Source organism: Pyxicephalus adspersus, chromosome 6 (genome assembly GCF_032062135.1).
Source record: "Pyxicephalus adspersus chromosome 6, UCB_Pads_2.0, whole genome shotgun sequence".
Taxonomy (NCBI): Eukaryota; Metazoa; Chordata; class Amphibia; order Anura; family Pyxicephalidae; genus Pyxicephalus; species Pyxicephalus adspersus.
The window spans coordinates 30,419,880-30,535,554 of NC_092863.1; the positions used below are offsets into that span (position 1 = coordinate 30,419,880).

At 37.8% G+C, this 115,675-nt stretch overlaps 2 protein-coding genes across 2 annotated transcripts in view; both read right to left on the minus strand.

Moving 5' to 3' along the window:
* SPTLC1 (serine palmitoyltransferase long chain base subunit 1) overlaps positions 1-4,808 on the minus strand; it is a gene marked incomplete in the record, with an annotated part of 26,978 nt that extends 22,170 nt beyond the window's left edge. The window contains 3 exon segments of the mRNA XM_072415053.1: positions 425-519; positions 607-714; positions 4,562-4,808. Of these exon segments, the coding sequence (XP_072271154.1) occupies positions 425-519; positions 607-714; positions 4,562-4,618 (260 nt within the window).
* A 21,859-nt stretch (positions 4,809-26,667) lies between these two features.
* CDC42SE2 (CDC42 small effector 2) lies at positions 26,668-89,994 on the minus strand. Its single transcript, XM_072415054.1, has 6 exons — positions 89,714-89,994; positions 60,278-60,356; positions 40,220-40,486; positions 34,718-34,819; positions 33,151-33,264; positions 26,668-30,799 (listed from the first exon to the last, which is right to left on the minus strand). The coding sequence occupies exons 3-5, from the start codon at positions 40,271-40,273 to the stop codon at positions 33,166-33,168; spliced, it is 255 nt and encodes an 84-aa protein (XP_072271155.1). The 5' UTR covers positions 40,274-40,486; positions 60,278-60,356; positions 89,714-89,994; the 3' UTR covers positions 26,668-30,799; positions 33,151-33,165.
* Positions 89,995-115,675: the final 25,681 nt, after the last annotated feature.

A 115,675-nucleotide genomic window follows, 5' to 3' on the forward strand; every position in this document is an offset into this window, starting at 1 on the left:
AAAACATTTAGATTGAATGCCTCTTCCCCCCTCAAAACAATTAATTTGTGATGTGTATACCCAATTCACATATCAATTACTAATGCTTCTTCATTAAAAGCGGAAAATAAACTACAATAAACTGCAATTTACAGAAAGGCTCTGGGGCAACACAACTGCAAAGCTCTCAGCAAAGAGGGGACAGCTAAATATAAGACATGAGGAGAGTCTGGTGATTGGTACTGACATCTATTTAGTGCAATGGCACCAGGTCAGTTAGTACAAAAACTCCAAACAATTTTTTAATTGAGTGCTTTTGGCAATCATACCCTTTATTCTGGTGTCCATATACAGTAAGATGCTTTAAACATTTGCCTGCAGATAAGCTTTTGTTAATAAGAAAGCCTTTAAAACCCAAATTTGGGGGAAAACAACAGTTACATACCCAGTAACAATATTATAATTAAAAGATGGGTGATCTTTAGAAACAGGAGGCACAAGAGGTTCTGGTTGCCACTCCTCAATCAATTCTTCCTTCTCCTGGAGTAAAAAAAAAAAAAAACAGTTGCACGACAAAATAATATGGTACGGGACAGGGAAACAAACTTATAACAGCTCCTTAATTACCTTTTCTGTAAGGTCAGACCGTTCCTGCAATTTATAAGTCTTAGAAAATATAAGGCGTATAATCCACAGGATCAGAATCCCTTCCAGTATTAAGTGGTAAGCAGGTGCCTGCAAGTAAAAAAAAAACAAAGTGTAATTATTTACAATAAATATTGTGTAAAGCACACATTTACATGTAAGTAACAATTGTCCACCAATGGTAAGCCAAAATATTAGGTTTATTTTGGTCAAACTATTTAAAAAGCCCAACTTCTAGACACCATCATTTATCCCTTAAAGTGACCTGCTGAGGGCCGTAGCAATGTAACATATGAGCTGTCAGAAACCTAAGCCTGTTGTTCTGCAGAGAGTTTGTAAGTACAAGTGACAAGAACACTTCAGGAGGACATAGAAGGTGTTTACCCTTCATTTGTAGTAACGTGGGGTCGCCATTCTTTAAAACGCTTACAAACAGTTGTTTTGCAGAAAAGTACAACTCCCATTATATTTATATATCCCACATATGAAACTCAGACTATGCTTGGTCTTTACAAATGCATCCTTCATTTGTACATTCTGTGAATGGCCAAGCATGGATAGGGGTACAGGTAAAACACAGAGCTGGTGACTATCGGATCTTAGACAAAAAGACTTAAAAACTTTTAGAGTTGTTTGACAATGCATTTCTACACACCAGAGATATAGCATTTTAAAAGAATTCTATCATGTAATGATCATGGGGGCTCCCATTGCTGAATGATACTTTCCTGGCTAAAATCTTTGTTTTGGCTCGTCGGAAGTCCCCTGAAACGAGTATAGAGATAAGCATTGTGACTCAACTGTAATTAAAGTTCCCACTTTGCAGAATACTGGGTCAGGCAGGTGGTGATTGCAAAATCTGACAGGCAATGTCTGTTCGGCAATAAACAGTCTTACCTATCTGACTGCGCTGGAGAACTGTCAAAATTATTACTAGTTGACAGGGAAACCAAGCAATCTCAACTTCCTTTATGCATCCCAGGAATGAAACTCCTGCACAGGAGTTATGTCATCCCATCATGGGCAATTAGGATGGTGGCGCCGTGAAATGGAATGGGAGGTTTAGATCTGCTGAAGGCCTAATTCACAAATATTGGCCTTCAGCAGATCTAATACACTGTATTTAAATACCCATGTGTGACATTTTTGTCTTTCTAGAAGTGGACAGGTCTTTAGGGGCCTTTTGAAAGTTTTTAGTGTTTGGTTACTAGAAAACACCTGGGGAAAAAAAAAAAAAAAAAACACACACACACACACAAATGGTGTCCACCAATGGTCAGTCCATGAACCAGTTCTCTCTGTACACCCCCTCACTTAAGAAGCTTATATCCCCCTTACCAAAGTCCCCAACTTGTCCTGCATAAAAATTCATACTGCCTATTGACCATTTCATCATGAATGGCTGATAGGTATCTGAAACCCAACCTGGATAAAACAGAACTCATCTGCTCACTAACCTTTATAATCTCTCCCGTTTGTAGTTAATAACTTGGGTATTTGCCCGACCATTTAGGCACGCTATCTTTGTGGGTCCTGCCACTTTTACCTGTGCAACATCTCCAAAATACTCGCTTCCTGTCCCTAGAGACCACCAAGCTCCTGGTACATCCTTTTCTCTGATATCCAGCTAAGCAGACTCTCTCCTCTACAATCTATTATGAATGCTGCAGCCAGACTTGTCCTCCTCTGTCCCATATTACCAAATAAGCCACCATGCTATCTCCCAATATTCCCCCATCCATTAGATGGAAAACATTTTTGAGGAATAGTCCCCCCCTCCCCACCAGGGATCAGGACAATTAGTAAACATTGTATATTTTGCCAATTCTGTATCTCTCTGGCTCCAAAAGCCTACCAGCTAAACTGACAAGCTGCTCACTGACAATTTGCTACAGGTCAGATCTTTAACTATTTGTTATTCACAACACAACTCTTGTGTATCAGGGTGTAGATTTGCTGTGAAACTCTCACTGCTGCCCTCATTCAATTTTCTATGGGGCTGCTGTGGGTAGATTCTGCAACCTTGCTGTCAGTCTGAACACAGCCCAAGGTTTTGTTCACGGTTTTTTAAACCAGATTCTAACGGTTTTGCTGTTAAAAACTACTTGCAAAAATGATTAACAAGAGAATAAATAGTTCAGTTTTTTGGTCTCTTAGAATTTGGCAGCACCTCTGTGTGTTTTTTAAAACACTACATGTAACATTCAAGGTGTTTTACAGCCCCATCCATGGCTTCCATCTATGGGTTCACTACTTTTTACAGCTAGTTACCAATCCCAGGCACTGGGGATCAATAAATGCCTCGAAAAAAAAATGGTGCAGCACGCCCCCTTTCAGGCTTGATCGCCACAACTATCAAGACTGAATGGGAGCTCAGAGCCTCCTGAGACACCTAAGTCACGCATCCCAGAAGTCTCTTGGCTGCTCCTTCTACACATGCCCGATCTTCACTATGGAGAAAGATGCCAATCTCACACATGCGCAGTGAGATCAGCTCTCTCACCCCCCTTACAGCAGGCTACGTCACCCTATCTTACACCTGCACAGTGTCAGATCGGGTGACGTAGCAAGATGACCAAAGAAGAAGACAGAAGATGGCACCGCCCGGCTCTTCATCCACACCAGGACGAAGAAGAATTCCAGAATGGTGGGGGACCAGATCAAGATTTAGTTCTGCTTTAAGAAATCATCACGTAAAGCCTCCATAGAAACCAACATTTCCAGCAGTGTTATCTTCTCCCTGTGACCTCCATACCACTACAGGACACAGAAATGATATGGAAGTCAGGAGGAAAAACCAATGAGAGCAGCAGAGAACACAACGAATCAATACATGTTGCAGCAAGAAATGCATTGACTTCCTTCCCAGGGATCTCTATTCATGTTCTGTAATTTCAGGGTCACTTTCAAAAAGGCTATCTAAAGCCACACATTTGTTTTATGTGTTCCTGGTGAAGTAGGGACAGATTAGATCCACTTTTATGTTTACACCCCACTGTTCTCCCCAGACCCTTTTAGCTGGGTGCACCACCTGGCACTTTTCAGTAACCACCCAGGTATTTTTGGGGAGTGGTCCTGAAGTGTTGGGTCACCACCAGCCTACAGCTTCTTCCCACCCAGCTTAAAATTTCTGCCGAGAGTACTGTTGCCCATAGAGATTTTTCATGTTTGTCCTAATGACTACAGTCAATAAAGATGAAATATTGAGCTGTCCCCTGAAAAGGAGTAGGGGGCAAATTACTAGGGGGGCATCAGTTTTAGGCACACACATCCAATGATTCTGACATGTGTACAGAAATCACTAGACGTCGTTCGTGGATCCATGAAGATGATGAACGACCACGATAGAAGAGGACAGCAGGGGAGAGCACAGCGGGGTGCCGCTAGTTGTTCTCCTCTCCCTCTTTGTAGAGCAGAATGGCGCTGTGTGTACAGCATTCATTCATGTGTCAGTCTGGAAATAATCTTTCATGACAATATTGGTGTGTGTGTGTGTGTGTGTGTGTGTGCACGCAACCTTAGTGATACCTTTGTATGATGGGATGTATGTCACTTCCTGTTGTGTGTACAGGACTGGAAGTGGATGTAAATCTTCTGAATGTGAGCAAAAATAAAAAATCTGGTAACCATACCATACTTACATAATGTTTTTGTCTTTAGTTATATTCTCAGGTTAATATTTAAAAGAAAGCCATGTCAAGGAAGGAAGTTCCAGAATGTAAGCCTGCCATGACTGGGTTCACCCCAGAGGTCAGGGAATGTGGTCAGGTGACTAAGAAAAGGCAGGCAGGGTTCAAGGCAGAGAGCTGCATGGAGGGGGGAGGATTCATGAAGGAGCCGGGCAGGGGCGGCCATGGAATGTCAGGGTAATGCATGGCCATGTGAGAACTTGTACCCCTCACTGTCCTCCTTCCACACCCGTAACCCGAGCACTCACCTCATAGAAGGCCTGCACCATCTCCACTAACACCCACTGCTGACTGGCCGCCATCATAAACCAGGCCGGAGCGCCCACTGCGGTAACGAAAGAACACCGAACACTTCCTGAACAGCAAGTGACAGAAGTCACAGGGCGTAGAAAAGTGTGACGCTTCAACACTATTGGTGGAAACTACGTGACGTCACATAGGAAGCTGCAAAGTGCCGGCGCACTGTCATTCCATCTAATAGGAAGGCGGGACTTAGCCCGGATTCCCCAATAAGATTGGCGAAGTAGGGCTGCTCGGCGGAGTTTGCACTGTTGGGTGTGTTGTTGCTATAGTTGCACTTGAGCCGAAGGATTCATTGTCCTGGTTTGTATTCTGCTTTGCCGCCCTCTAGCGGTGCCTTGATAGCTATGCATGAATTCCTCCCTGGGTAATGTTCAGCAAAATTGGATGTACTGTGGGATTACAATAAATGATTTATGGCATAAATGTTACAATAAAAGCTAGACAAGGATTCAATTCATATTATAGATCACAAACATTTTACACAGCGCTGTAAAATAAACAAAAATTTATATTTAAAATATAGACTGAAGAGAGCAAGTCTGCATGCATACAAACTATGACTAAATAAATAAATAAATATATATATTAATAAGTGACCAACAAGGAGTCAGCAGTCAAGATGGCAGCTTTGGAAGATTCAGTGGTGACAGGTCCCCAGACCGGTTATCTTTTCAGGGTGCGCCATATTCAGAAAGTATGCGCAGCATTATGGCAAAAGTTCTCCCATACCAACAAAAATGTAGTCCTGATTCAAAGTGGAAGTAAAGTTCAGGTAGTATAAACAGTGCTGACAGATGGCTTTTTTATGACAGAAGAGACAGAGATGTCCCCAATGCCTAAGCTCTTTGTACAGGCCTTTTATTTCTTTGTAGCAATAGTGTACACTGAGCCGCACTTGTGTGATTCTGTACTGGGGTGAAGACTGCCCCACACACATGTATTGGAGATACATCATCCCCACCCAGACAAAGAAGATAGATGTTATTATAATTTTAAAACTAATTTAAACTCTTAATATATAATAACTCTTCATCCTAATATGATGGGCAATTTATATGTTATGAGGCATATGGACATATGTCCATCAAGTTCAACCATTAGGGAAATAAACATACTTTAAACCTGCGTATCCCAGATAAAAAGCCCTATAGTCATAGTTGATCCAGAGGAAGGCAAAAAAAACCCAGGTTAAATTTGCTCCAGCAGGGGAAAAAAAAATTACTTATCCTGTGAGGCTATCGAAAATTTATATTCCGTGCTGCTGGAAAAACATCCAGCTTTTTCTTTAAACAATCTATATTAGTTGCTGCAACCACTTCCTGAGGGCGCTGATTCCACATTTTCACAGATCTTACAGTGAAGAATCCCTTCCTTATCCGGAGCTTAAACTGCTTTTCCTCCGGACGCAAAGAGTGCCCTCTTGTTCTTTGTAATGATCTCAAAGTGAATAATGGGGAAGAGAGTTCTCTATATGGACCATTTATATATATATATATATATATATATATATACAGGATGATCATATGCCCCCTTATATGTCTCTTCTCAAGGGAGAATAGATTCAGTTCAGCTAATCTCTCCTCATAGCTGTGTTCCTCCATTACTTTTATTAGTTTAGTTGCCCTTCTCTGCACTCTCTCCAATTCACAATGTCTTTTTTGTGAACTGGTGCCTAAAACTGGACGGCATATTCCAGATGTGATCTGACCAATGCTTTGTACAGGGTCAGGATAATGTCTCCATCTCTGCAGTCTGTTCCTCTTTTAATACAGAAAGTACTTTACTAGCTTTAGATATTGCAGCTTGGCATTGCATGCTGTTAATAAGTCTATGATCTACCAGAACCCCCAGATCCTTTTCCATTTCTGACTCCCCCAAATGTATCCCCCCTAGACAGTATGAAGCATGCATGTTGTTAGCTCCCAAAAACATAATTTTACATTTATCTATATAAAATGTCATTTGCCACTTGGCTGCCCAATCAAACAGTACATCCAGGTCTGCTTGTAAATTATAGACATCCTGTATGGACTTAATTCCATTACATAGTTTGATGTCATCTGCAAACACAGAAATGGTGCTTTTAATCCCAAACTCTAAATCATTTATAAAGATGTTAAACAGTAAAGCTGCGTACACACGTGCAATTTTTGTCGTTGGAAAGGATCCTTCACGATCCTTTCCAACGACAAAGGACTACACGATGCATGAACGGTGCTGTACATACAGCACCGTTCTGCTCTATGGAGAGGGGAGGGGGAGAGCGACGGAGTGGCACCCTGCTGCGCGCTCTCCCCCTTCCCTTGCATTAGGATCGGTCGTCGTTCATCGTCCGTGGATCCGCCAGGACGGTCGTTCGGACGATGGACGACGCCGACTGTACACACGCCAGATTTTCGCCCGATATCTGGCCGTTGCCGATTATCGGATGAGAAAAATCTGACGTGTGTACGCGGCTTAAAGGTCCCAACACTGAACCCTGGGATACACCGCTAATAACCTTAGACCAGTAAGAGTATAAATCATTAATCTATTATTGCTTCCATATATTTTTGCTTCTATTTCAGCTTCAGCAAGGTCATTTGATGCCTACTGTATTTTCTATGTTCAGGACAGTAAGATCCCTAATATTACCCCCAGCAGGTGTTCAGATCCACAATCTCAGGCACAAAGACATCCCCAGTACAGTCTACAATAGATGTAAGGATCATCAGGTGGGGTAACTCTTCATCATCTGTCCTTTTTCAGTGGACTTGCCCTTCAAGTATCTGTATTGAGTTTCTGCTAAAATGTGAAACTACACTCAACTATATCTGGAAATGTTTATGTTTCAGAGTAAAAGGACATGTCAACCTATTTTTGGTATTTCTTTATTCATAATGGATGTGTAACCAGCATTATCTTTTTAGTATTGATGTTTTTATTGATTTTCCCCTCACTGTCTTCAGAGAACATAATGGCTTAGCATAAGTGATCTCCATAAGGTCAAAATGCTGGTAATTCAAGAAGCAATTTGGGATCGTATAATATCATGCTGATTGTGTGTTGATGTTATTTGTTATCACCACCACAAAGCTCATGTATCAGGCAAGACGCCACAAAATAAGAAATTACCTTTATAGTTTATTATGCTGCCACTTTGAACCAGCCAGCCCGTCAATCCAATTTTGTCATGTTAACAGTTGTTAGGATCAAAATCTTTTTAACTAATTTCATCAATCACATTTAAACCAAATCAAGGCCTGGTTGTAGATCCTCTTTTTTTTTAAATAGGTAAATCACATTTTAGTTATTTCCAATTTAATGTAAAAACATACAACAAAATGCTAACTATTACCTTTATTAGACAAGACCTCCAATCTGTATGGCTTTCTGATTCAGATTCAGCAGGGGGTTAGAATTGCTTCTCAGCTAAGACTATGTACACACTTTCTTTCTTTCACAATCCTTTCCAACGACTGACGACTGCACGATGCATGCACTAGTGCTGTACATACAGCACCGTTCTGCTGTATGGAGAGGGGAGGGGAGAAAGACAGAGCGGCAACCTGCTGCGCTCTTTCTCTCTGCACTACCATTACAATCGTTTGTCATCCATAGTCTATGGATCTCCCACGACAGTCGTTCGGATGATGGACAACGAGCGCTGTGCACACGCCTTGAGCCAAATATGGGACGAGAACCATTGCACATGTGTACCTAGCCTAAATCGTGGTCAGCTGCTTCCACCCATTCAATAAGAATGACCTTAATAGCCACTGAAGTTATTTGATTAGACATAAGAATAGTTGTCGGAAAGGGCTTTTTACAGATGTTGGAATGCATGTATAAAAGGCTTAGGTGCTAACTTTTCCTGTACTCTCTTCTATAGTTTTATATGTTTTTCTTTGTCATGGTTAAAATTGCCAAGAATTGCCTGGTATACAGGGAGAGCTTTGTTTAAGACCTAAGACTCATGCCAGGCAGATATAAGAGATAACACCATTTATTCCAGTTATGTAGAATAACTGGATGTAGGAAGAGTTAATCAACATTGTTAGCATACCTGGCCTAGATACATTGTACACATTACATATGATGAGATCATCCATTTGTACTCTTCCTGAAACTTAAGGTGCGTACACACTTCCAATTTTTATCGTTCCAATCGAACGACGAACGATCGATTGGGCAAAAAATCGTTCGTAAAAAAGTAACCAACGACGCCGACGAACGAGGAAACTCGTTGGAAATGAACGACCGGACCGGCGGATTGGATTGGACGACGATCGTTGAACATTGTTCGTGTGTACGGTCGTTCGTTGATAGTCCATGGTCCGAGCATGCGTAATGAACGAACGTTCGTTCACTTTCCTGTCGTGCACATAGTTCCTCTATCGCTCAGACGATCGTATCTATTGTGTGTACAATATCTACGAACGATCGTGTCATTATCTCTATGTGCAGGCTCGGTGCTATACGATCGTTCGTAGATATCGTGCAGGATCGTTCGTCGTTCGTTTTCCAACGATAATAATTGGAAGTGTGTACGTAGCTTTAGTATAAGGGAAGAGGCATCTATTAACTGTTGTTTCTTATTGAAGGAAATAAAAGGTATATGATAACTTTTTACAAATCCACTGCCGTTAAAGTCCTGTATCTTTCTTGTTTTTGTATTTTTTAATGTATATTGGGGATGTTGGTAGGATTACAAATGTTAAAAGACCAGACAATATTAATGACACTTAATATAGTACTAATATACTTGTAAATATGTTGCAGATGGGTGTAGGTCATTCTCCCCTGTTGCTGCTAAAACTTGTGCCATCTTTAAAGATTCTTTACGCTCAGTTCCCTTATGCCTTCTTGAACCTTCAGTCTCAGTCATCATCATAAAATCACACATACCACAAAGATAAGAGTCTGCTCAGTGGTGTTTCTATCAGCTTCTGGAAAAGAAAACTGCTGACTGTAATGACTATGTCATAAAACACCAATAAAAATCACCTACTGCTTTAATACCTATTTTTGGTTTGCCAGCTTTAAAAAACCTTAAAGTTAGATTTTGGGGGGCACAGGCCAAACTTCTTTTGCGTTCATAATGTTGCAAAATAACCCTAAATTCAGTTGTATACTATTTTGTTTTTCACATTTAAAAGAGCACAATGTTCACTTTAACTGCTCAAGTTAATATTAAATAAATGAATGGGATTAGGAACCAAAGTCCATGGAGCAATACATTTTATAATATAAAAACTTGGCTAAGTAGTTACTAAATGTCAGTGATAAATGACAGCCCATTCTGTATTTTCATTTGTATATACAATGATGTGCTAGAATAATTTAGTTTACCTCAATCCAGAGAGCATAGACAAATCAGTAAGTTAAAGCTGTGCAACCCTGTGATTTCAAAAGGGAGAATACATTTGTATACATTATGTGTCTTATAGGACTATATCTGTTTAATTTAATTTAATTTAATTTAATAAAATCCTTATTAGTAATAATCGAAAAGATGGGGGAAAAAAAGATCTAGTTTAGGATCCCACTCCACCTTAATCTGTCTTCTAAACAAGAAGCAAATGATCATGCAGTTGTGTAAAATGACCTTCAGTAAAGTCAATTTTTTATCAATTTCAGTCCTGGTGCAGCAATGTTCAATTAACAGCTCAAACTAGCCACACACAGCTTTGGAAAGAAAATCTCCTGTCCCACTCTTTCCTTTAGGTTATCCATGCTGAAAGTGGCCCCTATCATTCTAGTGGAGTGCAAATGTAATTTTTATTTGCAAAGGCAGCACTGCACATCGCTTGGCTAGGATGAAGGTTTGTTATTGATAAGTTGCACTAAAGATAGAATTTCCATAAAGGTGACCTCAAGGCCAGGGGCTAAATACACAGATGAAAAATGTATATATAAGTGTTGTTTTTTCAACCAAATATGTTTTGCTGACCCTTGGAGGTGGAATGGGCACTGCAAGGAGTCTGCATCTCTTGTTTGGCCTTCACCCCTAAATGGCCAAAATCTGTAAAAAGCTGCACTCAAACAAAGCCACTTTGACTGTAATAATGTGGTGTTTGCTAATTGATACAGTGTGAATTTGATCTTGAGTTTTTGTTGCCGACCTTGATATCATGTAACTATTCTGCCTGGATCGACCACAGCTTGTTCTTTCCTGACAATGAACCATTTGACTCCTTTGAATCGGAGCTCATTCTCTTCTGACCACGAACCCTCTGACTCTTTGGGATTATTCACCCGGCTGGCTTGCTGACTTCCTGTATTTGAACTCATGTGTGTTCTCTCCTGACCACAAACTCTCTTTCACCCTTGAATCATCTGCTCGGGTTTCAGCCTTCTGGGTACAATCCCTTGCTTCATACCTGGTCTCGCCTTCCTGGTCCTGATGTCTCCTTAGGTCTCTGACCTTTCTCATGGCCCTGTTCACCTAGGGGTTCCCTAGTTGTCTGACAACCCTTGCACCCTTCAAAGACACAATCCCTTGTTTACTTAAAGAGAAACTAAACTAAAAACTGCCAAAAAAAAAAAACACCTTCAATCCCGCAAGGCAGTCCGATCCCTCTGGGGGTGTCTTGCATCCAGTCCTGCATCAGTCCCAGAGCCGGCGCTCCAGACACCGCCATCCGGGTTCTTCATCCTTCGTCACCGGACCCAGGTGCGAGATCGGGTGACGAAGGCTAAAAAAAAATTTGGTGATCTCACTGCACATGCGTGAGATCGGCAAATTTTTTTTTCCCCGCGAAAAGGCTCCTTCTGCACATGCTCAAGACGCTTGGGCATGCGCAGAAGGAGCACCCAAGAGCCTCTCAGGATGCCTGACGTAGGTATCCCGGGAGGCTTTGCGCTCCTATTCATTCTCAAATGCCTAGGCGATAAAGAATTAGGGGGCGATTCTGCACCCTTTTTTTTGTTAGGACTTGCACCTAAAAAAAGAAACAACAACATAATTTTTACCTTACATAAAAAGGTTGTCTACCATTTTATGTAAAGTGAAAATTCAGAGTTTAGGTACGCTTTAAATACTAGAGGCAACTGAGTGCTGGGACAGCAAAAAGTATAGAGACAGATTGGCAGATTGTGAACCAGGCAAAACATTGGCACTTAATCAGGGACTTTACACTCTGTTTAATGAAGAACAACATATAAGGCCAGATAAATACCCTATATATATAAAAGCTGGCATTCCAGTTACTGCTCACAGTTATATACCTGCTGAGAGTATTATGTCTTATTCACTGGTATTGTCCATTTTAGTATTGTTCTTTATGATTTTCTCATTTATGTGTATTCTTTTGATTATGTTTTTACTTACGCACTTGACTCTCTAAGTGTTCCATTGAAGTAGCACTTTTAAAGCTCGGAATGGTTCCTGATCATAAAGATAATAGTAGTCCCTGCAAAATGGTAGCATAGAAAATGGGTTATAATAATTGTGCTTAACAATAAATGGAGGTACCATTTTACAATGATTTTACTGATACAGAGCCTGGATGGATTTGTTTTCTATTTAATCAGGAAGCAGAAATATCCTGTAAGTATAATTTGACTTTTATTTCATATTGGTTGGTGGTGATTATATTTCACCTATAGACTAGAGAGACATGTTTTTTGTTACCTTCCTGTCTTAAGAGAAAATGATTGTTTTGCAAGTTTTTACTTAACACTATGGGAAAGGAATACAGTTATTTGTGGATGTGTCTGGAGAAATTTGACAGGTTGCTGAAATTTCTAATTTTGCTAAGTGCAGCGTGAGTCATTGTCACTGGCACGTTGCCATTTATAGAAGCCTATGTGTTGTTCGGTGAGATACAGTAAATGCTCGCTCATCAGTTAAGGAAACAGTAATTGTTGTGATTTAACTGTGTAAGTTCAGCTAAAGGGCACCTGTATCATGCACAGCCCGATGTTAACAGCAGATGCTGAGAACAGGAGTGCCAAAATAAAAAAAATTTCTACTTGCAAGAAATTCAATTATGATAAGTCGTAAAATAAGGATATCATTGTTATTAAAACTGCAAGGATATAAATATTTACTGTAAAAGTTAAGATCATAATGCCTTTCGTGTCCTGGAGGACAAACTGTGCATACAGGGCTGTACAAATACAATCAATGCAGGTTTCAAACATTAAGATAAACATATGTGTCACGGCAAACTCAGAAAATAAATATTATTATTAAATTAATGATAGCCAGACATTTTTACAAGGTCATAAAACCATCAATCTCCATGGTAAACTTTGATGCTGACACAACTAGAGTTATAAAATGTAAAGACAATAAAAGCTCCTAAGGATGCCCATGCACAAGTTTGATCAGTCCACATTTGACTATAAATCAAATCTGTATTTCTGAAAACATGATCGATGTTAGGTAAAGGATTGAAAGTAAAAACTTACTACTTCAATTGGAAAGTTTCTGTGGATTGTACAAGTATCTTTTGGGTTTCTGAGAACTCCTAATTGATTTTGGTTTGATAATTATTCAGATTATACACATGTGCCTTTTTTTCAATATTGAAATATTTATTGACTGAAAATATAGCAGTTGTTTTGCAGTTCAAATGCTTACAAAGAATCAATCTTGAAGAGTTAACTGTGCATCATAATAATTTATTAAATTGAAAATTGATCAAATTAAAGTCAAATAATGTATGTCAGACTTATCTCTTCCTCTTTAAAGCGCAGGCGCCTCTCTCCTGCACATGCGGGCAGTTCTGACTCTGGACGTGCCTACACTAGCAAGCTTTATCAGCTTCACCAGTAAATTAGGAAATAGCCTTTAAACCATCCCTGTCTATTTAGCTAGCTAAGACACAGCACTCATTGTTCGTGCAACGTGTCTCCACTGGTGCCGAGCCCCTAGTTCTGTTGAGATGTTCCTCATCACCTGATGGCTCCTTCTATCCAGTTCCTGTGTTAACCCCTTGTTGTCCAGTCTGTTGGTTCCCAGTCAACTTCCCTGTGCTATTCCAGTGTTCCTGCCAGTCTGTGGATATCCCTGAGTCACCTGTGCCTCCTGTTGCTTCCAGTATCTCCTGTGTTCCCTGTGTCCACAGTGGCCCCCTTGTCACTAGTGTCTGTCTCCAGGATACCTGGTTTTTGACCCCTGGCTTGTGACCTGACTTTTGATGACTCTTGCTTGCTGCCTGCCTTGACCCCAGCCAAATATTCTTCAACATTGTGTTTTGGTACCGTGTTTCATCCTGACCACCCTTGTGTGCCAATGGACCGCAACCTGACAGTAAACAGCAGCGCAACATCCTCACCATCAAAGGCTCTGGAGAGGACCCTGTCTCTCCAGGCGTGACAATTGTTAGCTTTGGTTGGAATCATTCATCCTTCCCACCATTCTTCTACTGCTGCATCTCTTTGTAGTTCTCCTCATTGGCTTCCTTTTCACCTTAGAGTCAAATTCAAGCTCCTGTGCTTTGCCTTTAAATCCCTCCACAGTTTCTGTCCCACTTACCCTTCTGACCTGGTAAAAAAATACTCCCCACTTCGCTCCCCCAATACTCTACTAATGACTTCACACGCAGGGCTCCAAGACTTTTCTAGAGCTGCCCCAACTCTCTGGAATGATCTTCCTAGTCCTATTCAGCTTCCTCCTACTTTCTGCTCATTTAATGAGCAGTCAAAGCCCACTTTTTCAAACATGCCTACCCATTTACCCATTTTCTTCTGTCTTTTAAAACCCTCACTACTTCCCACCACTATTTATCTCCCCTCTTATTGTGTGTTACTTCCCCCACCTCCTAGATTGCAAGCTTTTCAGGCCAGGGTCCTCTTCTCCTGTGTCACTGTCTGTCATTTGCAACCCCTATTTAATGTACAGCGCTGTGTAATATGTTGGCGCTATATAAATCCTTTTTTATTATTATTATTATTTTTATTATTATTAATAATAATAATAATAATAATAATAACAACCCATCTCTCTGTTCTAGAATCTATTATGAATGCTGCAGCCAGACTCATCTATCCTTCCCAACGCTCTTCTTCTGCTACATCTCTTTGTAGTTCTCTTCATTGGCTTCCATTTCACCTTTCACTTTTCCACTTTCTTCTCAATCAAAACCCACTTTTTCAAACATGCCTACCCATCTTCTGTCTTTTAAAACCCTTCTATTGTGTGTTACTTCCCCTACCTCCTAGATTGTAAGCTCTTCGTGGCAGGGTCCTCTCCTCCTCCTGTGTCACTGTCTTTATCTGTCTGTAATTTGCAACCCCTATTTAATGTACAGTGCTGTGTATTATGTTGGCGCTATATAAATCCTGGTAAAATAATATTATGGGAAAGCTTTCAGGAGTGCATATATACTGTAACTAAATCTAAGGGTGGAAACACAACCATACACATTGAAAGACTATGGCACTCATGTTGTCGCTCAGCAGTTATAGCTGATTGCCAACTTTACTGGCAGTTTTGCACAGTTTAACAGGACCCTTTCCTGAACTGAAAGTGCTTACTCTGCACACAGTCACCTTCTTGCACAGTGTATTAAAAGTTGCAGTAAGTTATATGGAGCCTGACTACTTTCCCGGCTGACGGACATCCAGCGTTATTTAGCTAAAAAGTCAAGAATAAAAATATTAATACATGCAAATTTTGCTAACAGCTCGGCTGTTTTTCATATGTGCCCACTGGGGGTCACTACTAAACCACATGAATTATGAAAAAAAAGTTTAGTGCCAGTGAGCATATATAATGAGATATGTTTATGTTACAGTAATTCTTATATGACTATATGACTTTGAATTATCAGAAGCTTCCCCTTTTATTTTAGGAAAATCTATTATTCAAACAAGGAGTGCACCATTTTCAGCCAACCTGAAGCCTTGCATCATGGGAAGCTATAAAGTACAACTGCAGGAAAACCTATTTAAATAATAGGAAAACATGGCCGATCCTATATATTCAATTAGAATTTATATGTAGAAACAAGTGTTTTAACCACCTATTTATTAACCACCTGAGCGTTACACTGATGTCTAGATTTCTGTACCAAAAGCGTTACAGGTTTTCATGAATTTTTTTTTTTTAAATTGTAGACCTGTAACTTACAGAAATATGTAGGAATAGGGGTCTAGTAGATATAATGAATATAAAAAATGTTTGAAACGCACAATCATGTAAAAAAAAAAAAATACATAAAATTAAAGGAAAAACACAAAAATCAGCTTAAACAAGAATACATAAATAAATGAAAAATACTGAAAATGCGATAATTCGGTATACTGTATAGTAATATATTTTTCTAAAACACCTCCCTAGTGTCCGTCACATACCTATAGACAAAACCACATAAATATATTTTCTATTATTTTGGATTGGATTGGATACAGGACTTTGTATTCAATCCAATACAAAATGAGAACAAAATTCAAACTCTCATTATGTATTGGATTGAATACAAACTCCTGTATCCAATCCAATACAAAATACATACTTTGTATTTATTTTTAATTATTTTGTATTGGATTGGATACAGGAGTTTGTATTCAATCCAATACAAAATGAATGAATGAGTTTGAATTTGAATTTCCCGCACACGCGCCGACGTCATCACGCACGCACAAGAAGCCGGTCGCCTTTTTTTTTCTCCGCCGGCCGGCTTCTTGTGTTAGAAGCACCCGACGCTGGACGGAGAATGACGTGGGACGATCAGCGGAACACAGGATGCCGGCCGGCGGAACACAAGATGCCGGCCGGCATCTTACCGGTCCCGCTGTTATAGCAGACGGCACCCCACGCTGGAGAGGGAGATCGACGCTGGAAGACGACGCTGGAACACGGACCCGACGCTGGATGAGCACAGCGGGACCAGGTAAGTGGGATTTTAATATAGACGAAAAAGTACGGGGTTATCGACAGTTGCAAATATTTTTTGCACAAAAAAGTACGGGGTTAGCGGTTGGGAGGTTAAGCAGTGAATCTTATATTCACTGAAACATTCTCTAGTGGAGAATCAGTCGCTGATCTGGAGTATTCTGGACCAGGGAATCAATCTGAAGCACCTGGCCATTGATTATTAAAAATATACCAGGTCCAATGTGGTTCAGGAAGAAAGGCTGTGTGCAGCTTGAGTCCTGGTGGAGCCTAAGAAGTCTCCCAAAGTTGAGGTCTGAGAGAGCCAGGAGGCTAAAATTTGTGTAATTTTTAGTTGGGATGTGATGACTTTGATCCTCTGCGAGGGAAAAGCCTGGAATTTTCTTATTTTTGTGGATATTTTATGCTAATAATAGTGGGCAGAGCGACCTGAATTAGAACCAAGTTACCAATTAAAACAAGTACCTCTCTGCAGTCAGTGAATTGGGATCCCCCACAATGTGTACCTAAAAATATACCTTTCATTTTGTTTTAGAAACAGAAGCACAAACGAAAGAACAATCATCATGACAACCACAATCTATGTACTGTATATAAAATTTGGATGTATGTGTGTGTGTATGTTCCACCATCACTCGAAAACTCATAGAGACATTTCAACCAAACTTGCCATACATATGACTGAGACTCATGTGAGTGCACCACTGATCTTTGTGCAGCGCTGTGCTATCTGTCAGAGCTATATTTGGTGATCACAAGGAAACGCATAGAGACATTTAAACCAAACTTACTAGACATATGAATCTGCTGATCTTTGTACAGTGCTGAGGTACATGTCAGAGGTATATAAATGTATATTATTAGTGGGGGGCCATTTGAGTGTCAGCTCCTCTGTAAGAAGACTGATGGGTCTAGCTCAGTGTTTCATTGTGGAGCACTATGGTATATGCCAGAGCTATATAAATCTATATATATATATATATATATATAAAATTGTATGTATGTATGTATGTGTGTGTGTATGTTAATTAGGCCCATAAATATTTGGACAGAGACTTTTTTTTCTAATTTTGGTTCTGTACATTACCACAAATAATTTTAAATGAAACAACTTAGATGCAGTTGAACTACAGACTTTTAGCTTTAAATAAGTGGGTTGAACAAAAAGATTGCATAAAAATGTGAGGAACTAAAGCCTTTTTTTAACACAGTCCCATCATTTCAGGGCTCAAAAGTAATTGGACAAACTAAAAAGCTGAAAATAAAATATTAATTTCTAATACTTGGTTGAAAACCCTTTGCTGGCAATGACAGCCTGTAGTCTTGAACGCATTGACATCACCATTTGATGGGTTTCCTCCTTTTTAATGCTCTGCCAGGCCTTTACTGCAGCGGCTTTCAGTTGTTGTTTGTTTGTGGGCCTTTCTGTCTGAAGTTTAGTCTTCAGCAAGTGAAATGCATGCTCAATTGGGTTCAGATCTGATGACTGAATTGGCCATTCAATATTGTACTTCTTTGCTTTAATAAACTCCAGGGTTGCTTTGGCTGTATGTTTTGGGTCATTGTCCATCTGTATTCATTCAGCTGCTTTTGTCCTGTGTCACATCATGGATAAACACTAGTGTCCCAGTGCCACTGGCAGCCATGCACGCCCAAGCCATCACACTGTCTCCGCCATGTTTTACAGATGATGTGGTACGCTTTGGATCATGAGCTGTTCACGCCTTCTCCATACTTTTTTCCCGCCATCATTCTGGTAAAGGTTGATCTTGGTTTCAAAAAAGAATGTTTTTTCCAGAACTATGCTGGCTTTTTTAGATGTTTTTAGCAAAGTCCAATCTAGTCTTTCTATTCTTGGGGCTTATGAGTGGCTTGCACCTTGCAGTGCACCCTCTGTATTTACTTTCATGCAGTCTTCTCTTTATGGTAGACTTGGATATCGATACGCCTAATTCCTGGAGAGTGTTGTTCACTTGGTTGGCTGTTGTGAAGGGGTTTCTCTTTACCATGGAAATGATTCTGCGATCATCCACCACTTCGAGAAAACGTAAGACAATTGGCAATTAAAGGCAAAAAAAATGAAACAACACCGTAGACAAGAAAATCACTATAGCTTTATTTGATTCCTTTTCCTGTAAATTATAGCATTGCAATAAATAAGTACCTGGGCAACGCCGGGTTATCAGCTAGTTAATTATAAAACAATTCGGTAATTAAACTGTATCTGTAGGCAACAACACTTAAACATCAAAACATATGCTCTCTACTCTTCTATTCCTGGACAGACATAAGTACATCATAAATTCGGTCACTTTCACTTAGGGTCAGGTAGCCATCATCCAATTCTTCATGTTTTTCTATCACACTTAAAGCATGGCTTTTTCAGGGGAGACAAAAATCTTAAACTTCTTCTTCTGGCTCCGTTATAGGACTTCTTTGTCTCATTTATATTTATAGGTCTGCATAGATGTGAGCCTAGAATCTTGTCCAAAATTCTACCCTTCATTGCACAGGTTTATGCTTTTGGACTAAAAATTCAATTATAAGAAACCTGATAAAATTGCTAAAGGGAAATAAAAATGCCATTAGCAAAACAAGCTGAGGAAATAAGACTTTTTTTTTGCAGAAACGGGAAATTGCTTCTCACCTAAAGTCCTATAAAAATGAATAATGTCTTCCTAAAGGACGCATAATGACCAGATTATGCCCAGCATATTACCCAGCAAACCAATGCCCAGATTATGCATACCAAAATATATAAATTTTCTGAAAAAGTAGTAAACGCACTCCAACTCCATCCTAATGTATACGCTTTCATAGGGAATATAGACAGAGAACAGACATTTTGAGCTCAAAGAGGAGCTTTAAAGAACTACCGTAACAAAGCAGTCAGGACTCCACTGCTGCATGGAGACAGATTAGGCTAGAATAGAGCTCAATGCAAGGTTTCAGTTTTGGGCATCCCATCCTTTTAAACAGAATTTAACAGAGCTATCCTATTTCTATTGTCAGTATTGGCCTTGCTTACATCAGACACCAGCTACCTGCACAAGACAGGCTTGTGCACAATTGTGACATCTAGTTCTATTGCCCTAGTTTACTGCAGAAACATGAAGGTTGTGGCTGGACTCCCTGGTCCAGTGATCCCTAGCCTCCTTTCTAATGCACTACTGCTTACTATCAAACCCCCTGCTCTCCAGCCTCTTAACTTCTCTTCCACCAGTGCTCACCTCTGCACCCCTGTGCACCTTCCCACCACCACTGAACACATCTGCAGTCCCACTCATCACTGATTACCTCTGCACCCCCTCTCCACCACCAAAATTTGCCTCTGAAAGAACCAATGTTGCGATAATGTAATGGGGATATGCAGTGTCTCGCTGCTTGTAGTTCTTAATCAGCCAACACCATGCCTTCAAATTCTCCTTTTTTGTTTTTGATTAAATCCACAAATCTATCAGTCAAATATGCACATAATATATAATAAGGGTAAAGGTTATGCAAAGACAATTTTGTTTCTTTTACTTTGTGTGGAGGAAAAGATAGATCCTTTCTCACATTGTTTTTGTTTTATTTACATTGACAGTGTCAAAAGTAAAATCCTCCAATGTGAACACCTATTTCACTGACTTTAGAGAGTTGAAATCTTGCAGTGGGACACAGACAGCAAAAATGACAGGAGTATTTAGTATCCCTTACTTAACTAAGTTTACACTTTAATGGCTTTTTATTAAACTGTTATTCACCAGACCATTTCCTAAACATTTATGACAGCCTATGTTGCAATGTTTCCACAATGATTCATCATTTTATGCTAGACAATTCTTACTGGAGCCTATTTTTAGAAAAAAAAATTATGGGAGATGATGGTTTTGAAATACCCTTGTCCCCACTGAGCAGGATTAAAATATTCAAAAATAACAAACTTACGTCAACATTTTAAAATAACCATTTGGCCAAAATTAGAAACTTTCCTGAATTGAGGTCAAGTTATTTTGAGATCTGTACACATTACTGATTCCCAACAATCATGGGAATTACAGTTGCACCAATGTTGCTTAAAAATTTCTTATAATTAGAAAATAAAGGCTACCTTACAGAATTAAAGTATCTGGTATCTATGAACCTAAAAATATACTTCAACAAATATGAAGTGCCAGCAGGAGCGATGTCCCTTCTTCAAGAAAGCATACTTACCTAGTGTTTTCTTTACCTGTGCAGCTGTGAAATGCCTGGTATCCCAGCATCCTCCAGGGCTGCCAAGACTGAATTAACTTTAAGGCACATGCCATGGCCAACATAACTGGACAGGCCAATCAAGATGGAGGAAATTAAACAGGCAATTAGACAGATAAGTGTATTTTATTCTAGAAAGTACATCACCTATCCCTTCTGTAATAAAGGGACAGGCTGCCTGGTCACAATTTTTTATTTTTTTTTACATGTTAGTTTCATTTTACATTTCAGAAAAACTTAAATAAACATGCTAGATTAACATTTGTGATATTACAGGACAGCAACAGGACTACGGACACACAGTGTGTTGGCACTCCAAGTCAAGGAGGAAAAATGCATGTCTGTCAGTGCGGCCTAATGATTTAGAGCTCCTGGTTAGTGATGACCAGCAAAGCCAATATGTTGCAGGGAAGATACTAGCAGAATCACCAGGTATTTACTACACATTCACACTAGACATAATAGTAAGGGTTATGTTCTTAAACATTTGATTTACATACAAGTTTTTTTGTGTTTTTACATACACTTTTAAAATGTTTAGAATTGCATTTTTTTCACCAATGGCCATATGTTTATATGAAACAAGACAAGTCCCTGAACCCAGAATAGGAGATATAAAGAACCGGATGCAGAATTTTAGTAGACAAAGGATTTAAGAAGTACCTAATCTTTATCTTGAGCTCAGACAGATGATGTTGTGTTGTGTGAATATCCCTGTTAACAGTTTTCACTTTTTCTCTCTAGCAAGTAAGTTAACAGGTCACTAAAGCAAAGTACCACATTAATTAATTAGGAAAAGTACAGCCGGTAAACAGGCAAAGGTTAGGGTAGGTGATGTTCATTTAAACCCATTATATACCGAATAGGTTGAGGCAGGAAACAGATACAGGAACAACAGGAACAGGCCAGGGTCAGACCAGAGTAGCAGTTGGAATTCACAAGACATCAATATCAGGCTGTGCCAGTTGTAATCCAAGTGTGCATTATAAAGCCTTCAGCAAACAATCATGTCTTTAAAGAATGTTCTTTGGAGACCATTGATTTGGACTGAGGTTTGCTTATATAAGGTAAGTGGATCCTATTGGTTCCTTACACTGTTCTGTTTTAAATGAAGCATACTATGCTTGGCGCAAAGTGATGGCAAAAATAAGCAACTGAAGAACATCTTGATATTTTGGAATATGACCTTCTAATATAACCTGTAATTTAAGGCCTCATTCACACTGTTTCAGTGCTTTATGCACATTTGTTTGAACAGCCTGCCTAATGCACTAAAAAAAGGTGCATGCCCTACTATTGGTAACACAGTAAGCCACAATGCACATCTGTACATTACAGTGTATTGTAGTGTGTTGTAATGCAGGTACGTGTCCCCAGTGTACAAACATGCATAATGCATAGGGATGAGCGACCGAGCGAATTCAGCTGTTCTCGCTTACCAAAATTGTAAAATTGAATGGTGTAAATTCGCCGATCAAGCTTAATTAAAAAAAAAAAAAAAAAAGATTTTGGGTTGTGCTGATTAATGAATGCGCTGGCTGCATCCATTGATCAGCTGAGTGTGCGATCCCCGGCACTAGAGGTTAAATGGGGACAAGTCTCCTTATTCAAAACCTCTAGTACTCTCCGACTTGCTGAGGAAAGCTTTCCTCCGCCAATCAGGGAGCACTAGAGGTTTTGAATGGGAAGACTTGTCCCAATTTAACTTGTACCAATTCCTTGATCCTCCGATGGTTTTGCGAATCAGTTTGCCGAAATTTCGCGGAACCATCGGAAGTTCAAGGTAATTTTCGTTCATCCCTAGTTACTACAGCACAACAGTGTGAATCCAGCCTAGAGGCTGAAGAAGCAAGACATTTGCACTTAGTCGGAAGCCATAACATGTCTTGAAAACAAAACGTACCTTAGTGTTATTTTTTGCCAAACCAGTTCAAATGCCTAAACGATTTATGAAGCGTGTGACAAACATCACCAGATGACTTGGAGAACAATGACATGAAGTGTGCATTGTTGCCAGATGGTAGCTTTTCATTTGGTAAAGGTTACAGATGAAGACTGCTGCTTTGGCAAAACAATATTGTACATCATTAGGGCTTTGGAGTCTGGCCAGGTAAAATATGACTGGGTAAAATATGACAAAGTTTCCTTGGTTTTCATCAAATAGATAAACAAGTATTTAAATACATAAGGCTGGGTCAGGTCCCCCTTACGAAGCCCAGGCAGGAACTGTGTTTGTAAATTTGCCAAAAATGTTGGGTTCCAATTGCATACTGACAAAACGTTTTGTTATGTCTGATGTACCCTCTGAAACAGAGGACTTTCTGTTCATTCTTCAAAAAATAAATGGAAGAAAAAATACATTTTGCTTCTAAAACGGCAGGGTAAACAAAGCCTCTTGGGATACCTATGTCACACATCCCGGGAGGCTCTTGGCTGCTCCTTTCTTTAATTGAAAAAAAAAAATTGCAGATCTCACACATGTACAGTGAGATCAGAAAGCTTTTTTCTCATCTAAGTCACCTGATCTCATGGCTGCACACTGAAAAATGAGGTGACATAGGTATACCAACCCAGAAGAAGAGAGAAGATGTTGGAGCACGGCCAAAGACAGATACAGGGATGACGTGGGACCCAAAGGAAAAAACCTCCCTATAGATCAACGAATCTGCGGGATTAAAGGTAAATGTGTTTTTTTTTATATTTTGGTTTTAGTTCTGCATTAAGAACCTTTTGAAAATCCTTGCCAACTTGTTGCTGATCATTCCTGTCTACCTTGGCAGCTGGTAGGTAAGAGAAAGTATGAAAGCCAGGATGCACTACAATCATACATAGTGCAGACATATTAGAGACACTGATTCAGAAAACCTTACAAGGGACATGATGTTCTTGGGCACAATGAGAAAAAGATAACAAATGTGTACCTACTTCATGCTGAATCATGTCTGCACTGAAATACAATATTCAGCCAGTAAATGGAGCAGGCACACACTTGTAGCTGGCAGGTATGGCATCTAAAGAGCAAGAACCTGTGTGTAGCGAAACCCCTAGACATACCTATCTTACCTAAATCAAACCTTAAAAATAACTAACCTTAAAAATGACATCTTGCATTCATATCTGTATTTTTATGCTATCTACAGGTAAACATTTTCTGCTACTATGTACCCTGTTTACATAACAAAAGCGCAACAACAAGTTAGCCAAGTTAAAGCCCAAACTATGTTTAATTGTTTGGTTTACCCTGGATAGACAGGAAAGGGTTAGCACTTCTGTCAGGTTATTATTTTTGTTGCCCTCTGCAGTCGCCTGGGAAGAGTGATTCTCACTTCTTATACTTTTAACAGTTATCAGATGAGGAGGTTGAAATGAAAGCCATAATATTTCAATCAGCAATAAAAAGGCCTCTTGCAGGGACAACTTTCAGGCTGGATATTCTCTTCAACTTTCTGGTGTGTCTTTCAGCCTAAAGATGAGTGTCAGATCTCACCAAGGGGTCACAGACAACAATATGCACTTTACAAAAGTGTCTAAATCAAGGTTGATCAAATAAAAAGCTAAAGTTCCCATTTGAGATGGCTGGAACAAGTGCAAAGACTTCTATAGACAGATAAGTCTAGGCTTATGTCACAGCTGGCACCAAGGATGATTCAATTATATCTTGCTCTTCCATCACCTTTGTGCTTTTACCAGTGATGTTCTCTACACAAAAAAGTTTTCAGCAGTGGTTGGCCAGAGATTAGGACAATGGCAAAGCATTGTCTAAGGCAGAAGGGCTCCAAATACATAGTAACAGAACATTCTACAAGGCGGTTATTACTTATGTAGAATTTACTCGCAGGCTTTGTTTTTTCTTTAGTCTTCCAAGATTTTTTTTTTTCCCACATCCCACTTGTTGCAGATGATTATGCTGTAAATATCTAAATATCATAATGTAATCATCTAACTGCCAATGATGATATCATATAAATGATTTTGTTTTTCTGAGACAGAAGTGACCGGATTCATAATTGACTGGCATGTGACATGCACCATCTGTGGAAGAATGACTCAAATAATTGGCACTTCTGTTTACAATCGAAAGAAACAACCTTAGGTTCATCAGACTTGTGGTTCTGATTAAAAAAAACACAATCTCCTAAGAATTTCTATATTTATTACCCCATGAAATGCAGTGATGTAACCTATCCAAGCCCATCAGGATTAATTTATTTGGGCTCTTTTTTTGCTAAAATCAAATCCCTGAATGCTAGAGCACAGATGAACCTTTATTAAAGATGCAGCCCAGTTTATTTTAGTAACGAGTGGATGCCACTGAGTTGAATGCACTGTTTCTTTTGTCTCCCAGTAACTTCAATTGTGAAATGTCTTATCACTAGAATCCCAAATATTGTGCACTTGGTTGTGTGATAACTGCCTTACCAAATACCTAGGCATCCATTCACCATGTCATTTCTTGACTTCTATTCATTTTCAGGAGGTGATTCGGGCAATTTAGCCATCAGCACAGTGGAAGGCATGAGAGATTAAAGAGTTTTATCCCAGATGTTCTGCTTTTCCTTGTAAATACCCTTAACTTCAAAAAACTAAAATAAACAGTTTTAAATACATTATTGATTTAGGAAAATTATTTGAATGGGGTCTGTAACAGACTGGAGCTCTTTGAGGCGATCCATAATTAGCATCAGAGTTTGTTGTTGCTGGCATAACCCGGCTTCATAATTTATTTTCTTTCTCATAGCTGTCATACCACAAGGGATGATCTGTATGCCAATGTTTCTGTTTGATTATACAATGTAAACTTCACATTGTCAATTGGAAATGCTATTTGGATGAGAACATTATTATTGCATTACAGGAGGAGATTGTTTAACACTGAACCCACTTTACTGGTATTCCTTGAAGTTATATATGTTTATCTTTCCAGGTTATTGTTATGCTATATATGTGAGCTAACTTCCTAGGAACTGCCAGGAATTTTTCTCCTCAGCTTCCTTAGGAAGTTGTGACATTGTGTTATTCAGCATTCATAATAATGTCCTTGGCATTACAGATAATATATTATTTAAGGTACATTTAATTTCTTCAATAGTATACTACATGAAAGGAAAAAAAAGTTATTTTGCAGGTGTCATTAGGTGAAATAAAGGAAAAAAAAAATTTAACCTGCTCAAAGTGAACCCTAATATTCACCATCACACAATTGGTTCATGTTATGCATAACAAGATAGTGGTGGGAATGCAGGCTGTGTAACCAGTACCTTTTATTACAAAAGTTGGCCACAATTATAGGCCAGTGGCTGGATGTTAGAAAAAAAACCTAAATTTTCTTCTGCTGATTGGTATTTAAAATCTACAATACATATATACATACCATCCCCCCTTTAAAAAAGCTGGATGGCTAGCTGTATGCTGAATTATTGGCTTGTATACTTTGGGCCTGATTTAATAAAGCTCTCCAAAGCTGGAGAGTATACACTTTTATCAGTGAAGCTAGAATGGATCTGGTCCAGGATTAAAAACATTTGCTAACAAATAAAAAGTTACCTAGGAAATTCATTCCAAGTTTGCTGGATCACCTTCTCTGATGAAAGTGTATCTTCTCCAGGCCTGACAAACTTTAATAAATCAGGCCGTTCGAGTCACTGACCCAATAAAGTATGAAGATCAGTTATTGGCCTCATTGCCTGCATGCTTACCCCTAGTTAGGCATTTGGAAGCCAGAGACAGCAGATAGGCAACTACTATTTATTCAATGATGCCAGAAATACTAACCTAGAATTCTTTTCATACAAGTTTCCTTTATTAGCTTTGTAAATGCACTTACACCGAGGCTAAGTGTACTTACTGAGGATCTGTTTTTTTTTTTTTTTTGTTTTGTTTTATTTGTAGCCCTGAGCTACTCCTAAAGATATAAAACTTCCATACACTTCCAAACAATATCCAATTTTTTTTTTTTTTTTTACACAACAAATACACTTCTCAACCAACTATAGTTTCAGTTGCCAACTTTATTTGATAATGTTCAGAAAATTAAATGAAATATTCAACGCAGAGATGAAAGAAAACATTTATTGAATCAATGTCAATACTTCTCTGTAATATCTACAAGCCAACACTGAACTGACTTTTTATTTCAATAATGAACACAATGTACAAAAAGTATGCTTTGTTATAAAAATATGTCAATTATTTATTCTTTTTTACTCTTGATCAAAGAATGTGAAAATATCATTTTGATAATCCTGCTCTTCAAACAGCTTGGTAGTAGGATGATAAAAAGCATGGCAAAGAATCCTGGCACAGTTTGATAATGTTTTTGTATATTTCGCAGAACAGTGAGGAAAATCACAACACAATTCTGAATCCTGGTCATATTGTTGAAAAAATTGCAACAGATTTAAAAGCACCTCTGACAGTGTGGAAGTCATTTTGTTAATACAGTACTGTAAAAACACCTTTTAGATTGATAGTATCATACTGGTTAAACTTTGTGACATAAGATAATCATCACATGAACTGGCTTTATTTCTAATAACCTGGTATTTTCATGTAGCAGTGTTTCTCTTTTTACATGGGGGGCCCCTTAAAATAACTTTCATGTCTTCAGGGAACCTCTACTATAATTACTATATTAAAAGCTCACAGTGCATTAGTATGGTGATCAGTAGGAAGAATGGCTCTTACTTTGCCGGTCAGTGGAAATACTATTACCATTACTAATAACTAAAAAAAGTGGTAACAGATCTTAGAGTCACAAATTCCTCATTGCTCAAAGAACCCCTGGCAACCTCTGGTGGAACCCTGGTTGAAAAACACAGATTAAAAGCAAACCAAAACTAAGTGATACAGATCACTTAGGTCACCTATATCTGAAATGTATGAGGGATTGAAGAGATCCCTATTTTCAAGCTTACAATGATAATTTGAAAGATAAGTCAGTTGATGGTCAAACTTTACGGATTTCTGGTTTTATTGCACATTAGTGTTGTTCACACTGACAGTTCATGCTTCTAAATGTGGTTTTTACCCACCTGAAATTGGATTGGCTTACCCTACTTTATCAATTGCATTTTACTTTACATTACCAGGTACAGGTTCCAAAGAAAAAGTAGGTATGGTCATGGATAAATATGTGCGTACCAGTTTAAAGTGGGCGAAGCCAACTTTAAAGAGGATATTTCTAATTTGCTAACCTTACTATCACAAATAAGTATTAGAATGTGTGCTCTAACAAAAATGTCTTCCACAATGTGTAGGCAGCAGCTGTATACATTATAAAATTATTACTACTAGCTGTGACCTGGCAGGCCCCAGATTTATTATTCTTCCTGCCATTGGATATTAACATGGTGTTACTCACTGTTGCAATAAATTCACAAAATGCTTTCCTTTTGTAAACTTGTTCTTTCTTAACCAACTTTCTTGACACTTTAAAGACAGGGTTGTGGTTGGTACACAGTAGAACCCTAAAGCCCATGCAAACCCAACATTAAACACAGCAAGATCTGATAGCAATAAGGTTGACAAATAAATACAAACAGTATATAGAAGAAATGGTGGACTGGAGATCTTTTTTATGGGTCAAATGTGTTGCACATTGCATTATAGCAATTTCCTCATCTTCGAATTCAACCAGTGGGAAGGTCAATCAGCCGTGTAGAAAAACAGATGCCAGACTCTAAAACTATGTGTCTCCATAAAAAGACAGGGCTTGTAGTCACAGGAAGTAGGTGGTAAGCAATTGTAGGATCTCATTCTGTTAACAGGAAACTAAAAGGCACAAGAGATCCTGGCAGTGTGGTGCACCCCTAAAATAAAGCACAACTACATATTTGGTTTTGAGTTTGCAATGTTCTGGTCTATACGTTCATTTTACATTAATAAACATGATTGCTTTAAAAAATTGCCTTGTTTGATTTTGGGTTTATTGGGCTTTAACAGTACATTTTGGCTTCATGGATCTTGACAGGTATTCGGTATGTGGGAATTAGATTTACATCCCGTTTGTTTTCTATAGTACTGTCATGTGGGCAAGGAGAAGCCTGACTACAGTAAAAACTGCCCCAGTCCACAACATGAACTCGACTTGAAAACGGGACAAAACAACATGTACATCCATAGACAGTGTATTATATATTAAACACATACATGTTTCTGAACCTGAGCAGAATACTTATTTTACAGACACTTTAAATAGTCACCCTGTATCTTTAATGTCAGCTTATCCACTCGTATTTTACCCTTGGAACATTCTGTATCTCTGCTGCAGCACGTTTAAGGCTTAAAATTAGCAGAATAGATTCTAAAGCCTCTGTTCCCTCAAACCTGAAAATGGTGGACTGCATAGAAAAGTGCTGATCACAATGACAAACAACGGTAAGTTTAATATTGTAACTTCAATCTTTCTCTTATGTCATACACTTTTTCCCATATAGGTTATTTTGCAAAAGAAAAATAAATCTGACAGGGCACATTGTTAAAATTTATATAGAAATCACAGTTTGAGGTTAATTAAGTTTCAGTTTCTAGAATATAAAGATCAAGCCAGGGGTGAACAAGCTGTGTCCAAATTTTGATTTAAGCAATGCCCATCATTCTCCAATGCATTGACACCAGAGGCAGCCAGTGCAGATGTTAAAAAAACAACAAACTCCTCACTTCTGACTATGGGCACCTTGCGAAGTATCCAAACCAAAAATGTAATCTATTACGGCTTAACATCCCTTAGATATAGTGGTTGCATAAGTTTTCGTGTTTTCACTTGATTTACTTTATTTTATAGCTAATAACACACTCCCTGTCCCTTCATATTGATGCTTTATGCCCACATAGTATCTCTTGGCATAGCCATTGCTGTCACTCCAAACATATCTGCCTTTGTTCTTCTCTATTACATTTGATTGATTGATTGATTGGACTTTATAGATAACAAGGATGTTTGTGCTTTATAGGAAGCGACAAGGACATTGCACTTTTTTCTCTGTGCTTGCTGAAAATGTTTTTATCTAGAAAAGCCCCCCAAAAACAAATGCAGCCATCATAACTAAGGAGTGGTAAACTATAATATTTTAAATGTATGTTTTTGGGTTTAAGATACACTTAAAAAAAGGTTCAATTTACTCTGCAGCCTCAATAGAGATGCTCTGTCAGCTGCTGTGTAAGACACCATGTTAGTCATTTCTAATCAGATGTCAAGATCTATTTGGTGAGGGAATACTGCCCGCATATTGTTAAATGTTAGGGTAATATTGCAGGTAATGTGACATGCACTAGACAATACCTAACCATAGGCATATGAATGGATAAAAAGCAGGAATGTTTTTTTTTTATGTTTTTTTTTAGTTTTTTTACAGACAAAAGCACCAACACAACACTTTATAGGTTACTACACTTGTTTACAATCTCGAGGTCAGATCTTTCAAATAAATATATTGAACATTTACAGCAGAATTCCTTATGAATGTAAGAGATTTATTATTACTTATTATTCATTGTCAATATTATTATTATAATGGTCGTCATCATCGAGATCAGATTGGGTAGACCAAAAGTAACAGAATTCTAGAGTAACTAACCTAGAATTTCTTACCCTTATTCTAAGAGGCTCAAATGTCCCTTTTGCTTCAGGAGGACATTTTGGCATATTTATCATCAGTCTTTAGCAATGGTTTGGTGGGCCCATAGCAGCCCACTTTACAAAGCAACTTTATATAGCATGCAAGTCATCTACTTCATCAACAGTTCAGTCGCAACTAGTATTGTGCTTGGAGATCCCGGGGATTCTCACCAACAAGAGCGAAGGTCTGACTAGAGCAAACAATAACTAAACAAAATGCAAAATAAAAAAAAAAAAAGCAGGATGTAAAAGTGTGGGCCTGCAATATAGATGTTTAATATATATTTTTCTTTGGCAATAACCAGGTGCCTATTTCCCACCAGAAAGGCATGGCATTGCATATTTTATATCTAGATCATCAGCACAGGTCATCATCTTGTTCCATCACATGGGAGGACAATGCATCATCTTGCACACAATGGAGAAAACAGAAAAAAGTCACCAATGCAAAATGAGGTTGGCGAAGACAGAGGGAAGGAGTAGCTATAGACTATCCAGGAGACCCTAAAAGACAAAATACAATGTATTGTTTACAGCCTTGGCAAACAAAATTTTAAAGCAGTGGAAGAGACATACACCTAACTGCTAACATTAAGTTATATTAACAATGGGAAGTAAAAAGGGTAACTGATGGCAAACAATTTTTTAAGACAATGTTTTTTGGCAGCATGAATGGTGAATTTGAAAGTAAGAGCAACGGTGAAAAGTACTAATGGTTAACCAGTTTCCAACTCATAATCCTAACATAAATTTGAAAAGTAAAAGTTTACAGATAACTTGACCCCAGTGTTTAAACTTATCCAAACTCCCTCAAAGTATATGTAAGGACAAAAAAAATCCAAATTACAGTATACAGAATTACCTAATACTCTATATTCACGTATATTGTGCTCATCCAATCAGCAGAAATGTTTCAGCATAGTCAAAAAAACTCAGAATAAACATGCATTGTCATACAAGGAAATATTGAATAGTATAGTATATTAAAGTATAGTAAGTCATGTCGGGGGCTTTTTAGGAATATGACAATTCAGTGTATTATCATTTTTAATGTACTTAACTGTTTTAGGTTGAAATTCACCTGGAGACTGACAGCTGCTAACCTGATCATCTACCTGACCTCACACTATAGCCCCATACAGAGTTTTCAGGTTAATATTGCTTGAAACAAACTATCATGACCCTTTCCAATGATAGATGAGTATGTGCCATACTTACACCACGGTTCTGTTCTATGGAGAAGGGAGGGGGAAGGATGAATAAATGGGACCCTGCTGTGGTATCCTTCATAGGAAGGCACAACAATTGTTCCCGACTCTCTAGGGCAGGGGTGTCAAACTCTGGCCCGCAATGTCCTTTTTCTTGGCCCCCAAAAGAATTCTTAATATGAATTGCAGCTGGCCCAACGCTACTGCAATCCGTAGTAATGGCAGGCAAGCTGCAATTCATATTAGGCTTCCGTTCTATAGACGCGAGTGATGCCGCTACTACAGTTTCTGGCATCACTCGTGCCTTTAGAACAGTGGCCTCTCTGGCTATGCATGGCCCCGCATTTTATAGACACAAGTAATGCCAGGAATTGTAGTAGCGGCATCACTCGTGTCTATTGAACAGCAGCCTATGTGTGGACCCCGTTGAGTTTATACTGACAGGTAAGCCAGAGTATTTTGCCATTCATTTGGCTTCACATTCCACTTTCTGGCAAAGTAAAACAATTAGAAAAAACAATAAGAAGAAACAAGACTAATTACCCTGCTATACTACTGACAACGATCCAGATTACACCAAAGTGAAAGTTTTGTCACACTCCAGGACAAACAAAATCCAAAGCACTTCTCTTCTGCATAGCTTATTGTGGTCTTTTTATTTTTCTATAATGCAGTAAAATTTAAAAAAAAATTCTTAGGCCTCTTTCCCATTTATAGGCTTGTTCTAGATTGAACGTTAAGCAAAACCTCTTTGTTTCCATAAGAAAATGTTTTATATCTAATGAGAAAGAAAAACTTCCTAAATTTTTTCTATAAATTTCAAGTTTGGACCGCGACTTGGTCTATGTTTTTAATTTCAGCCCTGTGTATTTGAGTTTGACACCCCTGCTCTAGGGGCAGTTAAGAACGATGTTAGGGGACCGCTGTATTCCTGTCACATTTTCGAGAGAACTCGAAATGTCAGCCAACTGACATGTGAAAGTAGCCTAGCTCCTAAAAGTATGTAACAGAATCAGATAAACAAGTTTAGAAGCCAAAAAATGCAATATCCTCTTATCTGAAACTCTTAAGTACCCTCAAAAGTTGGAAGGCATTGAGTGAGCTTTGGAAGGTGATAAGGAGCAACTCTCAGACTAAAGCTACGTACACACTTCCAATAATTATCGTTGGTAAACGAACGACCCTGCACGATATCGGCGAACGATCGTATAGCACCGATCCTGTACATGCAGATAACGACACGATCGTTCGCAGATATTGTACACACAATAGATGCGATCGTTTGAGCGATACAGGAAGTGACGTGCACGACAGGAAGTGAACGAACGTTCGTTCATCACGCATGCTCAGACCATGGACGATCAATGAACGACCGTACACACGATAGATGGTAAACGATCGTCGTCCAATCCGATCCGCCGGTCCGGTCGTTCATTTCCAGCGACTATTCTCGTTCGTCTGCGTCGTTGGTTACTTTTTTTACGAACGATTTTTGACCAATCGATCGTTCGTCGTTCATTTCCAACGATAAAAATTGGAAGTGTGTACGCAGCTTAAGTAAGAAACAACTGAACCTGGGCATTCAGACTGAAGAGTCAGACCATTGCAAAGTTACAAAAACAACAAAGATATATATAATGCACTAACCAGGGAATACTAAGGTTATCCTGCCTTTGTATCCACCAGCTGCATCTGGACATTTGCTGACATGTTGCCACCATAACCGCCCTTTGACTGCATTTGGTTTTGAATGGAACTCACCTACAACAGAGAGAGAAAAGTTAGGGTCCTAATCACTGCAAAAACGGAGCCCCACATACTATTCAGTTACATACGGACAGTATACAAAAAATGATAATTAACAAATTTTAGTATAGTATATTGGAATATAATAAAATATATTGTGTCAGCATGGTTCATTTACAAAATCTGTGTGTGGGGGCAATTTGGTAGCAGATCACAACACATCATAAAAGTTATTGACATTTCCAGGTTCAATATATGAAATTTTAACTAGAGTCAGTCAGAAGTATTATACTTTTTTAAAATACTGAAGTAAGCACATTTAGTTTAGAAGAAAAGAATAAATACCAGCATGTTACTATATAGAATACAATGCCATCATTTCCAGAAAATGATCTTGAATGCTAGGCTCAACAGGTGACAGTTGTGATCAAACCACCCTTACCACCATCATCTCTGTGGTGGCCCAGTAGCTTTTTATGCATTGCAAAAAAAATTGGCTTAGATTTTTAACACCTACCTGTAAAATAATAATATAATAATATATATTATTTATATAATATTTAATTAAACAGGATTTATATAGCACCAACATATTATGCAGCTCTGTACAATAAATAGGCGTTGCAAATGTATAATATATTTGCGTAGCACTGCATTACATTTACAAAAAAGATGATTCCCAAAAATACTTGAGGGATACTCTAGCAACTGTTTAATACTACTGCACTTCTCTTTTGTTTAAAGCATAAACGAGTTTGTGCAACGCATTTGATTGCATTCCATTACTACTAGCCACCCAACACTGCATTTCCTTTGTCACAGCATAGGTTCTTTTAACAGTAGTTGCTAAATATATCCTGAATGTCTCACAACACATCCCTTCACCTCAGAAGATAAGCTCTATCTTGCCTTTGTTGAGGACAGAAGAGATTAACAAACTGGCCTACATGGTTGCACAACTCCTGAGTAACTAAAAGATTACCATTAAGATGTGAACAGTTTTTACAACACTGAAATGTCTCCTTGCTAAAAGAACTTGAGCTATTTAGTTTTTGGATTGTGTTACTAAATAACATCCTTCAGGTGGCAGTCTAAACTATGATCTAAAATTAAAGCAGGAGGCCCTGCACAAACAGGTAGACGTGTTCACATTAGAATGGTAATAGAATGAAAAGAAGCAATGTAGGTGTTCTATTAGCTTAGCTTGGATTGATAATGATCAACACCACGTAAACCTTGTTAATTGAAACTAATCCTTTTTAAATTAGGAAAGTCCATCAACCACAGATTGTCATATGTGGTCACTGTACAGATGGAGACAAATCTTACATCATAATAACATTGTTTCAGGAGCTATACTACCTGCCTGGAACAATTAGAAAACTGACAATAACCAATATGATGTTTTTAAATAACCATGTATTGTCACGGGGCTTACAAACCTCATTTTCTTAATTCTATTACTTACTGAATTCATTCCACTAAATACATCTCCTGATCCTACATGTGCAGTATGAACAAAGTTTGTTGGTTCGCCAATCATACTTCTGTCAATTCGCCGCCGCCTTTTCTGCAATGCAAAAAAAAATGAAAAAAAATATTAGTATATGTAAACAGAGTAATAAACATCTTATTTCTACTTTTTTACCTTATTACCAACGTGCCCATAACACATATTTACATTTTTCAAACAAGAATATATAGAAAACATATAGAGATGATAGAGATGCATCTTTTTGTTCTAGAATGGTAGTATACTTCACTGGTGAAGGTGGAAGCAAGAACATGTATAAACTTCTTGTGTAAATAAAATGCAGGAAAGAAAAATAGTACCATCCAGTGACTTTTGACAGATATGTTTTTTTCTAGTCTTAGTGAAAAGATTGGCCAGAATTTAAACACCAGCCAAGGAAAACAACACACATTATATTTCTTCTAGATTTCATGCTTGAGGCCTAATAAAATATATTAAACAAAGAGCTTAGGTAACTTGTAAACATGTAATGAAGGAAATATGATTCAGTATAAAGATGGGATTATATGGAAACTGGCACAACCTTTATTCAAACATTATGGATACAAAAAACAAAAAAAGGGAAATTGGCTTTAGTTTTGAAACCTGCAATAAGTTTGTTTGGCAATATATGTGTTGGGTTAAATGGTAAACTTGTATGGTGCATCAGGAGATAGATTAGAGAACACCATATTAAAGCTTTTAAAAAACTAAAAACGCAAAAAAAAAAAACATCATAGGTAAGAATGAAAAATTACTTTGGAACTTGGCTACCAAATAAGTTATAACCTTAAAATATTGCTTTCCTCTGTTGTCTCCTAAGTCTGCAGTTCCATCTTAAATTCATTTTAATCATTCTAAAGACCGGTAATGAAAACAACAAGGAAATAATAACATGCAATGTTTGTATATGAACAATAAATAAACTGAATGAAACCCAGTAAGACTAGATCCACCAGGAACAAAGCCAACCATTCCGACACGCTTAGGTCACAACACATTATTAATCAAACATGTCATACTACTTATCCAACATCGTACCAAATTAAATTTATATCCTGTTGTGTTACTCATCAGACACCTAACAATACCATAGAAGTCATTAAATGTAAATATGAAATCTAAACATTAACCTTGACAATTAGAGAAAATTATGGGGTGGATTTTAGTAGCCTATAAAGCTAAACAATTGGGTGTTTATATGGGGATCCACAATTAAATATTTACTCATAAATATTGTACACTAAACGGTATAAAATAAATCAATGAAGTTTTGTCATATTCAAATGAAATCAAGTATTCTGGATACTGATCCACAAAATCTCAGGAAATCACATGGTGTCTGTTATTACTAAAGCAAAGTTAGGTGTAATACCTTTACACTTGAGTGCAGTTTTATATTTCCTAAACTAAATGTTAAGTGTATTTTAAATTGAATTAGTGTAAGGCTACATACACACATCAGATAATTCTTGTCCGATTATCACTACAGGGCTAGTAATCGATAAGAATCTAACGTGTACAGCGCAAGTGACGTTCATGCATCCGTCTTGGTGGATCTACGAGCAATGAACGATTGCAATACAAGTGAAGGAGAGAGAGCGCAGCGGGGTGCCTCTCACTTGTTCTCCCCCTTACCCTCTCCATAGAGCAGAACAGTGCTGTATGTACAGCGTTAATTTATGTATCTTTCAGTCTTTTAACGTTAGTAAAGGATTGTGAAAGATGTACGTAGCCTAAGTATCTGAATTTGACATGATTTCAGTCTCTAGTAATATCCAGTAAAACAGACTAGGAGAGGGAAGGGCCAATTAGGTGTCTGCATGTATATACATTGTTATAGACCACCTCGAAAGGTCACATGACTGTTGTGCTAATGTGTAGTTTTGTATTTTTTTTTTCTATTTTTTTTTTTTTTGGACCCTGCAAGATTAGATTTTATTGAAAGAAAGGTACATTGATACAACACACTGGTGGCAGGACCAAGTACCACCGGTAACATTGTTTTTTTTTCTTTGGACCCTGTAAGATTAGATTTTATTAAAAGAAAGGTCATAACACATGCACACTAGCATAACACACTGTTGGCAGGACCAAGTACCACAGGTAACATTGGATTTAAAATTTAGAAAGAAAAAGCATTTGCAGAGAACTAGCCCCACATGGAAATAAAAGATAAAATGAGCTGGTAAATATTGAGAGAACAAAAAATCTTACATATTGTATCACTAGTAAAATCCATCCAGCCATAACACTTTAGGAATTAATTCCATAGCAGCAATATTTTCCTGCTCACCTGCCTGCAATACCAATTTATCATTAAAAGTACACCTATCATATGAACAGAGCATAACTAGCCAACCTGTGGACTCACCATATAGTCTATGAGTGATGTTCTGTTCTTTGGGCTTTTATTCATTGATGAATTTATTATTGATTATTTCATGAAATAATGGGCATCACTTAGTTAATACTTCTAGTAGCAAATAATTTTAGTTGCCAGTATAGTCCTAGGCTTACCCCATAATGTTGATGTACCCTCTGCTGTAAATGGGCATCTTGTCAGGTTATGGGCGCTGCTGTCAAACCCCCTTAAGCTGCACTTGCCATTTGTTCTTAAGGGAAATCTAGAACTCAATAAGCTAAGGTGTGAAAGGAAAGCTATCCTGGAATCTTTCTATTGGAGTGTCAAGAACAATAAAAGGCCTGAAGTTTAATAACTCCTTCTCAGTCCACCAAAAAGAGATTCATTGCTTGCTCTTTGATAAGTGTTGTATCCTTTATTAGGGAAACCTCAAATTATGAATGCCTCCCACACACGAAACCCAATGAAAAGAATTCAGAATGAAGCTGCTGCAGGCAGAAATATTTGCACACCGGTATTTTAGAAGCGGACAGGTTTTGGCATTTTGACTATATCTGTTGGCCTGCGGTCATGCAGAACTTTGATACTTATAGGAAACTTACTGAAAGAAGCCTGTTATGTATGAATACTTTTATAGTTTTCCATTTCTGTTACTTTTCATTTCGGAGCCAACGCCTAAACACAACATCCTTTTCCTTTTTTATTGCACTGCCGTCTAAAGTTTCGACAGTCATTTGCTCGCCTCCAACCACTAGTTTACCCGTGATGAATAAAGTATATCAGGCTCATACCTGTAATTACAGGAGTCTTATTTGTATGGCCTAGTTACAAGTCGTCGTGCCAAATATTGCTATTAGGGGAAAAGGAGCAGAGCAGTCTGCTAATACAGAACCCTCAGCTTCCTATGTGCTATATACCAGCAGGAAAGACACCTCTCATCAATGCTACATTCCGAAAATTCAGAGGAAAAGATTATAAGGCATCCAAGAAGAATGCGGGTCACAATGGATAAGTACAAGCCAAAGATAGGCGTCTGGAGTCTTCAAAAGAAGCTTATGCTGCTACTTTTGGCCAATTCACTCACAGTAACCATACAAGTATGCATGAACAAATTCCTGATGCGTATTTTTCCAAAAGCAGCCCTCCAGTCCACTGACTTTGCATAGGATGAAATAATGATGATGAAAGTCTGCTGCAGGAAAGAAGGAAGCATTCTCAGTCCTCTCACCCAGGAATCGGTTTGAAAATTGCAATCTGATTTCATAAGGTGAAACTCTACATCGGGGGGTTCACATATGTCAGACATACCTAAACATAACTTAGTATGCATGCCAATATCTGACAAACATATCATAGCCAAGTCTTTTTTTCATTTTAACACTATCTCTTTCCTTTAAAACCTAGTCACCAAACTGTGGGTTCCTATACTTACCTCTCTTCCATGCTGACAAATACCATGCCAGTAAAAAGAAATCACTAGATTCTTTGGAAATGTCATATCTTCTGGCTCCCTATAGCACTCGGGTTTCTTGTGGCAATCTCTACATCACTATGTGGCAGGGACAGCCCCTGAAGAAGACTTCACTCAGCAGTGTTCACCACTGTGGGTGGCGGGAGAGGGTAAGTATTCAATTTTCATTCACTCTTCTTTATAAGTAACAGGTTTATTTCCATTTTCACTTTGACAACAGAATAGTTTTATATCTAGAAAAAGTGTCTCTCCAATATCACCTCCTAAATGCTAAATTAGCCTAGCCTTGGTTTTGAGGTAATCCTTGTGATTATGGACGGGTTAAAGTTCTAAAAAAAAAAAAATATAGCTACACAAAATGGCTTATAGACAAGCACATGCATACTCTGAAACTGGGCTTATTTAAACAAAGTTATGAGTCCATCCCTTAAACAAAGTTTACTGGTGTATTAACTCCAATAAATAGCTTCTGGTGCAGGTGAAAATCAAATCACCTTAAGCAGTAAGCTTTACTTACTACCAGCTTACTCTGCAAGAGTGTCAGACTTCCATTATGATCTAACACTTTGCTTAGACATAAAAATGTCTGAGAAACAGGATTTAGAACTGTTGGTCACCAGCAGATCACCTAAACAGGTCACAAAGGTTAGAAACATATACACCCCAGAGCTATTTCACATACCCCAACTGAAGAGGAACCAAGTGAAGAACTGAATGTAGTCCTTTGTCGTTGGAAAGGATCGTGAAAGATCCTTTCCAACGACAAGAGTTGCACGTGTGTACGCAGCTTTAGAGAAGTGCCAGCTTCATCTGAAAATCATAATGTACCAAAACACCCCTTGTCTTACCATATCTCTAAAAGATAAAAGTTACTGGATGATAGGGACTACCAGTAGCCACTACAAAATAAATGAAACCACTCAGTGAAATGAAAAGCATTTCCATGATGGGGCTGCCATTAAATGTAGGGTGTGAGGTCATCTTTCATTCAAATTTTTACATCAGCAGAGAGGAGTACATAGAAGTTGGTATGTTTAGCAGCCACACAGCTGGTGGAAAGTTACTGCAGTCACCTCAGTCAGAGGTGAGCCAGTTGGCTTCAGTAAGCCGCTGGTCATGCATGTCACTGACAAGATACAAAACATACGCATAGGATATTGCTCTACTCTGCAAAACAGAACATGGGCCAGCAATTGTAACATGAGAAAATGCAATGTGTCGCTGACCCTGTGGAGAGGTGCTTCCTCCCTACTCAACTTTTCCTAGAAGAGACCACAACTCACTACCGCTGCTGCCAAAGATAAGAGGATATACTTTTACATAAGAGCATCTATTACCAAACACCGATGTTTTTCACAAGTCAGAGATCAAGATTAACCGCACTGCTAAAAGGCTTGTCACTCTGTTCATGGCAGATTCACTTCCCACTGATTGGCTCCGAACCCCCTTTTTGCCAACAGCTGTATGTCATCAGTATGGATTTCACTATTGATTGGCAGCATTAACACATTTGCTTACAAAACATAATTGAAAGCAAAAGGGATTCTGTCTGAATCGAACAGTCAGTTCATTTCAGTTTGACACATACCAGCCAATAAATTAACATTTGGATGCTACTTACGGGCTGCGGCTGTTCTGCAATGCAGCAGTTGAAACACAACCAAAATTCACTCATTGCTAATAGTCCAAAGGCTAGCGTGGGGTCAAAATGGTGACAGTTTTGCTGCACACAGTCCAGCGGCCAGTGCTTTTATACAGTTATGGGAATCCAATAAATATAAGTCCTTGGTGCAAATGTCTGATAAAATGTCACGCGCTCAGAGAAGGTATATCCACAACGAGTAAAGTCCGCATTGAAGAAAGCACGCTGCAGTTTTTAGATGAAAATCTGAAAAAGAAGAAAAAGTACACTTTAATTAACATTTCTAACATATTTATTAAAGAATACCTCCTTTGAGTTTGGTTTGCATCTAAACTCATCACATCCAGTAACACAGTACAATGTCAAATAACATTAAATATTGTTCTGTAAAAGCAGCAATACCCTCATCCATCTACATCTCATACCAGTGGCGAAAGATAAAAAGCAACTAGAAGCCACTCATATTCCTCAGCCTGTCATAGACCTCAGTAGTGAGACCAGGACACAGCATAAACCCTAATAAAAGAAGTTAGCCTGCAATTTTATATGTTTATCAAATATACAATCATTAATCAACTCTATATTATAAGTAAAAACATACTAAAATTAATTTTATGGCATACAACATAATCCCACATTTTTTGTACAAGATGAGATTGTGTTGAGTAAATAGAAACCAAATATGTCAGGTTCTAAGAGACCTGTAAAACAGGGAAAAACTATGGTACTTTTAATTGGAAACGTCTTTACAAATCGTGAGTTTAGAATTAACTGTAAATAGGGACCTTGAATTACTCACAGTGTGAAAGTTGCTTTGAACCACATCCAAGACAAAACCTGCTAAAAACCCGGTAATGTACTGTACTCATTCACACTCCTTTACTCATATCATCATCTTAACAGATGGTTTGATGAGTGAATGGATTGATGACTTACCTGCAGTATTTTTTACTGCCACTAGATGTCCTCAGTCTGAAGGTCAGGATCATTCAACCCACTTTACCTGGGCCCAGGTCCTCCTGCACCCACCCTAGCCTTTAACGAGCCAGTGATAGGAGAATTAAATGAGTGCACCTCTATATTATTGTGCTTTCTCTTTCTTTTTATTGTGCCTTTGGTCAGAATATGAACTGATTGGTTCTTTGCATACCTTCTTCCCACAACTGACCTCTGCTCTGCTGTTCAGAGACTGTAAGATCCTAAAACAGGTCAAATTCTGGTACCTACAACTGCATGCATTTAAAAAAAATACATTTAAATGAAGTGTTAATGAGAACAGAGGTGCATATATTATTATATGCTGCTTAAAGCTAATTGTGTTTGCACTATTTATTGCAGACCCGTCTAAATCAGCTGATCTCTTAAAAACAAATCAGTTTCTATGGGCAAAGACATAACACTGCTTTAAAATCCGTAATAAAACATATTTGCAAGTTGTAAAAAGATATGTTTTAATATGCATTAAATCAGTATGTAAATCAAACGTCAGAAATTTCACAGTTATTTATGAACCTGTTGGGCTTAGGGAACATTTGCTGTCACTGATGAATTTGTGTTCCAAGTCCGCTTCATTTCTATGCATGTGGCACAGAAATCGTACAGTTACAGCAAGCTGCACAACCTTATCTAACCTCATTCTCCTAGCCAAGAATTCCCCAACAGCCAGCTGCTGCATCTCACAAGATGAAATACCAAAGCTAAAATCAATTGAATGTCCCTAAGGAAAATTCCTTCCTAATTCTCCCATGTGATATTCTATTACTATGCAAACAGCAGCCTAAAACCTCTCTGCCAGAAAGCTCAGAGGAGCACACTTGCAATACAATGATAAGATAATTCAAGGTAGCATATGGTTATCAGTGCTAAATACTATGAAGAATACTACCTATCTAACAACTAAATACAGTCAGGAGTAGACCAGATACTCTATTCTGAACCCCAAAATGTCTGATCCCAAAATGTTATCACTGCATCTAAGTAAAGCTACAACTTCTGTTCAAGCCCACCAAATGGTTTTACCGGTGAAAAGCACAGATCAGCTTAGTAGTGTAATTTATTATTAATTACTGAATGGTATATTTATGCTCCTAGAATACAAAGCATTTTACAGTATGTATTGGTGGAACTTAGAATATCAATATAGGTAAAGTTTTTCAGGTCAGAGAATAAACACTGGGGTAAACAGATTTAATATAAAATCCGACCACTAAAACCAGGAGCAGATAGACAGATGTACTATCAGACTACAACCGGTTTTAATTCTCTGTGCAAGGGGAAGCACAAAGTCCCAGTCCTTGTCCAGGTCTTAGGTGTGTCATGTGTAAGTGATAATTGTTGCAAGTAAAATACTAATTTTGCATATGGTTGTTCAGCAGTGCACATCTGCAGGTGGCAAATCATTTACTAAATAAGATACAATCTAATTTAAAGTAGTCAGGTACTCGATGCTATTGGTACCTTTATTAGTAAAATGCTTTATTTTTCCGTTCAAATGCCCTTTAAAAAAAAAGTGGAATAGTAACAGCATGTTACTAGGTTTTTACCTAGGGGCCCAGCTCTGGTTCTATATTGGTTTAGGGTCCAGCTTTGGCCCTATAGCCCCTTGGGGAAACCACAGCTCCCTTGACAACCTTGCTGTAGACCTGGAGCTTCCTGTGGACCCAGCTTTGTGCCTGTAGATTCCTGTGGGCCCGGCTTTGGCCCTACAGATTTTTTTTGGGCCCGGCTTTGGCCCCTGTAGATTCCTGTGGGCCCAGCTTTGGCCCTGTAAATTTTTTTGGGGCCCTGCTTTGGCCCTGTATATTCCTGTGGACCCGGCTTTGGCCCTGTAAACATTGGTGTAAACATGGAACACCTGCTTTTCAAAATGTAAGTTGCCCAGCTTTTATTCAGACCCCTGTGGCCTCAATACTTTGAGTCAATGACCTTGAATTATTATGCAAATCAGGGAAGTATATAAAAAAAAAATAACAGGCATTATTGTCATACTTGCCCTAGGTCAGTAATGCAAAGCACAGAAGCAAGAATGCTTGTACACTAAATGTTTACATAGTAACGAATAGCTAGCATATTAGAATGTCAGGATTCCTTAAAAAAATTAAAATACATATTTATTCCTACCTATTCTTACTGAATAAATTAGGTTTGAATAGTAACACTAGGTAGAAAGTGAAAATAATGGTGCAGGTGTTCCCCGTTTCTTTCCTGTCAGGTGAGTTACAGGAATGGGAACATCCTGATATTTGCAGCAGCTGTGATGTCTATTCAATAACCAGCGAGTGGCAGCATTGTAAGATGGTTGCTTTGCTTTATGTTGTAGCAACACACACCCATTAATATGACAGAGTGCTCTGCATTCAGCTACTGAAACAGCCTGAGAGTAAAAGTGTATAACAGGAATAAAAGGGAAGGCAGGTCGGGATCTGCAGAGCCTTTTCTACAATGTGTGTGCCAGGTGAGTAGGCGCCTGGCACCATGTGCTTATATAAAACATCCTGAGCTAATGTGATACCTGAGAAGGTGGGATTTTATGTTTTATACATAGAAAGCTTTTTCCTATAATAATGGCACAGACCAACCCTAGCTGAATTATTAACAGTTCTTGTAAAAGTTAAAAAGCATTCCATTAAATCTCTGTAGGAACAAAGAAATAATGTTTTTTTAGGTAAAGGTATAAAGAAACACACCAAGATTTACAGTAGAGTTTTCTCATGAACATTTACATTGGATAAAATGCCTACGTAGCATGCGGTGTGCTGTAAGCTTTCTGTGCAAAAACGAATAATGAAAACAAGAACAACAAGCTATATAACATCCACTTCACAAAGGTGATCTGTAAAAATGGTCACAAGGCTCAAACTAGATTCATTTGGATCATGCAACAATTGGTTTACAGCAGAGGTAGTTTTAAACTGTCCATGCCAAAATATTCTCATCATTGTTACCTTCATAATGATGAATATTCTTAAGGATTAAAGTGACTTTAAAAAGTTCCAAGGTACGTTGTATAAAAAGGCTCCCGTGATCTGTCTTAAAGCTGCATCTGTCAATGGCGGTGTCCCCTTCACCTGGCTCTAGAGTGCTATTGTTTGATCACTGAAAGACAGGATGAACTCTGCTACCGAATGTGTTAAAGTATTGGCAATATCATACAAACAAAAACACTGCCAAACAAGGCAGTACTTGTACCTGCATATAGTTTTCTCATGCCTAGCTATTGTATTGTGGAGAAGTAACAAGGTAAGGTACCTATAATACAAAGAATTGAACAAACTTCAGAAAACACATCAGTTTATTAATAGTTTTTGGATTGTTATCTAAATGTCATTGGTACACATGCACTATTCTAAACAAAAAAGTGAATATTTGCTTTCTTGTAAGGAATATCTAAAAAGGTTTTTGTTCCCTATGCATACCTACAAAAATGCTTCTGAATGTGCCTAGGCACCACCTGCTGTAGCCAGCTGTACATCTTTATAGTGAGAGCACCCAAGATATATTTTGTGTCTTGTGTCCTGCCTCTAAAGATTCTGCTACTCTAATAAAAATTGAAGTCACTGGTGCCGCAGATGAGAAGGCTGTACCATCAGACTTGCAGCTCAAGCTTCTCCTTGCTCCTACTCCATTCATTTGGAGGATCTGTGTTATTCCGCCTCTCCTGCTGCTTCTTGATCAATAGCCCCCCAGTCGTTATTGGGTGAGATCTGACACAAGGAAGCAAAGTCCTGCTCCTCTAACAAATGGCTACCTTCACACAGGGCAGAACAAAACAAGTAGGTGCTAGGGGAAAGTAATCTGCTGTATAGAACCTATATTCAATACTAATACCTAGTCCTATAATAATTAGCTACTTTTATTGCCCTTTGTTGAACTTTTTTGTACCACATTAAAGATCCTCTTTAGAGCTCACACACATTTCTTCCTCTTTAGAGCTCACAATAAAGCTCCTCTACTAAAGGAGCCTGATTAATGGTGATTGGAAAGGGTCAAAAAGTTCAATGCTTGTTAAATCAGCTGAAAGACATGCAGCAATATTTACAGTCTGATCTGTACACACAGCACACCCTGAATTCACTTATGTCACATAGTATATTACAAGGTGTCAAATGATTCAGCCAGCATTCACAGCTCAGACTGCAGTGAAAAGAAAGTGACCTTTTGCAGGAAAATTCAGAGGCCAACAAGCAATTTAACAATGTTTGAATGACATTGGCATGCTACTAATTTTAAAGAGATTTAATAAACCAAAACGTTAATGATTAGGCTTGAAGGGAAGCTGCCTACCCATCCTCAGACACCAGATTTAAATTTGGGCCAGGTATATAAGTGGGCAAATGGGTGCTTTTTTTTTTTTGGAAGGTGCATGAAGGTGTACATGCATGGTCCAGGTTAGAGAGCAATATTTGGTTGTTAGTCTTAAGACTTCTTTTCTACAGGAGTAAAGTTGTTGAAACAAGCAGGTGATAAAGGGTGCAGCTTTAAATTTTAGTTATTAGGAAACATGTATCCAAATACGGAAGGTATGTCCATACCTGTAAAGATAAATATATTAGCCAAAAAAACAAGAGCGTGAAAAAAAGGACTTTCCAGGATATGTTTGCAAATATATGTGTTCATTGATTTAGGTGTTTTACTGCTGCAAAGCCAAAATCTAATTTCCTAAAAAAAACAAAATCCTCCTCATACGCAATCATTTCTGTTTAATATGTAGACAGGTTAGTTAAAGGAAATGGAAGAAATATTTTAAAAGACATGTACCTCTCTTCGACTAGTTTCTGCTACACAGGCCATGCCTTGTATTCTTAATGGACAAGTGAACTTTAAAAAGTTACTAAATTCTAAATGGCAATCCCAAAATCTTTCTCTTTTCTGGCATTTGCTTACAAATCATGACTAAGTAGTGTATATACCTTTCTTGATATTTGAAACATCCCTGCCCACCTTTCCGAGGGGATGGCGCAGTGTTATCTGCTGCAACGCTTCCAGTTTCCTTTTATACAGTGAACATAAATAAATGATCATTGGTGAAAACTGCCCAACACATGTAAGGCCAAAGATGGGAAATAGTCTGACTGCTGCTTGTACTCTGTAATCAAATCCACCCTCAGCTGAATGCATGTGCAATACTGTACTGAAAATAAAGGACCGATATATCATAATTACCTAATTTTACCACTAGTTGTACCAGCAAAATACAGAATAAAAACAAAAGAACCCTCAAAAACCCAGTGCTCAAAAGTCAGAGCTTGATGTGCATTGTAATGAGTGAAATAAGTGTTTGATCCCCTATCAACCAGCAAGATTTCAGGCTCCCAGGTGTCTTTGCTGTATGCAGGTAATGAGCTGAGATAAGGAGCGCCCTCTGTAAGGTAATGCTCCTAACCCAAGCTTGTTACAGTACCTGTATAAAAGACACCTGTCCACAGAAGCAATCAATCAGATTCCAAACTAGCCACCTTGGCCAAGACCAAAGAGCTGTCTAAAGATGTCTGGGACAAGATTGTAGACCTACTCAAGGCTGGACTGGGCAACAAGACTATCACCAACCAGCCTGGTGAGAAGGCGACAACAGATGGCGCGGTAATTCACAAATTGAAGAAACACAATATAACTGTCAATCTCCCTTGGTCAGGTCCATGCAGGATCTCCCTTGTGGAGTTGCAATGATCATGAGAACGGTGACGAAGCAGTCCAGAACTACACAGGGGAACTTGTCAATGATCTCAGGGAAGCTAGGACCATAGTCACCAAGAAAACGATTGGTAACACTGCGCCGTGAAGGCCTGAAATCTTGCAGAGCCCGCAAGGTCCCCCTGCTCAAGATAGCACATGTACAGGCCCCTCTGCAGTTTGAACATCTGAATGATCCAAAGGAAAACTGGGTGAAAGTGTTGTGGTGAGCTAAGACCAAAATTGAGCTCCTTGGCATCAACTCAACTCGCCATGTTTGGAGGAGGAATGCTGCCTATGACCCCAAGAACCATCCCCACCGTCAAACATGGAGGTGGACACATTATGCTTTGGAGGTTTTTTTTCTGCTAAGGGGACAGGACACCTTCACCGCATCGGACAATGGACGAGCCATGTACCGACAAATCTTGGGTGAGCACCTCCTTCCCTCAGCCAGGGCACTGAAAATGGGTCATGGATGGGTATTCCGGCATGACAATGACCCAAAAATGTCAAAGAACACCCAGCCAAGAACATTTAATCCTCCTATACCAGGAATTCATTTTAGAGAATGCTAACTGCCTGGATGTAGAGCTGATCTTTTGGAGCCAGTAGTGTAAGTCTCACACCTGAAACAAGCTTGTAAATAACAATGTGACAAGTTGTGTTACAATACATTGAATCCCTGAGCTGTATACTCATTCTAGGTCAGAAGACGGAGGATCAGAACACAAACCATTCAAGCATATTTTAGAACCAGGTCTAAAATGACAACTTAGTATTAGGTGGACATATCACTGAGTGATTAGAGATTTTTAGGATACTAGATCTGAAAACATAAATGCTGTAATTGTTTTATAGAGCAGAAGTTAAGCATAGCAGTTACCAATTCCAGCTCATTGGAGTTATTCACAAGCCTGTGTGCTTTGTAGAGACTTACCACGTGCTGACTTGTTGCTGGATTCTCTCAGGTTTAGTTGTTTGATAGACGCTGAATGAATAGCTAGTGTGGGGTACTGCTAAAATGAACAAAGTACTGGACAGCCCCCTATGATGCTAACCAATCGTAGTCCTTAATGCTATATTTCTAAATATTTAGGCACGTATTTATTACGCGATTAGCTAATATAGGAAAAAAGCCAGAACACTGGAAGTGAACTATGGAAGTCTTGTTGTTGTCTGTAAATCCATGTGCTAATACAGGTGAGTCACTCGAGGCCTGAACAGCAGTTTAGCCAGAGAAACAACATCCAGAAAAACATTACTCAGCTTTCCAGGCATGGGTAAGGCTGGATTGTTTCACATACTGACGCATATGGTCAGTCCAAGAATTACTGAGCACAAAGAAAATATTTTCCGTGATTAATTGTTCTCTATGATAGCGAAATTTCTGAAAATCCAAATTTGATAATCATTTATCCAACTTGATTATTCTACTCCATGATTACTAATATAAAAAACCCTCTAATCTATGCTGTCTTGACAGCCATCAATATAAAAAACAGTCGACATATGAAGAAAAGCACAAATATACAGAACTTCAAACAGAAAGCTGAATCCTGCTAGCTTAACATACAAGTGACAAGACTACTCTGCAGAAATCCTAAAACCATGAAGAACATGAACATGAAATGTTTTTAGTAGCATGGAATAGCTTAGGGTTTCATGTCTATGGCTTTAAATTCATTGTGACTGGGGTTTATACTTTTTAATACCATTTAAAATACATATAGACAAATGTTTTGGTAGCTGCCCAGATTATCAAGGCATACACCAATTGGCCGAAGCATTAAAAACCACTTTCATAAAATGATGTAGGTCCCCCTTGTGCCACCATAACAGCTTTCACCATAAAGCATGGATTCCAAAAGACCTCTGAAGATGCCTGTTAGCAGGAGATCCTTTAAGTCTCTTTGTCTTTGCCAGCTTGCCTTCCCCCGTGGCGCATTCTGCTGGCATTGCTTTCCCAGGTAAACAACACACATTAACTTAGTCAACCACATGATCTAAAAGCCAATGTGACATGTAAGACCAGGCAACCTTCTTCCCTTGCTTTATCTATGGTCCAGTTCCATTCCATGGTGGTAATCTCTAGTAACCATAGGAATTATACAATAACTTGCAATTCAATGTGTGTTTTGACAACTTTCATTCATGGCGCCAAGATCTCTGTGGTTGGAACAGAGTTTCCATCTCCCATGAGCATTGATAGGCACCATCACCCTATTTACAATTTATTCTTCATTGGACCACTTCTGGTAGGTACTAACCATTGCATACCAGGAACACCCCAAATAACCTGCTGCTTTTGTTCTGATTCAGTCTATCCATCACAATCTGACTCCGACAGATCATCAGCCATTTTTACAGCTTCCAACACATCACCTTGAAGAACTACTTAGGCAGGTGCCATTATACCCAGACAGTCAATGGCATTTACCTAACTTGCCAGTGGTTTTAAAGTTTGGCTGATCAGTGTTAACAGCTTTAGGAAACGATAAACTAAAAGCTTTTTCCAGGATTTGGCTTTCTCTTTAACAATTCTGCAGTGTGATGCAGATTTTCCCAGCAATACTTCATTTTCTATCTGTGTCCTTTGAGATTCACTGTGCTTCATACCTTAAATCTTACACCCCAGAAGAAGAAGCTACATTTAGGGAAGCACAAAGCCTGCTTTCATGTTACTGCCCACCCACATAACACCATAATAATAATGAGGCTGCAGGATGTACCTACAATTTATTTGCTAATGCACACCTTATAAAAGTTGCTCAATGAAAAGGAATGCACAAATTATCACTTGTGTATGAATAAAGGTAGGTAGAAAAAAAACCTGACCAATATTCAGACAGTCAGAGCATGTACCAGTCAGAGATGCAATTGGCAAAAAAATCAAATGGCTACTTATAATTACATTTTCTAAGCTGCTAATTTTTTTTTTTTTTTAAGTAACTTGTTTGCTATTGCCATGAATAGACCAAAGAGATGGTGTCCGTGTTCTTAAATTTGTAGCAGTGTTATACTTAACTTAAGTGCATCTCTAAACAAAATGTTTATTTCGAGACAAAAGGGGTTATGAACTATGTCAGTTTTTTTTCCTGTGTGTTAAAACTGGGGAGTTTTACCCTTCCCCACTCTATACTTCTGCTTGGTAAACTTGCACACTGCTAACACAGGGCTGAAGCAAATTTGGTTTGGAAACTTCCCTAGTGAATGTGAAGAAGTAGCTGGGGACAGGGTCAGAAAACTCTCAACTGTCTATTGCTACCTTGCTGGTTGGATCAGTGACGCATGAATCCTGGACTGATGAAGAATCTGCAGAATGTACGTCACCAGAAAAGGAGCGATGGCTAAATCCAGTTGGTGAGGAAGTAATACATACAAGCAGGAAATTCACCATAGAGATATTGCTGCTAACAAATTCTCACCTGCAGCAGAGAGCCTGAATCCTTACCAAAATCCCACGAACAAGCTAGCAGCCTTTCACATTTCTTATATTCACAGTAACATGTTCATTGAAACTAGGGGCTCATTTAGTCCTAAAATAACTAAAGCTGGATTTCTGCACAGTTTTTGCAACTTACATACACATTGGAGGGTTTGGGAATATTCTAATAGCTCCTATAAACAAATGAAATGTGAAGTTTTGGTTTATTGGCCCTTAAATACCAGGGCTATGGTTTCTACCTAACATGTACATAGCATAAATCTCTATGTGCTGGGGTTATTCCGCTAGATTCCCAATGCGCATTTTAGGACATTAATACACCAAACATTTGTTCCCCTCAAGCTTTTCTGTAACTTTTTTCCTTCCTTTTATATATTTATTGTGATTTAAAAACATTTTAAAAGTCCATTAAAGAACCGTCTAGTCTAAGAAGGAACTGGAGGAAGCAGAGACAGGAAGAGGGCAGGCTAAACACCACTTATTTTCTATTTCTGGTTTACAGCCCTTTACTGTTGGAGTTTTATTTTTAATGCATGTCAATGCTGTGCCGGTTATGTGTATGTCATCAGTGGAGATAAGATAAGTAGCTATGTATTCTACAAGTGTTCCGCTACCATAAATACGGAGGGGGTCTACAAGTCTAAGCACACCTAGATATTTTTCAATCCTCTTTTATTTAAAGGCTTATTTAAGGTGTGTTGATAAGTTACACAATTATTATATACTGCCTTAGCTCCCCAGCAGAAATCATTAAGATCTTCCGCACACATAGTGTAGGTAGGCATCATCTATGACATTTGTTGCATTCTGTCCTTATCTAAAATATTGGTAATGGTACATACCCAACTAAAAGGGGCTATATGGAGGAAGGGTTGCTAAAGATCTGTTGTCAGTGAACTACTTTTAATGCCAGCTTAGGTAATGACAGTTCATTGATGAATCATCATTGTGTATTCCCCTTCTGTAAGCATGGTCAGAGAGAAGAAAAAGCTCACACATTACTTATTGCCCCACAGAAATCTATTTGATTTCATTATAGGTTTGAATCCTTCTCCTCGAACCTGACAAATAAGCACCTTCTAATAACTGCAGCTCAGTCCAAACATGGTTTATTCACTATAATGTAAAATACAGGTTTCTACTAAAACAAGAATAATATGAACTTGTACGCAATGACTGTAATTAAACACATCTGGATTTAGGCCACTACAAGCTGGTGGGAAGAACAGGCTAGTACACAATGCGCTGATGTCGAGTTTCCCACAGCTGCCATCACAGGTCACTTGGTAGCTGGCATGCACTCCCCGGAGCTCCCACTGCTAACTCCTACTAATGAATCAAGCACTTGGGCAGCGACAGCACTGTAAAGTGCTGAGCAATTCAAATCACATTGTGTATTTACATTGCTGCTACTACTTCTTTACCGACACAGCACTGGTCTAATTACCAAAACAAATCACAAGCATCCTGGAAATTAGGCAGAAGATTAATCACTTCTAAAATGTTCAACAGAATCGAATATACTTAAAGCCAGATGCTATGCAAAAGTTACTGTGCTCCTGTATTGATTCTGCATATACAGCTAAATATTACCGGAAATATAAAATTAGCCTATAACCTAACCAATGGGTTGGGATTTAATGCACTGTATTTGGAATCAGCATTATATTTAATTAAGTAATGTTTGTCTAAAAAAAAAAAAAAAAGGATACAAGCTGTCAATTTACTACATAACTAAGGAAAACTGAGGCTGCCACTGCTGACCTTCTCTGCAAATTCGAGTTCCCTGGCTGCAGTGATCAGCCAATGACTTTAGCATTCTCCGATTCACCCACTAACAGGGTTTATTCACTTAGATCTGTATCCATACTCCAGTTCAGTGAATCAGAAAGTGTAGTAGCAGCATTTGCAGAAAGTTACCAATATTGATTACCTTTATAGGATAATCAATATTTTACTAAAGTTATAGCCCACAGCAGCCCCTCCATTCCACACCTTATATAAAACTAGGGGACATGAAAGTAAAGGAGCTGGGGGAATGCTGGAAAGGGGGAGGATGGAATTTTGAAGAATACCTGTACTAAAAAGCTCTAAAGTTTTTTTTTTTTTTAAGAAAATGTCATCAACAATTAAAATAAAATGATTGTTTTCGAAGTTTGATTTCCTTATTCAAGTAAAGAGATATACATGTTCTGAAAAAAATGCACTCAGATTCCAAGTTCTGTATTAAGCTGGCAGTGCACAGCAATTCTGTAGACCATTTCCGACCATGGGCTCAACTGTGGTCCCAGCTGCTCCCATTTAAGTGAATGTGACTTGACGGGGACCCATTTTTTCACGCAACTGCAGCAGATAGCAGTGTGTTTCTAAAAGAGAAAAGTCACATTTGGCTGTGGTTGCGGTTTAGGATTTGTAGTGTGGTGGCGGTCACTTGCAAATGTGAATGCAATTTGCAATGGTTTTACACCACGGATTTGAAAGAAACCTAATTGTTGTCAGCCATGCGCTGTTTTCTCATACCACACTATTTAGTCCCACACACTCCCCCATCTCCACAACATAAAGGCTATTCATTCGGCAGCCCTAGAATAGGGAGTGGGAAATGTTAATTATTCTTCTTCAGATAACTATAGGAGGTAAACACTGGATAGTTCTGAACTCCTGACATGATCTACAGTTTTTTTCTGCACCTATTAAAGATACAAAAAAAATACAAAACAGACCAAAATAAAAGAGCAATTAAGGGTTAGAGTTTTCGAAGTATCGGAAACATTCATACCCATGATGAGTTGCTGTGGGCTGCACTACTGTACATCATTTGCAGTGACGCTTATACATCTAAGTACCTAGGCAAATCTGATGTATAAAATTGGTCAGCTTTCTGTGTGTGCCGCACTGAACCCAGCATCTAGTTGCACTGACAGGTGAACTCCCTGTGAGATCTAGGTTATGCCAGCTCAGATGCAATGAATGGAGCAAAGCACATTAGGACACAGCTATGAGCAACTTTTTTTTATTCTCCCAATTTCTAATAATTCTGATCTTGACTGCATATCATTCACTGAAAAGGTGGCACTGGAACGCATTTTCTTGGTGGAACCTAGCAAATTTAATTCACAATAAACTGTGGACAAATGACAGGGAAAGAACATGCCTGCCAAGGATGTACGTCGTTTACAAGTACACATTAAAACACTATAGATTAGAAGCGGAGTACATTATTGACAAAAACAAGTTCACAGTCCAGTTGTTTAACACACTTTGGCACTAATGTATCCAAAAATCTGCTAACCAAGAGTTAGCGATATGAAGAACATAAACCCACACAAAACCTGTAAAGGGAACACATTTTTGCTGGATTGGTAGCATGCTCTGTCAGCAACTTGTATGATATATTACATCCGTAGTATCACAATGAGATCACAGGATAACTTTGCTGAGATTAATAATCAAGTTAGTGCAAACATGATCTTTAAGGGTGTTACTGCACAGCTTGAATACAAAATCATTAGATCAGACCTGTGTGTTCTGCAATATAAAGGAACACGGCTTACCAAGCCTGCAATCTCATATTTACTGGATTTTGCTTATATTTGTCCTGGCACCGGCTGCTGGCATTCACTATCCACTAAAAGATGCAGTATGAGCTGGAGAATTTCCACTCTGCCTTGACTAGACCTAAGACCTACATCATCCTTGTCAGATTGCATGTCTTGTATTAAATGAAAGTGCCTAGTAGGAGGAGGAGCGATCCTTTGTCTCCGAAAGTGTGCCCTACTTCTTGATCCCAAGGCCTTGTTGCTGGGGATGCAGCTGTACTGTCAGTATCAGCTAGAATGCACACTATGATAGAAGCACAAAGGCATTCATTATGTGAGGGCACACTGCACGGTTTGGAAATCCATGGCATTCCCCCATCTCTGCAGCACACCACTCCTACTCATCTCAGCCAAGAGCAACTAAGTGAAAGAAAGAAAAACTACAATGGCCTTACTCAGGTTCACAAAACATACAATCATACACAACTACAGGAATTAAAACATCACCAAATAAAAACAATCAGGAAAAGTAAAAAAGAATTCTGTCTTCTTTTACAAGAACATTTTGATTCCCTTTTCCTGAATATTAAAGTCCCATTAACTGTAACATATAAGAAACACATATAGAAGCCAATGTCCCCCTCCTGTCTATAAAGTGTAAACTGCACATTTTTTCTCGGAAAAAACAGTATACTTATACTAAACGCTCTTATAAAACATGGATTTTGACATTTGAACATTTCCCTAGAACATTACCTATTAAAATGGAGCAACAAACCCATGGAGCTGGAAGATTCCCCCCAGAGAATGTTTGAGAGAATGTCCAATAACCTGTTTTTTTTTTTCAAATAGAAGTTAATAACTGGAACAACCATTTATTTTCTTCATGTCCCCATGGCTAATTTGAAGCATTTTTGAAACCAACCATATATCTCAATATTTTCAAAATTATTATGCAAGCGGATTCATCACATCCATCAAAAACATAAGTGATCTGAGATAATTGATACTTTTACACTTGATTTTAATGATGGTTCTATTATATATAAATTTACCTTTCACATCCTCTAATCTCTTATTAGGGGAATAGTAGTCAAATCCTAATTTTACCTTTTTACGGTTATACTGACCTACTTCAGCACATCATCTCCATTTCAACATTTGTAAGTAGACGTTTTTCTATTATGAATCCTGTACTAATTCTTGTTTGTATACTTGTTTAGGTTGTTTTGAACACATATGTAAACATTTTGCCAACTTAAACACCTCTTCCTTTTCATCCCATATTTCTCTTTAAATAGAAAGTGTACATATTGTTAGAGGAGGAGTTTTTTAATGTTAGAGGAGTTTTCCAAGTTTTCCAACTTTTGTTATTGCGTATATCAAAACCGTCCAAACTAACTGGGGACTCCGAGTACCACTGACAAAGTTTTATTCACAAAGACTACCATTGTGATCGGTTAGTGACCTGGCAGAGAAGTACTGATTCACTGCAAAGTCACACTGATACCTTATCATGAAATAATATTAAAATAAACATCATGTGCTGGGGCCATATTCAGTAATTCAATGGAAGTAAGGCTCTCATAATGTTTATTAGTTAAGATATTCATAAACGAAGTTAGAAATCACATAAAAGGGAGAAGTGGGCCCCACGCTACAAAAAAATTCTAACAATTTTGACATATAAACTGTGCACTAATGCTCTGTAAGACTGACTGTGGAAATATCAGCAAGTCAATGTGCAGCAGATTATATTATTTATGTATGTATAATTGATCAGTGATAACTGTGCCATGTTTTAGAAGAAGCAGTTATGAAATTCACAGTTCCAGAATAACGCTCAGGCTGACAACTTTATAGTTTATTGTTCTCTACATAAGGCATGCTTCGGAGATGCCAGGCTTTATTTCCAGTCTGCTGCTTTCCAGCACCTCATATAGTTATGTGTCACAGATGCCATTTCTCCAGGGCTGTGAGCCTGACATACAAAGCACAACACACATTTTATTCTGACAACTCTATCTTAGGTGTCAGGCAGGTAGCAGAGAACTGCTGCCCTTATCAATTACACGAGCAAGCCTAGTGATCCCTATTTACATATCACCTATTCAACACAGCTCACATACTGCTCCATCTACAAGAGAATCCATACGGAGTACTCGCCAAGACCAAATAACCTTCTTTTTTTTAGGTGTTTATAAACAGGAATATATACTTTCAGTACAGTTCAGAAATCAATTTTAACATTTAAAGAAATACTGTATAGTTCCATTCAGGACAAAAACGGTTTTCAGAAATCTTTTCAACTATGGATGCACATTTCTAGGACTTTCAGGCAGTGTTCTGCCCAGGCCCTTTTAGCTGGGGGCACCACCCAGCACTTTTCAGTAACTACCCAGCTGTTTGAGTGGTTACTGAAAAGTTGGGTCACATTACAGGATCACTGGGCAGTTGTCAAAAGACTATGGAAAAATGGGACATACTAAGGAGGTGGGCATTTAAAAGGTGGAACAAAGTATAGGGAGGCAGGACAAAGCTGACAAAATTATAGGGGAACAAAAACTGTGCATGTTAAATTTGTCACGTAATGTTGTCACTTTTTGATCACCCGCCTACAGCTTCTCCCCACCTAGAACAATGCTTCCAGGTATGGAGAAGAACGTGATTCACACAGTGTGACAGCACTGCGTGGGTTTTCTTTAAAAAACAGCCACTGCCTAAACAGAAAAGCCTGTGCCTTGCCTCTTTTGGAGGATGTAGGATGCAGAATTTCCCAATGCAGAAGCATGAAATTGCCAATAAATCAGGCTTAGTAGGAGGCATGTAGGACCTTAGCAGTGCTTCCACACAGAACATAGGGGCGACACTCTGCAGCTGTGAACAACAAGAAAAAGACATTTCTGCTCAGCTTGTAGCAGCTTTAGAAAGAAAATGAATCATATGACTTTGCACACTGTTGTTTCAATACACCTGGAATGTATTTAGTCTATATAAATTGAAACTTTAATTGGGCTTTAAAGTAAAAACAAACATTTTAGAATTTCCCTAGCAAAATGTCTGACTCTGAATCAATCTATTCACTTCCAGCCAGCTTACACCAATGGCCCTTTCCATTAAATTTCTAGATATTCTTTTTATTAGGGGGGCTTTGCATCTTACAGACTGCAGATGTGTCTTATCCCTTCTCATTTCCATTTTCCAGCCGAAAACCTATTTCTTGTTTTTCTGTGCAATGTTTCTCTTATCTCTTGCGCAATCCTTACAGGAGAGACGTGTTACTATTTTATAGGATAAAACACATAACTGAAATCTAGTAACATATAAATCATATAACGGAGTGATTATTATGTATGTCCAACAAGGTTTAGAGACATTGCACAACATTTATCAGTAACCATTACTCTTTAGAGAACATTGAAAGAATTTCATAGGAAAGTAAAATTCTTCATTTACCGTGTAGGAGTTGGAGTAAACCGTCAGACTGCTGGAGAGCAAATGACAGCAGGTACTTTGCACATAGCTCTTCTGCTACATTGAAATATGTTTCCTGCTTCTGAGAGACCCAGGCTCCAAACTTTTAGTTTCCTGGATGCTGGGTTTTAGACTGGAACAAAAATTACATTGAATTTTTTTACCAAACCCCTCTTCCCTATACTTTTGTGAAATTATTGCAGCTGTAGCATTGTACCAACTCTCTAGAAAAATCCTTAATTCATTAAATTCTGGCATAGGGATGGTGGTCATTGTTGAAATGGTATATATATCCCATCGGGTCCTCTTTTAGGTCATCAGGTTCCCGCTGCATTTTTTAACTCAAAGCAGGAGTTCTGATTGACTGATCCTAGTTGCATTTAAAACATATGTATTGATTTTCTAATAAAAAATAAATAAATAACTTCATTCATTGGTGTAATTTTGACATTCATCTAGAGCCCAGCCTAATTTTTTTTTTCACATCTGCTGGAAGAGTCCATTGGAAGGCCAAACTGTAACTGGCACAAAGTTTACCAAACACATTCCATTAATCATTCATGATACTTTTATTTTAAAGAAACAGAAAACCCAAAAAATAAACTTTTAAATAAATTGAAGCACAATAGATTAGTTTTACCTTTCTTTCTGTAGGTGTTCTTTACTTACAGGTTTATTATGGTGGATTGTTAATATTTAGTTTATAATGGTCAATATTCATTCTTGAATCACAAAAAGGTGTGGAACAGTAGTTGTTAATGATCAAAATGAATAAAAGCAATAAAATATTTTACTAGTATGAAAAAAGGAATAAGCATGCTTAGCGCTGGAGTAAATTCACTCTATGATGAGAACAAAAGAGCTTTAAAAATAATGATACTGAATAATGTAATGAAATAAAATCACTTAATTGGCTTGCTTTGTGTCATACATTAAAAACACAACTTTAGCCTATTTCACACTCCTTCACTTTAATACATCTGCATGTTGAGACAGGTGTCTGGACATATGATAGTTTAAAAATTCACATTTGCCAATTCTAACCTCCTTCTGGAAAGGATAGTTGTCTGTTTTTTATACAGGTATGGAGATCAATTTACACAGCTTATCTGTGTGGGGGAGTGTAGGCATTGTTAGCAGCGTAGCCCATTCAGAAAATGTCCCTTTAACATTGGTACAGAATATTTGTAACAGCAAATATTAAAAATGGCTGATCTATGCCAACATCAAAAAAAAGGTTTTCTTATTCTTTTTGTAGATGTGTACATTCTCTGTAAATGTTCACATTGCCATTTTTATTATGTACACTCTGCCGAACACCTAACAGTACACTGCGCTACTGTATACTGAACTGTACAGTTTTTATTTTACAGTGCTCTATGCTGTACATGTTACATCTTCACATCCTTTAGTTCATCATGCTTCACATTATACTGCATATGGATACTCTCAGTACCATGTACTATATACAACTGTGTACACATTGCTTCTCTGTACACTTCAGATCTCTCTACTCCCTATATTATGGTAATCATTATACTGTTCCACTCTGTATAGATGCAGCATTTGTCGACTTTGCACATTATACTGAATACTATTTAATCTACATCACTCTAATGTGTACACTATTCTATGCACTATAACAGCATTGTGGAATATATATCCTTCTGGACATGGCTTCCTGTTTCTCTAAAGTATATACTGTCACTTTCTACTGTACTTGTTAGACTCACCAGGTAGCTATCAACCTGTAGGAAAACAAAGCTTTAAATTGGACTACAGCTGCCCCAAATATCCTATTCCAGAGTCCCAGGTAAATCAACTTTCCAGAGTCCCAGGTAAATCAACCTGGGACACTGGAAACCCAGAAGTACAAACCACCTGCTTGCTGGCCGTCATTTCTTGCTTTGTGTACCTTAATAATTACTAGTAAGATTGCCACATGGTATTACAGTAAGGCACAATAGACAGAAAGGGATGAGTCACTAAAAAAACAAATGTCTGGATGAAAAACTGTATTAGGTGAGCAGGTATGCTATGCTCCCTGTATGTATTTGGAAGCTTACTTTACAATCCAGAATTCACAAGGCAGATTTGTCTGATCTATGACATAGTAGTTTCACGCATACCACAACATTCCCAAAATAAACCAACCCTTCTACTGGGCACTGACGTGCTACAAGATATATGGTGCTCCTGCATGGTTATTCTGGCACAATCCCTGCCCATGATGATATAAAACTAAATAACACACTGGGAGGACATTTACCAACTATTTGGATTGAGGCAGAAATGTTAAAATGGTATTTTATAAAAACTGTGCTTCATGAAGTAACTATTGGGTATTACTTGATAGCCCAAACCATTTATGTTTCATATAAACAGGAGTCAGTCTGTCTAGAGATGAGTTGAAATGAGACGTACTGAGAAAACTTCTGTTTATTATTTTCCCTGCAATAGGACAGAAGCACTTCTGCAAAACGAGCTAAATATATATCACTACATCAGTTACTATGTAGACATACAGGAGCATTAACATGTACTAAACAGGTAGATGTAATATGGCATAGGAGAAAAACTACACCGTATTACATCTTGCATATAAAGCTGCTGCAACTTAATATTCATTAATATTAAAATCAATTAATGCTCTCCACTGCAAAAGTTATAAAACTGTTTATTCAGGGTTTTCTATATTCCACAGCCAGATGTATAAACCTTATCTCAGGTAGTTCTTGGTAAGGCTTTTGCTAGTGTCACACTTTTTCCATAAAGCACAGCAGGAATGCTAGAAACCAGGGAACGTTTGCCCTATATTTGTCCAGGTAAAAAAAAGAGGCCCCCTGAAAAAAATATGATTAATTGCTGTAACTGATAGCTTAAAATGTTAAGGGTTTATAAACATACCTATGCATGCCAATGATTGATCCACTTCGGTACAACACCTCTGGATGCTTTAATATCCTCTGTCAATGTTCCAGTCCAACTATCAAATGAAAAAGAAATTAAAGAAAAATTGTCAGGTATTTTTGCACAGACCACAGAGGTTGCTGCAAACCTAAACATTAAACAGCTGTAAAGATCCCATAAATACACTAAAATGTTTGTTTTAACATTGCACTATGAATAAGTGTTTTTTTAAAAAAAAAACATAAGAATCTATTCCAGAAAATCTTTTAGTAAGTTCAGAAGAATTGTTGAGGGAAGTGTTAATGCTTTGCAGGTTTGGCTTCTTTTTTCCTTTTTTTATAAATAGCTAAATGGAACCCCTAGCAAACATATAATACCAGACATTGTACACACCTATGTCACTCTGCAAAAGTATAAGGAAGAGAGCACTCTGAATTCAAAGCGTCTCAACTTCACTTGCCACAAGTGACAATTCAAATCCAAGCAATATTCTGACATGTTTTGCTCCCCAAGCTTAGTCATAGGTTGCTGTACACCATTCAGGCTTAGCTTTACTACACCCTGCTTTACCGGCCTGCAAGTTGGCTATGGATAATGCATCCAATTCATTGAACACTAAACAAACATCATAGCCAATCGTCCTTTCTTCCAAACACATTGCCTCTTAGGGCCTTGTATACATATATGCACACAAAACCCATACCAGTAGTCAAGATCATGGTTGACTTGTCCTTTTAAATATGCTTTTTGCCTGTCGGTTGTCTCTATGCTTTTAGTCCCAGCCCAAGAGTTACCATGCAGTTTTAATTCTGAATTCATTAACTGTGTATATATAGGATGTTGACCTAGAAAGAACTGAAACCATGGGATCACAAATAAAAGGCCGGAAACTGGTATTTTCAAAAGGAGAAATCAGCAGTGACAACTTCCATACCTAATCATTACATTTCTTCTTTAAACAACTGTACAAAATAAATGTAGGACAATTCCAAACCATAAGAGCCTGTTAGAAGAAACTCTACCCAAGATGTAATATAAAAAACCTAATGGAGACATTTGAGAATAAGGCTATGATAAATGGGCTGCCTGTCTTTGCAGCTGCAATTGTATAGAGATCCAGCACAGCGCTATTACAAGTTTTCATGAGAATGATTCTCATTGTGGTGGAGAGCAACTGTAGACATAAACTGGTAACAAGAGAATCACTTACATTTATATGTGTGGTTTAGGTTTACAATCTCTGCATTAATGGACATGTCCCTGGTAGTAATGCAATAAACTAATCTGCTAACCGAATGTATTCCCTGGAATAAAAATAAAATAAGCAAATATATATATATATATATATATATATATATATATATATATATATATATATATATATATATATATTAAAAAAGTAAAAACATGGTAACTCAATATATAAATCCATTGGAGATTAGTATTATACTTTTACAAACCAATGTTTCTTCTTAAGTACTAACTGCTAGGGTCCAAGGGCGGCTCAACAATTCCCAAAGTTGCACATCTGACCCTTGGGCCATGAGTTGGGCGACTGAGATTTAAAGGTTCAAACTACTTCAACCTCAAGCACAAAGTACTGAGGTCTTTAAGGTTTCCCAATATTTCTAAAGTAAATCTTATTATTTTTGGAAGCACAAAAAAGAACACATAATAGACCATGTAGATGCTTTGTAGCAGTTATAGAAACACACATTAGTTTCTAAATAATGTTTAATTGCAAGCAAAGAATATTTAAATTGCAATCTGTAGCTTAGTTGTTTTAGGACTGATTTTTGAAGTGTCTGGATCTATCTACAGGAACAGTAGCTCCTCCTGGTTTTCAAGGCAGCCACTGATGGTTGTTAATGCTGGGTACAGACGATAGATTTTGGTTGCCCAAACGCTCATGATAACCGGCTTTTTTACAGTTGTCCTCTGACATTGCTCAGTAATCTGTCCTGTTGGACCACTGAACAACAAGTACCCAACGACTGATGCTATTTCTTGTAGAGAAGGAGGAGAAAACTGTGGTACTCCTTGCGCTCATTTTAACTCTCCTGTCTCCATAGAACAAACAGTGTTGTAACTAACGTTCATTTCTTGTAAGAGTGATCTAGCATCTGTAAGTAGCTATTTAGTAGTGTGAAGGAATCCGTCCATTATCCAGAACAACCCATGATAAAGGGGTTCCAAGCATTTCTGACCACAAAGGAACTGACTGAATTAAATATTAAGACAGCTGGAAAAAAAAACAATGAGAATAAATTAAAAAATCTATTTATTTCATTTGGTATATGATTGTATGGTATGGGCAGCACAGAGACTTTGCATCATTTGTCATCGATTAGTTGCAGTGAATGTTATAGTACAGAAGCAAAAGTATACGAGGAGATCTTTCTGGTAAGACAGAAATAAAAATACACCTAATCAATGTGCAGTCACAGAAAGGCATTAGAGGTGGATTTAGTACTTCTCTAGTACGTGATGGCGTCTTTCTAAAATCAATTAAGTGGAGCTGCGAGAACAGATGACCTGCTCCAAAAAGTACAATCCAATTGTGTGTGGTAATGATGTTGTTGTCACAAGCTGGGACATCTTACAAGAACAACACAATGACATACAAACACAGCCTTGTTTATCAGTAAAAAGAATCAGAGGCGCAAAATGCTGTGAAATAGACTTAGTGCCAGGGCTATGGATGTGTGTGTTGTACAATAAACATACAAACATGGATAAATAAACATGTCAATGTTACACAACTTCTCATGTGTTTTTTCCGGGGTTATATAAACATATTAAAAAAAACAAACACAAACATCCAGGAATTGTACAAATACACATAAGTGCAACTATTGCATTTTGTTGATTTAACTAACAATGATATAATTAACAGAGTAGTAAATTGTTATAGTGCAATGCAAGAAATGTAAGCCAGTCACACACTTTCCAGTGCAAAAATAGGTAGGAACCACTTTTACCTTCCATTCACACTTATGGATTACAGTAAGGTGAACATTAATGCAAAACATTGGGAACATGCTAGGGCAATGTGACACAATACATTTTTAATATAGTCCTATTGCAGTAACAGGTGGTAATGTACTACTGTATGCTGTGAGGCACTGATAGGGGAAAAATGGTGCATACCTCTCTTTAGGTCTGCGGCAGGGCATTGCCAGTTGCCTTTATGCAACCTGTGTCAATACACACATCAATGCAATGTAAATGGACAGGATGTGAATTGACCCCTTGCAACTTGTTCTAGGATTCTGTGTGGAAGTCAAAGTGCTCTAATTTAACACAAAATAACACAGAATTATCTAAAACCAAAGTTGCAGTGCTACATGGTTATTTCCCATCTTATGTGTTTTAAAGTGCACCTCAACTAAAAAGATCTGGTTACCTAATAGGAAATATCTAATGTTCATTTTTTTACGTATAACCCAATAGCTATATATCTGCAGTATGAGATCATCCCTGGCATTGCTGTCTCTGACAGCAACTTCCAGAATTTGGCTATGTCACCACAGTGCTGCTCACCATACTAGGAGTACTAGGTGGAAAAAAACTACAGTAACGGGAATACTCTACTGCTTTAACCATTCTGTGAATCTGTGCTTCCTCCACCACCACCTTCTTGTTCATAACTTCATCAGATACATCAAGATGTTAAGATGTCATTAAATGGGCAGCTCTACCAGTATGATCACTGCAGAGAGATGGTGTAGGCATCCTAAGTCAGTATTGGGGTAAAGTTCAGCTGAATGAAACCTGTCAGCACTATCAACTAGGTATTTACCCTCTGCTTGCTTCCTTTTTTCCATCTTTTACATTTCAGGCAAGAACATGCATATACCTGAGAGAAAGGGAAGCAAATATTGTTCAATTGTTTTAGGTGCAGGCCCTAATGTTGTCTGTGCAGAATGAAAGTGAAAGAAAAGAGTCAGGCAGGAGGTTACGGAAGAAAGTTGATGTCTCCTCTGCAATAACTGCCTGTTCACCACCCAGCAAACCCTAGTCAGGGCTGGATTTGGCCCCCAGGGCTGCTGACATCGAATGGCGACCTGGGCTTAGAGTAAAAATAGCTGGCCTGAATAATGCTATCCAACATACTAGTTTTGTCATTTTGCCTTTTGATGAGCTATTTATTTTTATCTTGTTATTTTGTCTGTTATTCTACTTTAAATATTTTTGTACTTTTCAAAGTAAAGTCAATGCCTTTAATACCATTTATACCGATGCATTGTGCTACAGTGAGTTGCTAAACTGTTTGACTGCATTTGTATTTACCCACCATTTGCCATTCAAGAGAATAAATGTTAAATATAGATCCACAACAAACCACATACTAATGAAAGCAGTTTGATAAGTTCACTTTAAGAATAAACTGGTATTAAAAAGTAGCCTTAAAATATGAAACATAAAATGTAATATAATGAGTTAAAACGTGTAATAATAATACTTTTCTTCCAGCTGTATCACAAAAAGCAGACTTCCAGATCAAAAGAATGTTTTTGAGTTTAGATAAATGCACATCACAGGTATCCGTTTATTAGTATACAGTTACTACATGATTCTAAAATGCCCTTTTTGAAGCAGATCTATTTATTTGGCCTGCAGATATTGTTCAGGCAATCACAGAAGCCTCCAATCTATTTAGAGCATGGACACGTCACATGAATACATGTGTGCTGCAGACTCATGTCAGAGGCATGTTTAACATCTTCTCAAAAAGCCATAAAGTCAGAACAAAAATTCTTATACCAGCTTTAGATATTCAGGATGGTTACTAGTACAAGAAAGTACAAGAAAATTTCACTTATACACTCCAATCAACTTGGGGTCAAAGCACCAGGTTTACTTTAATGCCATCTTCCCTAACACAATATACTTCACTTTCCTGTATACCCCCCACATGTTCTGAAAAGAAAAGGAAGCCCCAAGTTACAGTTGGTACCAACAAAGTCAGTTGCGCGAAAGCCGTGCGACGTCAATCCCGTCCCGCTTAATCCCTTTCCTCCGAACGAAAAGGGTAGCCGCCGTACGCAAAAAACTGTTGACCCAAAATGTCAATCGTGATATACGGATAATTTTCTAAAAAAGTATACATTTTAGTAAACTATTCTCTGCATTGGCAAAGCCTAAGTCAGATTGAGGGCTTACGGTATGTCTATAGCATCAATTTGGCATCAGTTTGATTCTCAAGTCTGAGAATATTTTAAAATAAAGTGCAAAATGTTTTATGAAGTATAAAAGTATAAAAGAAAAAGTCCAATACTGCAAATGCTCATAAAGCAATAATGCATTTGAGTCACTACAAATATAATTATAATACATTCACATTGGCTGTGAAATGTAAGTGTGAAGATTGCATGGCACAGTTTTACAATGCTCTTGATACTAAATAGGAATAATTTAGGCAATGCAGGACCAGAAGATTGTGGATTCCAGTAATCAGATCAAAGGTGGAAAAGTTACACAAGAAGCCATAAATCTGAAAACATATTGTGACAATATGCAGGGGAGTGTTGAATTATAAGCATGTTGTCAGGTGGTACAGTTCATTTACACAACATAACATTTATATAAGATATATATATATATATATATATATATATATATATATATATATATATATCCATACATACACACACTGTTTGGAGTTTTATCAACGTAGTCGCAACATTGCGGCTCGTGTTTGATTTGGTTGGGGGCATGTACAAAAAAGATTTATTATTCCAAAAGAATATGTAAATAAATAAGACATTCAAACCACAGTACCAGTAATCAGAAAGAAGATTCAAAGAGCGCTGAATGGGTCATTATGTCTACAAGTAACAAGAGACAGACAGTTGTGTCTTTCATATAGCATAGACAATCCTTATAGTGTGCTATAGACAAGTTTTTTCCCAATTTACATGAAGATAATCGCAAAGAAGAAAGGTAATGGTCCTTCTCCTGCCCATATACATTGAGAGGTGTATGCTTTATGCTGATGAATAGTTTGTACCATCTATATGGGTATGCAATGCATAATACTGATTCACAGAGTTGCCCCTCACTGCCTCCCACACCACACATTACCATGGATACGTGACGTCCTGCTGATCTGAATTCAGAGCACTATCAAGGCTCCTGCTCATTTCTCTGACATAATGCACACAGAAATAGAAACAATAGTCAATGTAATGGAAGTAATGCAAGCGTATTCCAACTAGAGCTGATTCAGGCTCTGGGCTAGCGCTGCTTCGAGGAGTTTATTTTATTACAGGAAACCCCAGCAAACTGCATGGGGAGTTCATTTCTTCTAATCACTTCAAAGCTATTGAAGTAAAACCAAGCTACAGACAATCTAATTGTTAGAAGTCATATTGGTACCTAAAAGGCCTAGTGATGGTGAAGATTTAGAAATGGATGGTGTGGGGGTAATAATGGACAATATTGGGGTATATAATCATGACAACGTTTTGGATACCTTAATGCCAGGTCTCTGATTAAATATATAAATCCTATCACATGATTAGATTTGCATTCGTTTTTAATTTATTTTTGCTGTTTTCCTGTAAAATAAAATAACTACCCAGAAGTCTGGATGATGACTGTCACCATCTTGAAAAATGAATACGATGTTGGCAACCCCAACATGCCTAGAAAGAGGAATTTGTAAGTAATGCATTCCCTGTATCCTCACTGCCAAGAAAATTAGAATTCTTATTAGGAATTCTGAGTAAATGGGAAAGTACTAAAATACTAACTGCAGGTACAGACTGTAAAGTGGTGACCTTGCTGGACTGGACAAACGCAGTTCTGCAGTTTCTAATACCAGGATTGGTAAAATACTATCAAAGCATCAAATAACCTGTTTAGAAATAAATACTTATATCCTTTTTTTTCATCAATTTTTGTATCTTAGTAGTCTATCTTTGGAGGCAGTGTGCCTGACAAATGAGATTATTTAGACACCAATAATCCTATTTTCTGTTCTATTCATTTATAAAAAATGGTATTCAGCAGAAAATTGTTACTTTTCAGCTCGATTGCAAGTTTTATATTCAGTGGTACTTTTACATTTACACTCCTACTGTCCTGGTAGCCATATTTAAAAAGTCTCAATCAGATTGTGTTCACCACTTTCCCACATTGGTCATCAGTAGTGTTTGTTTCAAATATCTAACTACCACTTGGGATTGACACTTTTACAAGTAGCAATCAGCAGCCACAATGAATGTTTATGGGTCGCTATCACAGCTAGAAAAAATATTAGAATGGTCACACTATTCAGATGAATTGAGTTTTCAATCACAATCACAGTTATTTTTTTAGGTTGGCATGGCACAAATATATATATTGGTAGTACATTCTTGTATACTGTGAATATTTGTAAAAAAATTGTATATAGCACAATTATATTGTTTACACTGCACAAATATGCAGAACAATAACATTGTATAAATCTTTCTGGCTGTCAGATATTTTACAATCCATTCCTGCTATTAAAACTTGTCATCTGATTATACAGTACTAAAAAATATAGTTTTGTAGGATTATAACACTAGACGTGAAAAACAATTAAACAGTTGCTCATTTTACTGCAGCACGAGTACTAGACCCTTGGGAAATGTTTTACAAACCTGTCCTGTATCAGGAAGTCTTTACAGATAAATGCTTTTAGCCGTTTAGATAGGAATCATGTTACCATTTTATATACAAAAACATGTGTTCTGCACCCAACCTTCACCGTTCCTCCAGTCACCTCTACATACTTCACGCATGCCATGCGGTGCTCAACAATCTATTGTAAATTGTACCTTGTGCTATAAATGCAGTCCAATCTGTATATGATAAGGATAATCAAGCTGTATTGTAGCTGTGCTCACTTTCAATACCAAATCATGTCCAGATGGATCTAGCAGGAATTTGTGATAGGATAATTGAAGTATCAGTAAAAATCTTCACTCACAATCTTAAGAAAAGATTATGACCTTTAGTAAATCAGTCTCACCTTCAGATTGTATTGAAAGCCACCTACATGCACAAAATCAAGCACCAAAGTCACGTTTTCCTTTCCATCCTATTGATTTCTACAAACTAAACTCACTGTTGTTTTTTTATTTGATATAGTTAGTCTGAATTTGCCATACTAGTACTAAATGAAAGGCAAATTTCTCCAAATACCACCAACAATAACAAAAAATGGCCTGCTAAAGTATTTGCAATTAAGGTCAACTAGGTACACCTTCCAAGCGGCACAGACATATCAGAGACCTCACTTTTCTCTACAGCTGTCTATAGAAAATATGCCAGCGTGCTAATCTGACATTGAAGGAGCAGCTTCCAACTAAATTGGTAATTGCCATGCACACTGTTGTGCTGTGTTAGACTGTGTACAATTGCCAGCTCAAAGTAATACCCTTCCATGCAATGAGGGGGATATCAGGAGGATTAAACAAGGGTCACATAATGTGTGCAAATTATTTCATAGCCTACCTTTTGTGATAAACATTTTTAAAGCCACAGAATTTTTTTCTTTCTTTTTTAATGTCTGTGACCTATCTACAAATATCAGTGTTCTCCCCAGCCCCTTTTAGCCAGGTATACCAGCCCGGCACTTTTCAGCAAACACCCGGCTGTTTTTGGGTGGTTACTGATAAATTGAATCACAATACCAGTGCTGCCACCCACCTACATTTTTTTCCCACCCAGCTTAAAAAAAATTCTGGGTTGAGCATTGAATGTTCTTCATGTTTTTGCACATTTATCACAAGTGTTATGAAGCATATTGCAGTAATTAACACAATGATATGTCACATAATTAGGAAGTGATGTAGGCCACGTTATAAACTAATTATGCTCATATGTTTTCAGTCATGTTATTTACCCCTACCCACTTTGCTGTACATTCTAAAAGCTTACTTGGTCATAGATTTCAGTAAAGACTCACTGGTGTCACTTCTGTGAAATGATATTTCCTGCTTGTAAGTGTAAATATGTTTATAGAAATATTTCTATTTCATTGTTGGATTCCCCACATGCCTTTGCAGAATAAGTTGAAATCAACAACCAATTGTTAGCAGCAATTGCAGCAGATGACCCAGCCTGACTAGATTCCTTTCTAGCAATGCTACATTACAGCAGTGCTCCTCAGTCTAATTTCCTTGAAGCCATTTTATTTTTTACATGAAAAGGGAAGGATGTGCTGATGACAAAGAAACTTTGTAAAGCGAGCGAGTAGCCAAGAACAAATATAAGGAAAGTTAAAATACATACAGTAAAACTGTTTTACCTGCCAAACAACTTGTAATTCCTTTAGACGGTTAGATGGCACAGTCACAGCCAACACCATTAGAATCCAACAATTTAACCTGGTTAAGGACAGATTTAATCTGGTAACTGGACAAGGTGTGGAACACTGATGATGTTATACCTGTGCTTTAACCACCTGAGCGTTACACTGATTTCTAGATTTCTGTTCCAAAAGCGTCAAGAGCAAAAATATTTAGTGCGAGAAATTACGGGCTTAGCGGTTAGGGGGTTAATGCATGTTCACAAACGTTAGATGGAAATCATGAAGCTGGTTGGCTCAGACACCTGTCTCGATCACTCCAAATCAAATTCATTTGTGCAAAGGATTGCATGCTCGAAAACTGTCATCTTTATCCTTTATTACTTGGTGAGCCAATAGGCTGGAGCAAGAAAAAGTATCACGTGTCATGAATCATCAGTATTACTGCTCATTCTGTATTCTCTTGTAAAGACAAATTCAATGGAATGGCAAGTTGTAAAGCAAATATAAAGATGGCAGTACCCAAGTACGCGTTTTCAAAAACAACAATGGTAGATCCCTTACTTAAACCTGACAGGTTTTGGTTGGGATAAAGTGTATGTCTGAAAAAAAGCAAAAATTTACACTGTAAACCTCAGCAATATTTAGTTTCCCCGTTTATGTCATTAATATGCCAACAGTATAGGAAACAAAAAAACAAGTTGATCTAACAAACACAGTGTGCTTCTATTTTTTTGTTTAGGCTGACAACTAGGTTAAATTACTCTTGTGGAATGAAGTACCAGGGAGTGCCAACATCAATAGAAAATGACCTCCCAGCAGAACAAGGTAAAAGAAACAAATTAAAAAGGTGACAAGCATTATTAGGGAGGAGGGTGGTTTAATGGTAAAATTAGATAATGCCTGGACATATCCATTATGAAGAAACCATTCCCAGGTACTCCTGCCCTTTATTACAACAAAGAAGAGATACTTCTGCTGCAAAATGCAACTAAGACAAACATAAAATACAAAGTAAAACATTGGGAGGAGCAAACACCTTCTAAATGGTCCCTCCATCATTTTACATAGAGCAGTAACAATGTTGTCCTGATTGCTGGCTGACACACTGGACACTGGCCTCATACAGCGCAGACATTTTCCAGCAACACCTGTCTGCTTTGTAGCAATGGGAGTAAACAACAGCAATGGAACGTTTATCTTAGGGTTCAAAGTTTCCTTTACAGCTTGACACTAAGGCAGTTTTTTCATAAAACCATCTGGGGAAATTGTGTAACTTGCTTAGTAAATATCTGAACGTTTTCTTATTTGTTGAAAGAAGCCTTGCTACACAGCTGATGATAACCAAACTCCATATCCTGTGCAATCATGAAAACAAATCTTTTCTGTTTAGGAAATAGGCAGTGAATAAGTAAAGAACATGCCAACACATGGTACCTTAATCACTGTATCAAGCCTTAGATCTGAGACCAACAAAGTCAAGTGTATACAGTAGTTGGTATATTACATTATTATTTTTTTGTATTTACTCCATTTTTAGAATAATATATGGATAAAGAGGGCAGCATACAAAGTGTTCCTAGAACTCAACCCCATGTTCACTTTAAATCAACTAAATCTAGGTGCATCAAACAAAACCTGTTGGTTACAGTCACACAGATAAGCTTGGGCACCTACTGTCAGTAACCATCAACATGCGTGTGAAACTGAACAAGCATTCAAGCTAATGTCTACTAGATTGTAAGCTCTTCGGGGCAGGGTTCTCTCCTCCTGTATCACTCTCTGTATTAGTCTGTCATTTGCAATCCCTATTTAATGTACAGCGCTGCGTAATATGTTGGCGCTATATAAATCCTGTTTATTAATAATAATAATAATAATAATGTGCTAAGAATGGAGCATAAACTTTAATATATACAGACCTTTAACTAACTCTGCCACCCCTGACAGCAAGGCTCCTCCTTTGCAGAAGGGTGGCAAGGATAGGCTATTTCACTCAGGCTGTGGTTTCTTTCCAAAAAAAATAAATGGTAAGACTTTGCACACCTTTCATTTTATGTACCTTAAATGCATTTAGCTGATTGAAACAGAATGTTCAAGTTTCCTATGAAGTTGTCCATATATTACAATCTAATTTGATAGTAGTAGTGTAAATGCTTGCTGAAGCTATCTATTTAATATGCATCCATTTCATTTGGCCTCCTAATTAATAGTAGTAATCTAAAGAAAATCTTAGTATAAAATTGTAACGTGAATGAGAGGCTAAAGTCATGGGAAGACTGATATCTCACATGAAGCATAGAAAAAGCAGAGAGCTGCATGGCAACTTATTAGGTTACGGTTGGGATTGTTTTAGATTTATCCTCACAATGTAAGTTTCGTTCACATAAGCTTTAGGACTTATGATGTTATTGTGTGGCCACCCATGTGCAATGTTTAGTTTTAGACTTTTTTAATAGGCGCTTGCTTTGTAATTTGCATCTATAATTTTAGCTTGTACTTTAAAGTGCTGTGATGTGTTAACAAAGAATTCTTCTCAGGGCAACATAGCCTTCTTTAGTAATAAAAACAAATATACATGCAGCTAATAGTTGCAACATAGAAATTTATGAATATATAAATATGGTCACCCAGGTGCTCTAAAGGTAGAAGAACACGTGCTAAGTGATAACTGGTTTAAACAATGAAATGGTCACACTAGTAAAATATGTCATGATGATTCATAGAAACTTTGTTTCTAACTCTATATTTTACTGCTAAACAGCAAACAATTAAGAAAACCATCCTAACCTATAAGAGATTGTCTTCAGTTTGAAAATATCAATTGAACATATTATCTTCTACAATTTAATTGAAACCAGAATCAGGCAAGTACTGTAATATGGACTTGCACAGTGTTTCCCAACCAGGGCTCTATGGCTTTAGCGGTTGCTAGAGGTCCTTGAGGTATGAGCAATTTGGACCCCTTGGGTCAATTGCCATTGACATCAATGATCTTTATGGCTTTTTGTAATGGTGACATTGTCCCACCGATGACCATGCTAACCTGTGAACTCACCATAAGTAACAATTATAGCAGGGGTTCCTTGGGGTTTTAATTTGTTTTCAAAGGTTCCCCCAAGTTAAAAAATTCAGTAAAGGCTGACCTTGACAGTAACTGTGCTTAAGGGACAATCCTACATACTCTGATAGCAAGGCGAATCTCTGAGCTGGTATCAAAATTAAAATTTTGTGCAAGATGCTGCTCCTAAGCAGCATTTGGATCCTTAAAACTACCATACACGCACATTCACATATACATCGATGGAAAGGAAATCACTGCAGTAAGCATTTAAAATACCTAACTTGACTGTGATTTTTACCTAATAGGAGGAATCTTCAACACCTAAGAGAAAACTATTCCTAAGCATGCTAAATATATGTGTATAATTTCCTGTTCAAACCTGAACCTTGAAACTCAGCCTTGCAAGGCTAACCATTTTAAACAAATGGATGGTCACCAAATGCAGGTAAAATCACAGAAAAAATGAGCCTTTTTAAATGCTTACTGTAGTAATTTCTTTTCGATGAATGATTTTTAAATTATTAACTTGCTTATTGAACTTGCTAGAAAAGTCACATCTCCTTACACATCATAACCCTCTGCTCTTATGTGACATTACTTTCTGTGGTGGCCCAGCTTCTATTTTATGTAACTGCTGTGGAAAGAGTAAAAAGGGAAATTTTATATAAATTATCACTCGACTGACAGATCTGAGCCTGCTCCTATCACACTTGTAACCAATGAAACATATAGCTATACTAATGTGGCCAAGCTTTGTTTTGTATGACATATACCAAATGAGCCAATCACTTCACCAAACTTTTTATTTTTCATTTTTGTTTGCTTTTTTTAAAATGGTATTCCGCAGCACATTGACATGGAAAGCAGTTCTGTCCAGTTACTAGTAGAAATATTTTCTTGAGTGACACTGTGATTATATAGAAATATAACAGAATGTCTGCAATGGAAACCCCTGTGATCACTCTTTCATTTCCCCTGCCCAAAATGAAAGTGCATTGCTGCCAAGAACATGTAATGGGATCTGATGCTGAAAAAAAAAATGGGATAAACCTGTTTCAAGAATGTTCGAGGGCCTGGCAATGTTACTTAAGTCATAGATTTTTCAGCATTTAAGGCATATTAAAGGGACTTTTGGCAAAGATTGGTATAAATGAGCTTGGCACTGGCAGGTCTTTAATAGCTGTATAGCAGGAAAAAGCAGACATTTCACTAGCAGGGCAATAAAGACATTAACAGCAAGGTCATTTGTCTGCTAAGGCAGTAATAAGTGATTTCAGTATAATCAGCGAATTATGCAACTTGACCTGCCTATCAAGAAAATCGATTTATGGACTGAAAAACATATTCTACAGGCAATCTATCTTTTATTTTTCCTGTAATCGGCTTAAAAAATACCATTTCATTACCTAGGGTGAAGAATTAGGTGGATGATTGTTGCTCATCTCGGGCCATAATCTGACTCGGGCCATAATCTGACTCACATAGAGTGATCGCTGGATAGAGTTTGCGGATCTGCCAATTGGTAACAACAATGGTGCTTTCCTATGAAGGACAGCACAGCAGTGTGACACTCACTCTTCCCTCTTCTATAGAACCATGGTGCCACACTGTTTGCCAGGCACTGAAAATTCAAATTTGAACAGGTAGCTATATATTCCCCAGCATGTGTTGCTATGTGTGAAGGGTGCAAAATGAAGTATCTCTCGTTATAGACTCAAGCCCAACATATCTCATTAGCACTGGACCATGCTTCCCAGCCTGGTACTCACCTGGCTTTGCTTTTCTTAAAGTATGCAAAGTTTACTGGAGTTTCTCAACCAGGTTTCCTCCAGAGGTTTCTAGGGTATCCATGAGCAAGTTCTGCCTCTCAGGTCAGTTACCACTGACACTATGATAATCTATCACAATGATTTATTTGCCTATCCGTAAGGGCGACATTCTTCTCACTGGTCAGCAATGTAAGAGGTATTCCTCCCACTGACCATCACATCACTGTGAGCTGTGGATACAGTAATTATAGAAGGGTTCCCTATGGTCTAAAAGTTATTTCAAGGGCTCCCCCATGTAAAAAAAAAAGGCCAGAAAAGGCTGAACTATATTAAATTTGGCCATGGCAAATGGTGTAATTATTGTATGACCCTTATGCAAAGCTACCAAGAATTATGCATCCTTTTATTTACCCAATTTCTACCTAATTTTTTAAAATCGGTAAAATTTAGAAAATAAAAAACAAAGACTCCAAGATCCATGTATATACATGGAAAGAAAACTGCTAGTGCAAACATCATAAAAACAAACAGAACTTCTATCATAATAGGTTTTAAATTGCTTTATTTAATAAATGCATGCACTTAATATGGCAGCAGTTTAAATCTAATCACTACCATTGCTGCAGTAAAAGAAGCAGACACAGACATAAAGGGATTTCTCTAGTGTATGCTTTTCTATGAGCATTTTTAGAATTCAATCACTTAATATAATTCTATGAGACGAGGTCTAACCTCAGGGTTCTATAGAATGTTTTAATGAAGACATCTGCCAGTGATGTTTTAATAGAGCTTTGAGACAATAAATGTGCAATGTAATTTACAGGGCTTATCTCCATTCGATACAAACTGGGCTGTCAGCATGGGGTATTATAGTCACAAAACAGAAAATATTACCGGTTCATAACACAAATCATTGCTTTATTATAGAAAGTCTGCAACAGGAAATGCTAAATTATTATAAATCAGAAGACATGATGATACACAATTTATTTGTTTTACAAGCGGGCCTAAATCATACTTTTGAACAGCTTTAATCCTTTCATCCTCCCATGAAACACACAAATCATACAGAAAAGTGTTTTTTTTTCCAAGTTTCTATGTTGGTGCAGGAGGGTTTCCTTAAAAAAGTTCCTAATATCCTGAGTCCTATAAAGTACATTTAAATTATTAGTGCAGAAGTTTTTTGTCATTGGACATTTGTCATTTTGTCATTGGACCAGCCCAATACATACCTTTGCTGAATGTGTTGTTACAGTGGTGGAGGAGATGATTTAGCAATTAAAGTCTTTTATTGCACTGATTAATTAACCCTGTTTACTTCAGGCTGGGACTTTGGATGCAATGGGCAGTTTTTTTTTAAACAGTGAAACCCCTCTTTATTAATGCCATACATTGCTTCACATCCCTTGCCTTAGTTTGGTCACATTTGTGCCTGTAGGGTTGTTTGTATATGTTCCGTTGGGATACAGCACCAAACATAAATTGATCCAAGTTGTTGCAAACATAAAGCATTTCAAATTCGTGCCATGGGCTATACAGAGAATTGTAATCAAAAGTTTATAATTGCCTGGATTTCCTAAATGCTTTAATATTGACATGTGTTGCCAGGTAACATAGTCTATGTGCCAAAAGTTCTGGAGGGCTTTAAACAAGAGCTAAATGTTCTGGTAAAAATGATTTTGAACGCCAAACATACACAGCTACTATTCATTTGATTTCCTAAAGGAGTAACACATGATCACTTTGCATTGCATATTTTCACTTAACTTGGTAAATACTTTGAAATTAGGTGAAAATTCACTTTGTAAACAACATCTAAGCTTGTCCAGGAGGAATTAAACACACGGGATATTTGCTTGAATGTGACCAGGTGATTAAAAGCCAGCACAACTTCACTGTCAAAATTGGAAAAAGTGAAACTTTTGAAAATCAGCCCTAATGCATGCAAGGCAAATGACCCTTGCAGGGGGCATGGAGGTGTTAGGACCATGGCAATTAGGACACTGGACCACTCAATGTCATCTTAACCCTTTCACTTTGCATTCTTTGCACAATGTTAGCCACTCCGCATTTACAAGCTGCCATGATTTGTACACTAAACAACCTTTCCAATGCCCAGTGTTTTTGCCATTATGTGCAGGTAAGCACAGCATGTCTGAACATTAAGGGAGATATACCTACCAAAGCACCCGTCTGATCTTCGTTTGGGTTCAATGTCTTCAGCTATCTTGATTGGAGGACCTATGCCAATATACCCTAGAGGGAATTGTTGTTTCTAGCACCAAAGGCATGCAGAGAATACTTTCACTGATAAAACTAGAGAAAAGGGTGGAATCCCACACTTGGTACCAGTGTATAAAATGCCAAGTGCTAAAATCTGATCCTATGCAAGTTTACTACACTGGGTATGATGATACACGTGTTTTATTCTGGCAGATATGCCTTATCTATAAGCCAAAGTTGTCGGATTCATCTAGCAGTTCACAGCTACCACCCATGTCTTATAGACAACACAAAGACTAGGAAGACACAAACATATCACTGCCTTTACCCTCCGTTTCTGTTGCTTTTTCTATGATTCTAGAAAACATTTTTTTATCTTGCTTGTCTTGTTTTGTTTAATTTGTCTTGTTCTGTTCTTGTACTGTCAGCAGAGTTAGAATTGTTTTTTTTTACCTGCTGAATAGTACAGCAGAATATATGGGCACTTAATAAACAAAGCAATTAAAAAAATTCTAAACAGAATGCTCTAATACTAAAGGACACAGGTTGTGATGCATGTTACCTTGCACTCACAAATGCTACGTATCTGTTTTGTAAATAATTGGTAACACATATCAACAAGTAAATAGAAAATACAAAAAGAATACTTTAAGGTGAACGTATAGGCTTATCATTATTATTATTATTATTATTATTATTATTAATATTATTAATATACAGGTTTTATTTAGCACCAACATATTAAACAGCACTGTACATTATTAGGGGTTCTAAATGACAGATACAGGCAGTGACACAGGAGGAGGGGAAGACCTTGCCCCCAAGAGATTACAATCTAGGAGAGCTGTTAGCTGAGCCCTGCAGACATTAAACAACTACTTTCAGCACTTTCCCAAATCTTGGGTGCTCTTTTTTGCACAAAAAAAATCCCAGACACTTTCCCAGCCTACACTGGGACGGAAGAAAAATGGCTTTCTAATAGAAATCAATGAAGACTAAAGGTGAGCATGTGCAGAAAAGGCAAAATCCAACCAGGAGATATTAGAAATGTGGAACAGATAAGTGTTAGTCTTGGGGAATCTAACATCGGCAAGGAAACCTCCTAAAAGAATAAATGTACCCAGTGTAAAGCTATCCGTTAAATTTTATTGCAGTGTAGCTTTAAGGCAATGTTTGCTTTCAATGTGGGTGCACAACCGCCGTGGTTAAACAGCAATAGTGAACAATACTACAAAGCATGTATTTGTTACTGTTGGGATGAAAAGTCATTGTATTGAAAGCTTCTAAACATACAGTGCAGAGTTCTACAACTGTCTTCCATGATGAAGTCTTTGCAATGTCTAAATAATCATCTGAATAAAATCTAAAAAGCAATCTGGTGTTTTAAACACATGAAACACACTGAAGCCATTAAGGAGGATACAATTAAATGACTACATTCTTTCCATTTTATTGAGATGTCTGCCTTTAAAGGAGAGAAATAGTTTAGGCAATCACAGTAATGGCCGCAGACAATTTTATAATGTGCATTGGCAGAAACTTCAAGTCATTTTGAATGCTTTTTACTGTAGATGTTGCTATAGATAGACCTATGGACATAGACGTGCAGACTTCATAAGACTATTCCCACAACAGTAGATGTAAAAAACATAAGGCTACTATGCCATTGCAGCAAACCATATTGTGACCTGTAGCAACCAACCAAAAATGTGCTTTGATTCCTGCCAATGCAATTAATACCCTTAAATGATTAAATGTAATTTGCATTCTGCTGTTTTCAGAGAACAGAATATTTGTCCAAATTGGTTGCTTTAACCAACCATGTATGAATTCTTCATGGTTTGCATAGCTGGGAAGTGGCAGAGGTGTGTTCTTCACACTTTGGGCTAAAAGGTTTTCTTTCTCATTTGAGAAAGTTGTGAAGTATGGCTTTAAATAGAAACAGAACTGAGAAATACATTCTGCAAGTCTCATGGTAATTAAAATGCAGTCCATAGAGGGGGCTGACTCTAGGAGCCAAAGTGCTTGCAACATCCCTGCTTTGTTAAGACGCTGGTTAGGTGCAGGGCTGGGGAAGAGCTAGTTGGCTCCATATACTTTCAAGCAGCACGTACATTAAAGTTTAAACAGATGAATTGGTTCCCACCATAATTCATACAGCTGGCTAGTGTATATACAATACTGTGTCAAGGAATTTTTGTTTTTACTACCTGCTTAATTTGCAACACATGGAACTCAAAACAGTAATTCCAAATACTAGATGGATCCAGCGATCTACAAATGCTTTTTAATATGTACTAAAGTCAGCAGGTTCCTTCGATTGTTTTATCTTTTTTTTGCCATCCGTGCAAGGGAAACCAAAGTGAAATCAGACAACAAATAAAACATGCCAGAGGGTCTAACTTACCTAAAGTGGAGTTTCAGATATTGGTTATTATGTATTTTACATTTGAATGGATTACCAGCCCAGTCACTCCATAAGATAGTATATTACAGTATTCTATCAAGAAATGTTTTAATCTGGGTGGGGAAAAATTGTAGGTGGATGGTCAAAAAGTGGGAGGGGCAACAAATAATTTAGTTAATCATAATTCTGTCCTTTAAGTATGTCCCATTTTCCTATTATGTCCCAAATGTCCAGTGTTCTTTCATTGTGACTCAACTTTTCAGTAACTAACCAAAATCAGCGGGCCAGTTACTGCAAAGTGCAAGGTGGTGAGCCCAGCTAAAAGGGGTTGGGGGGACATTTTCCAACATTGAAACACTTAGCATTAGGGAGCCAATGTAAAATGAAAAGATTTTCTGTTTTAATGACTCAGCATTGCAGCACCCTATAGATTTGTGTTAGAATGCAATTAACTTTGTAACACACATTATAACATGGGTTATAGTGCGAACAAGACCCACAGAAAATTGTTTATGAGAAAAATATGTTGGCTGTAAATATTGACCATAAATTGCTAACCAGTTCCCATCCTTTGCATTATTTTTTACATGCTGCTCACTTAATTATGAGGTTCTGACTTTAGCTGTAACATATTTACGCAGGACCAGGCATTGTCATTGAAGTCAGAGGAACAGCTCGAGAGCCAGGCAACAAGTTCAGCATTGGCCTGTGCATTTCTCTAGTTTCTTGAACTATTTCCAACAATATTCTATTTTTCAATCACATAGTAAAATTCTAGCACACTTCATCACAGTAATAAAAATAAATAATAATTAACCAATTGGTTCTCAGAATAAACATGGTGACTAGTACAGGCGTGTTCTTTGTCCCAGTTATGATACGGTTTAGAAAGAGATGACGAGATATACTTCTGAACATACCTAGGGCAGTGGTAACTGTACTTTATTACACACCCTACAAAGGTCACCACCTACAAAGATAGATGACAGATCCACATGAAGCCCATAAAGTAAACAGTATTAGCTTTACATATGTACAGTACTGACTCAGAAACCATTATATATATGTAACACCTTCTTATTCCAGGAGAGAGTGAAACCAGCAAAGGTTATGAATGGAAACTAAGAACATATACAAAGAAAATATTAACCAGGCCTGATTAGGCTTCAGTGTAAATGGTCACTAAGAATCATTTCTTACTACTGCAGAATTACCACTTATTTCATACATGAAAGTCTGTGACAAATCACCAAACAAGTCATTTTATGTTTGTAATCCAGATTGGGAAACCAGCTGCAGGAAGGAAAGGCAGATCACTTTTTAGACAATTCAGCCCATGAGCTTGACTTTGGAATTGGAGCTCCAACACAGACTTAAGTACTGAACTGGCCTGCTACCAGGGTTCACCATCAGCTTTAATTCCAATATGGCACAATGCAGGTCCACTGTGTTAGTATATAGTGGAAGATCATATTTATAAAGAATTTACAGCAGAATGGTGGAAATCCCTGACATTTTATTTATTACTGTTTATACTATTAGAAGATTTGTCTTTACTTACTGTCTAAAAGAGGCAACATAAATTGAGAGGAAATCCTCTCTTAGATAGCAGTCACCAGTAAAGGTGTGCCCATTGGAATAATTCCCCTCACTTCTGTTTAAAATTCAATACATTAGATTTTTTTCTTCACTTTCAGCCTGAGCGAAATGGGCTACCTGGTCAAATACATAGAGAGAATCCCCCATTGGTGGCGTAGACAGCAAATAAAAAAACAAAAATCCATCACAGGTTTCCACTTTCTCCAACCTTTTAATAAAAAAAACTCTATTGAAAAAAATGGTATTGTAAAACCTAATCAAACTGCAGTTTCTGTTAACTTCAGCACATAACTGAATATGACGACTTTTCTAACACGTTGGCTGCAGTCTGGTTGTGGCCTCTTTACCATAAAGTCAATGTGGCACAATAAAGTTTAAAAGTGTGAATTAGTGTAAAAGTGATATCTGTGACATTTGTTTGCACTGTGCTGACGAAGTGTTGAAGTACATCATAGTTGTTACCTACGTAAATGGTGAATTAGGTTCTGAAAACAAAACCCTTTTCTTAGGAAAAAAAATGAAGATAAACTATTTCAATAACCTTTCTTCAGATACAAAATGACATATGCACTAGTGGCGGTCATGTGACTAATGTATGTGGGTAGCTCAGAGCCCCAAAATTTTTCATAGCTTTACACCCTATTTAGAAGGGGTGTTCAAAGTACATCTAGCTGCATGGCACTTCCCAGTTTGCTGACAGCCACATTAATTGCAATGTACAAGATGCAGTGCACTTGTTTTTCCTTTCATTCCTAACTGAACCCCAAATGTAACCCAAAAATAATGCAGCATAATCTGTGGCAATGCACGGCCATGTGCTATGAACTGCAATTTTAAAAGTATGGCACCAACATATTTTTGTTTGTAGGGGTGTGTTGGCCAGTCTACTCAAATGGAGTGACTTCTGTGGTGCAATGCACACCAACATGAATGAAAATGTGCTGCACTATCAGGAAGACCGCATGTTTACACAGTGATAACAGGTCCCAATTCATTACTGAATTTATCTTTTTAATGCAAGAAGTGTAGCAATTCAGTACCTGAACTGACTTGGTATCAGTCATATAAGATTTTATATAGAATTATATAAGATTTTAGTGATTCGGCCTTTCCTATATCCTTAAATATACACAATTGTATTGCTGAATATAAATATACAGTGTTCTCCCCAGACCCTTTTAGCCGGGCGCACCACCCGGCACTTTTCCAGTAACCACCGGCTGTTTTTGGGTGGTTACTGAAGAGTTGCGATATATTACAGGGGCTTCCACCCGCCTACACATTCTTCCCACCCAGCTTAAAAAATGCCTGGGTTGAACACTGAATATATACCATAAACTTATAAAAGGGATTCCAAAAATGATGTTATACAGTACATATGCCTCACACACATGTGCAATCACACAAAGACTGCTGGCATAGAGCTCACATTGCACTTAATACATTCCACAACTCCTGACACATATTGAATATTGTCCTTCTAGATGGCCATAAACACCACATCAACAGTCACACCCTATGACAACATAAGTTCCTGTTTACTTTGAAACACAAGGCCAATTACTGAGCAAACTAAATGCAGCTAACCTGTTATGAGTATATGAGACATTTCTCAGCCAAGCTATATTTTCTATAATCATCTGAGCTTTAATATAGCTTTCCTTTTTATGTAAAAATGACTATTACTAATAAACACCCAATGGTCAACACATCAAAAATTTGTTGAGGAGAAACTAATTATCTGTTTGGAAGGTAAGTGTAAGGTGTAACACATATGCATGCTGCATGCTTTTTAAAGGGATATATTTAAAAATCAATGAATCTGCCATTCCCTGAAACATTCCTTCATTGAGGATCAAGTACTGCCTACTAAATGTCAGATTCCCCGATTTATAAATAGACCCCCAAGTGTTTCAGTCATTTTCTGGTTCCTGCACCACTTTGCAGTATCTAAGTCCAAGTAGCAGCACTGAAATGCAACAAGGTTATTTTTTTAAGACATTTGTTTGTTTTACATCAATTTTAACATTAACTTCCCATAATCTCTTGCAAATTAGAAAATGAATTGCAGTTCCAGCACCATGAGCCAATCCATAGCATAGTTCTGTAACTGTGAGATTAAAGGAAGGGAATGGCACAAGTAGGATGTCACTGGTGTAGAAATGTTAGATTACAGAATGACAGACACATAGGTGATACCAGAAAATGCAAAGCTGCAGTCATGGTAGCATAATGTATCAATTATTGGAGGGATGTCACAAACACAAAAATGTAAGTATTTCAAGTGTATGTGTTATGTTTTAAAACAAAACCTCACAAACCTAAACATTGCCGGCATTTGTTAAATGAAATCACTGCATAGACAACTCTTTAATGAACGTAGAGCGCTCAGCGCACCATCAGCAGAATTCTCATACGAGCATGCAATAATGCAATACTCCTCCTGATGGCTTAAAGGACACTGTCATCAGTTCTGATCTCTGTATTAAAGGTTAGTGTTAGTATTATACCGTAAAACACATAACATTTTCATGTTTGCTCATTTTCACAGATTCATATGAATGGTAAGTGGTATACTTCCTGTAATATTTCCTGTAAATCCTCCCAGCTTTGTCTCCTATTGAAGCCTACACTGCAATCCGCTGGTCCTAAAGACATGAAATGAAGTTAGATGAACTTTATATACATTCCCAGTTTTTTTCACGCAAGCGCACATAGCCACGCCAATAAAATTCTTCTAGCATAACTGTTGCCCACAATTGTGCAAAGTCTTGCGCATGTGCAATAAAAAGCTTTAATCCACACTACATCAACTATGGGCAATATATAGGGCGGAAGTGTCTTAGACACCACTACCGCACCAATATCTTAAAACCACGCATGCGCAACATATACTCATCGCACGCGCCCTACTTCACGCATGCGCAATTAGAATTTGTATATGTGAATTAAATCTCATCATCTGTGTATAAATACACTGAACAAAGCAAAAGAGCTCCCTGTTTGGCAACCACCTGTTAGGAAAGTGTATACACAGGTCCTATACAAAACTCTATACACAAGGGGTAAGACAAGCTATCCCTCATACATGTGTTAACACTTTAGATACTTCATAATACTGACAACCACTTTATTGCCTCCTTAGCAATCCCCTACCTGGAGAGGTTTGCTATTGCTCTTTGAATAGCAATGAAAGATTGGCTCTATGAGCCTGATTTATGAAAGCTCTCCAAGGCTGGAGAGAATACACTTTCAGAAGTGAAGCTGGGTGATCCAGAAAACAATGGATTTTTAAAAATCATTTGCTAGCAAACGGTTTGAATCCTGCACCAGATCCATTCCAAGTTTGCTGGATCACCCAGCTTCACTGATGAAAGTGTATTCTCTCCAGCCTTGGAGAGCTTTCATAAATCAGGGCCTATCAATCAATCCATCAAGCCACCCTCTACTACAAAGTAAGTCCTTCTTCTTACATACTACCAAACATAAGTTTCCTTTTTGATCATCAATGCAAATTTGATGTATCCATCAATACATAATCTAAAATCTATTCCTATAGAAAATCTTTTGGGAAGTGAACCAGTGCCTATACATTGGACCACTTACACACCTACTATTTACTAAATGAGTTGTCTATATATTACCATTGTTACCATATTTTTCCACTACCTCTTGAAAAAATATGCCTAACAAACCCCTTCCCCCTCCTTTGTACCCTCCACAGAGACATTATGTTCCAAAAACCTTACTCCTTTTTGAATATCACCTAATTTGTCTTTAATACCTAATCAATGAGTACCTCAACATTTCTTCAGACATTTTTCTACTCTGTAAACACCTATCACATTATTATAACAACATGTCCAGTAAACAAACATTATATGATCCAATCATTTCTACTAGGAAACTATTCTAACATCCTACTATTGCCAGAGTACCCGATTCTTCACCTAATAAAGTTGTTTCGGCACCTTGTCCACTTTCAAAATACAAGTGACACACTGATATTATATCTCATAACTATTATCAAAATATGATATATTCAAAGAATTAACTTTTTGAGACATTGTGAAGTGTTTTATTTTTTTGACTGTTCCTAAGAGCAGTGTTTGATATGTTTAGATGCCTCTGACAATATGTCATGCAGTATGTAATATATTAACGGCATACAATGTTTGAAGGATAAAGATGGAGAATTCTTAATGAAATTGTTAAATAGCAGATGTTAGATTAGAAATACCAGAGAGACAAGTGGAATTATAAGTGGAAGGGGGCCTATGTAACTATCACTTGTTAAGATATCTATAACCTCTTCAGTATCAGGCCTGGCATACATCTTTGCCTTGCTGCCACATGCAATAAAACGCCTTGTGCCAAGTTGGCAGCCGAATGCCATCAGAGGCTGATGTTAATAAAATAGCAGGGGGTGTATGAATAGTAAGTTTCCTCACTCCTCACTATGATCTATGAAGTTCTAGGTGCTGGCAACAAGTGGTTGCAAAAGCCTGGACAACCCCTCAAGCATCATACGGAGAGGTGGAGTCCAGACTAGACAACATAATGAGAAGTTGACCAGTATCCTTTCTGATACCCATGATCAATTCATGGCAATCTGGGAACCATGATTACATATCACCTTCCTGGCCTTTCGCCCAAGGCGCTGACTAGATTGAATGAATATCCTGCCATAGCTTGTATGCCCCGAATTCCGACTGCCTCTTGAACCCTCTCTCCTCTTTTTCTGTGGTATCTGTCCCCCTTTTGTCTGTCTGTTCCCCTTGTCACCATTGCCTTAATGATACAGGGTCTGGCCCTGACTTGCCTTATCCTAGCTTTAGTCTTAAGTCAAAATTGCTGTGAAGCCAGGAAAAAATGCATTCTTTTCCACTTGGACTTGCTTCAAAATCTAGATGGATGCTCCCTCACATAAAACTTTATGGGCTTTTGCCATTGGACTATTAGAGTTGGCACCCTGGTAGTCCCGTCACCAGTTCGTTACCCCTCTGCCCCTTGTATTTATTAATTCGCTTCTGTACTTTTTAATCTATATGCCTTACTTTGCTTGAAATGGCTGTTAAAATCATTGTTAAAGAAGCTCTACGTGATGGCAAACCCTACATTAGAGGCTGGGTCAACACGGACGCACTTTTGTTATATGTCTATGCCGCATTTTCCCGTGTTTTTTTTAATGCGTTTACGTTTCAAGTGCTTATAAACGCGGGAAAACGCCCTATTGAAATCAATGGAAGCGTTTATCCTTGTTTTTGGGCATTTTCCAACGTTAACCTTGCGTTTAATTTTTTTTTAACGTTGCAAGCAAGGGTATAGATAGTGCTCGTAAACATGCCTCAAGGAAACGCCCCGGTGTAGATAAGCCCATTGGCATGCATAGGAATTTCAAACATCAGCTTTTAAAGCCTCAGGTTAAACACTGGGGAAAAGGTCCGTGTAGACTAACCCTTAGTGTGTTAGACTGCACTCCACAACATGTAGGCAACCAGGGTATTTATTGTCCACATCCTAGGGTGACAACGTTACGCCTACTTGCATGGACCACTGTCACCATAAAAGAGGAAGTTGTGCCAAACCTACTATTGCCAGGATTTCCAGGTTTAGAAAATGGAAAAAAAATAAATAAAAAAAACTGAATACCAGAGGTTAAACCTCTGTAAGATACAGAACTATTTTATTCGTAGTTTTCAATACATTTAAACCACATGCCAAGCTATCATCTCTGATAAATGATGTCAGAGCTATAAATAAACTGTACAATAACAAGTATAAAATCAATCTAACTAATGGTTCCCAAAGTCATGTAATGTGATTTTAAATTGAATAACGTCTAGCAAAAGTTAAGACTAAAAGGATGATGGCTGTGGCTTAATATTAATACTTCTGTGCACTACATACAATCAACCAGTCACAGAGACACAAACTTAGAAGGCCGCTTGTTCAATAAAGAACCCTTTACCATCACACCAGATATAACTTGGCTTTCCAGCATCATGACCTAATAATAGTCCCTACAATTATGGGAATTAAACACTAATAAACAAATTATGACAAAGACAACCTCTGTGATTGAGCAAAGGGAAATACCAACCTCACTAGAAATAATGCCAACTGTCTGCAGACATGTGCAGTGCTTTATTTTACAAATGACTGAACCAAATTCATATATTTGTACACAATGTGTGTATTGCAGTGATCGCTCCGCTGGGCAACCCTAGAAATGTGGCCTGAAGGCTACAAACCATGGCTTGAAATAAAAGGCGTGTATTTATAAAACATTTAGTTCTAGTACTTTGAACTAAATGTCACTGTTACAACTTTTGTCAGCAACAGAAAATGAATGAAACCTGAATAGAGGAAATAGAAAACAGCATGTGTAATTCTATTACCCTTTAATGTCTTGTGACAACACAAGATATGTTGAAGAGACCATGCCCAAAAATCACACAGTATCAGAAAGTTGGAATCTAATTGATGCAATAAAATAGACTATTGGTTGAAAATGAATTGTGCAAATGTGAGATTTTACACTTTCCCACATTGTTTAGCTCTAGATCAGATTTCTAGCGTCACAAAATATGTCTTAGAAAACCAATGTGGTTAGGTTCCTGCTGAAAAACAAGCACCTGTGCTGCCTGGCTCACACCCTGGTTTCCTACCAGATCATAAGCTTCTGCAAACACACTCATCTCAACATCTGTCACATTATTTTCCTGTACTGTAACTAGTGCATGATGTTACAGTCTGTACATCATCACATTATATGTTGGTGTTTCAGGGGTAAAAGTTTATGGCCTGCAAACATGCATTAATGTAAGCTCTATTGGGCAGAGTCCTCTCCTCCTGCTGTGTCATTGTTTGTATATGACTGTCATTTACAATCCCTATTTAATGTGCAGCTGAGTAATATGTGAGTGCTTTATAAATACTGTTTGATAATAATTACCGTCAGGTTATAAGAAAAATGCAGATTGTATACTCAGCTCGCTTTGCCAGTTTGTGGCCCTAATATCCTGAGATGCAATCTTGGCCAAAGTTTTCAGTCCTGGACATCTCTAGGGGTATCAGATGACGGTGACCCTGATCACATGATGTGGTCCCCATTCTCCAACCCCTAAATTACTGAGCTGTATTAATGCAGAGGTTAAAGGAAGAGACCATAGTGTATGGTGGGGAACACAGGTATCCAGAGAACTTTTAGTTACATATTAGAACTTTGGATACATCCCCGCTGGGGTGACTCCACTTATTTGTCGTAAGAAGTGTCACTGGGACTGAAAGTAAGAAAATCCAAAACGCCACACTTGTTACTAAAATATGAAAAGAAGAAATCTTCCAAGGGGGCACTTGTTGCACAGGTTGATTCTCCTCCCACTGTAAGAATTTTTATTTTACTTCCTGGTATATCTATGGGAACATGAGAAAGTGAAACAGATCGCAAGATAACTGGTAGGGATTTTACCACTTCCTTGGTCCATCAAAAACAAACAAAAAGGTAGCTTTAGATAAAGGTTAACAAGTAGGTCATTTATCAGTATACTCCATGGAACACATAGCATGCCTTAGTATGAAAGGGAACTGCAAATATTGGGCCTGGAAGCTGCACCTCAATCAACCCCACCAAAAACTATTGCAAACCCCATGGGAATGAGAACAAAACAAACGCATGCAGTGGATAACCCACCCATTATATGTCGAATACATATTTGCTTGTAGTCACCTACAGGAGTCTTTCAGGGTCACATTCACCCTCCCTGCAATCATCTATTGACCCTTCTTCCATGACTGGCACTGCAAAATACCCGCTGCCTCAGTGACCTCCCGCCATCATACATTGCCGATTTCTTCACACTCTGATACTGAGCGTTGTGTGGTTGCTATGGAAGTGGGAGCATTGGGGAGCAATGTGGAGGTGAATATAGACACAGACCCAATCATTTTATTCCCAATGGAAGGAGGTGACTGGGTCTCTTTAAATCCTCAAAACTATAGGGAGGCCAAAGAAAAAAAAAACATCTTTCTATGAAGTATATAGACCCTCTCAGTTACTTTTTTGTAAAATATAGTACAGTGAAAGTTTATTAGGTAACTGTAATAGATTTTGCAGTAATATAATAAATAGATATTACTGTAAAATAAACAAACATTAGCTGACAGCACACGCTATTGATGATACAAGTCAGTGCAATGTATAGAGATTCCCTGACATCAGCAGATCCCCGACACTCATTCTATAGGTGCGGATATTCCCTATTCTCTGTGTGGCCCCCATACACACAGCCTGCAGATCCGGTAATCACATCAGCAGCAAAACCGCCCTGCAATCACCACATCTGTGTACCTGACATGTATGACTGTACAGACAAGGCATGTTTATCTTCCATGCTCCATAATAAATTCATAAAGCAGAATTATGATTATTGCCCGGTGTCCTCCCTCAATAAATATTTCCTTGGAAGAGACATGGAGATGATGAAGGCAGGTGTTGGGGCTCCTGTAGTATTGCATGGAAGGTGCAGATCTTCCAGCGCCTTCTGTTGTGGGCAGGGCCCAGGAAGGTACAGGTGTTATCTACACCTAGCGACACCCAACAAATTATAACCCCAAATAAGCACTGATCTACTGAATACTGATCCATCTTTATATAAATCTGAGAAATAGCTGGGCCAGGGTCACCAGACATCCTCCTCCCTGGCCCATAAACTCAATGATCATTTCCTCCATGCCAATAGAGAAGCCAGGGGTGGACCCAGTGTGCCAGGCAGGATCCAGGCTGTCAGAGATGAGATGACACATTGCCAGCTGGGTACACTGCCCGGGGTGCAGCCCCATACATGGCATCCTGACAGCTCATCACAGAACGGCACTGAGGGCTCTCTGCCAGTTGTGGCCGCCATGGCACAGGGATTGAGGTACCCATGGACTGATGGGGGGGGGGGGGGGGAGGGGGAAGATGATGGGGGTGATAGGGATGATGATGGGGATGATGATCACAATGATGCTCCACCGCCCCCCGGCTGATTCATTGTAAGCCAGGCTCGGCATAGCTGTGACCCCACAATTCTCCACTCACCGGTCAGTGCTGCCCCCGATGATCCGCTCTCTCCCCCTATGGGTGATGTGTTGGGGATTCCCTGTGATAATCCTGCTCGTCCACACCGCCTCCAGCCCGGCCAATGGCAGCACACACAGCCCGTACCAGGCTTCCTCGCGCCGGGTGATAACGCCGGCAAGTTACCCGATCACCGGGGACGAATGAGGAGAGGAAGTGAAGATGGCTGCTACAGGCGAATTGAATGGCTTGAAATCTCCCCCTCCCTCTCTCCGTGTGAGTCAGTGTGTGATCACGGCTGCAGCGCTGGGAGGAGACAAAGCCCGGGCACACTAACTGCACTACACTGAGCGGCCACACGAGGGGGCACTACTTACCGACATGCCGCCCAGACTGACAGGGTAGCGCTTCATAGCTTCTGTTACCGGAGAGGCGTTACTTACCGCTTCACAGGCTGTCCTGCCTTATCCTAATCCTACCCTATGCCATACCACCAAGTGTGACCTGCTAGTATCTTACAATATTTCCTATTTACTTACCACAGCCGGGGGACCGGTCCTCATTCACACCACCATATCCTATGCTAACAGGTGTGGTGTGCCAGTAAATGACAATATATGATAAGGTGCTGGGTGCCAGACACTTAGCACTGCCTGGGGTGTCTGTACTGCCATATACTGATCCTATCACACCATATCCTATACTACCAAGTGTATTCTAGTATTAAATGACAATATATGATAAGGTCCTGGGTGCCAGTCACATAGCACTGCCTGGGGTGTCTGCACTGCCATATACTGATCCTATCACGCCATATCCTATGCTAACAGATGTGTTCGGGTATTAGATTACAATATATAAGGTGCTGGGTGCCAGTAAACTACAATATATGATAAGGAGCTGGGTGCCAGTAATATATGATAAGGTACTGGGTGCCAGTCACTTAGCACTGCCTGGGGTGTCTGTATGCCAAATACTGATCCTATCCCACCATATCCCATACTACCAAGAGTGATCTTCACTCCATAGCCTCCCCATCTGATGAAAATCTGGCATGTGTACAGAGGTCACCCAACATCATTCATCAATTTTTTCCCAGTGAATTGATGAAGTGGGAATGAACACAGTGCTTTCCCATGGAGGAGAGCACAGTGGGGTGCCACTCACTCATCCTTCCCTTCTCTAAAGAACTGAACAGTGCTGTGTATAAGCTTCCTGTCACTGACCACGTTCAAGAAAGATCAATTTAAGTTACAGAAACCTGACGTCTAGAGGCAGAGGGCTTTACAGTTTATCATATATCAAGTGAACATATGGCATGTTAATATTTATTGCAAAGTTTGTCGGGCAATAAGAATGTCTTTTGGTGACAATTGTTATAGTGTTAATTTGGTACCGGCCTTTTTAAAATATTAGTGGAAACAAAATTATTGTGCCCAGAAAGTCCATAAGACTTATGTAAAGAATATGTTGGATGCTGGATGTGGCATATTAGTGTATACCTGTCCTTGGTGTATACAATATAAATAAAAGACCAATAAAATAAATAAATAAATAAATAAATAAAATAAAAAATAAATAAATAAAAGTACTAGTCACTTATCACAGCCTGAGGCCATCAGTCCCTATTCTATACTACAACGTTCACACTGAACAGGGTGAATTCTCTATTCACATTTTTTACTGGATCTCTAGGTGCTTCCATTGTAAGTCCATGACTTTGCTTATGTCCTACACCAATTACTGATATATTTTTCATACTTGGGACACTACAGGATGGCAGACAACCTTTTGGATTCCTTATAGGTTTTTGTATATTCCTTCCCTATTAGACTGCCATGGTATGTAAAGACATTTCCATAACATTGCATGCATCAAACATTGTCCCACATTATTATTAAAAATAAACAGTAGTTATATAGCACCAACATATCACGCAGTGCTGTACATTCCACAAAGAGTTGCTTTTTGGTTTTTGTGATTGACCAAGGACTAATCTGAGTCTTACCTCTTCCATGATGCAGAATGGGGAAGAGGGGGGCATCTTGTGTACCCACATTGCTGCCTAGTAATGTTGCCACTACCCTTTGGCTGTCTATCAGCAGGGTCTTTACATTACTCCCATGGTGGTGGTGTGATGACACGGTGTAGGGTTGGTGGTGGGCCGCTGGCAGAGGAAGTACTGCAGAGGATCATATGGAAACTTAAAAAGGCTTAAAACTGGGTAATAGGTGGTGGAGATATATGTTTTTTATTTGTGTCTTGACATGGCATAAGCATAAAAGATATGTATGTGGTATTTCCAATACCTGGAGTTATTTGAAAATATTTACAAAAAGACAATACTAAAAAAGACAATACTATGTCTATTTGTAAATATTTTCATCCAAGGTTTATACGTTTACCAAAAATTCACACATATTTCTAATGGGATGCAATTGTAAATCCTGTGTGAAAGTTGTATGAATCTGCAGTAAGTACATCTGAAAGACCTCTGTGTTGCAGATCATGTTTTATGTAGAGATCCATTATGTGTTACCCTGCTCCAGGAGGAGTACGTTGATGGTTGTACTCCCCCAGGTCCTGTTGGCCCTTTCGCTAAAGCTGACTGCTAATGAGAGAAAAGTAACACACACAGTACTGCTTCAGGCTTCATGAGGAGGAGTACCCTGTGCGATTGTGTACAATTCCATTCTAAATGAATTGTTTTATGTGGACAAGATGATTACTAGTTTGTGTGTCCTTAAATTATGAAAACATAACTAGGAAATGTGGCACAGTCAGGTACAGGTGGTTCACACTTATGGATAAAACCCGCTAGCTTGTCATTTTAAAACAAATATTATTTCAGCATAACATAGCATTAAGGGAGGGATTATATGCTGTGTCACAAAAACCACTAAATGACAAATGCTCTGAGGATGAAAGTCTAGTGACAGCTGTTTTACTGCTTGTATCATCCAGTTAAAATATTATTGTAGCTTTAAGCCTATTCTATCCCATGTGATACTAGGCATGGTATTGCAGAATACCCAATAAAATAATTATTCCTACATTTTATATCCAGGCTACCATGACTGACTTTTTCAAATTGGAATATAAACTGGTACTACAGTGCTCAGTAGATGGAGATATTATTATAAAACAGTGACACACTGAATGTATTATTACAATGTAAACAAGAGAATGAACATTTATGTAGCTGGCAATTAGTAGTTTGTCACTGGTATATGTAGCAGATGTCAGCCCAAGACACTGTGTGCAATTTAAGAATTCTACATTCCTTTGTATCTTGTTAGTGCAGCTTTTACCTCCTTATTAAAACACAGAGTTAAAATACTGTGGTGTGTATTGTATTTTTTAATTAATTAATTTATTTATTTATTTATTTATTAATAATATCAAGGAGACATTTTTTAAATGTGAACATTCATTTCTTGAATATATGCTGTTCCCCTGCCATTGCAGGATATAAACTCTTTGTTAATTTATTAAGGACCTGCTACATAAGGTATGTTTTTTTCCATTACAGGGGGTTGGTAATGGTCAGCACAATGATTTTGTTTTATTGTGTATACTAGATTTTAGGATTATTTTTTTTTTCAGAATAATTTAGTAAGAATAGCCTAGAATTGTAACCAACACATCAAACTTTGCAATAAATATTGTTTAGCTGCTATCAAGAAAAAACCTTTGTTGCAAAAACTTGTGTTTTTAGGTGGTTATATAAAACACTGAAAATGGTCTCAAACAACTTCTGTGTAAGTTACGGCCCTTTTTAAGTGGACCTTGACCTTGTCCTAAATGTGAAAAGAATGTTATCCAATGTAACCCACTAACTAAAAAAAAAGTCAACCAACATCAATGTGTCTTGCTGCCTCCTAGGAAAGTTAACCCCACAATAATGCACTCCTGATCTCATGTCACAAGACAACCAGTGGCAGAAAAGAAACATTGTCTGTTATTGTACATAAGAGTCTGAACAGAATTTTTCCAGTTTTCCTGTAGGCCAAAATGTAAAAATACTTTAAGAGAAAGTAAACATTGTGGAAAGAGACTGTTTTTTAATGACTAGTTGATTTCATTTTTAAATATAATTATTACAAACCTTACAAACTTTTTATACATTCCAACAATGTCATACAATCCTACTTCTTTCTTGCCCCTGTACCACAAAATCCTGCCATCTTTGCTACTTCCACTCAGTGTATAGTGTCAAGAGGTATCCACTGGGGAGCGGTATCGTCAAATTGGCAATTATCAGCCAATGGGGAGCACGCCTATTCACTGGTGGTTGAAAAGGAAGGGAATGTCCTGCTGTGTAACCAGAAAATTTGTGATGACCTGAGTTTACACTAAACGTAATCTGGCTCCCATTGCTCCAGGTCCTTCTGTATCTAATTTAACACCTCATTTTTACCTCAAGAAACAGTTAAAAAAGTTTATTCACAATGAGGCCAAATCAATCATTAATAATTATGGTGGCTGGAAAGGTACATTAAAAATATCCACAACATTATCTATCATGCGGTGGGCAGCTGAGGGCATGGGTCTCCTGCTTCTATTGCCTGAACACAACTGCTGGAATCAGGATAACTAACATGTTCCAATCCCACCAGCCAAGTGACTTAAAAAAAGGTTAAAAAAGTTAAAGGTTAAAAAATAGGTGCACTTTTGGTTTAATATATTGGCTTTTATTTGAGTATATACCATAATTGTCAATAATGGAGAAAACTATAAATGTAATTTCACAGTTTTAAAGTGGATTGCAGGTATGGTTGTGACCCTACGGTATATACCTTGTAATATACTGACATTTAACTGATTATAGGTTTTGGGCCTTTTACATTTACTACCATATTGCCGATCTTTCCATTTGGAGATAGTTTGCATAGAATTTCCATTGTATCCAGAGGTAAAAACAAACATGAAACAGAAGTGTAGAGACCTGTCTATCCTGATAAATATGTAAATGACCTCCTAACAAACTAAATAGCTTTTGCTCTAAACTAAAGTCAAAGTTGAAGGCAAGCAGTGCTTGGCTGTAGTTGTGCAGCAACAGGATCTTTCATGCCTTTTTTTTCCTGTTGACAGAAGGGGGTCTTACAATTGATTCCCCCCTACCCTCCTGTGACTTCAATCCTACCTCATAAAAACAAATGGTTTATGTTGTTATACAGGAATACTGGGAAATGTAATCTGGCATCTCTTGTTTCTACTTTGGGTGTGTTCTATACATTTTGATGTTAGTTAAACATGTTTGACCCTCCCACAGGTTGAATTTGTACATGAGAGAAAATGCAGTGTGCAAGCACATTTGGCTCATCACTGTGCTGTATTCTTTAAGATTCCTTTTAGAATTTGCTTATGTTCAATTGTGGGTTTAGTTGAGCTTTAGAAAAAGTTCACACTTTAGATAACACCCAGAAAAAGTCATACCATTCAGGTAAAGGATGTCCTTTGAGTATCACCAGAAGCAAATGTGGAAGCCTCTGAAGCAAGGATTCTAAAGCCAGGCACACACTATGTAACATTTTTAATAAAGGACATGTTTATCCAATAAAATATTGAAGGGAATAGCCATTCTTTGTATCAATTAGGTGAAGGCACATGGCTTTGCACCTTATCAATCTGTACAAAGCTAGCAGGTGCAGCAATCCGATTGAATATGATAAGATTTCTGCTTAAATCTGTTCAAAATCAAGCAGTGCAAAGTTTTGAAATGTTGAATTTCGGTTACATTTTAAATTTCCAAATCAAGCATACATCTGATAATGTTAAACAGTTACCACTTTGGTCTGGCCACTGGGGAATTGATTTCTCTTTAAGCACACAGTCTGCATGGAGTGTTTATATTATCTAAATGTTTGTAGTGGTTTCTACCTAAAGTAAAATATTGTTGTGTTATAAGTTGCTTGTTTCTGTGACCAGAAGCACCTTTTAGTGAAATTGGGATTTCAGTGCAGCAGAAGCAGCATTATTTACCAGATCAAATCACTGAAAACTTCTGCTTAGCATGATTAAAAAAAACATAAAAACAAAACAGCGACAAGGGTTTATGAAGCAATGAATATGGCATTCAGCACTGATTCTCTGGTGGAGAATCAGTAACTGTCATTGAAATCACATGCAAACAGAACATTTTCCATCAAAGAATGTGTGCTGAATGTCACATTCACTGTTTAATAAACAGACCCCAAAGTTTATATATTCAAATATGCCTACTAATAAAAGGATCTTTCAGTTTTCACCAAAAAAAAAAAAAAATCTGCTTTTATGTGGGCAGTTTAGATTGTACAATCTATGCCAATGCCTCTGGACAACCATATACAAATATTATGCCACATTACATTGACACATTGATTTCAAAAGTCTAGATTTCAAGTATGTTATTATGGTTTCTCTTTTGGCTATTCACTTCCCTGAATAAATTATGTTTGCAGATTGATGTTCACACTAGAAAATCACTTGAGTATAATTGTAATAAGTAAACACAAAATTCAAACATCAAATAAGTACTTAAGCATAGATTAGAATAAATATTTAATACATAATTTACCATTTGTACCATGACTATCCTTTAAATTGTTCTCAGCATAAATATAATGGTAATTTAGCAGTGTTACCAGTTCATTTGCTGGCATAAAGCATGTTCAGTGTACTTTTGGGAACTTGCATGCCAAGACATGAATTTCCCAGCAATCACAACTAATTCCTAATTGTTCCACAATGGTTACATTTATTGTTATGGCTCTACAATGACATTTATAGGCAGGAGTAGTAGTGAATGTGTCAGGTACAGTAACTGTTCTAAATGTACAATAAGTGTGAGATTAGGTTTAAATGCTTTTAGGTATGTTTTTAATATGCACAATAGGTCCTCTTCAACTAGCTTTCGTTGGTTGGATCGTCAGCTTCTCCCATCTATCTGGAGCTCTATATAATATGTTTATTTCTTGGAGACATTGCCTGTTTATACAAGACTAAACTCATAATCATATGGTTTTAGGGAGGCACCAGTTGTGTATGTAGTCATATTATTTAGCTTTGTATAGAGTATGATCATCACCAGATGCCAGCTTAGATTTATGTCCAGCACAACTATGAGCACATTTTCTCATGGCATGTATTTAAGCTATGCCATATATGCATGTCAAAAGCTCCACCCAAATGTTCTCACTTTTAAATGACTGACATCATTTATCTAATTGTGACACATACAGTACTATTTCAAATCTATTTAAAGCTTAGAATTATTTAACACACCCTAGAAAATATATCAGATAATGTTATCATTGCAGACCCATATGTGGTTAATCATAGCTGCTTGAGAATATTGCTCATATTGATAAATGTAGTAAAGAAAATGGTTATGTTATTTAGGAACGATTGAAAAAATACTCCTAGGTCATTATGGTGATTTCTGGTCAGTTTTTTAGTTTATTTTTTAAATCCTTACATTACAAATAAAATACAAGCTTGTTTGCAAGTTTCAACACCAAACTTTACCCTAATTTATCAATACTGTCTTGGTTTGGTGAGGCAGAGAAATATGTGTCCCATCAAGTAGCTTAGCTGACCAGGACCACCATAAAAAAATTTCTTGGCATACTATGGTAGGTACTCTTCTTGGGTCCCCTCTCCCATGTTTTTAAGCATCCTTTGATCAGGGCCAGATACAAAAGCAACCCTTGCCCCTCCCCCCTCGATGGTGGCCCCTTAACTGACTTACATATGTGTATGATCTCAGATACCCTTGTTCATGTCTGTATTTTCTTACTTTTCTTCAGCTGGAACCAGGCTGAAGGTTCCAAATACTAGTCGCTTTTGGCCCAAAACCATCAACCACCTGCTAGAAAGTTGAGGATGAATTTCACCTTTTAACACAACAATGACCCTGAGCATACATCCAAACAAACAAAACACAGCTTCACCAGAAGAAAACTAAAATTTTGGAATTTTGGTCCCAGCCAGAGCCCAGACCTAAATGCAATAGAAAATCTGTGGAAGGCATGCACCGCTGTTGGCACCATTCATAAACCCATCCTGAGTTGCCAAGCAGGTACATGTAGACACAAAAGGCTGCAAGAGGCCAGCAGTGCTGATATATAGGAAAGGATGAAAAAAAAGCAATTGTTTTATTATATACAGTGGTTTATTAAACTAAATTGTACACATAATATATTTTTCTTGTACAAGGGCAGTGTGTACAGCTAGCTTTCACAATGCATCTGCAAAGCTTTTAACACGGTTTGTAAAATCCCCAGAAATATCCTTCAGTTCCACCACCATAGTGACCCTCTCTATAACTGCAACTGACAACAAACTGACTATATATGGGCTGTATTGGGCCTGTGCAAGAATGATGGTTGAACAGATTTATAAGCATAACAATAGGCAACAAGTAACCTCAGAACAACAGGATAATGCAGTGAGGTGGTAGGGACTGGTGTTTGTTTTCCTATTCATATGTGAAGGACCTTGCAGTGGAGACCTTTGGATGAAGTTTTTGTAATCCACAAAGCATTATTTGGTAATAGACATTCATTTAAAAGTGTTAGAAAACCAGTCTGTAGTCTGTGGGAAGTCCTTCTGCATGTGGTCCCTGTAGTCCCAGACTTAATGAAGTCAAATGAGAGGTAGGCTGCAGTATCCAATGATGGACAGGGGAAAGAGCAAGGCAGACTACATGCCTCCTCTTGGGGTTACTTTGTCTCTCTCCCTGGTGGCTAATATAACTGGCAAGGGTGGGCTATATGGGTGCTGCCCTAATAAATAAACTGTGCTGAGCAGGAAAAAGTCATTCTGCTCTGGGGTTGGTTGCCTACATTAATTCCAATGGCTTTGTGGATTAGCCTCCTTAGTGGCCAACTGCATCTTCTGTCTCCCCTGCAGCACATTTTCCACCATTATTGAGCACTATGGCCACTTGAACTGTGGATGCTGCCTTCTTCTTGTTGCCATCAATGACTCTCCTACCCTGTTTTCCAGCCATGATATGTCCCTCTTCCATGCTGAGGAATGGGCTAAGTCTCAGCCACCTATATGACACGTCAACATCCTCCATTGCTGTGCACTGCTGCTCAGTCAACAGATGTTAAGATTTGTGTTAACTGTAAAGTCCTATAAAAGTTTAAGAAAGTTGCTGGAAGCTTGCCAAGAGCATTGTAAAAATAAGTTGATAAAGTTTGCTAAAAGCTTTGCAAATTATATACAAGGGTTTGCTGAAAGCTTTGCAAAAGCCTATTGTACACACTGCTGTCATACAAGCTGAAGCCTACAGTTAGGTTCATAAATATTTGGACGAAGACAACTTTTTTTAAATTTTGGTTCTGTACATTACCACAAATAATTTTAAATGAAACAAATCAGATGCAGTTGAACTGCAAAAATACAAAAATGTTTTTTACAAAATCACCTAATTTCAGGGGCTCAAAAGTAATTGGACAAATAATTCAAAGGCTATTTCATGAGCTGGTGTGGGCATGTCCTTCGGTATGTCATTATAAATTAGGCAGATAAAAAGCCATCCTTAAACTGCAAAAACCCACCTGAGAAATTGCTACAATATTAGGAGTGGGAAAATCTCCAATTGGGTACATCATGAGAAAGAAACAAAGCACTGGTGAACTAAGCAATGCCAAAAGACCTGGACATCCACAGAGGACAACAGTGGTGGCTGATCGCAGAATCATTTCCATGGTGAAGAGAAACCCCTTCACAACAGCCAACCAAGTGAACAACACTCTCCAGGAGGTAGGTGTATCGATATCCAAGTCTACCATAAAGAGAAGACTGCATGAAAGTAAATAAACTAGGATAAATAAATTGGACTTTGCTAAAAAAAATCTGAAAAAGCCAGCACAGTTCTGGAAAAACATTCTTTGGACAGATGAAACCAAGATCAACCTTTACCAGAATGATGGCAAGAAAAAAGTATGGAGAAGGCGTGGAACAGTTCATGATACAAAGCATACCACATCATCTGTAAAACATGATGGAGGCAGTGTGATGGCTTGGGCGTGCATGGCTGCCAGTGGCACTGGGACACTAGTGTTTATCCATGATGTGACACAGGACAGAAGCAGCCGAATGAATTCTGAGGTGTTCAGAGACATACTGTCTGCTCAAATCCAGCTAAATGCAGTCACATTGATTGGGAGGCGTTTCATAATACAGATGGACAATGACCCAAAACAAACAGCCAAAGCAACCCTGGAGTTTATTAAAGCAAAGAAGTAGGATATTCTTGAATGGCCAAGTCAGTCACCAGATCTGAACCCAATTGGGCATGCATTTCACTTGTTGAAGACTAAACTTCAGACAGAAAGCCAGCATCTGGTGATGTCCATGAGTCCAAGACTACAGGCTGTCATTGCTAGCAAAGGGATTTCAACCAAGTAATAGAAATGAACATTTTATTTTCATCTTTTTAATTTGTCCAATTACTTTTGAGCCCCTGAAATCAAGTGATTGTGTTAAAAAAGGCTTTAGTTCCTCACATTTTTATGCAATCCTTTTGTTCAACCCAGTGAATTAAAGCTGAAAGTCTGCAGTTCAACTGCATCCGAGTTGTTTCATTTAAAATTAATTGTGGTAATGTACAGAACCAAAATTAGAAAAAAAGTTGTCTTTGTCCAAATTTTTATGGACCTGTTTGTGAACAAAGCTGTACAGCAGGGGTCGGCAAACTTTTATGGCCACTAGACCATTTCAGGGGTGGGAGGGACTGAGTCCCGGTCTAATGGCTCCGCCCACCACCAGGGATTGCCCCCTGAAGTGAAATCCCTCTCCTCCGTATGCATTGCAAAGGAGAGGGATTACCTTTCAGGGAGCGTTCCCTATTTACTGCGGTGACGGAAGTATCAATGACGGCCGCGGTAAATAGGGGAGCAAAAGCAAGGAAGCGGCACCGGAGCTCCTGCTCTGGTAGTTCCTAAAGCTTCCTGGCAAATCCAACGGGGTCGCAGGTTGCCGGCTGGCATTAGGCCAGATCGGCCAGGGGGCATTAGGCCGGAATGAACTACCGGCTAGACCATATCTGGCCTAAAGGCCGGAGTTTGCCGACCCCTGCTTTAGAGTTTGCATCGCCTATAACTAGGATTTACCATATGCTATCATTATTACTTCCAATACCTATATTATTCATATTGTACATTACAGAATTATTTATGAAAGCTATAATAGACTTTACTTTGCTGTAAAGGGTCTTTACAAAAAAGTTTGGATGTCCTAGAGATTTATTTTACTTTAGAAAGTGGTACCTAAGGATCCCCAAAGTTAACAGTGTTTTATAAGGACCTGTTGTGCATTTAAGATCTAAATACAATTCAAATAATTCCCACCTTAGGAAAAATAATTAAATTGTACACAATAATTGTGTGTGCATAGTACATTACAATTTCATTTCGCCATCTATAATATTTTGAAAGGGATTAGTAATTGCAAGTCACACTGGACACTTTAAATAGAACAACATCGCCATCTACTGGTAAATAAGAAAAATGTCTGTGGCGCTCACCGCGGATCTTCAGGACCCAATATAGCTATCCAAACACGAGATGATTGTCAGATATACCGGCCAAGTTATCCGATTCTCAGGATATAGGACGCACTTATATGTCTAAGTACACTTTTAAAGCATTTGCAGCTTCACTTGCCCAGCACATGTTTGGGAAAAAGTAACCAAAATTGGATTGTCCCAAAGAATTACAATTTTACCAGGATATGGCTAGTTCTAGTTTCCTCCCACATCCCAAAAACATGCAGTTAGGTTAATTGGCTTCTGCCTAACAATTGACCTTAGACTACATTAATCACAAATGACTATGGTAGGGACATTAGATTGTGAACTCCTTTGAGGGACAGTTAGTGACATGACTATAGACTTTGTACAGTGCTGCGTAATATGATGGTGCTATATAAATACTGTATAATAATAAATAATGTAAGTCAGAACAGGTACATTATTTTAATAAATGCATTTAGGACAGACGTTTGTTTGTTTGTGTATTATTAGGCAGCGTGGTGTCAGTTACTGTATAAAATCTTTACTGTGAGTTAATCACAAAGCAAAAAAAAAACAAAACTTTATGGAGCTTAGACATTCATTAACTTCTGGAGCAAGCTGTGCTTTAATATGCGGAAAGAAACAACTGCAGAGTTTGTCTTGATCATTAAAGTGTTAAGCTACGTACACACTTCCAATTATTATCGTTGGAAAACGAACGACGAACGTTCATGCACGATATATACGAATGATTTTTTGCCCAATCGATCGTTCGTCGTTCGATTGGAACGATAAAAATTGGAAGTGTGTACGCACCTTTACAAGAGTTTGCAGAACGGCAAAAGACTTCTGCAAGTCATGAGAAATGCCCCCCTCAAGCCTCTGTCCTGCACTCTAGGGAGCAGGGAAGCCCCGTTCGTATCTAGGAGTGGTCCATATGTTGATGTCCTTAACTCGGGAACTACCTGTATATTGTTGATGAGATATATTCCTACACTGGAGGAAGTGTTCATACATTTGACAGATTTCAAGTGATCCTATCAGTAAGGTCACTTCTAAACATTGATCTACCAACTTAAAGGAGACATTTCCAGCAGTGCATGTCTTACAATGCTGCTGCTTTACTTCTCACCAGTCCTCTGCCACATACCCTGGTTTCTCCCACCATGCTATATAGGCAGTCCCTGAGGTAAGGACATCTGACATATGGAGGACTCCTAGATACAACTGAATGCCTAGGTTCCATAAAGTTGTTTTTTTGTGTTTTGATTGTGGTTAGCTCACTGTGAGGATTTTATACATTAACTGATACCACACTGCCTAATAATATGAGACAAACATCTGTCCTAATTGCATTTAATAAAATAATGTACCTGCTCCGACTTACATACAAATTCAACTTAAGACCAGACCTACACTCTCTATCTTGTATGTAACCCACAGACTACCTGTACTACAGAAAGTGGGGGGTTATAGGTATTTGACCTGACAAATCAAATACCTGCAGCAGGAAAGTGGAAGCATTTAAAAACACAAGCCACAGGAAAGATTAGTATATCGTCTCTTTTTACAGGTATGATATTGTATAGAAGTTATCCTGACAGGGTCACCTAAAAAATGACAGGACCCAAAAATCTGAAATCACATGACCAGCAAAGCAAGGTGAGGCTTGGTTTTGGAAGAGGCCAAAAGCGGAACCTAAGGAATGAGGCTTGGTTTCCTGAGAGACCAGCAACGGGAACTGAAAATGAGGCTTGGTTCCAGGACGTAACCAGAGAAGAGAACTGAAATCTGAGGGTAAGAGCAGTGTTCTGCAGAAGGAGCTACAATCCTGCAAAGAACTTCAGGAACTGGAACCTGAAAATAAGTGTGAGTTTAGTTACTGTATATAAATTGCTGATGAATAGGAAGTAATTGTCCTACAACACTCAATATTTAAAGTTTTTTTGTGACTTTAGTTAAAGCACCTTGTGTGCAAAAGTACTTTCTTGGCGTTTACTTGCTTTACACCCCCAGCAGTGTAAAGCACATGACATAAATTAAAATCACTTCCTGTGTAGTATTGAGAGCCTAACCAGGATCACGGCAAAATGATCACTCTGCTACAGAATAATGCTGTGATTTTCATAATATTCATATAATCATATTCAGTATTTCATGGTAATCTTATGATGTTGGCAATCTTCCCCTTCCCCAACACTGGATGCAACACAGAGCTGTATTTGTCTGAATTTTATGTCAACTCTGTGGTTAAGGTCCTTTCACACCATACAAATATAACCACTCCAAGTTCTAAAACACTGTACAAACATGTTCCTAAACAGACAACATTAGAAACTTTAAAATGTATTTATGTGCATTTGAAAAAGGATATTACCTACATTTTAGTGCAGTGTAATGCAGGGAAAAAAAATCTCATTTGTAAAATAGAACTTCATTGCTATTGCTCCTATTATTTGTATATCTGCCTATTACCCTTTATTGCCTATTTAAATTACAGTATGTAAAGATATATGACGGTCCTGTAACAGACACAGTCCTAATCACTATGAGATAATTGCTCCCTTCATTCTTTGACATCTTAGCTCTTTGAAAAACCATTGTAGCAGAATAAGTGTCAAATTGAAGAAGTACTGAGAGACATATATCAACTGCCATTGTCTTTGGCTGTTTGCTGATCTAATGGTTTCAATATTTTCGAGTTGCTGACCCAGCAAAAAAATGTAGTTTGGGTCTTCTGACACATCAGCCCTGATTTTTTTAAAGCTCTCCAAAGTTTGAAAGGATAGTTTTATCAGTGAACCTGGTGATCCATCAATCAATGGGTTCTGGTCTAGGATTGAAAACATTTGCTAACCAATAGCAAATTACTTTTAATAAATCCATTGCAGGTTTGCTGGATCACACAGGTTCACTGATGAAAGTGTATCGTCTCCAGCCTTTAAAAAATCAGGCCCATTGGGTGTTCAAAAATGGTCCGCAATGGCTGCCTCCACATTTCTTTCTGTACATGTCTTTTTTTATTGGCCAGCAGATGCCACTGTTTATGATGAAGTCTTTTATATAGTAGAGTAACATATATTCGAGTTTAAGCATATACAGTGATCCCTCGTTTTTCGCGGTTAATGGGGACCAGAACCTTCCGCGAAAGCTGAAAAACCGATTTTTGCTGTAGAAAGCATATGTGTTTTTAAATATTTTTGCATTATTTGTTGACAATTTAATTTTTTTGTCTCCCACAAAGGATTTCCACCTTTATTACTGAGCATGGGAAAGTCTGTAATCCCATGAGCTGTGCAGAAATACCCTCTGAACCCTCACAGATCTCATTAATAGTATGTTGCTACAGTACACAGAGACCATTTTATCCAAATAAGAACAAAGCTAACCAGCGGATTTAGATGGAATCAGCAGTGTTATTTTTATTATCACCTACATGTTTTGTCAACACTTTAGTTTAGCAGGCAAATGTTCAAAGAAATAAGGTCATTTATAGAGGAAGGGACAATACCCTTGATTACTGAATATGGAAAAACCATAAAACTCCATAATCTCTTTTAACTTTTGAATGGATGATAAGATGTTAATTACAAGTCAATGTCCATAAACGTCCATGTGACTGTTTTTCCTCACATGGATTTTGTTCTTCACTCCTGTAAAGATGCTTGGTTCTTTCCAGCAAGGTTGCAATATCCCACTGTCAGGTTAGTTTTTACTAATCTGTCATTTGATAACTACTATTATTGCTGCACATGATCAAATATATGAATGGACACTGCTTATAGTACCATTTTGATCAGCAGACAGAGGATATGTCAACACTGAGATCAAAAAGATATTTTTTTAAATTTTAAAAAGGATTTTTGGATTCATAGCTTAGTGTAAAGCACCTTTAAAGCCCAACAATTGCTGTGTATCTCCTTCTAGGAATGTTGAGTCAATGTGCTCCGTCTTTAAATTTCCCAGTTTTGCTACTTTCATAAAAGATTTCAACAACAAAAGGACATGTAATGTGATAAAAAAAGTAATTAAGTGACTTTCAGATGGTTTTATTAGATTCTTACAATTTATTTCTTCATTTGGTAGCTGAAAGCTATGAAATATTTCTTGATAATACCAATGGATTCCTAGTCAGGTTTACAATCTTCATGACATTGGGCCTGATTTATTAACTCACTTTACGACTGGAGAAGTTTGACTATCATGGGAGAACCTGGGTGATTCACCAAACCTCAAACTTTTTGCCAATTAATAGTAAAGGTTTCTTTGGAAATCTCATCCAGGATTGCTGCATCACCCATGTTCTCCCATGATAGTCTGTCTTCCCCAGTCTTGAAGAGCTTTAATAAATCGGGCACATTTGTATGTAGCAAACACATCCTAATTTCTATTGTTGCACACATTTTAAGTCGCTCATGAAAAGAGCCTTGTGTTTTAAGATTTGGCAGTCTATCGGTAAATTTTGCATATACATAAGACACTGTAAGAAAGGCATTAATAGAATCTTTGCAGTTTGTTCAGTTCTTCTATCTAGCCTCAATATTTTCAGACACTGACATGGAACAAGGATACAGAAGGACATATTTTTGTCCTGAACTTTGTAACTGTTTAGAATCTGTTGATTAGAAAGTACTAAAACCAATAATTGGCAGTGACCGAGAATTGTCATGTTATAAGAAGATTCACACTATACTTTTCCTATGAAAGGTTAATTCAGTAAACATATAATACTTATACTGAGAAATTTAGTTTGTTTAAACAATAATATTCTGTTTCAAAAAAATTAAACTGTTTGTCTTTATTTATCTTATTTCCCCTTTTGCTCTCTTTCAGGGTGCCTTTTAACTATCATTCTGCTAATGCGAGCTCTTGATCCATTGCTTTATGAAGAAGAAACTCTTATCACCGTGTTACTCATCTGTAAACGAAGAGTGGATTTACTTACCTTTCAGGTGTTACAGATATTTGGAATACTTGCTCCCCCAGTGACATGCTGCATTTCCCTTACTGCCAGCTCCTAGGTTCTAGTTCATAACATCTAGTTTAGAAACATGTATTCTACACACCTTGAAGTGTTTAATTCAGTAGTTTTTTGATACACTTACCATGTTTAAAGTAAGGCTATTCACTCTTTTTTTACAGGTAAACTTTTGGATAAAGGTAACACTCTAGTGACTTGTTCACTTCAGTACAAAAAAAATACATAATAAAAAATAGGAAGTTTATATAATCACAACTATTGATTACATCTATTAGTCTGCATAGAAGAAAAACTATTCTTTTTTTTTTTTTATTGCAGGCTGTGGACCCAATGCGCTCTGGTTACTATGATGACCTTCGTAGCAAGTTCCAGATAGAAAATGCCTTATTAAAAATGGAGTATGCAGAGTCAAATGTGATTATTATTGCAGATAAGGTAATCTGTGGAAACTCTTAGACTAAACTGTACTCTTTGAATTATTACCTTATTAACATATGTTATTCCATTCTTAGAAGCTAACAAGATTATGCCACCTAGACCATTTGCTGTTGATCAGCCACATGTGTCTCTCAAACAATCGGCTTCGCTTTCTACCCAGGGACATGTCCATGTTATTGTGTGCTGAGGTATGTAAATTTGCTATGACTGGCAATGTAGTTTTTTACACATATAATATATTTATACAAAATAGCAAAAATTTTATGGAAAGCAACTTGAAATCACAATAGGGGAATATGATGGGTTCTCTAATACAACGGGCCTGTTTCCACATTAAAGGTGACATGACACCAATGTTTGTCTGCTTATTTTATAGAGCAGACCCTATACATAAAAACTGATTGACTGCTTAATGTCTCAGATGCATAGCCTTCTGCAGACCTAAATAGACCAATAAAGTATCAAATAGCTTTTCATATTGGCTGGTCAGCTACAACATTGAAACCATGTGCTAAATATTGCGTAGGTCTTCTTGATGCTTTTTAAAACCTCTGAACCATTTAGGGATGGACCAAGATGTTAGCTGCTACCCACAGGATCTAAAAGAAAATATTTATTAGGTCAGGCCACATCTTTCCAGTGGACAGGGGTCAGCAATGCCCCTCTGTCTATTGCTTGTGGCTATGCAGCTTACTTCAATAACGTGTGTTGAGGTCTTTTTTTTTTTTTCATACCTAGCTTTAGGTTGGACAGTTTTTATTAGGTGCTAACCATTTACATGACTACTATTTGTACAAATGGACACTTTCCAAAATCAAGATCAATACAGCAACAGCATTTTAAAGCATTACTGTTTTCTGGAAAAACAAATCTAGTCACAGCCCTTACGTTTGGAGCAGGATATAAAATCTGGCTCACAAAAACATTTAATGGGCTTCAGACAACAACCTAGCCCTTCCAACTAAAGGGCCAATTTTCAAAGCAGATAACATTTACTGCAAGTAAATCTCCCAGGTGCCTTTGTTATACACATGTGGTGTTATTCACCACAAACAAATGTTTGGTGGAATTCACATTCACTGCTTTCTAAACGTTTTGTCCTCTGTTAATACCTCTCTTGATTAGAGAAACTAACTAGTTTTTCTTTGGACATTTTAAAAACGTACAAAAAAGAAAAATACAGCAAAACCTAATGTGTATTATATTTACTAAACACTAGGTGGTAACTTTCAGCAGAGCAAATCAGGCAGTCTGCTCAAATTTAATGGTCTCTGCAAAGAAGATTATAGTAAAGGGATTCTTGAAAGTATAAATAAAAAATAGGATTTACATCTGATAGTATTAGGTACTAATTCTGTGAGTATGTGTGAGGTAATTGTATATTACTGTAGCCATATAAAGGACTGTGGGTGCAAGGGCTTTGAATATGCTGGATGTCTCTCTGACATCTGAATACTTTGAGAATCTTGACAGTGTGCAGTGAAATAAGTAATTCAGTACATGAGAGGAGAGTGCAGATTTTTCTAACCCTAACATCATGGCTAGATACATTTGCTTTTGTAGTTTTGTACAGCTATTGGCCAATCAGTGCAAATACCTAGTAAAATCAGAAAGTGGTGGCTGCTACAATAAATATAGCACATAAATTGTATATACTTCCTCTTTTACAATACAAATTTATCATGTTTTTTACATATCCACCAACAATAAAGAATAACCTAGTTACACTTTAACATTCATAGAATTGCTAAACTAATCACAAATTGAAAACTAACACACTGTCACATAGCAACATAATTCAAAAAGTCATTTTCAGCATTTGAAAATTACCAGTTATTTTCAAAGTGATATGTGGTGATCCTGCTGTTTTAGTCCTTGTTGAGGCATTTTCTTTTTTAAGGTGACATTACTTTGTAGCTGTCTCTGAGTTGCTTTTCTACTTTGTTAGCCTGTCACGTGTGCTTCCAAAGGAGACTATATAAGGCTGTTTTGGCACTTACTGCATAGGCATGGGAAATGCTGGGTTGCGAAAATATTTCAGGGAATCGGCTATGCTGAAATGCATTGAAGAATGGGAAAAAGGTAAGAATGAGTATTGAATGTTATCATACATAAGGTTTTAGCAAACCAGATCTTACTCGTTGGGTTTTTCATCCACTTTAATGGGTACTCAGTTATTATTAAGGGATCCATGCCGAGAACGCATTCCTCATAATATCAAGTGACATAAGATGGAGTGGATCCATGCTGCCTATACTAAAACCCATGTAGAAGACATTTTTGTTTTTAAATGTGTGCCCAATGTTCTAATAGCTCTATTTCCTGTACTTGGCTGACTAGAATGGTTTGTTGCATGGTCTTCTGCAGCTCAAAGGCTTTATTTACATCTTTTACATTTAGGGATGACCGTCTGCTTATGTGAGCAAGCATCAAATTCCAGCCAATCTTCCCTGACCTCTTGAATTGGAGCAAATCTGTACTATACTGTAACTTTTACTAGAGTAATATTTGTTGTTATAGCTTCTGTATGTCTAGAAACCAGAAGAAGAAAAGGATTTTCAGAAAGAGGTCAGCAGTAGCAGCTACATATTTCCTTGTTTGCTAACTTTAAAGTTCGAGCTTCAACATAAGACTGGTTTGCTTTTTTTTAATTTTTTGCAATAAAGCAGGTATTTGCAATAGCCATTGATGGTTTATTATACTTTTTTTTCTTTTTTTTATAAACTCAATATACACAATCTTCATAAAAATCTTCAGCCAAATTCCATGCAATCGTTCAAAAGAATGCCATACTGCTGTGTTAGTTGTATTAAAATGCTAGGAAATAAATTGTCTCATTTTCATTCCATAGTCCAATTCTTCAAGGTAATACATCTGGAATGCTAATTACTTTAATAGTGGAGGAGTAATTGGTCACTTCTGTACTTCTAACAAGGAACTGATTTGTTTTAAAACCCTGTTATTGTACCAGTGTTCTGTTTCAGCTCAAGTTTTGATTTATCTAACAGGAGCAAAGTTATAGATACATGATGTAACTTGTAAATTCTTACAAACCTGTTGTCCCATGTGTGATCCCCACTGTGTATTGATCTGTGCGATTCATGTCGTATATCTTTGGTTGCTATGCATTTGAGAAATCAGTTCTTCCTTAACTTGTCATCTTAGAAATATCAAAAGTTTCAGACCTCCAAGCACTTGTCAGCTGTCCTCATCTCTCAGTTCTACGCTTACAAGGAAATCCTGTGTGTAAAATTGAGGGTGTAAAAAATCAGTTAAAGGCCTTTCTTCCACAAGTAGATACTATTGAAATTTAACTTATTTATTATGGCAGTTGTGCTTGTCCTAAATCAATAAACAGTATGCACTGGTTTTTGTGGTCTTTATTTTGTGGTGTAATTTATCTTTAGAGAGTCTGCATGGTCTTGAAAGTAAATTGGGAGCTGTGCTTTGTCATTAAAGTTTGCAGGAGGCTGAGGATTTTTCCCCATGAGGTAGGCCAATCAACAGTGTTGTCCCATAAGTGTAAAAAAATTCTCATATCTACCGGTATTTTATTCAGTGCCAGTATATTATCATCACCTCGGAGAAACTAGGGTTTCAGAAAGGTATGTGACGTGAAGAGGGAGGCATTAAACATTATTTTACCTATTTTAGCCTCAAAAAGGTTGCATAATACTGTATTTTTTTTGTGACATAATGGTCAGTTTCTTCTCACTTCCTCCTTTACGTTTTCCTGCATCAAGCTAGGGGAGCAGGTTTATCAGTGTTAAGTAATGTTTCTTCAATTTTGCAACTGAGCATAACCACCTCATCAGCATCAACCAGTTTAGGAGTGGACTATAATTGTTTTTACTGGCATTTCTCCAGCACACTGTAGGGAAACCTATTGGTATTATAAATATTTAATGGGAGAACCTAAGGCAATGGCTAACCTATAATTTAAAGTTAATTATGCTTTGCATGAACTCATCATAGAAGGAAGAGGGTGGTGTCCTATTCTTATTCCCGCACCCATTATATCCATTTAGTCCTAGAGTCTAAACACACCTTGCAGAGACTCTTCATGAATCAGCTCTTAATCAGAGGAACACGGAGCTTCATGTCATGTCAGAATTTTCATCTAAAAGAATAGATACCCAATGCACTCGTAAAACGTAGCAGGGACAGTCATCTGCCAGCCATTGCTTTAAAATGATAGCCACCTAAATTAATAGATTTTATACAATGTATAGGTTAACAATTAATTACAGTCAACGTCTTTGTATTAATCCAAGATTAAATAATCTCTGTAAGATCTGCAGAGTTCCTCTTAATGTAATACTGTTAATATATAATATTTTACTGTAATAATGTAATCATCTGCTTTTTACACCTCTACATAGTAACAGGGACCTTCCCTTGTAAAGAAAAACAGGATGCTTCTCCTGTTTGATTTACATTGGATAGGGAATATTTTCCTCAGACCTCAGTGATGACTGGCATGTTATTTTTTTAAAACCTTTATGCATATTCCTTGCATAAAGTTTTTTTTTTTTTTTATTGTTGTGATTAACACATTTTTGTAGGTACCCTTAGAAAACAACCTGTTGGTTTCTTTCTAATTGTACCTAATTGTCCTGCATTTGGAAAAAACTTGGAGCACTAAAGGTCATAAAGAGCACTAAAGGTCACTAAAGAATACATTGTACAAGGGGAAGAATAAAAAAAAAAAATCAGCTTTTAGTGGAGGGACATTTTTACTGGAGGATTGAGAATACATTTAAATCATAAATCATTATTTAAGGAAACTGTAATTTGATGTCTTTGACCTAGAAACTTGCATGGAGTATAATGAATCCCATTGAGTCGGGTCCGAACTGACTCTAGAACTGAAATAAAAGACTTTTAAAGAGACAAAAAAGGGGAACCCATCCCCCTCCTTGATGAAACTTTTTTTTGTAGTGCCTACGTTTCTCCACTTTATTCCAACCAAAAAGGAATCAGTTCCTCTCCACAGTATTTGAAATATGGCGACTGACTTATTTCATATGCTTTGGAACTACTTAAAGAATAAATGTTTTTTAGAGGTTGGCAGTTTTATTTGACCTGTGCGATCTTGTAAACTATTTATCCTTATCCCAAACCTGGGCTATTTTTGGTACCCTAACTCTACAGGGAGTATGTATTAACAAAGCACGTTGGAAGGTTCTGGCATGGACTGTATAGACGCATCTCTGGATAAACAATTGAAGGCTGAACCCTTTTTTTGAAATATGGAGATTCTACATAGCCACCCTGCCAAGGGGCACTAAGAAACAGATAGAATCCATGTTTGATCAAACCTCATGGTATGCTTACCAGATGTCATTCAATGATTCTCCAACTGAGATTTAATTTCACCCTGATGTTTGCTCCTTATTGCCATTTTTTTGTTCTGAGTTGTATTGCTAAGTTTGTATAGCTTTTTGTAACTCTTTGTATGTAACTGTTTTAATGTTTATTTTCTTTTCCACATTAAAAAAAGGGAAAAAATAATAATGTAAGTATTCCTGGACAACAGTGATAAGAATATTCAGAACTTTATAAGGTAATCGGGACATGTTGCAAATGTGCTGCATACTGTCACACCGCAGTGCGTAGGCATAACATTAGAAGTTGGGGAAAAAAAAGAAAATCCATTACAAAATACACAAATGGGTGCATGGTATGTACATAATACTGTGTGTCATGGTGTAAATAAGCCTTTATAACATTACTGGTGCTCTAATACAGTTCAAACATCTTAAGCACAGTTTTTCTGCATAATTTTAATATAGCAACACTGTAATTGGGGAGCTTCCACAAATTGTAAGTAACTGCTCTTTTATGTGGCATCCTATTCTTTTATCAACAGCCTTCAGTGGCCACATATAAAACTCAACAGTGGAAATAAAGACAGCTTGTAGATTTTAGATCTCTGCTAGCTTTTCATAGATGTGCGTGTTACAATTAGCATTTAGTACAAGCTGAGGTCTATAAACAGAAGCATATATTTGTGGTAAGGCATCATGTATCTATTTATGCCTGACCTCCCATGTTAAAAGCATGAAGAATATTAATTGGGTCTTTCTTAAAATACCATCAATGACTTACAACCCAAAGCTTTCTAGTAGTAGGGAAGTTCGGATTTACAAAGGGTTGTATAATTATCGAAGGAAAAGAAACATATGCAGCAACCAGAAGAATTAAAGTTTTAAACACATCTATTGTAAAATAGAGTCACAAGGATTCTTTAAGGAAAGAATTTGACCTTTATGTCCAACATATCACCTTTATTTCAGGCATTTGTGGGATGTTGTTGGATGTGGGATGTAAGTTCCAGGAATATTTTAGTCTATGGATTTCCCATAATGCTTGTCAGTGTGTTAATCATACTTCCACTCTGAATGTACATTGAGGAATGTAAATAGGAATGATGGATTGGACTCAACGATTTATTCTAGAGGCACTGTCAGTATTTAGGAATTTAGACACATATATCTATCTCTTAAATACCTGTTTCACTACTGACGTAGTTGTAAAGATACTAATACGCTCATTTCTGGAAACCAGGATTGGTCATGAGTGAATTAAAGTGTATCCAAAGCCTTAAATTTTTTTTTGTATAGAGAGTTCACATTTCTTTTTGCAGCCCTGAGACCCAGATATATGTCAGGAAGTGAGAGAATCTCCTCTCACTCTGAAACAAGTGTCCCAGTTGGAAAATGACCTCTTACCTCTAGTTCTGATTATAACTGTAATAATTTGGAATTTCCATTGGTGCCTGTGCCAATGACAATAGTTGAAAAGGTCAACAAGAGGGTGAGGTGCTAATCCTTCCCATTGTGTCAAAAAAAAAAAAAAAGATATGGTCAATTTATGGAACTAAAACCAGCCATGCTTGCATCTGCACATTCATGTGAAAGCCTGTCTTGGTGTATAAACCCAGCAAATGATGCTGATTAACCATGATTATGGATTGTGATAGTATAGCAGATGGTAAAGCATAAAAGGGAAGCTCCCCAAACATGTGATGCTAACATAGTGTTTTGAAAAAGTGAACTAATAGCTCAGAAAGAGAACAAACAAAACAATACATAGTATTGTACAGATGTGAATACAGTCTGAGCATTTTTTAGGTCTCTTTAAATCTAAAATGCAATAAAATGTGATGATTCTTTTACAAGTCACCATTGTGCAGGTTACCAGGAAAACACTTTCTGGTAGACACGTGTCCCTATGTTTAGCACCTGTAATTACATTTAGATTTCCCACGGTAATAACTGAAATGTTCAGAAATAAGGTACCTATACCCATACTAGTTCTGCAGCTATAATTGGTATCCAAAAATTAGTTTAGAGAAATGCTTTTCAATATTTGTACCCCCAGGATAATTCTGATTAAAGAAGTATTCCTGCTTATTAACTAGTATGCATATATACGGTATGTATATTCACAGTGGATGAGCAATATATGTTCAGACTTAAGTGGCTATTTAGGATAAACTCCAAGGATTAATTAGTAACTATTTGTGGTCATTGAGTATTTACTACTGTACAGTTGAGAAACTGGCTTAGAGGATTCATGCTAATTGGACAATTATCTGCAGACATATTATTGTTCATAATGATTTTGTATGCTATGTAATATACAATACGTGGAATTAAGGGGTCAATTTATAAAGTATTTGCCCGAAAAAATGTTTTCTGTAGGTGGACCCAAAGTTTTCAAAGAGTATTTTGACCCATTTGGTCACAAATTTCAGAAAGAAATAGCCCAACTCACCTGTCATTTTTAATTCTTTTATCTTTTTCAAATTACCATAGTCCTATTCACCCATTGTTTTCGAAAAGGATTCAACCATTTGTGAGCAGGATTGCCAACATATAAGACGTATGATGTGAGATGTGGACCAAAGAAATGTGTCCTTAATATAGGTGACTCTTGTGTATATATGTACAAACTTCTGCCAGGAAATAGAAGTCATTTTTAACAAAGAATAAACCTGCTTTGCAAAATACCAAAGTATTTACTAGGTCATTGTATTTATAGGCTACATTCCCATTATTTTACTTCTTGTGGTAATTTGTATGTACCTGATTACAATTTAACTCTTATAAAAATTTTCCAAATTTTTTTGTGTGGCAGTTCAGTATAAAAAAATGAGCATTTACAATACCTTTATATTGTGTATGGGTGCAAAATATATCTATACCTAGACCTATCTAAGTCATTACATGGCTGTGACAGGATTCACACTAAGGGCTTTATTTATAAAACAGATATTCTGATATTCCCTCAAACTTTCATGTGCTTCAGTGGCAGTGATTCCCACTAGGCAATGATTAAGGGAATGTCAGATTCCCTGTTTTATAAATATGTGATAATAAAAATGTTTTGTTATTTTTGCTTGTTTTATGCATTGACATGGATTTTGACTGCCTTTATTTCTGGAAATGTTATGGCCTGAAAATATAAATAAATTAGCTCTCTATGCATTACATGCTCATTTTCCTGCATTACATCACTTCCATGTCCCCTCAGCAATATTTAATGGCGGTATTTTCTATGATACTCCACACTGACGTACAGAGTTATGAAAGGGCCTTCTTGACTTGTAGCAAAATTCTTTGTTTGCTGTGGTTTCCCTGCAATCCTATAGTATACTGCTGGGAACTGCTTAGATGTTACACTGAGTAAAATTGTACGTCTGCCAACACCATGCACTGCAAAAATACCACCATAACAACAAAATAGCAGTTATGTAGAGATTAGTAGATTTTAGACACATAGAAGGATTTTTGGAAAAATGCAAATAGAAAACCAAATGGGTCAATCCTATTGTTTGCCCAAGGCAACTAAATGCCTGTATTACCCACTCTACACACCCTGTATGTTTACAACCAGCTGCTGCACAGGTACATGGTCTCATCTATGGTATCTATGTATGTACAGTGTGTTCACCACATCTGAAACTGAACATTGGTGTTGTCTTGTTTTATGATCTCCTTATCCAAAAATATACATAAAAAGCAAAAAAAAAAAAAAAAAAAAAAAA

Coding starts and splice junctions, on each gene's coding strand:
- CDC42SE2 (XM_072415054.1), bottom strand. CDS start 40,273: ATGAGTGAATTTTGGTTGTGTTTCAACTGCTGCATTGCAGAACAGCCG. Junction 34,820..40,219: donor TTGCAGAACAGCCGCAGCCC/GTAAGTAGCATC, acceptor TTTGCATTGCAG/AAAAGGCGGCGGCGAATTGA. Junction 33,265..34,717: donor TATTTAGTGGAATGAATTCA/GTAAGTAATAGA, acceptor TCTCTGTTGTAG/GTGAGTTCCATTCAAAACCA.